At 41.9% G+C, this 143516-nt stretch overlaps 9 protein-coding genes across 22 annotated transcripts in view; 3 read left to right on the forward strand and 6 right to left on the reverse strand.

The window, feature by feature from the left end:
• The window catches only part of Pgant5 (polypeptide N-acetylgalactosaminyltransferase 5), an 11359-nt gene extending 3947 nt beyond the window's left edge, over positions 1-7412 (reverse strand). The window contains exons 1-8 of one of the 6 annotated variants that reach the window (XM_065363994.1): positions 7122-7412; positions 6471-6797; positions 5861-6385; positions 5536-5702; positions 5224-5431; positions 4808-4918; positions 4515-4692; positions 1239-1419 (exon numbers count right to left, since the gene is read on the reverse strand). In XM_065363994.1, the coding sequence (XP_065220066.1) occupies positions 1239-1419; positions 4515-4692; positions 4808-4918; positions 5224-5431; positions 5536-5702; positions 5861-6321 (1306 nt within the window). In that variant the 5' untranslated portion in view covers positions 6322-6385; positions 6471-6797; positions 7122-7412. Of the gene's footprint in view, positions 1-1238; positions 1420-3784; positions 3966-4514; positions 4693-4807; positions 4919-5223; positions 5432-5535; positions 5703-5860; positions 6386-6470; positions 6798-6977; positions 7098-7121 lie in introns of those variants that run through there. The other 5 variants (XM_065363991.1, XM_065363990.1, XM_065363989.1 and 2 more) reach the window with 5 other exon arrangements.
• A 1537-nt stretch (positions 7413-8949) lies between these two features.
• On the reverse strand, positions 8950-13497 carry LOC135845445 (ubiquitin carboxyl-terminal hydrolase MINDY-3 homolog). 4 transcript variants are annotated; one of them, XM_065364005.1, is made up of 10 exons: positions 13374-13497; positions 12560-12801; positions 11971-12107; positions 11723-11883; positions 11398-11512; positions 11151-11304; positions 10917-11054; positions 10657-10816; positions 10357-10519; positions 8950-9247 (listed from the first exon to the last, which is right to left on the reverse strand). In XM_065364005.1, exons 2-10 carry the CDS (start codon positions 12666-12668, stop codon positions 9101-9103), a joined length of 1284 nt encoding a protein of 427 aa, XP_065220077.1. In that variant the 5' UTR covers positions 12669-12801; positions 13374-13497; the 3' UTR covers positions 8950-9100. The 4 variants fall into 4 exon arrangements, with proteins under 4 accessions (XP_065220077.1, XP_065220075.1, XP_065220076.1 ...); XM_065364003.1 differs by lacking the exon at positions 13374-13497 and adding an exon at positions 13220-13367; XM_065364004.1 differs by lacking the exon at positions 13374-13497 and adding an exon at positions 13126-13354.
• Positions 13498-15155: 1658 nt separating this feature from the next.
• U2af50 (U2 small nuclear riboprotein auxiliary factor 50) lies at positions 15156-20416 on the forward strand. 3 transcript variants are annotated; one of them, XM_065364000.1, is made up of 12 exons: positions 15156-15435; positions 15578-15743; positions 15858-16118; positions 16383-16510; positions 16604-16720; positions 16815-16953; positions 17056-17097; positions 17394-17473; positions 19274-19396; positions 19490-19648; positions 19778-19942; positions 20062-20416. In XM_065364000.1, the coding sequence occupies exons 2-12, from the start codon at positions 15734-15736 to the stop codon at positions 20191-20193; spliced, it is 1356 nt and encodes a 451-aa protein (XP_065220072.1). In that variant the 5' UTR covers positions 15156-15435; positions 15578-15733; the 3' UTR covers positions 20194-20416. The 3 variants fall into 3 exon arrangements, with proteins under 3 accessions (XP_065220072.1, XP_065220074.1, XP_065220073.1); XM_065364002.1 differs by having other exon boundaries at positions 17409-17473; XM_065364001.1 differs by having other exon boundaries at positions 15584-15743.
• A 315-nt stretch (positions 20417-20731) lies between these two features.
• LOC135845449 (homeobox protein OTX1-like) lies at positions 20732-26536 on the reverse strand. The gene is made up of 6 exons (XM_065364010.1): positions 25128-26536; positions 24087-24363; positions 23628-23730; positions 23293-23416; positions 22473-22812; positions 20732-21704 (listed from the first exon to the last, which is right to left on the reverse strand). Exons 2-6 carry the CDS (start codon positions 24262-24264, stop codon positions 21379-21381), a joined length of 1071 nt encoding a protein of 356 aa, XP_065220082.1. The 5' UTR covers positions 24265-24363; positions 25128-26536; the 3' UTR covers positions 20732-21378.
• A 435-nt stretch (positions 26537-26971) lies between these two features.
• On the reverse strand, positions 26972-29852 carry PrBP (Prenyl-binding protein). Its single transcript, XM_065364019.1, has 5 exons — positions 29416-29852; positions 28866-28928; positions 28567-28702; positions 28292-28413; positions 26972-28138 (listed from the first exon to the last, which is right to left on the reverse strand). The coding sequence occupies exons 1-5, from the start codon at positions 29454-29456 to the stop codon at positions 28057-28059; spliced, it is 444 nt and encodes a 147-aa protein (XP_065220091.1). The 5' UTR covers positions 29457-29852; the 3' UTR covers positions 26972-28056.
• A 409-nt stretch (positions 29853-30261) lies between these two features.
• Positions 30262-35784, forward strand: LOC135845437 (solute carrier family 12 member 9). The gene is made up of 15 exons (XM_065363983.1): positions 30262-31047; positions 31245-31379; positions 31478-31612; positions 31711-31916; positions 32013-32214; positions 32307-32576; positions 32689-32896; positions 33014-33212; positions 33504-33749; positions 33840-34027; positions 34133-34288; positions 34416-34527; positions 34627-34785; positions 35107-35192; positions 35264-35784. The coding sequence occupies exons 1-15, from the start codon at positions 30696-30698 to the stop codon at positions 35469-35471; spliced, it is 2862 nt and encodes a 953-aa protein (XP_065220055.1). The 5' UTR covers positions 30262-30695; the 3' UTR covers positions 35472-35784.
• Elp5 (Elongator complex protein 5) lies at positions 35738-37737 on the reverse strand. 3 transcript variants are annotated; one of them, XM_065364015.1, is made up of 7 exons: positions 37544-37737; positions 37328-37452; positions 37022-37222; positions 36716-36883; positions 36456-36619; positions 36146-36306; positions 35738-36053 (listed from the first exon to the last, which is right to left on the reverse strand). In XM_065364015.1, exons 2-7 carry the CDS (start codon positions 37380-37382, stop codon positions 35939-35941), a joined length of 864 nt encoding a protein of 287 aa, XP_065220087.1. In that variant the 5' UTR covers positions 37383-37452; positions 37544-37737; the 3' UTR covers positions 35738-35938. The 3 variants fall into 3 exon arrangements, with proteins under 3 accessions (XP_065220087.1, XP_065220086.1, XP_065220085.1); XM_065364014.1 differs by having other exon boundaries at positions 37328-37462; XM_065364013.1 differs by having other exon boundaries at positions 37328-37737.
• A 290-nt stretch (positions 37738-38027) lies between these two features.
• LOC135845434 (ubiquitin carboxyl-terminal hydrolase 48-like) lies at positions 38028-92259 on the forward strand. 2 transcript variants are annotated; one of them, XM_065363978.1, is made up of 20 exons: positions 38028-38446; positions 38604-38810; positions 38883-39090; positions 39195-39310; positions 39445-39687; positions 39901-40058; positions 40169-40279; positions 40379-40614; positions 40768-41001; positions 41115-41278; positions 41518-42728; positions 42812-42936; positions 43028-43224; positions 54121-54228; positions 58147-58256; positions 72577-72704; positions 77780-78145; positions 80795-80923; positions 88820-88892; positions 91904-92259. In XM_065363978.1, exons 1-20 carry the CDS (start codon positions 38307-38309, stop codon positions 91924-91926), a joined length of 4287 nt encoding a protein of 1428 aa, XP_065220050.1. In that variant the 5' UTR covers positions 38028-38306; the 3' UTR covers positions 91927-92259. The 2 variants fall into 2 exon arrangements, with proteins under 2 accessions (XP_065220050.1, XP_065220051.1); XM_065363979.1 differs by having other exon boundaries at positions 38029-38446; positions 40169-40276.
• A 34797-nt stretch (positions 92260-127056) lies between these two features.
• On the reverse strand, positions 127057-132333 carry LOC135843423 (uncharacterized). Its single transcript, XM_065361304.1, has one exon. The coding sequence runs from the start codon at positions 132331-132333 to the stop codon at positions 127057-127059; it is 5277 nt and encodes a 1758-aa protein (XP_065217376.1).
• Positions 132334-143516: the final 11183 nt, after the last annotated feature.

The raw sequence follows: 143516 nt of genomic DNA on the forward strand, positions 1-143516 counted from the left end.
ATAAATAATAAGAGTAACGCGTAATTATATTCATATTCGTACATATCCACCTTCACCGACATCTCATCATTAAATTACTCGTATCATCATCAACGCCACCAATGCGGAACAAGAACAAGAAGAAGAAGAAGAAGAAGAAGACGGTCCCTCACCCCCCCCCCTCCAATCTCCAAATGGCTAGAATTCAATCGCTCCGAGTCGAACCAATTTCGCAAAAATGTGAACTTATTCGGATATTATGTTTCGAGGGTCGGTCGTAGATTTCGAATCTGGCAAAAAAAAAACCTTTTCCAAGGGTCGGTGGTAAGGTAGGGGAGGGAGTAAGTATGTTTTGAGGGTCGCACTCGCACAATAGTCTAGGAGATCCTCTACCTCTCCCCTCCCTCCTTCCACCAAAAAAGCCTGCGATTGAAAACGTGCAATTTGAAGATCTGCCATCGATTACAAGTGAAAAAAAATGCGATACTTTCCGATTTAAAAGCCCCGCATCTTTAGCTTTTGAAACTAGCCGCAGGAAATTGTTCTCTATAGTTCAGAGAGCTCTCGTGACGAAATTTTTGGATCGCTATTGTACGCCTAACCTCTCCAAATCGAGTAAAATTGCAATTTCTACAAAAAAATTCATCTCTCGACTATTTTTTTAGGGAGGGGAGGCTCCTGGATGACTGTGCGGCGCGGCGTACTCACAGGCCACACAAATATACCGCAATAAATTACGTAGCAAGCGAGGAGTGAGCAAGCAAGCAAGCAAGCAAGCAAGCAAACGCTGTATGTTAGGCAGGATACACATACCGCCGTCAAAACTTGGCGAAACCAAATTACTGAAATTACCGATAACTACTCGTACTCGTACTCGTACATGCAATAGCCAAGTCGTACGTCTCTCATGTGTCGTTTAGTTATTGTTTTGTCGTGCGCGCTGCACGTACTCCGGTACTCGTAGCAATCGTAAAGAGAGGCGAACAAAATATTATACCTGACGAACACATTGCATGTATGTATGTATGTATACATACGTAGGTAGTACATAAATGTACATCGAGTTACAGCTAGTCGAGCGACACGACGACGGTGACCTAAACTTGAATGGTGGGCAAAAGTGGCGCTTGAAATATGCGAAATGCGCGTGTTCGTGTACGGTGGTGTCGGGTGTCGGTGGTGCGATAAATAGGTACGATAGGTAGGCTAGTTTTGCATGCGGATACGGACGACGCCGACGAGAAAAGCGAAAGCCTTACCTGGATTTATGGCGTAAAAGAAATATTTCCATTCGTCCATCCATACTTCGGCTACGCGAACGTTATTACGATTGACTATGCTGGACGTACCCCCAGGAAACGAATACGGAGTAGATTTACGAAAAACATGGCCAACTCGAGAGCAGGTGATAATCTCCAGCCTGCCACCGCACATCCATATCTACACAGTACACAACACGCACGCACGCATTCGCCGTGTGTTATACCAAAATAGCGCCAGCGCCAGCGCCGCCGCCGAACGCCGTGGCCATTGCCAGTGCCAGTGCCAGTGCCAGTGCCGATGCCAATGCCAATGCCCGCCGTCATGTTTACCGTTCCAAACGAACGGCCAAGTGCTAACAAACGTTTTGGCATTTTTGCATTTTCACTTTTTTGCTTTCGCGTTACGCGTAACTGCAGCCTGCAATTCGTACGTATATTCGTATCTACATATGTACGTCGGTATAGAAGATCTCAGAGGTATATTACAGACACCGAAAAATCAGACGGTGCTTTCCCAAATGCGTTTGAAGACCGGCCGCCGTCCCCTAGGTAAACTGTGACGGCAGTGCGATTTAAAAAACTAATTTATTTCGTATGTATTTGTAGTACCTACACCGCTACAGGACTAGCGGTGTACTCTGATTTAAAATAAAATTTCCATTTCGATGGAGACGGAGACGAGCACGACGAACTAGAGATTGCCTGATAGCTACACCGGCACCTAGACACTGACACCGGTCAATCAGCCAAACACGAGTACGTATAATTATATGTACGACGTACATACGTCTACGTAGGTAAATAGAGACACATTACGTTACAGTCACCTCACCTCACCTCACCTCACTTCACCTCATGGCACGGCACGGCACGTGCATTGGTCGCATTTCGATTTTGATTTTTCACTATAGGTCTAACATAAAGGTCTACACTCTACACACACACACACACACACGAGGAAAATACTCGTACGAGTGAGTAGGAGTACATACGAGTAAACCACGAAACACGAAACACGAAAATGAAAACGAGTTGTGAAAATACCCACTTACTCATTCCCGACTAGGCGAAAATGTACGAGTATATTTAGGTACTAGGTACCACTTATGTGCCCGTACTTGCATTTTGCGTTTGCGAGCGAAATGGCAACCAAAGTGCAACAGTTCAACAGGATGTCAGTCGCGGTCGCGGCTCATGAAACTATGAAACTTGAAATCACATTCACGTATGTACGAGTACCAGTACCTTTACCTATACCTACACCTACCCATATGTATTATGTAATATGTACGATTGTACGAGTATTTACGGCAAACTGGTTATGCAATTCTACTCGTACTCGTACTCGTATGCGCAGGCCGTACAGCGTACAGCGTACAGCGTACACGTACAGTACTCAGTTAGCGGTTCGCGGTTGGCGAGTAACGGAGATTTGAAGGCAAAACAACAATTAATCATTCGATTTTCAGCGTCACACCGCGCCGCGCCGTCATTCCAAGTACGAGTATAAACAAATGGTAAGCGATAGATGTACGCTGAATAGGTAGGCGGTAGGCGGTAGGCAGAGGCACGTCCACGCACTACGCATACGTATACGTAACGTACCACTACGAGCTCGCTACGACGATGTACGGTTGTAAAGAAAGAAAGGCGGAAAAGGCCTACGAGCACGCGGTTCTTCTAAATTAATCTGATAAGTTAGCAAATGCGCAAAACATGATCGGCGCGGCGCGGCGCCTCGTTAGTAAAGCCGTTAAAATGTGAAATTCGCAATCCGCCAATACACGTAAATACCACCCAAGCGCGAGCGATAATTACGAATTATAATATACGCTTACGCAGAACACACGCTAGCGATTATTATTATCGTAATCATCGCGTCGCCGCGCCATCGCCGTCGCCGTTGCCGTCGGGCGGCGCGTTAAGGTTAACAACTACGTACCTACGTCGTACATACCTACGAGTATTACATACGTATGTATTTGGCCGAAAAGAAAAGTTTGACACAACGCACAACGCACAATGCTGCAAAAATGCCTCTACGATGCAAGTTTCTATTGGCGACCCTGTATTCGACATGGACGAATAAGCTCGATACGTTTGTCGTTTACCAACATCTAATCGAACGACGAACACAGTACACGCCAACAGGCAATACAAGTAGCTGGCATTTTTCGCGAGATCACGCCACAAAACATCATTGTACACTGTACAGGTACATACTCGTAGTACTAAGTACACAAGATAATACGTGCAATTTTTCTCGCCGACCGACATAGGTATGTACTACGTATTAAGCAAATACAGCGTACTCGGAAATATCAACCACACCACCCCCCCCCCCTCATCGTGAGAGAATAGCGGCGATGCGAGCATTTTCAAGCAGGATGCAACATTTGCCGAGTACGCTGCATTATGTGTGTAAGTCTGCGCGAAGATCTCTAATAGCGGGCGCGGTCTTTCGCCATGTTAAAACAAACAAACCAACAAACACACGCAAAGAAACAGAGAAAACAAAAAAAGGAAATAAGGGAAAAATTAACCTGGGTTCATGGCGTAATAAAAGTCACGCCATTCGTCCATCCATACTTCCGCAACACGAGCCGCATTGTGCAACACGATATTAGAAACACCTCCCGGAAACGTATAGGGAGACTTATCGCGAAATACGTGCCCAACGTGCGAACAAGGAATTATTTCCAAAATTCCGCCGCACTGCCAAACCTAAACAATTACCGCCGACGACGTATAATTAGCCAACTGACAAGTTACAATATACATAGATAGATGTATGCGATGCATGTATGTACGTAAACGACTAAACGTATGTACTATGTAGTAGTAGTAGTAGTAGTAGTAGGTAAATTTACGAAAAATGCTCGCTAAATAACGCGCGAGTTCGAATACTATTAATAACGTATAAGGTGTACTCGCATTCCGCTGCCGAAGATGATTTAACTGTTGCCGCGACGCGACGACGGGTGCTACCGCTACCCATTCGTAAATAAAATTTCCATTTACTTTTCAGTTTGCAGTTTTTTCTTCCACTACTAATTGTAAGAGCGTCCAAGCACGTTACGAGTGCGCTAAATACATACATGTACCCCGTAACAATTAAACTTCCCAACGGCCCCAACGCGCATCGGACATGGACACACTCGTACGTAATACGACTAGTACGTTGTACAATAATATACGATTACCTACTTCGTATAGACTTATAAGGTATTACGTATGTATTAGCTATTTACGCGCGTTTGCGTTTTTTGTTACCCGAAATGACATTTCCAGATTTTCTCCGCCCCATATATCCATGCCTTCGTCGTAGGAGCCAACTTCGTAAAAGTACTCTTTATCTATGGAGAATAGACCACCGGCCATCGTAGGTGTTCTCAAAGGAGCAGTTCTATCGCCTCCTCTTCTCGACATTTCTCGTTGCGGTACTCTATACCTGCGCGCGCATAAATGAAATGAAATGAAAACATACGCCAAATCAACGCTCGTACCTGCACCACTGCACCAGTGCACCTACTACCTACGACGACATGAGCGAATTTGTCACTTACCATCTGAAGTTTAATTTCCAATTAAAGCCTCCCCAAGTCATGTCCGAGGCGGTAATATACTCGAAAGTTTCGTCAGATATCACATCGATAATTGGGCAAACCACAGTTTTCCTATTCGTTTCAACACAAGCAAACACATACGTAGATGTACATACATTAACATTATACGCAAATGAAGCGAATTAGCGAAAAGGTGGGTTCGGTACGTCGCGCCGGCGCCGGCGCCGCCATGTCTCATTCGGAGTCGACGGACACGCGACTACGAGTAGAATCGACATTCGGTTTTTGATGGCCGAATTAAGCCGACTCTAGGCCCAGCTTTGTTCGATCGGAATACATACGTATAATTATATGCTCCGAATCGTGAGAAAAAACCGTTAATACCAGGTAGTTATGCACTCGTTCTAGCTAGTTACCTGTTTTCAACTATTCTAGCCAGAAGCGGTTCCAGCCATCCCTCGGTGCACTCGCAATGCGCATCTAAAAATGTTATCACTTGCCCTTTGACGTGTTTGGCACCTAGTAAGCGCGCTCTTATCAGACCAGATCGTTTGACAGTTCTCAAAACTTTTACCAAAACTGGCAAAGTAGCCACGTAATCTTCCAGTTGTCTACCCAAATACTCTGAAACGATAAAAACACGTCAACATTCGAGTGCGACTGCGATTGCGATTGCAATTTGCGATTGCAATTCGCAATTGCAAAGATAACCGAGTACACAATTAAACCTCTTTCGCTGGCGTCGTCCACTAGTATTATTTCTTTCAATAACGATCTCGGAGATCTATTGATCACGCTCCAAACGGTACGAAGTAACGTCGACCACGCTTCGTTATGAAACACTATTACTATGCTCGTGGAAGGTAGTTTGTCGGCGTACTTTTTATTCTTGCAACTGTAAGTAAACAATTAGATACGTAAGTAAGTAACAAACCAACGAAACTCGACTGTCTTGTTTCGCGCGACGATAAACAAAAAAAAACGTCGCTAGTAATTTTCGCTCAAGTAAGTAAGTAAGTAAGTAAGTAAGTACGACGAAGCCTTCGAACTAACCTGGCGTGACGAACATCGACGAGCGATCTGTTCAACGAAATTTTATCGCTGGCCAATATATTGAATTGATTAAGCTTGAATTTCTCTTTCATAATGGCATCTTGTTCGGAGGGTATTTGTACGCCGTTTCCTTGCTCTCCGGGTTTTCCAGATTGCGGAAACACCGGTTTGGCCGGCTGCCATCTATTCAAATCGGCCGGCTTATACGTCAGCGAAATACCACCTACGTCTACCGTGTTTTCATTTTTCATTCCAACTAAACGCAACTCTTGCGATTTCAACGCTTCCGCCTTGCCGGCCACATCGGACTTATTGAGCGTTTTCTCTACGTACTTTGTTTTGCTGATATTACTCAAAGAATCGAAATAAAACGCTAAAATGATCACATCTACGATGAACCAAACGAAAGATGTGACCAATATGATTTTACAAGAGGTTAACCGCAATCTGGAACGCAACATTTTGACGAAGTAGGTACCTTCATTCGTTGGCCAACGATAACTCGGACAGGTATCCCGAATTCATCTGAAAAACCGACAAGCAACCCAAACGTAAACACGATTAAAACAGCTAGCTAACAACATTCCGCCGCGCCGGCCTCATAGTTTACCTCTCGAAATGATCACTTTTCAAGTACATACGTAAATCGGTAAGCGCTGCTAACAATCTCGGGCGATTTACATCGAAGTAAACGAGCGAAATGCGGACGATATAGGCAACGGCACCGGCAACGGCTGCAAAGAAAACGCGAGACGTGTTCCACTCGCCGACCATCAAACTCGAATACGGTATAATTTTACGCGGGCCTCGACATTGCCGTTATCATTTCCGGCAAATGCGATACGGAACCGTGTTTTTTCGTTGGCTATCAAATGTAAACGTTGTAACGGCTACTCCAGTTCTGGCATGGACACCAATCTTCTACGCGGAACGAACGCTAGAAATAAGCGAGAAAAGGATAAGTTGCGTGTAATACACTACCGTAGCGCCGTAGCCTGTAGCCAGTGGATACTCGCAACAGAAATCGTTCGCGAGTCCTTTCCACGACTTTACAATTATCCGATGATGTGAAATAGAAATTGTCAAGGCTCGAAACGAGCGTTGATTTTACGCTTACTAAAAATGTTGCGATGAACTACATACATACAATCCATCAATCACGCATAAACGTCGTCTACGAACGTACACGCGAAAACCGAAGAATATTAATTTGTATTCAAAACTGCCAATCAGGCAATTAAATAATCGTATTTATACGTACCTACGTTGTTATCAGTCAAGTCCGCCAGTCACCCGTGGTCCAACAAGTTCGCACCTCAGCCTAAAGTGATACACACCATTCATCGACGGGCAATGCAATAGTAGACGGGTGAGCTAATGAGCTTATAAAGCTGCAAAAACGAAAGTTTTCTTCATGTTGAGAATTCAATTCAATCTTTGATTATTTCAAAATGAAAATGATTTAGAAAAAGAATGTATTAAACGAAACGAAGAAGCGGATGTAGCGGACATCGGATCCGAAATTCCGAGTAAAAAAAACTTGTTTAGTTAGATAAATAATTGCGTCAACGTTGCATCGTGAGTAGTGACTAGTGAGTGGTGGGAGATGATGACCGTGTGACGTGAGACGTGTAACTGTTACTGACAGAGTGCAGCAGAAGCGCGTCACCTAACGATTGTGGCGAGTTACAGTTACGTTTCCTTTCTTTACGTTACGTTCCTGAGCGACACGGCACGGCCGGACCGAACATTATATAGTAGTTACGGTCACGGCCTCACGGGTCACTTTACGTTACGACCCTAGGCGGGCGGCGGTGCGGTATGTCACCGTCGGTGACCCGGTGACTCACCGCAAATCTGGTTCTGGTTCCAGATTCTAGAATCCAGAATCGCTGGCGTATTTATTTTTCGCTGATTTGAAAAAAATAAAAATAAAAAATCAGGCAATGCAATAGGCAAAGGCAAACTAGAAATAGAAAAACCAAACCGTCAACTAAATTATTACCTACTGTATATACATTATACTGGACGTTGAGCAAGAAATGCCAGAATGTAGGTCAAGCACTCGAGCAGTCGAGCTCCAACGATTCATCCACTATCCAGCCTCGAGGCTGTGACAGTTTTGACTCGTCTGACTCTGAGTGAAGACTGGCAAATAATCCATAATTTGGCAATTTCACTCGCCAGATTCGCGACTGGAATGCCTGTCCTGTAGAGGAAGAAATTCATGTCGATCGAAGAAAACTAGTATCGAGCGGGATTAGCGAAGAAAATCGAATTTATGGATAAACAAACGCACGTCGCATATAGATATAGAATGCGGTACATTTGATTATCCATTAGGTTAGTTCGAAGAGGATAGATTATCGAGCAATCGATCGATTCCCATTTCAATTTTCAACTACATACACGAGTAATAAGTATTACTAAAAAACGATTTTTACTCGATCGACCTTCTCTCGAAAAATGACACATATTTGAGAAAACTGAATTGGCTGAATTTTAGATCGAGCGAGGTCAGGGTCACCCGTCAATTGAAATTCAACCCAATTCTGAAGTACCGAATGTGGGCACGTTTCGTATTCGTTGATATGGCTACCAATGCAGAAACCTTTTTCGTGGTTAGAAAAAAAAAAACAAAAAAACATTCGGCGCATACCATCGGTCAAACTTGCTGTGAGGTTGATGGGAGCGCAAAGTCCCGAGTTTTTTACGAAAAAAAAAAACGATCAGGCTAACCGCGTAGAATGTCGATGGGTACCAAACGGCGCGGCGAATTAGCAATAAACGAAATCTAAGGTTTCGTCGTTGGCTCGTTTCTCCTAAAATTGAAGTAACCACGTTTCAGAAATTCGCGACTTATCGTGCCAGTAAAGTAGGATTATTACAAAACAACTGCAAGTACTGAAGTACATATTTGTAATTATATTAGATCAATAAATAGTGCGAAGGTGTGGAACGTTAACCAGCGCGACAATTTTCACTGCGAAAAAAACTATCTAGTCAATAAACAAAGATGCGTACGGGTACGTTACTTTCGACGATTGATATAAAATTGACAAAATAAATTCCTAGCGATGCTGTTACGATTTGCGATAGCAAGCATTTTATTAAAACTGATACAATCTCGCTAATTGATCCCGATTTTTCCAGTTGTAACGGTGTATACGAGTAGAAAGAAATTTCAATCAACATAGTACGTAGACTACACTTTGGTAACAACATTTTTCTGTTCTTGAATCAGTTCAGTGAAGGCGTGACAACTGAATTCCATTGAACATCGATGCTTGGCCATTTGGTTTGCAGACAAGTAGAAAGAGAATTGTTTTCAATTGTGCAAGGTAGATCACACTCTAAGAGAACGGCTGTTCCTTGATGATAAACGACCTTAAATTGAAAAAAGCGACGATAAGCGATAGTAGCTTTACGTAATTGAGGAGGTGGATAGCAAAACGCAATAACTCCAAAATTACGAAAATTGAGTTTGATATCTATCCTTATGTAAAATTCAACGGTGAATCCATTCCCAGTGTCAGATTTTGTCCATCAGTTGAATATCATAGTGCAATCGAGGAAAACAAGTCTGATTTTAGAGCTAAATGCACTGAAAAATGAGATTTTGTTTGCAAAACGCAATAACTCCACTACTTTTTATACATATCAGTTGCGCAGATGTGGTAACATTGTTTTTTTTCATCGGGTGGGTATAAAGCTCTTTAATACAAGTATGGAAATAGATTATACTCTTAAGAAAGTCATAGGATTTTACGTAAGTTTTACGTACTGCGCAGTGCGCGAGCAAGCATCAAATCAGCTGTTCACGTACAACGTTGCACCGCATTGTTTGCTCCACCCACCTCCACCGCGTGACGACACCAACCTGCCATGCGCAGTACGTAACACATACGTAAAATGCTATGACTTTCTTAAGAGCATACTCTATTTCCATACTTGTATTAAAGAGCTTTAGGTGGGTACTGAAAATCGTTGGGTAAGAGTTACTTAAAAAAATGGTGCTTTCGTTGCCACTCTCTGAATGCCATATCACACACAGGAATTGTTTGAATTTCACATTCCAGTTTTTTAATTGTTTTTTATCGAAAATTCTCGATTAAACATAAATTTTTTCAAATAAAAAATACGTTTTTTTGCAGAAAAACACCAAAAAAAAAATTTTGCGTTCAAAACGCAATAACTTTTTTTTCTTTTCCTCACTGTGCTTACCCAGGTGACCGAAATTTTGAAATTGAGTGGAAATTTTATTTGTGGCACCTTCCCCTTTCATTTGACACCAATTTCGGAACTCGACCCCCCACCCTTCCACTCCTGACAATTTTTCCTAATTTCCCAAAAAAACCAAAAATGGAGTTATTGCGTTTTGCTATCCACCTCCTCAATTATTTGCGTGTGTTTTTTTTCTTCTTTCATCGATAGTTTGTTTTCCTTCTTCTGCGATTTTTTTTTTTTTTTTGTTTTGTTTTACTGGTTTAACATACCTTGGAATCCGGATTCGACTGAGGTTGCCCGTTGTAGTGGAATACTCTAAAGACATCCGGATGATTCAATCTTTCATTTTCGGGAAAAAATTCTTCCATGAAGGACGATAACAAAATAATACCGAGCTTTTCACTGTCCAATTTATCACGCATAATATTTACACTGCGATAGAACAAAAAATACGAAATTATTGCAAAAGAACGTCACGCACGCATACGCGTACGCATACGCATATACAAAGTACACGGACGGCGGCGAAGGCCGAATACAGTATACGATTGCGCATGTGGTGTACTCACTATTCTTTGTCGGAAACTAGATCTAATTTGTTTAGTAAATCTCCTAGCGAATCGGCATTAATGAAATTATTTCCTTCGGGATCGAATTGGCCAAAAATTCGTCTAGCGATATCGGCCGGCGTTTCAGATTTCGTCAATCTTTTTTCAAAAGAGAATAAAACTGAACAAACAAACAAAGAAAGAAAGAAAGGAAGAAAGAGGGGAAAAAATGAATAAAAAATGATATAAAAACGGTCGAGTTGAAACGATAAAAGCAATACCAGTGAGATGAGTTTCGCTCGCCAACACCCACACAGACGACGATGGTTTTTTCAAATACGAGCCCACTTCGCAGTAACGCAGATGCTCCAACAGAGTTAAAAAACCGATGTCGCTTTGTTTAGGAATCCCGTAAAGTGCTGAAAGAACCGTCGAATCATCAAAAATTTATCTAGTTATCCGCGACCACCTGTACGGCTGCTTGGGCGAATTCGACTCAACCTCGGTGTACTTACTTAAACCTCCGACGTCTCTTTTCTCATTGAACAAATATGGCACAGCGTTTCCAGTTATCAACAAATTAATGAGAACTTGACTACCGTAACCGTGAGAATAATCAATGAGTGGTTCTTCGGTGCCGCAGATTTCATTTTGAATAACCTCCAACCCCTGCGATTAGAATTACCTATACATGTAGCGGTGTACTCGAGAAACGCAATCGAACCGTAAACAACAAACGTAGGTATTCGATACTGTACTCACTCGAGAACACATAACAGAGTACAAAAATAGTAATACGCCGAACGTGTCTCTGAATATGTTGATATTTTCTTTGAGAAATGCTTTCACTTCTTGTATATCGTTCAATACTGTTAACCTGGAATCAGAGTACAGCATAAAATACTCGTATAAGCTCTCTTCTCGTAAGCAGCCGTTCTCTACTTTCCGACTCGTATTTCACATGCAAACACAGACATACGACAGACAGACAGACAAGACAGACAGATATAAATGGGCGTTCGGCCGATACGAGCAGACAATCCTCGCGTCGATTAAACACTTAAACAAGGTAGTCGAGTTCATTTACCTTAACGAAGAATGGAACAACATATGATTCAGTTCGAGCGGCTTGTCAACGACCTCCTTGTCCAAAGTATGCACAACGTAATACTGCGTGCCATTGTAAGCTTTTGTCAAAATTTCGCTAAAAGCGTCCGTCAAAAGATTATTTTGATCCTCCGTATCTGCCTTAACGAAATAATGTCGAACAAACAACAACTAAATAACGAATTCATTCTCGTCGAACATGTAAAAATTTGGAGGAAAAATTCATACTTGTTTCCAATCGTCAGTTTCATTTCTGGTGCTAATTATATTCTTCAATATATGAGCTTGTATAGGAGCGATAACTCCGCAAGGTCCGCCTTCAAACTGCACTAAGGCTGTGGGTTCGTCAGCGCTGAAGCTAAATCCTACGCACAACACAATCAACACACGTAGATAGGTTAGGTAGGTACAGTATGTATGTATTAATGTATGTATGTAGTTTGAAATGTGTTCGACCGAACGAATAACATTAATCCGACGAAGCGAAATCGTTTGCGTACTGTCGTATCGCTTACTCGGAAGTCGAAATTGAACAACGGACTGCGTACGTTGCATCGATAAATTTCTGTCGAGTAACCGATCACCAATCAGCGAACGATAATTGTATTGTTGGCGGTGGCAGCAGCACTTTACAAAAAAACCAGTTACCGATTATTAGTCTTTCGTACCTTCGTAAATCAGCGGGTTGCGATGTACGAAAGAATTCGTCGGCCAACTGCAAATGTTGCCAAGTGCTGCAGCCGTAGCAAAAAAATCAACGCGAACGCGACCTAAAATCTTTATTACGACTTGGATAAAATATGTATTATGTACCAACCCTGAGTCCATCTTCGAAAGGTGTCTTCCTGCACGTCGACTCCCCAAAGCAACTGCACCACGCCACGTAAATCATCCAGATTTTTATTGCTCGCATTTATCATCGACATCGTTCTCAAGCAGAAAAACACAATCGACAAATAAACGCTTCATACCAGTCGCGGATACTCGACTCAAAATTCAACCTCGGCGGTACGGATAGTCAACGGGCTCGTCTATCTACGCCGCGCCGATGTAAACTACCTAAATTCGAAATAGAATAGTAAACAAATCACGCAAACAAAACTTATTCTAAAAAAATAGATAAAATACGATCCGCACAAACGGGGACCCGTTCGAGTTGTAATTTCCGATCCAAATATGTACTTATCATCGTCATCGTCGACGATAATTATCATTTGTAATATGTAATACGTCTTATACTACAACTTATCAAGTCGTTGGAAATTTCCAAGGTGTGAAACAATTACGAGTAGTAAAGTAAGCGAAGCAATTTACAATGAAATCTTTTTCTTCTGCAGAAAATATGTATAGCGTACTACGCTACACGAAGACTGAAAACACTACCTGTTTTTAACGACATAATTGCATGTAACCATTCTAAAATGGTTCTAAACAAGGCGCGCAAAGAATAATTATGTAAATTTATTAACGCACTTACTGTTCGAATACTCATAGAAATTTATAAAAAAATATCCCGATTAGCACACAAATTTGATTAAATTCTTTAAATCGCTGAATGATGACAAAAACAGAAACAGACGAATAATAAAATAATATAACAACAGTAGATATGACGAGAACAAAGTACCAACCTGGCTGGGCTGGGCAGTGGGCACTGATGCTAGTGACCTTTGACTATATAATACTGGACTGCTAGCAGTGATGAACGTGACGGGTCCAACATGTCCGTTCTATAAGGCTCTGTTCGCATCCTCTCTCACCGCACTTCAGTGGAATTCGCCCTAGTTGTTTACGCTCACTTGGGTGATTCCACTGAAGTGCGGTAAGAGAGGGTGCGAACAGAGCCTTATAAACCGGAATAACGTTATACATGTTGGCCTCGCGACGTTATCAAATTCACGTGTAATTTAACTAGGTGCTAGCAGTCCAGTATTATATAGTCAAAGCTAGTGACGCGTCGCGTACCGTGAGTGGGAGGAGCAGGAGTCCTGCGACGGACTGGACGGACCATCGCTAGCACGTACCGTGAACGAACGGAACAGAAATCACTGAAATGATCAGGGATGGAAACCGTAACCGAAATTTTTAACCGAAATGAATTTTAACCGCTAAAATGAGGAAAAAACTGTAACCGTAACCGTAACCATAACCGAAATTATTGATTTGAAATTTTTTAACCTTAACCTTAACCGATTCCTTTTTTCGTTTTGGTTAAATACATAACGGTTATTTTTTTAAAGTAAAAATCTCACTTTTTCGTGTAAAATATGACATTTATCATGATTTTTTAGAAAAAAAGGGCTCAATTTGTCTAAAATTTTCTTCAAACTCAAAAATTGGCTGTGAAATAGCATTTTTTTTCGTTTTTTTGGCTGCAGGCGCACTTTTTTGACATTGAAGTGCAATTAAGAATTAATTTTTGATAAATGAAAGAAAACCATAACCTTTATTTTTAACCGTAACCTTTATTTTTTTGAGTCATAACCGTAACCCTTAACCGTAACCATAATAAATAATTTCGAAAAAAATAACCGCTAAAAAAATAACCGATATTTTTTTTCATTTCGGTTTCCATCCCTGGAAATGATACATGAAAAAGTGACGCGTGACGGCGTGCTACAGTTTTGTTTTGTTTCCACTATAGTTTCCACTTTTCATGGTGGGTTTACACCGCAGTCGACAACAGTGTTTCAGAAACAAATTCATGTTTACAACCAAGTTTCAGTTTTTCATTTACACCAAATGTTTCGAAACCTGTGTTTACAACGTGTTGTAAACAATGTTTCAGGTCGCCGAAATTTCCGGCGACTTGAAACAATGTTTAGAAACATTTGTGGTTAAGGGTATTGGTATGAAAGATGAACAGTAATTTAAGTGTGTTTTCCTTATATTTGTTATTGTGAGGTGTATTATTTTTCATTAAAAAGCTGAAAAATCATGTCAGGAATGCTTCTATTGCTACTTTTCTACTAAATACAGCAGCAATATCATTTTTTTGCAATGGTTACTGATAAGCATATAACGAACAAACAAAACACAATTTTTGATATATAAGTACCAGAAAGAGGTGAGTGAACAGACGGCATTGCATAGGATTTAAATTAGAAAGTAAAAATATTCAATATGAAGAGAATTAATTAATCAGAAAATCATGAAAAGAAATGCTGATAAAAATGTTGCTGTTTTAAAATTTGGTGTAAATCAATCATGTTTCAAACATTGTTTCCCAAACATTTTGTTTTCCAACTTTGTTTTCGAAACATTGTTGTCGACTGCGATGTAAACCCACCATCACTTCACTTTCATTTCATTCAATTAGCGCTTCACGCGGAAATTATTGTAATCGCTAATTTTGTATTTTTAGAAAGAAGCTTGGCCAGTTGGGCAATGTGTCGAAAAGGAAAAAAAAATGTTGTATATTACGACACCATCCATTTCCTTGAGAATGCTCAGTTTGTTTTTTTAAATCTCTGTACAATTTTCATTTTTATTTTAACGTTTTAAAAAAAAATCGATTGATATTTAACGAATGAAGGAATTTTCAACTACCGCCACCGGAATATTTGTCAGAGATATGTGTAGGAGCTGAAGTAAATCATTTCAACAGTATAGCACCAACGCCGTAATGCCTGCAATTCATCAATAACGGCGGCGTCTCGCGATCGTATCACGTTCAATTCATTTTGATATTAGGTATTTTGTAGATTTTATTTCGCGTCTCATTTTTCTCGGATGATAAGCGTTCATCGAACTTGCTGCGAATGCTTCTTTATTTCACTTAGGTAGCTCACGGTGACTCGAACGAGACAATTAATTACATCTTCGATCTTATAAGTTCCAGGTTCCAGGTTGATGTGTGTGCGCGTATAGTTGTCGTTCGGTGTTTTTTTAATCGTGACTCGCGACATTGACGTAATCAGAAGCACGAATGTATTCGACACTGTTCTGATCAAGTTTCGAAATTCGTTTGTTGCCGTTGTAAAGAATCGTCATGGGTGAAGGTATGCAACTATGTAACTATTCATATTCATTGTAAATATAGCTCAGTATCTATTAGTTATGTATATGTATATGTATTACGTATATGTTTTAATTGGCGCATTTACGTTGACTAGATCGCGACCGAGACAGAGATAGAGATCGTGACAGAGATCGCGATCGCGAACGTGACAGGCGTCATAGATCGAGATCTCGCGAACATAAACGAAGAAGTAGATCTCGGAGTAGAAGTAGGCATAGAGATCGTAGCAGAAAACGTAGCCGTTCGAGGAGTCCGAAAAAGTCAAAGTCGCGCCGTAGGAAACCGTCTCTGTATTGGGACGTACCGCCTCCAGGCTTCGAACATATTTCTCCTCTTCAGTACAAAGCTATGCAAGGTAACGTACGCGTATCTAATCTATTATGTACCTTTATGTATATATCGACGAGACGTTCGAGTGAATTCCAAGTTATACTCTTATTCGTTAGATCTGATCTAACGGCATAACGGCAACGCTAACGCCCCAGTAGCGAGTTATCGCGCTACCAAGTCTCTAGGTACTTGGATAGTTGGTCTTGGTACACGCGTTAGACGTAAAACGTATCTCACGTCGGCGTCGAGTCGAATTGAAATTTTAAATGTTGCGATCGTATGGTTTCAGCCGCTGGTCAGATTCCAGCCAATGTTACTGCTGATACTCCGCAAGCGGCCGTTCCGGTCGTCGGTTCCACAATCACTAGGCAAGCCAGGCGCTTATACGTCGGAAATATACCTTTCGGCGTTACCGAGGTGAGTAACGATTTTATAATTTTCATCGCCGACAAATTGTGCGCGAATAGGTTTAGGGTAACCCGATTATTCTTCATCGATCGTCGTTTTCAGGACGAAATGATGGAATTCTTCAATCAACAGATGCATCTATCGGGATTGGCTCAAGCCGCCGGAAATCCCGTTCTAGCTTGTCAAATAAATTTGGACAAGAACTTCGCTTTTCTCGAGGTTTGTGTGTAAATTAGTCGCGATTCGCGATCCGCGATCGAATAAACATTTGCTTTATGTACTTTTGGTTAAACGTGTCCGTCGCATGTTGCAGTTCAGATCGATCGACGAAACCACCCAGGCGATGGCCTTCGATGGGATCAATTTCAAAGGGCAAAGTCTGAAAATTCGTCGTCCGCACGACTATCAGCCAACTCCTGGTATGACTGACACGTCGGCTCTAGGCTTACCAGGTTGTGTTTTATTTTTCCTCGCAATTCGCGATCGAGATATTATAGAGATAGCAAACGGCGGAACGCGGATTTTAATTGTTTTTTCGTTTTTCGTTTTTACAGCGTTCGACCATTCTCTCGCTAATATGGCTGCCACGATACCAGGTATATTGACGTTTTCTTTAGTTTTGTTTTCACGTAGAAACGCGTTTTTAGCTGCGTGCTGCGTAACCTTACGTTAGATACGCACTACGTGTACGTGTACGTCTACGTATGTGCCGCCGAAGAGGGTAGCAGCGAATACCTGCGATCGATGTGCGATCGAATATCGACGGATATTCCTCCTCGTCTACGGCTGTTCGCGTTGTTTGCGAACGGAACGGCGCTACGCTTCGCTAAAAACGCGTTTCATATATAAGACAATCCTTATCCGTTGATGGAACATATACTACCTGATTTAGGTGTTGTAAGTACAGTGGTTCCAGACTCGCCGCATAAAATCTTCATCGGTGGATTGCCAGCCTATTTGAACGAAGATCAGGTAATTATTTTCACATTTATTCGATTACGGACTACCGTGTTATTCTCACATCGACATCTGTCTGATTCGCGCCATTCTTTTCCACGTGTTCGACTGCGGCTTTCTATAGATTCGTTAGTTATTCTTTAGCTTTGTGGTTCATCGAGCAGAGGCCAGATATAGTACTAATCATCGCCATCGCGCAAAGTATCGAATTGAGCGGCGAAATTTTTCCTCTATCCAAATAGGCACGTTTGGACGCTGTTGAGGTCAATTATTAGACACAGACAGGTACATGAAAGGTGGTAAGAGTGTAGAGATTTCTGCAGCCCAGTGTGTGTTGTGTGCGTTGTGTGCGACAGTGCGAGTTGATCATCGCCCGCGTTCAAAAATGAAAAAATTACTAGGATCGTACGAGTATGCGAATGTAACGCACCTGTTGTATGTACGAGTAGTAGGTTAGCTCTTAGCGTTCTTTTATCGACGTTTGCGGTTTGTGTTGGTGGAAGCGGTTCGTACTTGGTATGTGTATGTACATATTGCACAGTTGCACACACTAACCCCGTAGGTCTCGGTCAAGGCGCGTATGTAAATGTATATCTGTGTGCGATGTTGTACCCCGCCACAAATACGAGTCAATTCATTTCGAGTCGGTCTACTACTGGGTATTGGACTATTGATTGTTACAAAGATGCGACATTTTCAGCTTTGTAGGTTCTTAATTTCAAATTCAAATATCGGTTGGATTTTTTTTTTTTCTTTTCGTTTTTCTCGCATTTAATTTTCACGTAGTATCGTTTGTCACAAAATATTACGACGACTGCGTATTGTTTTTGCGTACGATCAAGTACCTATTGGCGATATCTTCGTCATTATCCTGGTAGTCGCTTGCTAATTTAGTCTAAGAATACTTTCGTACAACTACGTATTATTACAGTGTTATTTTATTGTATTTATTTTTATTCATTCGTTTATTTTTATTTTTTTACAAGAAAAAAGAAAAAAAAAAGAAAAGACGATACTGATATCTGTGCCTCTGCTTTTGCCCCTTTTGTTACTTAGCTAGCTAAAGTATACTACCATCTGAGTAATTCACTCAATCTCTGTACTGTAATCGTTTTCGTGGTAGAATTTTAAGTTACTGCTTCGTCGGAAGCTCACGATATCAGGCAAGTAGCCATTTTTATTTTTATTTTACCTACGTATTACCTTACGAATAGTCTACGTATTCGGTTGGTGATGTTTTTATTCAAAATTTTCAGCTCTCGTTGGCCGTCGACGTTCATCTCTTGTCAGTACTAGTTCGGTTTGACTTTGACGATGGGCAAATTTTATTCTAGGTTCTAGGTTTCGTTTGATAGAATTTTCGAAAATGCGATCAATTTTCAGCTCGACGATTAACGATTCGTACCTACTTGTAGTATGGCTAATGGCTGATGGCTAATGGCTATGTGAGCGCCGTTTGACTCGAACGTACGCGTAACGTACTGCGTGTCTAGCTGTCTACTACGTACATCTCTACCGTCTACTCTACGTACTTTTTACCATTATGTATTATTATTACATCATTCGTTTGTCTCGGCCTGTCGCGTTGCCCGTCCGTATCATTTCCGTATTTCGTTCAACTTTGGAATTATATGTAGTTTCCTCCTCGACCCATCACCCCCGCTCGCTCCCATCAAAAGAATATGTACGTAATTACGTACGTACCGTGTTAGTCAGTTATTCGCAGATGCGCAGATAGGGCGAACAGATGTAATTCGACGCCGGATTTGAATTTATTTAAGCTACATATATCGGTTTGCTCGTGTCGTACTACAGGTGAAAGAGTTGCTGATGTCGTTTGGCCCGTTACGAGCGTTCAACTTGGTCAAGGATACCGCCACCGGATTGAGTAAAGGTTACGCGTTTTGCGAATACACCGAACCGAAGGTTACCGATCAGGTAAATATACTCGTATACCCGTTTCCGTGTTTCCGTACGTTCACGACTGTGGAAGATGTTTCGTTGCTATGTGTGTTTTTTTTTAATATATAGGCGATAGCCGGACTCAACGGCCTGCAGTTGGGTGACAAGAAGTTGATTGTGCAACGTGCCAGCGTTGGCGCCAAGAACGCTACTCCCGGTCAGCAAGTGCCCGTTACTATTCAAGTTCCCGGCTTGACTATGGTCGGAACGTCTGGACCGCCTACCGAAGTAAGCCTTAGCCACCTTTGACAAATTAACGTTTTTCACTCGCCGATAAGTGATTAGGTATTCGAAAACGTGGAATTTTATTTACCTGCTTTTGGCGCGTGCGTGCGTGCGTGTGCTTGTGTTTCACAGGTTTTGTGTTTGTTGAATATGGTCACTAACGACGAGTTAAAAGACGAAGAAGAATACGAAGATATTTGCGAAGATATTCGAGAAGAATGTAATAAATACGGCGTAGTTCGTTCGCTAGAAATACCTAGGCCTATCGACGGAGTTGATGTTCCAGGATGTGGAAAGGTACGAGTATGCTTTACGTTTTACGTACTATAAATGATCTCTTGTTCCGTATGCCTATGCCTATGCCGTGACTACTCGACTACTAGTGCGCTAATGTTGCATATTTTCATTTGTCGCAGGTGTTCATCGAATTCAACACGATTGGCGATTGCCAGAAAGCTCAACAAGCGTTAGCCGGTCGAAAATTCAACAGTCGCGTCGTATTGACGTCCTATTTCGATCCCGATAAGTATCACCGAAGAGAGTTTTAATCATCAGTCTGGTCTGCCGTTTGGTGTCGTGTCGTGTCGTGTCGTATTGTATCGTAACCGCCGCCGTCGCCGTCGTCGAAATAATCTCGACGAATTCTTCGTAATGTATTTGTGTAATAATTTTAATTTTACCTAATTATTTTTATCTTCATCTTTACGATGATTATTATTGTAGAACAGTTTTATATAAATAATACGCCTAAAATATAAAAATGATACACGCGCCCGTGTTCTCTACTCTGTACTAAACAATACACTCGTATACATATACGCCATACGACACTGTGTAAGTGTATACAATACACACTGCACACTGCACACTATACAGTATACACCGTGGTCAGCTGTCAGCGCGCGTGATTTGAACTCTTTCGCGTTGGACGCGGCGCCATCGCGAATCACCGCGCAGGTAAATAATTTACGTAGGTACTGTCGATATTAGGCCTTTTTACTGGAAATTTTTTACGCTTACCTCGCACTCGCTAGTGTAGCTCTAGCTGTAGCTGTAGCAGTGTGTACCCGTAAATAAGTGAACATGTAACGCGTTTACTCGTTTATTACAATGGTAATTAATTGGCAATTTGAATAATACACCAACGACAACGAATACACAGCACAGATGGGTGAGTGAATGACAATGAGTGAATAAGTATAATATGTATGCATAAACTCGCATATCATGTTCGTTTCAGCGTGTTTTTGCTGTCGCATCGACAAGTTTGTGGACGAACGTTGAAACGTTTCCCAACTTGGAAAGCTGACATTGGTAATTTCATTCGCAGCTTGACGTAACGACGTAACAGGTACCTGGAGCGGAATCGGGCTTTTCACGGGCGCGGGCGGTGGTACCCTACCTGAACCTATTCGTGCCTAGCCCCTAGCGGTAGGCTCGAACCGCGAACGGCACCGAAGTAAAAGTTGGGCATTGGCTATTGCGTATTGCTATTACGTACAAGCGTATTCGACAGCCAGGGAAACATTTTGGAAAACTCGGAATCGACGATTAGCGTACAGGCAAAGAGACAAATGAGACGTCGCGTCGCGGTCTCGTGGTGCTCGTGCCTCGTCAGTCGTAAGACGTAATATCGGAAATGGAGAAAAATCGTGCCGCTCATTTTGTCGAATTTTGGACGTTTAGCTCTCGTAGGCAGTAGCCCTCGAGACGCGGGCGGCGCGGCGCGGTAATTACTCTATTTCGAAGGTGAAATCTTCTTCGGTGGACGATGAAGCACCGCCACCACCGCTGCCATCTCTCGCTTCATTATGTTGCAAATGCGACTGCGACTGCGACTGCGGCTGCGTCCCTTTTAATCGTAACAAATCCGGATCTACGTCGACGACGTTTTCTTTTTGAACGTGCTGATAAGACAACGCCCAATTGACTGCCGGTAACAGGTGCGCCGAGTTAAAATTCACCCAATCCATTTCCAGATTGATGTGTTGAGACTGCGAATGCGGTTGAGACGTATGCAAAGACTCTGCCGCGTAAGCGCTCGTATTGTGAAGAATATCTAGCGAATGAAACATACAAATGTCAGTGTCAGCCGTCGCGTCGTGTACGAAGACGAACGAGTATGGCTACTCGTATGCTCGTACAATGCTACATTATTTCATCGCTTAATCACTTAATCAGATACCGATTCCGATACCTACCTAGACATTAAATTTCTCGTTTATACAATTACTCTTACTCGTATACGTACGAGTACATATTTTGTATGTAGTTTGTGCCGGGTACTGGTAGGTGTCGAACGAATTTACGGCAAACTGAGTATGCAATTCTATTAACACTAGCGTCAGCGCAGCGTCATCGCTATCGCATTGTCGAAGAACGAAGGCGAACGCTCGTAGTTGGATCTGATGGTGAAGACTGGTCTAATTCGATGCACGATGCTAATTTGTTTGCCGATTTTTTTTTTTTTAGTTTATGTTTATTTTTTTTTGTGTTTTTTTTTTTTAAAGGAATTTACTCAACTTACGGAAAATTTAGGATCGGCCGCGGCGATTAAAGTTTCGAGTTCGAACGAGATAAAGGCCAGTTTTTCAGAAAGATAACTAGGTACATACTCGACACTCGTATGTACGTACAAAGGTAACTACGAAACTTGAAAGTTGATAAACGCGTCGTGTTCGATAATTTGAAATTGAAACTAAGGCGAGTAATTTTCAAAATGAGTTGTGAGCGCTAACTTTCACACCCACACCCACACCCACCCCCACACATCACATGCCCAGGTAGGTATCGCAATTTGCAGCTCGTAATCGAATTTTGGGTTTACTTGGGTTGGCTGAGGCAGCCGACGTCGTCGGCGCTGCGAAAGTTGTCGACGATGGGGACGTGGACAGAGACTCGTCGAGCCGGTGAATTTTTGAGGCGGCGGCTACGATTTGTGCCGCCGCCGCCGCCGCCGCCGCCGTCGCTGTACCCACAGCTTGTTGTTGATGATGCTGCTGCTGCTGCTGATGATGATGATGGTGGTGGTGATGGTGATGATGATGCTGGTCGTCGTTGCCGTCCTCGTCGTCGTCGTCATCTTCGTCGCCGTCGTCGGTTTTGCCGCGGTCTTTTTTCATTTTACATTGTTTTCTCCATTTCGCTCTTCGATTTTGAAACCAAACCTGTTGCGAATGAGAAGAACACCGCGTACCGTAACTACTAAGTAGGCTATCAGCATACAGTACACTACTTATAGCTATAATAGTAAGTAATACATCAGTCCATCGGTCATTTGTCTCGAAGCAATGGCCACGCACCATGTGATGGCGGACGGGCCAAGTCGCGCGTCGGCAGAAGTAGGAAAATTACGCAGCGTACTCGGAAATATCTAGCACGAAAGCGAGCACGAGCTTTTCGTAGAAAGTTTTTTTGTTTTTTGGGTTCAAAACGCATTTATTATACTCGTACAGGCGAGTGGCCGAGTGGGAATTTCATCTTGAAATCACCCTATCTCACAACCCATCGTGTGTTTTCAATAATTAGGTATCACTACTGCTCAGTGCTCACTGGTAACTGGTCACTGGTCACTGGTCACTGCTCACCGTGACCAACGATGGCGGTGGGGCCGGATATTTGCGAGCACGCTGCAGTTGAACGCCTACTTGCACTCGTGCCTCCGTTAGGTCTATGCGTAAAGCTAGTTCTTCGCGAAAAAATACGTCGGGATAGTGAGTTTTTTGGAATGCCTTCTCTAATTCTTCGAGTTGAAAATTTGTGAACGTAGTTCTAAAATACAATACAAAACGACCGCTGGTTAGATTTGCACACGTAGTCGCTAGGTACGCGTACATTGCACAATTGAATCGCCGAATTGCACATGCATATGTGTCATTGCGCTATTGCGCTATTGCGCCAGCAATACGCAGTGCATCGAATTCGATTAAGCGAATGTTGGTGTAGATGTTGCTTTACTTTACTTTACTTAACTTTACTTTACCTGTAACGACGTTGTTTTCGTTTGCCATTTTGTACGAATGAACTATCGATGAAATTTGCATTTTCATTTTCCAAATTCATGTCGCATAAATTGTCGACTAGATCTAAACGTTGAACCAACAAAAACAGAAAAACATAAAAATAGAAAAATACGATAGGAGGTACCTCTAATACCTACTCGTACAATGGTAAGTACACGTAATTAGGTTCATAGGCTCATTCGCCCATTGGCCATTGGCCATTGCCCATGTACCGCGGGCTCAGAAAAAAAAATCGAGCTCCTCTCGAAGAATCACTTACTGTAATATCTACCTACCTACCTACCTACCATACTTAAAGGCTCAGGCTACTCGTTGGTGATTTTTCAATATAAATATTCAATTTACCTAATATTCGATTCGATGTACGTACTCGTAGTACGTTCGTTACGTACGATTATAGATACAAATACAGTACAAACCATTGTGGATAGTTGGACTGAACATGTTGAAAACGAACGTTTCGTTTTCTGGCGATATGTTGACACCGACACCGGCACCGGCATCGATCGTGGCCGTGGCCGTGTTATTCAATAAATTCGAAGATGCCGAATAACAAGCGACGTCTTGCGAGGCCGCAGTGTCGCGCTTTTCTTCCATCTACGCGTATGCTATCCGCTATCCGCTATCCGGTATCCGGTATCCGCTGGTAGGCGCGAGGCGAGGCGAGCGATGGCCAGTCGACCTGGATATCTAATCCTGCCAACATGACAATACGCGTTAATTTCATCGCCTTTCGGTTAATTACCAAAAATACTCTCGCGGGTACGAGTACTTAGCTATAGGTGGCTTTTACACGGCGCGGGGGCGATTGCTTCCGCAGCTTGCCTTGGGAGTTGGAGGTATGTTAACGTTAACCTACTCGTATTTGCGTAGGGACGGCAGAAATATCGGCTGGCTAGTGGGTACCAAGTTATTACCATACTCTTATACTCTTACTCTTACTCGTACTCGTAATTTGGGTACTTGAAGCTGCAGGCTCCAGCTAACGTAAGTATAGACATTAGACGTAGATGAGTACATAGTGCATACGGTACGTAGCTCAAGTACCAATACGTAACTACCTACATACGCGTACGAGTATACATAATTTGTAGGTATACGAGTATGTATCTACTGCACTACTATACTCGGTATCTACTCACTATTGCTCGGCCCTGGTTGTATACGATGGACGATGCGACTGCGAGTAATACTCGTATAGACTATGCAGGTAACTAAGTAGGTATCTATATTCACATTTACGTGGGTAATTATGCGTGTACGGTTTTTGAATTTTGGATTTTGGCATTTCGGCACATTGGCGAATATGTGTGGCGTGTGGCGTGTGGCACGTTGGTTTTATAGGTAGGTATCTAAGATGGGTGGTGTGATGTGGCGTGGCGTGGTGCAGAGTAGCGTATAGCGTATAGGGTATAGCGTAGCGTGTGCAGTCTACAAATGTCTCAAGTTGTCGTTTTTACCATTGAAAATGAAACGAGAATTATGATAGCCAACAGCTGATTCGAACAATTCGATAAACTTAATTAAAGAAAACGGAAAATTAAATTGTCACTAATTCAGTTAGTTCGCCACTTCACTGGATTTAATACTCGTACTCCGTACTCCGTACACGTACACGTACAGTCGTAAATACTCGTCGTACCATTACACGACGTGAAAAGTGCGCGAGATGCGTACCTACGTACGAGTACCTTACCTAATACCTATCTACCGGTAGGTATTCGAAAAAGCGTTCGCGGCGCCCGTATAAAGTATGTATACGATAGTAACATATACCCGTACTCTCGTTAGTATATTACATATAGGTAGGCACTAGGCACTAGGCAGGCCGATAGTGACGAGGGTGAGTAGATGGGTGACCGCCGCGCCGCGCCGACCGGGTGATTGCAGGCTAAGTACACGTACGTATAGTATAGGTATTTTTAGGTAAATCGTACCGATTGCGCACAGCGCACACCGCACACCGCACACCGCACACCGCACACCATCGTATTAACAAGTCCTCTCGGCACACTGGTGTACCTGCTGCAGTCCTGCACCTGTTCTTGCATGTGCCTACGTGCACATTGCACAATGCACATGCCTAGGTATACAGTATACACACCGCGTACACCGTATAAGACGACTGTGGCTAGGTCTGGCCGGCACTGGCTAGTAGCTAGGCCTACCGCCAATGAGGAATATGCATAAGTAGATAATCGGTATACTCGTACCTGTATTTTCACAACGACGAACGACAACGAATCCGTATAAGTGGTTCCAATGCAAAGGCGGGCAACATATTTTCAATTTCAAGTCGATATACATAACATCTCTGCCTAACTAGGTACTACACACATTACTACATACGATTTCCTAGCGTACACCGACATGACACTGCTCACAAAATACGTACAGATATCTATATCTACGAGTCCCTTCGTAATTCGTGGCAATGGCATGTTCAATGTTGATCGCCGTACGATACCTGTACTGTACTGTACTGTACTCTGTACTCACGTGCAGTTCTTGACAAGTTACAGCAAGCAACCTACGAATAACCGAATAACTGCTTAGCCATTCGTCCATCTAGCATTTCATACCCAATATAAAGTCGCTGCCTCGCTGGTCGCTAGTCGCAGCGAACAGTAGCACCCAACGGTAATTGATGCGATAATAAAGTGCCTATACCTAGACCTACGTAGGTATTCCACCAATCGCACACGCTAACGCGTCTATTCCACTTTTGCACTTGCACTTAATTGCACCTGATGATGACCGTACGGTAGCTGCAGCTGCAGCTGCTACTGCTAGGCGGCTAGAGTCGTTGCCGCGTCGCGTTGTTAAGGCTAATGGGTAATGGCTATAGCCATAGCCATACGTAAGTAGTCGTCGTTGCTCGATATTACTGAATACTGATTACCGATTGCGAAGCCTTATAAAATCAATTCGAAACAGCAAGAGTAGGTACATACACATACGTGTAGGCACGTCGCTACGTACTCGTAGTACGTTCTATACATTACTCGTATTATACGCAGCTTGCATACATTCATACAGGCATACGCCGCGCCTTGTCTATCTGTTCGGAAGCCGTATTACGCTGTAGTTGAGGTTTTAAAGCGAAAACTCGTTTACAAGTATTTATCGACACCCCCGTACACTTACACGTAATACGAGTGTCCAACTGTCCATTTGTACGTAGGTGCCATCGCTGGTTACTCGTTATACTCGACACTCGTCCTGCTAATGCTACAAATACAAATTTTACCCACGCCACCGGCCACCCACGTCTTTCAAAACAAATGAAGTGATACGCGAAAAGGACGATCGCAAGTTATATTTACATTACACAATACACATAGATACATTTTTCACAGAATACAAAATTGAAAATACAAACATTTGTACGGTACTGTATACGAGTATCTATCATTATCAATCGCTAACAGTAGACCTATACATTACACAGAACAAAACAATCGTTTCCGTACATTTACATTTACATATTGCGATGATAATAATAATGTTGATGATGGTGTCATTGTAGAAACGAATGCGCTTGCAATGTTCCGACAAACAAACATTTTACTACAAGGTACCTATACGAGAAATACGAAAAACAAACGGCGGCTCAATGCCACTAACGAGTGGGCTAGTGGGTATTTAACGAATGCACGATGCACGATGCACTTTGCGCTAGGTATATCGCATGTCGCGCATTTTTGAAAATGAAAAATCAATCCGCTATCTGATGGGCGGTTGTTGGCGGAATGGTGCATGGCGCGGGCGCGGGCGCGGGCGCCCAATCACGCGAACAATGTAAGCGTTTAGCGTTAATCGGCCAGCCTCCGTTCCGCCCGCGATCAATCGAAATCGAAAGTATAGTCAACGATGATACTCGTAGTCGTAACCGGGTATTATTATTTACCATCGTCGCGAGGTGCGAATAGCCGTGATACTCGTATTGCAACAAGTTGTACAAACGACAAATGGACGATCGACGATCGACGAAGCCGTACACGGTTAGAGACCGAAACAGCAAACAAACTTTGGCGCTGATGCACATCGCACAGACAGCATACTGCGTATACACCTCGCACATACGCTTTCGTATAAAACGTAGATAGCACGGTGGTTCGCAGCTACGTACGGTAGCCGGTAGCCGGTAGCTAGCTACTATTGCCGGGCCGGCGGCGCGGCGCGGCGTACAACTTATGTAATTTCTCCGTTTACGTACAAACCATCTTGCGCTTACGCGACGACGTGTTGATTTTTCTACAAAAAAATGACCGCAATACGAGTGATGATAATGACGACGACGACGACGATGAGACAGTGGTGTGAAATTCAACTTGAGAAGCCGTTTAACGACACCATTCCATGTAACGCAATCGCAGCGAGTCGTTTTTATACGTAAAATAACCTCAGTTTCGACGTCGAGATCAGTAAATCGTCATCGTAAAAACTCGTTTCTATAACGACATTTCCGCTGAAAACGACAAACGAGAAAATACTATATCAGTACAGTACGTAGACGTAGTTTAGTACATATCTACATAAAATAGCAATAAGGAAATGAAATACTCGACGTGTTTGCGATCGTACAAAGTACGACTACGACTACGAGTAGTCGAGTACTTACTTGAGCACGTTGGCCGGCATCATTTGCGATTCGGGCGCAGCTTCGATAATCGATTGCCACGTATTCGTGGAATTGGGAATGACGAAACCGAATTCGAAATACCATTCTTCCAAGTATCTGCCCTGCAACAGCGGCCGTAAGGCCAATTTACTATCGAGTTCCAGTCCGTATTAACAAACTACCATCTCGCCGTGCTCGAGAGTTGGCGATGATATTTACGAGCAGTTTGGCGTCGACGTTTTACAATGCCACGCCGCGCCGCGTTATTTTCTTACCTTGAACAGAATTTTTTGCTCTAGCCTTAATTTTTCCATCGGTTCGACGGACGTGAAATTGATTTCTCGAGATACGGCTTTACACTTTAAAATTTTCTTCGGTACTCTGGCTTCGTGTTCTTTGTCCGGAAACGAACTGACGACATAAAAACAAAATATTTAACCTTACATACGACTACGTAAGCCGATGGCGTAATACGGTATGATAACAATACCATCGCGACAACAGTCGCTACAAATACAAAATACGAGTATGTAACAAATCATCAACAACGGACGACTAAAGTAAGATTACGTACAGATCTTCGTTACTCTGCCACAGAAGCGTTCCAGTTTCGGCGTCACGAATATTCATCCAGTTTCTGTAAACACAGCGTGAGAAAGAAAATGAAAGCGTCGGCAATCGTAATGGATGGTATTGCGGTACATAATATACAATATACATATTGCGCTATCGAGTGGGTCTGGGTATATATGTAGATATACTGCGCGTACCGTATCAGCTAGTCGCGTACTGCCGTAGAGCCGCGTCAGCAATCGCCCTAGCATAAATTCACTCGAGTAGCGATGTGTACTGCGTACCTGCACCTACCAATCTACGACGAATTACCACGTTCGGTGTAGATGTAAGCGAATACGCGATGGCGATGGCGACGGCGACGGCGATACTTACGTACATACTTCGGACCCGATAACGATTTAGTACGCCATGCCATCGGTGCAGATATTGCTGATCGAGTATCTGGATACAAGCCGATTCTTCCCAACTCGCAGTAAGGACTAGCGAGTAGCGAATAACGGTACGTCGCGTGCAATTACAAATACAATACGAAAACAATCGCAACTTACACTTGAAAACCGCTGAGAATTTCATTGGCCTTGGAACCCATATCGCATCGATATTTTCGTGCAAAAACGATATTTTTTCACCGTTTAAAAAACACTCGCATAATAATCTCGAACGAGCCTGCGGCGATTAAACTAGCGGCTATCGTTTTCCTATAGAAACAATTTAACGAAAAGAGGACGCAGCATCGACTTTATAAGTTTTAGTTGTTAATTGTTATAATAAACGATCGTTAATCAAAATATTATTCGCTAATCACCATGGTTAATAATCAATCGAATGAAAAAATGAAAAAAATTGTGCCAAACCAAAATTTGATAAGGAAGGATCATGCTCACGAGTCACGTTTTCTCGTCTAGTGACTATTAGTGACCTTTGACTATATAATACTGGACTGCTAGCAGTGATGAACGTGACGGGTCCAACATGTCCGTTCTATAAGGCTCTGTTCGCATCCTCTCTCACCGCACTTCAGTGGAATTCGCCCTAGTTGTTTATGCTCACTTGGGTGATTCCACTGAAGTGCGGTAAGAGAGGGTGCGAACAGAGCCTTATAAACCGGAATAACGTTATACATGTTGGCCTCGCGACGTTATCAAATTCACGTGTAATTTAACTAGGTGCTAGCAGTCCAGTATTATATAGTCAAAGTTAGTGACATTAGTGACTAGTATGTTCCGACCGACCGGACCGACAGGTTCCGACCTCGTGAGTCGTGAGTCGTGACTCGAGGCGAGGACGCGACGAGATAAAATATGGTACGGGACGGACCGGACGGAACGAAACACAATCGGGTTATTAGGGTTATTTCGACGTTTGATAAAAAATCATATCACAAAAAACACAAATGAGCAAAATGTAAATAAACAAAGAAATAATCGATTAAACGATAATTACAGTTAATTAATTAGAGAAATAAACAGAATAGCGATCGTGTTTGTAGAATTAATCATCGATATATCATTAGTGATACTGTACTGACGCAGTGACGCGGTGGTTGAAGTTGAAGTGTTGGCGAATCAATCAGCGTGCATTGTTAGATGTTAGATGGATCGAGTGTTTTTTTGTTTTTCAACCAGTTGAATTTTGCTGCAGCTGCCTTTCTCGCCTCTCGGTTTACCGCCGTGTTGCGGACGTGGAACGTGCGTGAGGTGCCAATTATACGACGGAGACGCGGATCGGTCGCTGAAGAACAAAATCAAACCCAAATCAAAGAGAGCAGAACGGACACCGTTGTACGCTTTTGGGTACTGGTACAGGTGTAATGTGAAATGAAGTCAGCATGAGCACGATCGAAGCATTTACCAAGCGTACGCGCGATCTTTCCGCATACAGTATGGAAACAACGACCGCTGCAACGCCAGCGCAATCGGGTTCGGCGGTACTCGATACGCCATCGGACGTGGAAACTGCTGGCGGCGGCGGCGGCGGCGCGGTATTCGCCTCAGACCGGAGCGCCATTTCGCAGATTTTGAATTGGTTCAACAAGCACGATAGAAACGCTTTAAAACGCGACGGATATACCGAATTTGGTAGATTGAACGAAAATTGCGGCCGAACTCTCGGCACATTTGCGGGTGTTTTTAGTCCGGTTGCGTTATCCATGTTCAGCGCTTTGTTATTCTTACGGGTTGGTGAGTAATACGAACTGCGAACGACTCTGTACATACGAATCGTGTGCTATGCCATGCCATGCCATGCCATGTCATGTCGCCGTCGAGTGAATGGCTGCTCTCTTACTCGACACCTGGCCAGAGGCCACGCTCGATCTACGTGCGATTTATTCGACTAATGCCTTTCTACGCCATTTCAAGAGTGCTTCTGCTTGCAGGTTTCGTTGTCGGAAATGCCGGATTGCTGGTGACGCTTCTTCAGTTTGCCATCGCGTACGTTATAATTTACTGCACCGTTTCTTCAGTGTGCGCTGTTTCGACGAACGGCGAAATCCAAGGCGGCGGAGCTTATTGTATCCTTTTTTCTTGCCAATACATATGTAGGTACATACACACATACGTAACCAAACCTAACCTATGTTTTCCCTTGACTTTGCCGTCATGCCCGCAGTCATGATTAGTCGTACTCTAGGACCGGAGTTTGGCGGATCAATCGGCACGTTATTCTTTTTCGCAAATATCGTCAGCAGTGCGTTGTATACGGTCGGATTCGCCGAAGGATTGATCAACAATTTTGGACCGTCCGGTATGCGCGAGCGAAATTTATTCGTTTACCCGCTTAGCTGTTCGGCTCTTGATGGCGTAAAAAAATGAATTCGTTTGTCTGCCTGTCTGTCTGTCTAGGTTACCTCGTGGGAAAAGGTAACACGCTATTGCCGGACGGACGCTGGTGGTCGTTCTTGTACGCGTCCGGCGTCAACGCCACCAATTTGTTAATTTGCGTCATCGGCGCCAAGTTGTTTGCCAAGACTACCGTTTTCATATTCGTTACTACCACCTTGTGCATCGCGTCGTCCTTTTTCAGCTTCTTTAGCGTGCGCACGATGAACGTAAGTCGACGATTACTCGTTTACAGTACATACTCGTAACTACATACACCTACTGTTTTACGCGCACGCGCACGCTCACGCTGGTGTTTGTTTCAGGTTACCATTCCGGAGGCGAACACTTTCTATCAAAATACCACCGGTCTTTACAGCGCATTCAACGCCACCATGTTGCAAGATAATCTGTACCCGCAGTACGGAACAGATTACACATCTAACGGCGTCCAGGTTTCCTTTTCGTCCGTATTCGGTGTGTTGTTTAGCGGCGTTACGGGCATTATGGCCGGAGCCAATATGTCCGGTATGTACTCGTACTCGTACTCGCACCGTAGACCGTACATACGTACATACGAGTACGTTAGAGTGAATATCGTCTTCTTGTTTGTTTTGTAGGTGAACTAAAAAATCCTGGACACAGCATACCGAAAGGAACGTTTTCAGCGGTCACGTTCACATTCGTCATTTATGTGGCGCTGTCCGTTTTGTCGGCCTCGTCGTGTCAGCGATTTTTACTGCAAAACGATTATCTTTATTTGATGCCGATCAACATTTGGCCTCCGTTCATTACTATCGGCATTCTGACAGCTACGTTCTCCGCTAGTTTGAGCACGTTGATCGGATCGAGCCGCGTATTAGAAGCGTTGGCCAGAGATAACATTTTCGGTGAGTAGCGGACTAGCGGTCTTTATACGGCGGCGGCGGTCAAGTTTTTTCGCCTTCTGCCTTCTTCCTTCTCCCTTCTCATGGCGGTTTGGTCGATATTGCGCTTTTGTAGGCAACTACCTGAGCATCGTAACTCGTGGAACGTGGAAATCGAATCCGATTGTGGCGGTGATCATCGCGTGGTCGTTGGTGCAGTTGATGTTGTTGGTCGGATCGTTGAACACCATCGCTCAAATAAATTCTATATTGTTTTTGTTATCGTACTTCGCTTTGAATTTAGCTTGTTTAGGATTGGAATTGGCATCCGCGCCCAATTTCCGGTAAATATTTCTATACCTACAAACATATATGTAACCTATGTACCTACTACTCGTACGTATGTAGGTAATTGCGTGCGTATCGTATACCTATTACCTACCCTACTGTTTTGCGTTTAGGCCTGCATTCAAATTTTTCACTTGGTATTCGGCGGCGATCGGCCTGACTGGAAGTTGCGTTATGATGTTTGTAATCAACTCGTTCTACGCTTCTTCCAGTATCGGACTGTGTTTGGTCATCGTTTTGTTGCTGCACTTGTTTTCACCGGCTCGCACAGTCGCTTGGGGTTCGATATCGCAAGCGTTGATCTTTCATCAAGTTAGTACGACCACTTAACTTTACGCGTGTACATAATACGTACGAGTATCCGTATACACATACGTAACTTACTCGCTTCGCTTATCTACTGACTACCTATGTAGTATGTACACTGTACTTACTACTTAAAAACTAAAAGCTGCTCGTAAAATGAAACTATGTACTTCTACCATGTTGTTGTTGTTTTCATTTTGAAACTAAAACTACGCGCGTTTGCGCCTCAAATTCGACCAATTTCTTTAGCTGTATTTGTAATCGTTTAACGGTGCTTTCGTCATTTTCTCGGCGCAGGTTCGAAAATACTTACTGTTATTGGATTCGCGAAAAGATCACGTCAAATTTTGGAGACCGCAAATCTTATTGATGGTAAAGGATGCCCGCGCCGCTTGTCCTTTGATCGATTTTGTAAACGATTTGAAGAAAAGCGGATTATACGTTTTGGGACATGTGAAAGTTGTGCGAAATCACCTCAATTTAGAATACGATCCTATAGCTGACGAACATGCGGAATGGTTGGCTTTCATAGATGCGCTAAAAGTAAGCGCGCGCGCGAGCGGAAAATTATAGTACGTACCTGCGATTCGTTGTTTTGTATGTGAACCTCGTTTCGTTTGTGATACGCCTTAGGTAAAAGCGTTCGTCGAACTTACGGTTGCTGAAAGCATTCGCGAAGGTCTCATACACCTCATCAGACTGTCAGGAATGGGCGCCATGAAGCCGAATACCATTATTTTCGGATTTTACCATAATCCCGTTCTGCTATCGTCTCAACTTCACGACGGTACAGTCGCCGCTTTCGGCAGCAGTGGAGACAGGTGAGTGTGCGGCCTGCGGCGACCGATGTCGATGCTATTCGTACTCGGTCGTACTCGCTCGGTAGTGTTGGCACGATTAGTTACTCGTATGCCATATATTTTTAGGTCGGAGCCCGTTGAAACGGTTCGCGATTGCGAAACGCCACTTACCGAATTACTGCCCGACGATTACGTTCGCATGGTGAACGACGTTTTAAAGATAAAGAAGAACGTTTGTTTGTGTCGGTATTTCAATCGATTCGATAAACCATCCGCTATCAAGTGAGTTCGACGGCTGTACCTCTACCTATAACCTATATGTACATAGACATACCTTGTCTTCGCATTTAATCGTACATATGTATGTATTAATATATTCGTACTCGTGTCGCAATTCGCATTGGCGCAGGAATGCAAAGTATATCGACGTTTGGCCTGTGAATTCGTTTCAACCTACGGACGACGACGCGTTCGATACGACCAGCTTATTCATGTGCCAACTTGCCTGCATTTTAACAATGGTAACACCAGAACAATCGTCGCCGATTATACGTTGCTGTAGAGATGTACGAGTAGCCGAGTAAAAGCGATCTAACAGGTGGTAAATTCTCACGTTTTAGGTACAAGATTGGAAAAGCCTTCGCGTTCGGGTGTTTTTAAGCAGCGATGAAGGCGCAGACGATAGCGGTAGAAGTGAAACCGGCCAAGTCGACGACGAGAATTTAAATAAACTCAAGAGTTTGCTACATTCCTTGCGAATATTCGCCACCGTTAACAAAGTGAGTTACGGATGATCATTCGGTTCTTTTTTTTTTGACGGGGGGGGGGGGGGGGAGCACACTTTGGTTTTGGTTTATCGTAAAACGTCTGTATTCGTTGGTTGTTGGATCATCGTTCTCGAAAAGCAAAAAATTACCATTTGGCTCGTCGATTTATTTTGAAAGATTATCGTATTACGTAGTATTTAGCTATTTACCTACGCGGTACGCTTTGATGCAACAAAATGACGAAACCGTTTCACGCTTCAACATCCGAATACCGTCCGAGGTTGCGTTTTTATTTTTTTAAAGCCGCTGTCGTTTATCGATGTGTGATTTTAGGTGAAAGAATGGCCTAGCAATGCTTCCTCGTTGAGTCAATTTACATCGGATCGTTTGCCCGGAAACATCAAATCGTATTTCAAAAAGTACGTCATTTTTCTGGCAGATGATTAGGGATCGAAGAATAAACGAATAATGGTCGTCGTTCATTTTGCAGGGCTAACCAAGTAATTTTGAGCGAATGTAGTTCGACTGCCGTAGTTTTCATTTACCTTCCGGCGCCGTCCATTTCGCCGAATGAAGAAGACGAGTCTTACCGCAATTTCTCTAGAAATTATTTGAATTGTTTGACCGAATTAACTGACAATTTACCTCCTACGGTCATGGTTCACGGTACAAACGCCGTCACTTCGACCACATTATAACGGCACATCGTACGCCAGCTACCCTGCGAGCTGCGACCGCAAGCTAGACGCGTACAACGCGGTGCGGTGGTTAGCGATTCGCCGATATTATACATACCTATGATTTTTATTTTTTGTGATATATTATTTATTTTAGTCGACTTACCTAATACCTACCTACCTTTATTTTCAAAGCAACCCACTTTTATATGGGACCTATCTAATGTCTATTTTACATATTTTTGTAACTTTTCTTCCGCCCTATTTTCTACTATGAACTACCTACGTTTTCATTACTTCGAATATTTTTTTATTACATATTATGTACATTGTACTTTTTACTTATTGTACATTTCGTAGAAGACGATATCAGATTTTACGATTAGGTACGTGAATTTTTTAATTTTATCAAATCGACGTTTCAGACTTGAGTTGAGCGGGGTGTATTTTCAACCGTGGCGCAGTCTTAAAATTTCAACGTTCCATCTTTACACGAATTCTAAATCATTGTCGGGTTCTTCTTCATCCCAATCATCGTATTCGTCCGGATTATAATGTATTTTCGTCGCGGAGAACTCGCGATTGACGCTGCTATCGGAATGCCTAGGGAAAACAGAATACGTACGAGCGACGTCGACGTATGAAAATCGAGGAATAAAAAAAAAAGAAGAAGAATAACCACGACATTTACATACCTGACGTATGGTAATTGAACCGCATTCCTAGCTTCTTTCTCTTGGTCGGTTAAATCGAGTTTGAAGCTGCACAAATTATCTTCGACTAATTTTTCGACGCCAGTTTTTGCAACGTTCATTTTCTTGACTAGCGTTAAATCACCGTCGTTGTATTCCAACACCTGAAATCGTACGGCGTAGATTACGTATCGTACTCGTCGAGCTTTTCAACGCAGCTGCTACACGAGGCTGGCATCGGTTTTCGTACCACGTCGCGCCGTAGGTATGACTGACAACCGCAACCGCGGCGATTACCATTAGTCCGACTTACCTGTTTCGATATTCTGCCGCTAGACTTTTTGATTTTCATCGAAACCGTATCGTGGCTGGCGGTCAACCAAATGTTGGCTAAATATCGCAAATGTTTCGAGAAAGTAGCGGCATTACGGGAGCAACTGTCGTGTGTCGTGAGAAATAGCCGCGTACAACATCGACCTGAAAACGTAAAATGGTCGGCGAATAAAAAGATTCGCCTATTACGGTCGTAATAACGACGCGGCGAAACGATCGACGTACTGATAAGAAACTTACGCGCGTTTTTTTGCAACGAATAAATTTCACGAAGTATACCATCGATAGCGGCGAAATCATCCTCATTAATTAACGCCGACACGGAATCGATAATAAGCACGAGTTTTTTCGACGAAACGCCGATTTTTTGACGCAGCGATTGCGACTGCTCCGTCGCATTCGTTCTCGCTGCAATTCAAACGCAAAAGACGGAATATCACGGGGGTGAACGTGAACGTGAACGCGAACGCTTTTCAAACCATGCTACGCTTTCTACCAAGAAATACGTATATGTATAGCTACATATAGTATTTTTAGTTGACTCACTCGTCGCGTTGAAACACGAGGCTGGAAAACAATCGTGAAAGTGGTGACGCCGGCGGCTGCTGCTATCGTCGAGCTGCAGTTCTGCACGCAAGTCTTTAGAGCAAACGTTGTAACAAAACCAATGAATTTCTTCCCCTTGATCATCTTCCTGTTTGCCGATACATTCCTTTATCAGCAATAACCCTCGCAGCACCGTGTCAGCTGCGCAACAAGAAGCATCGTACATCGATTACATACGGCAAAATGCGAATAAACGACTACTACGGCTATTCGATACGTAATATACGTAATACACAGTTCACTTACATTGCACGCAGATCAAATTCGCATCGGATTGCCGGATCAATTCGGCGAATGACATGGCCGCTTACCTCTTACTATCCTATCTGGGAACGTGCGTATGCGGTAGCGGTAGAGGGTTGTGTAAAAACCTAAAAAGATCTACGATCGAATTAAGATCCAGATCATAGTTCACCGACTTTTTCTTGACGAAAATTAGCGATCAAATCACAAAATACCTACACCGCCAACAGTTCAACGCAATACGATTTCAATTTGCGAAGTAAACTATTCTCTTCTCTCCATCTCCAAGTGGGAAACGAATATTCCTCATTTCTTTCAATTTCAAATCTGAAGGCTGAAGATCTAAAACATTAATTTCTAAATTTAATTTTCCATTTTTCCATCATTCTCACATGTTCTTATCAATTCTTCATTCTTATCTCTCTAGTACCAATAACAATAACCAAAAACACTACCATAATTACTCGCTCATGTCATAGTCATGTCACAGGTCATGTATGACCTCGCGTCGGTGGGTTACGTTGCGGTTACGGGTCAAACGGGCTCGGCGTGGGCCGTGCGAATGATTTTAAATGGAACGGACATGCGACCGATTCGGTCTCACGGTAACGAATCAGGAACGAATATGCGAAACGAATGAACGATTGATTCCCGCGACGCGTTTCATTTGCGAAAAAAAGTGCGACGCGTCTTTCCACTTTCTTGCCACTTGAAAATTTTCGCTTTTCAGTTTTTTTCCGCTGGTATGCCGTTAGTGTACATGTACATTAATCAATGCGCGAAAAAATTATCGCTTCGAGATCGTATACTTTTCGGTATTTTTCAAGTTTTTCGTATGTCGTAGTCATCGATTGGAAAATTTGTACGTAAGTAGCTGGTTTTTTTCAGCATTTTTGCCGAGTCACCGTATCGCTGGCATTGGAGGAGCAGCAGCGTAAAGAAAACGTGCAGGCGAATTTTCAACGATGAATTGATTTCGTAAATGGCTCCAACGCGTAAAGAACAATTCGAGAAAAATGCTTGGTCGTGGGTGGAAAACTGCCATCCATCGCAAGTATCCGACGAACACGTGCAAACGGCTTACCGTATTAACCTTTCTCGATGTAAAATAGGAGCGTGCAGGTAAATGGCGATCGTATTCGTATCGCGCTTCGCGCGCAACGTACGATATGTACTATGTAGTTTGCGCTCGCCGATTTGGCGCGTAAACGTAGACGGCGCGATTGCCGGCTATTCATTCACGATTACGACGTTGTGCGTTGGGTTTTTCACTTTTCAGGCGTAATTGTAAGGGTAACCCATTCTGTCTATCGAGTCTCGGAGAACAAAAATGGCTGGGCAGTCACGAAGACGCTGCCGCCGATCACATATACGATCCGGAAAAAGAGCGCCGAAAACCGACTAGTTACGTCGGACTGAAAAATTTAGGCGCTACGTGCTACGTGAACAGCTTGTTGCAACTATGGTTCCACAATTTGAATTTTCGGTGAGTTTTTCGTTATTCGCGCCTCGTTTACAATTCGCTATTGGTGAAAACTTTTCGCGCTCATTCTCGTAGGAAAGCCATATTTATGTGGGATCCGTTGCAAGATCCGGAAGAGAAGCAAAACATCACCATTCTCGAAGAGAAATACATACCGTTGTCCGTGTTGGGACATCTGCAAGCTGTGTTCGCTCTGATGAGGTACGGTGAGCGACGATTCGTCGATCCGACCGATTTCATTTTATCGTTGAGATTGGATACGTCCATTCAGCAAGACGCTCAAGTGAGCAGCACATTTTATTTTCATCCCTACGTACTACCTACTCTCGGTATTTCGGCATTTCGGCATTTCAATCTCGTTTTCATTCGTGTATTGTTTGTTGGCAGGAATTCTCCAAACTTTTTCTTTCCAAATTGGAGACCACTTTGAGTTATCAGTCGGCGAAAGAAGTGAGAGATTTGATAAAAGATAATTTTTGCGGCGAATATTCGTACGTGACCAGGTTGGTACGACATCGACACCACATTACTTTGCTCGAATGTGCGATGCCGATGCGATGACTGATCGATCGGCGACGACCCCCAAATGCACCGGTAACGACTCGTGTGCTTTTCTGTTTTCCGTACGCGTATCTAGGTGTATGAAATGTAAAATGGAATCCAAACGTCCGTCGACATTTTACGAACTCGACCTCAATATCAAAGGACACAAAACTATTCAAGATTGCCTGAAAGAATTCATGAATATAGAAATGTTGGAAGGCGACGATAAGTACTTTTGCCAGATTTGCGGCGAAAAGCAAGACGCTCAACGATTCATATCGCTAACCGAACTGCCTCCTGTGTTGAATTTACAACTCATGCGTTTCGTTTTCGACAAGTGAGTCTTCAGTACAGTACAGTACAGTATAGTATACTCGTAGCATGGTATGGTATGTGTGGACGTAGAGTACCGTATGCCGCAACCGCCGCCGTACATTATTACACACGTATTCCAGACGTACTCGTGTACATGATTGCTGTTATTATTCGATGCGTACCTCTACCCACCTATTGTTTACTTTTTTCATATCGCATACGTTGTTGCGTGCAGGAATACGGGATACAAGAAGAAATTGAATACGTTCGTACAATTCCCAGACAAATTGAACATGAGCGAATTTTGTCCGAACGTTAAAGGCGATTTGGGCTACACTCTGAGCGCGGTTTTAGTGCACGGAGGAAGAAGCGCCAACTCGGGACACTACGTCGGTTAGTATACGTAACGTATTATAGTACGAGTAATTGACGTTTCGGTTTACCGTACTCGCTCCGAAGCCGAATCGGGCGCTAAATGAATTTTTTCTCATTTTTTGTCGCAGCTCATATTTGCGATAGCGAGAGCGGTACGTGGTACAAATTTAACGACGAATCGGTGGAGAAAATCGAAGGCAAGAAGTTGAAATTAGGAACCGAAGACGAATACGAAGGTAGTAGTTGCGCTTCATACCTAACCGTGGCATTCCGCGGTGATGCCTATTGCCTATGTATAATATGACGATGTTTCGTCGTTTTTTATGTATTTACCGCAGACGGCGGAAAGAAAATGAAACTACCTCGCGCTCCCAAAGGTTCTTACCACTCGCCGAATGCGTATATGTTGGTTTACACTCGCAACGACGTTGCGTCGACACCGCTGCGCGACGAAGCTAGCAAGAGCGACGTGGTCGATACAGTCGAGTGCGTTTTACCGCCGCATCTGCAAAATTTCGTCAGCGATCAAAATCTGCAATTCCAGAATTGGGTGACGGATGTTCAAAAAAATAACGTAAGCGCCTTTACTTATTCGTTTTCGTCGTTCTTTCTGTCTGTCTGTCTGTCTGGCTGTCTGTCAGTCTAGTCAGCCAGACGGTCGTGTTTGTGTAATTTTATCGCATGTGCTCGAATACCGAAATTTGATGGTTGGCTGTATGTTTTGAAGGATATGGCGCTCGGACGAAATCACTTTCAGCAGTTGGAAATGGCGACCAACATAACCTTACTATCGGCCGAATCGGGGTTGGAGAATTTAGAAGCGATACCGACGTGCTGGTTGACGAGCTGGTTGTCCGATCCGGACCTCGATGGCGCCGTTGACAACGAAAAGTATCGCTGCTGTCACGGCAAACTGGATCCGAACCAAGTGTCCAACGTCAAATATGTCAACGCGGAAATGGTACGCCCGTGATTTCTTCGCCCGGAATAGTTTCGGCGCTAATGCTGGCCCGCCTAATTTCCCCCGTTTTCAAATTTTTATTCGCGCGCGTTATTTATTTTTTTTTTGCGTAGGCTGACAAACTGTTTGATAAGTACGGCGGCGAACTGAGATTCAAATACGGCGATTTTCTGTGTCACGATTGCGTGGTCGCGAAATGTTTGAAAATTCGCGTGAAAAATCAAATGCAACACGAATCCAAAATCATCTCGAACAAGCTGAAAAGCAAACCCGGCGAGTAAGTAACGACGAAGTGACCGACAGACGGAACGGCTCGGCTTGTACGGAGGCGTTCGTTCGGTACGATCACCGCGAAATGACTGCGAGCGGTCGCCGATGCGAGGCTTCTTTGATCGTAATCGGTGCCGGTGGTCGACTGTATCCGTACGATCGTTGGTTATTGCCGTTTAGCGGTTATTTTTTCTTCTTTTTTTTTATTATACGTATCGACGACGCTTCGTTTTTCTTTTTTTCCAGTTTGGAGACCGGTTACTGGGTTGGCAAGGTTTCGTTGCGTAGCTGGCGACGTATGGCGATGGAAAATTTGGAAAACGGTATATTCGATCGCCATCGCGTCGAATTATTGCTGAACGATACTAACGGCAACGCCAGCGCCGGCGCCAGCCGAGGGATGTGCAATGCCGCTACATCTACGGTTTCGTGTAAAACCGAAGAAAACTTTCAATCCGTTACCGGTGGAAGCGAGTACGCGGCTGCACAGCTCGGCCTCGCTAACGGTCGGTCCGACTGCGAGAATAGCAACTGTCGGCCGATTGGCGACGCCGGTTCCAAGTCGGACGTTGTATCGCGACGACGAGTTATTTCCAAATTAGAAGAGTGTTATTCGTTGGCTGCCGCTAATAAAGACGATCCGTTTCTGCGCGAGTTATGCGAGCCTTTGGAAACTATTTTAGATAGCGTCGATGACGAGACGAAGCGCAACCTCGAAGCTGGGGCGACGACAACCCCCACCACCACCACCACTGCGGCCGCCACTGCTGCAACTGCCGCGGTATCTTCGTACAACGGAGCTTTTTATAATTTTCTACAAAATCGCGACAAATCGCTGCAAACCAACTCGGCAAATGGCGGTATCGCCGAAATGGAGCGCACTACGAAGCTCGGCGGCGGCGGAAACGATTCGTTGTCGGCATTTTGCGAAGCTGGTGGCGACGATGGTAGTGGGAGCGGCGGCGGAGGCGATGGTGGCAGCAGCGACGCCGACGCCGAAGGCGACGATCGCCCTTACCATCGCAGTCATCGTCGCAACGATAACGGCCGCGATCGCGACGATCGCGGTTATTACGAACACGATGACGACGACGATGAGGACGGCGGCGGCGATGGCGACGACGACGACGACGACGCTGACGCTGACGAGGACGATGAAAACGAAGTGACACGACACTCGGACACGGATGATCATCGGCGTCTACGTCGACGCGGTCGTAGTCGTCATTCGGAGCATTCGCCCGCGCAGCGTGCCGCTAATTACGGCGCTAATACGATCGAAAATGACCAACACCGCGACGCGATCGAAGCGTCGGCGATGGCGGCGCATCGAATCGACGAATTGCAAGCCAGGCTGAACGGTGACGCCGCAGCGTTGGTGAAATGCGACGTCGATAACGAAGACGACGCTTCTAATTCGGGATCAAAATTTAACGACGATCTGCTTTGTTTTCACGGTAATTCGACGGTTACGTACGTTGGTTTGCTATTTTCGTTTTTTTCCCTCTCTTTTTTCAAAAGTTTCGTTGTTTTTGCGCAGGCAATTTGTGCGTCGAAGAAAACAACCGAAGACTAGTCTCGGAAGAGGTTTGGCGCTTGTTGAAGAAATATTTTCCTAGCACCAACGAATTCACATTGCTGAGTCAGCCTTGCGGGCTGTGTAAGGTAAATACACGCGCCGCGTACATTTGACCCGAAAACTAAAGGTGGCAAGGTGGCGATGTAACTCTCATCTTCTTCTTCTTCTTTTTTTAAGAGTATCGCCTCGGAGGCGGAAGTAGCCAAAGATATGTACAAAACGGAAGCCGTTAATCAGAAAGAATCGCTGAATGACTTGTACTTGGATCGTAATAGGCCGCTGCTCGATTATCGCCACCCCGTAGACGCTGACGTTGAGAACGTTTTCTATATTATCAATAAAGAATTTATAAATTCGTGGCGCAAATTTATCAGGTAAGAAAATGTCGATTCGTTCGTAGCGGGCGACTAACGTTGCCGGAGTTATTTTATTTATTGATTTATTAATTTTTTGTTGGGCGGGGGGGGGGTGTTGAAGCAGACTAAGCCTATCTTTCTCATCTTCTTAAGCGCCCTTCGGCTAATCTGCGGCAAGGTGACTGATGAAAGAAATGGGAGGGTGGCTATTTTTGAATTTATTTCACTTTTTTCGCGGAATGCCGTAACGAATGAATTGTTTACTGCTTCGAACATAAGTCGTTTCCCTCTCCATTCGACCAGGCCACGTTGAATTTTTTTTTCAAGATTTCAATAAGAAATTCAATTTTTGTCGGCTGGGTTTCCGTTCGAGGCGCTTTTCTTCAGTTACCATCGTGCTTGTACCCTCGTACATACGAAATTTCGCAGATGTTAAGTAATGATTTTTATCGGTGTATTTTTTAAAATTCGCTTTGTTTTTGTTTGTTTTCGTATATCTGCGTTCTGCGCGTTTTCCGTCTCATTTCGAATTGATAGATAGGTGTTAACGTCGCCTCAAACCCAGGCGCGACATTATTGGTAACTTTCACGCTAGTGAAGTCGATATTACCTACTATTATTTTAGTCAAACGCGTACTCGAAGTATTTTTTTAATTTTTTTTTTCGAATCGTCGAATCTTATTTTTAAGAAATCGTAAGGTACATACAAACGAATGTGCGGGCTGAAACGCATCCAACACCAATTTCAATACTCGTCGTCCATCTTCGATAAATTTATCCGCGCGTCCGCGTATTTATTTCGATACTTTTGTTTCGACGATACGTGGAAATGCCGCAGCTGGTCGAAAAAACGCGTTCGAGGTGTCCGTTTGGAAATCGACTCGAATGTGCGTGGAAAATTCGTTCGAAGAGGTCGAGAATTAGGCAAAACTCGCGTTTTGGCTGGCCAAATTGATTTCTACGCCTCGCAGAGAAATGGAAAATTGCGCCGGTGGTTGCGGATGCGGATGCGGAATGGTTGAAAATTATTAGATGTGGTTCGGGGGAGTTGATACTGATCGTATTAGTGTCTGTAGGTAGACGCCGGACGGTAGAGGTACTAAGTAATAGTACCTACGTAAGTTGCACAATTTTCACCCAACTAGTAGGAAATAACGAATTTTTGAAATGGAAAAACTTTTAAGTAATTTTGCGCAGTTGTGAAATTTTCGGTTATAGGGAGGGGGATGCTAGGTAGACCATTAGACCATTCTGTTTCCAAAAATGACGATTACAGCCTGACCAGTGACTGGGTGCGATCTGATGCGAATGCCAGTGTGAATGAGTAAAACCGTCGAATCGGCTCGCTTCTCGTAGCGGTAGCGCAGATAATTTCAAATTTGAAAAATGACTCGTATCGACAATCGACATTGGTAATTCGCAAGTTACGTAATTTAAGCCGAAGCGGTGATACGCTTGTTTCTGTCTTTAAGTAGGTATCTGCCTGCCGCCTGCATCGGTATGTGTCTGCAACCCTTCTTGCCTTGCCATGCCATGCCATGCCACTGCCAGCGTGTGTGCTGTGGGTGTAGTAAGAGTAAGACTAGTAATAGTAGAAAGTACATACTCGAATATTTGTTGTAGTCTTGTCTTGTGGTGGTGATGATGGTGGTGGTGGTGGTGGTGGTGGTGGTGCCGATACTGATACCGATGCGAATGCGGGATGCGAACGCTACCGAAACCGTATAACATGACACACCACCCCCAGCCATCCAATCCACGCGTCGTCGATATATATCGTTCATTGGGTATGGACGAGACGGGATGGGACGAGTTGGGTTCGTTTTTCCTTTCGTACTCGTACTCTCGTAGTCGTATTATAAAGCTAAAGCGCAAAGCGGTGATTTTGAGTTATGAGTAAAATACACCCTTTCTCATCTTTTAAACTGGCTGCGACCGAGGAAACATTTGCCCCAGTGATTTAGATACATAAATCACACGTTAAAGTTGTGGCGTGTTGGTCGCAGTCGCTCGCGTCTCGTTTCGTTTCGTTTGTCCCCTTATTACTCGTATCATCGTCTTCGTCTTCGTCGTCGTCGTCGTCGTCTTGCACTATAGTACATACTATATATGTACATACATACATTTTCTTATCATTGCTGATTGCGCAGCATCTTGCGTTAGAGAAAATATTTAATCTGCATTTTCTTTTAGCCGATCGTCTCGCTGTTGTCCATTTGCTCCTCGGCGACCCTTTTTTTCTTCGTCCTTGTTTTATTTTAATAAAATATATTCGTTCCCAACAGCAAACCCTTTATAAGCGGTGCGGCGTAGTGTGTGTATGTGTAATACGAGTATATGTAGTACGTACTACGTAGCTATGCTATAGCTACGTTTACGACTGTACGTGTACGTCTATGTACGGCTGTACGCTGACGAGCTGTTAGCCATCGCTGCACTCGGCACTCGTAAATAAACACCGAGTGTCTGCTGCCAGTGCTGCCTAGTGCCTTGTGCCTGATCAATTCGATCGGATCGGGATCGAGTTCGATTTTTTGCCCGTTTCTGTGTGAAACGTGATTTTGGCATAAATTTTGCTGGCTACGCGAAATCCACACCCGCAATGAATACGGATTACAGAATTACGCGGACAATTTTTCACAAAAAGTTTCTTCGCTTTTGAGGGTTGTGAAATTGTCAACAAATCGGTGTACGAGTATTTCAACTTGTACCGGTGTATCTGTATATGACTGTATTATTCTAAAGATCGTGTTTTCATTTTTTCTCAAAATAGTAAATATGCGAGTTTCAATGTGGTCAAATTGGTCTCGGAATAATTTCAAACCTTCAACTTTTAGAGATCTGACATCTACGATTTACTTCACAGCTTCCCGATACTTTGAATTTCTCGAATCTTATTCACGATTCAGGTACTACGAGTAGACGAGTACCTTCAAAAGCCGAAACAATTCGATAAACTACTCGTACATACGTAGATGTACATTCGGTGGTTCCAATAATACCTCGACAATAATGTTTTACGGACACTTGAAATTATTTTTAAACGCGATTGTTTTCGAAAATAAAGTGAAAGCGACCGCCACTTCCCCCTCCCCCTCCCCCTCCCCCTCCCCCACTCCCCTCTTCGATCAAAAAAATTGGCTGAGAATCGTTCTAGTTTCAGTAGGTATTTCTATCAACGAATTAACCAATTCGTTTCTAGTTGTTCTGACCTTGGACCGGAAAGATGGCGAATAATGGAGATCGCGATGACTAGGTTTAAGGGATCGGGTTTTTATTGAAAATAATCGCATCCCTGAACAGGAGTACTTGACAACGTGATTTTGCGGATGCAATGTGGTTGCTAAGTAAGTAGGTAGTAGGTACTAAGTAGTTGACAGGTGTACTCGTGTAGGTGGAATGCGAATGCGAATGCGAATGCGAATGAGAATGCCTAATGCTTTATTATGTTTAGGCCTGTATGATGCGAGAGATGAGGCACGTGTGTCTGTGTGTACGGCGCGGCGTACGGTAAATACTAAATAGAGATGGAGAGTGACAAGGCAGAATAGCGACACGACACGGCCCGGCCCGGCCGCGCTGCTGTGGTCGTTAGTGAAGATTTTTTTCACCAATATGTACGAGAATGGAGACACGGAGACGTCGGTCGTTAAGGCGGCCTAAAATTAAAAGGACTAATTTGTCAACGTTTTAAGCTCGCATGAAAATCACGCTCGTGCGACCTGGGGCCATGGCATGGCATGGCATGGAATGGCGTAGCGAAGCAGCTGCAGCCGCAGCCGTAGCGGCCGCGGATATGATGTACATAAAAGCCAAAAGCTTGATGTATATACGGTAACGCGGCGCTTGGCTCTTATAACGATACAAAAAATGTTTAGCGCCTAGTCAACCCTAAGAACCGACGACCGTAATCTTTTTAATTTAAATCGTTTTCGCAAACCTTACCGCCACCGCCACCGCCACCGGCATCGCTCCTCGCTCCTTTCTAAAAAGTGACAGACTATAATAGGACGAGTACGAGTACGAGTACGAGTATGTATACGTATTACGTACACAAAATATACGGATACACGACGAGCTGTGACGTTGCTGGCCTGGCTTATTCTTGCCACTTACCGTGCAACCCCTTTGCCGCTACTGCTACCGTTACCGTTACCATTACCATTGTTTACGTTCGCGTCGTCCTGCCTCCTGTGCTTGTGCTTGTGTCTTTAGCGCTTTACAAATTTCATCCAGCAGCACATGTATCTCGTATCGTATCGTATCGTATCTGATCTGATCTGCGGCGTGTTACACCCGCATTGCCATAGCCGTAGCCGTAGCCGTAGCCTGCACATAATGTGCTACGTTACATCGCTTTATCGTACTTTACTAATGTTTACGTATTTAACTACCTTACTTGCCATATTCCTATAGGTATTTGTATTTTAGCGCCGACTTTACTCGAGGGCTCGGTGGTGGTTGCTCTCTTTTGTCTTCGGGACGCGGACGCGGACGTAGACTGGGATGGCCCTTAACTATACATATCTGCTTACGAGAATGAGATGAGACTTTTTTTTCGAATTTCATCGCTCCCAATAGCTGAATTGAATTATTTGTAAACTCGTACGTACATATTCTTCAAAAAATGAAATGCTGAAAATTTCAGCTCGAAAGATCGAATGGTGAATTAAAAGCAATTTTTCTTCTTTTTCAGTAAGTAGGTATAGGTACTAGGTATACCGGTCCGAGTATTTTTCGAAAATACAGGGTGTCCACAAGCCTGGAAAACCTGGAAAACCTGGAAAAGTCAGGGAATTTTGTAATTTTCACGCAAAATCCCTGGAATTTTGAAAAAACGATCAATTGCAAATTTTGGATGAGGACCTGTGATGAAAGAAAAACATTATTTTTTACTTCTCGAAACACAAATTTTCAAAAGCTTTTGCCCTCGCTCCGCTCGGGCTTGTTTTCTTTTTTTTTTTCACAGCAAGATGAACATTTCTTGATAATAAAAATCAAGTTTTAAAACCAAAAAGTGAACTCCTCACAGAAAAACCATTGTTTTTATGCATCTCGAAATGCAAATTTATAAGAGCTTTCGCCCTCGCTTGAGCCTGTTCTGTTTTCTTTGTCAAATTCAACTTCCTTCGAAAAAAGTATCATTCAAATTCTGAAATTTTAAAAGCCAAAAAAAACTACTTATTGTCCCCACATGAAAAACCCTCGTTTTTATGCCTCTCGAAATGCAAATTTTTAGAAGCTTTCGCTCGAGCCTGTTCTCTTTTCTTTTTCAAAAGTAACTTTTCTTTCAAAAAAACATCATTCCAATATTGAAATTTAAGAAACGAAAAAATAAACTCTTCGCATTAAAAAAAAAACTCGTTTTTAGGCATCTCGAAATGAAAATTTTCTAAAGTTCTAGCCCTCGCTTCGCTCGGGCCTCCAAAAATCCGAAAAACAGAAGAAAAATTTTCATAAGTCGTACGAATATTGTATCAATTGGCCAAAATTGATGCGTGTTTTATTTATTTATTTTTAATTTAAAAAGTTAATAATCGAAGTTTAGCTGTTGTTTTATATCCGAAGAAGTATTCAATTCGAAGAGAAGCTTATGAAATAGAATTACACCCCCTCTCCCCAAAATTTCTTTTTAATCAAAGTGTGGGGTAAGCCTAGAAAATAAAAAAAAATGGTCTGGAAAAATGGAAACATTGGTCTGGAAAACCTGGAAAAGTCAGGGTGCCCACTCATTTCCAGAAATGAGTGGGCACCCTGAAATAGTACCTACGGATCTACGTAATGTACTATTACATCGTACTTACCACGCGTTCACCTCTACCTACCTATCCACCCCCACCCCACCCCACCACACCCCACCACCATACGACCTTACTATCTAGGTACTCTCGTATGGTGGACGCACCAGCGAATGTACATAACTACATACGTATTTTACGATCAAGCGTTTCTTTTCATCTCTTTTTTTCTTTCCTCGCGTTTTATGTACAACTAGCGTAGCCTATTCGCTTCTTTTGTGAAATTCTTATCGAATTGTCGGCGAGACAAAGCCTCATCATCGCTGAAGTAAGAGTAAGAGCCTTGGATAAAGATGGTATGGCGGCACTTGGAGGAAAAAAATTGAAATTTGGGGTATAGGGGTTTTTTAATGCGCCGAACGAACACGATTTTGAAGGTATTTTTACTCAAAACCCTAGGGGAGGGGGTAAAAACTCAAAATTTTGAAAATTTTCATGTGGGATGTCTAAATGTAGGTTTTTTGATGCGCTGAACACGATTTTGAAGGTATTTTCGCTCAAAACCTCAAAGGGGAGGAGGGGGAGGGGGTAAAAACTTTAAATTTTGAAAATTTTCACGTGGGGTGTCTAAATGTAGGTTTTTTAATGCGCTGAACACGATTTTGAATGTATTTTCACTCAAAATCCCTAAAGGAAGGTAGGGGAGGGGGTAAAAACTCAAAATTTTGCGGCATCGGCAGCGTCGAACTGATGTTGGAAATTGTGTTCTTTTTCGATGTCGTCGTATCGAGATTTGTCCAATTTTAGCAAAGATACCGAGTACAGACAGACGGACGGACAGACCGATTGGATAGTGGTAGTGGTCCCAAGTAGCCTACCCGCGTAACGCTTAACCGCTTTTGACGAGGAAGGGGTCGCGTCGCGGGCCGAGTAACTACCCGCAGTGCAGTGCAGTGCAGTCCTGCACCTGCGATGTCAAATGATGGTAAATCAAAGTGAAATTGCGAGCAGAGCCGAGAATGGTTTGCGTAAGAAAAATTGCCGATAGACCTCTCTCGGAACGTAGCAAAAAATATTGAAAGAAACGTACGTACAGCGTCCGATGAGCGATGAGCGATGAACGATGGCCGATGGCCGATTCTAAAAGCTCGCGAGGACGCCACGCCGCAAGTGCCAACACGCGCTCCTGTATTGAGAAACGACACTTACGAGTATAAGTGATACTTAATACGTAGGTATGCCGAAAAATGCTCCTCATAATACGAGTACCTCTACCTACGTAGACGTACAATGATGTTTGTTTATGTATATTGTATAGGTAGGTGCGGGCGCCGCCTTCGGTAGCCCTTATTTTGGACGCGATGGCGATGGCGACGGCGACGGCGACGCGTCTGCTGCAAATTACCCGTCTCTAATTAAGTGTGAATTATTAATTACAACCAGCGGTCGAGAAGACGTCATTTGGGTACGCGCGCTTATTGTACTCGCGGTCGCATGACAATGACTTTGCAAGTTGCGAAAGCTTCAAGACGTACGGTACGACGTGCGAAATTGTTGGTTGATTGTTGACGATGCCCCCGCCCCCGCCCCCGCCCTTTACTTACCCTATACTGGGCGGCGGGCCACGTTCCACGTCTCTTCAGCGTAACGCCATCGTCATCGACATGTACGTCTCCCTTTTACCCCTTTTTAACCCCTGCGACCTGCACCGACCATTCGCACTTTACCATACCTTTGTAATATCTGATAATTAGGTACAACGCGACGACGACGACGACTACGATGATGAAACTCGCATAAAAGGTGACCGCTACCGCTACCGTAACCGTAACCGTAATGCGATTTGAAAAATACGTACGAATTTTTAGAAAATACACGAGTAGTTGTGTTTTTCTGATCCTGATGACGCAAATTTTTAATACGAAATTGGCGATCGCGATCTGCACCCCAAAGGTACCTGGGCATTTGCATGGAAGTGAGAACCAGCCAACTACCGAACTACGTACGACCGACGACAGCGACAGCGACCGCGACCGCCCTGGCAGGGCCGGGCCCGAATGCGTATTTTTGATTAATTGCCTAACCTTCTGTTTCTCGCCTTCTCGCCTTTGGGTTGCGAACGCGGACGCGGACGCGGTGTATAAGCTGCTTCTTACGAAAGTCGGTGTCGGTGTCGGTGTTGGTGTTTGTATATGACACTTGACTCGCTAACATCTATTATTCTGCACTCTTGGCGTCCGCTTCCGACCTCTATTGTGTTTTGTGTTGGTTCCTTCAAAGTGACAACATTACTCGTACATTAGATAAACATTGGCCTCGCGCCTGCCTCCTTCGCCTCTCCCTCACGCTCCTTTCTTTCCTCTACTTTTTTTGTTTTGTTTTTTTTTTTTTTTTGCTTCTTTTTTCTTCTCTGTTTAGGATCGCTTACGCTTACGCTTACCCTTTTCGCTTCGCTTCGCCGTAACTATAACGCATCGTCTATCGTACTCGTACATACTCGTATATATGTATATGACATATCGCGCAGAACGCAAGAAACGCATTTCGTATTTCGTTTCCTTTTCTTTCCGCGGCACGCTACGATAGGATAAGACAATTTTGTGTCTGCTGTGCTGCGCTATGGCTGCGGGCTGCGGCTGCGGCTGTGAAAATTTCCCCTCATTTTTATTTACTTACTACTCGTAAAGCGACAATGACATGGACTCGAGTTGGGCAAGAGTCTGTAGTTGAAGTTACTACGTGTACGTGAACGTAGTAGTACGTACGAATAATGTATGTAGGGTAAATGTGCCTAAGTTTGCGCACCTAATTTTCAAACAGTCACTACTTATTATGAAAAGGAGCTAGAATATTGAAATTTGTACAGAAGGTTCTTCAAACATTTGGCTATGATTTGCGCCAGAAATAAAATTTTTAATCGATTTAGTTTTTGATATTTTGACCAAAAACTAAAAAAAGTCAAATGCGCAAACTTAGGAATATGCCTTCCTAAGATTGCGCATTCACCTTCCCAAGATTGTGCACCAGTGAAAAACATAGAAATTCGTCAATATTGTTTAATTTATGATGAAAGCAAACAAAATGTCTCACACGAACGTGCATTTGAAACTTCTGAGTGAACCACACTGGAAATGCGCTCATATCTGGAATTTCCAGCATTACACCCATTTCTCCCTAGCTTTTGACAAGGAGTAAACTCGATATACGTATATAAGGTGTCATTTCATTCAAATGAATTGAATTCTTAATGAAAATTTCAAAAAGTATCATTATTAGTCTAGAAAAGTAGCAAAAAATAAAAATCGCAATCTTAGGCACAGGGGTGTTTTTTTAAAAATTGAAAAATTGAAACCTAATTAAAGCAGAAAACACTTGAAATATGTGCTTGTTATAATCCCCAGACAATGACGAATCTAAAAATAGCTTATTTAGATTTCTACTGCCATTTCCATAAAAATTGTCGCGTGCCACTTTTATTGGAAAAATTATAAAAAATTTTGAAAAAAAAAGTTTTTTGCTCGTCAGTTGGCAACACTTGGTGCTACCATCACCAAAAATCGTTAGGTATGGTCATTTTAATTTTTCTTTCAAGTAAAGGTGGTATCAAATGTTGTAACTCTCACTGGTTCTGAGAAATCGTCACTGCGCAATCTTAGGAAGCGCGCAAACTTAGGCACATTTACCATACTTATGTAGTTACGCTGCGCTGTAGCGAATAGTCTACGAGTACATCACTGAATTTTCCTTCCCCTCTGTCGGATGCTCTCTTCATTAGTTACAAATACGCTGCGCCTAGGTGTAAATGTATCTTTTGAACGTGTTAACTTAAGCCCCGAGCCTATATTCATTGAACCGAGGCTGTAGGAGTGTAGGCCTACGAGTAGTTGCTGGTTGCAGTTGCTCTCGACTCTTTATTCTACTCGTATCTTACTTGAATTGCGAAATGAAAATTTGATGGCCTTTCGAGTAGGGAAAATTACGCGACTTTTCGGCATAATACGAGTAGACGAGTACGTTACGTACCACTAACCGCTAACCGCTAACCATACTACCTACGAGTCTATAAGTTACTACATACATACATTTACATACATACGAGGCCACTAGAATCAAATGTCTACTTCTCCGTTTTCCAACATTTTGAGAAAAACGCAAAACGCAAAAAACCTCGCTAGCATTTATCGTAACATACTCGTACTCGTACTCGTAAAATACCGAGGTAATACGTCTAATATTTTCGTACCAACGCGACGTGCGACGTGCCGATAGTGACCCACATGTTTGTTTTACCCTACGCGACACGCGTTGCCGTAAGACTTCCTGGGCAGTTTCAAGTTTGGACAAGTATAAAGTTTTGTCTCGAACCGTACACTTTTTACATCGTTTTAGGGCACTTCCATCAAAAATTTTTCTAGTACGAGTAATATGGTGCTAAAAGTTGAAGAAAGCTAGGAAAGTTTGAGAAATTAAAATACGAGTAATATCGCATTTTTAGACCAAACATTCGTTTGGAAATCGAAATACTTGATTTTCCTTTTTTTTTCCAAAGTAAAAAAAATTAACTTTTATTATAATAAAAATGAAAGGTGTTTTTTGGGGGAAGGGTCCTCGCTTACTGAATTTACTCGTATTCAATTTCGAGCCTAATTTCAAGACATAACACTCTAGTCTTTCATTCAATTTCCACCAGGTTCGTTTGTAAACTCGACTTGTCCATTAAAAAAGTACCAACACTTTTGATTCTAACCCCCAACTTTACACACTTGCTCGCACAAAATTCAAATTTTCACATTTTCATCGGATGTGGCGCATGTTGTACGTACTCGTATGTAGTATACCAAACCATGCTTGACTCATTTTCGAAAAAAAGTGGAGAAGTAGACGTTTGATTCTAGTGACCTCATTAACCACAATAGGTATACTATATACCTAACTCGTACTGTCGGTTTTTTTTGTGATGTAGTGTAGGAGGGGGAGGGGGAGGGGGAGGTTATCCGATCATCGGACGATGTTGTTTCGAAAATACACGTCTCGGCTGTTGGTCAATTACTCGTATGTAGTTAGGCGTAGGTGTAGGCGTAATTTAAATTTACTAGTAATTTTAACGCGAGTAGGTACTAGGTACACGTGTATAAATATTGTACTAATTGATTGCGTTGGTGTTTGATGTTTGCAGGGAAAATGGAAAAAAGGAACCGCCGTACTCGATTAAAAATCAGTCTTGGTTGCTGTGCGCCGACCATTCCAAGTTATTGTACGATTTAAACCAACGGATACCGAATACGTAAGTACTGCATAGAATTACATACATATTACATACCTATAACTCGAGTAGTAAAAGTAGTAAGTAGATCTAGGTACAGGTAGATACTAGATAGGTAGTACTCTGCGTTCGAATATAATATACGAGTATTTGTACCTACTCGTATCGTACTCTTACTCTTTTCTACCCTGCTCGCCGCTCGCCCGCATCCGGCTAGCTGCATTCTTTGCTCCGATGATTGATTGATTGATTGATTGCGTAAATTTATATCGCATCGCCGTAATTGAGAAAAAAGTATTTCTAAAAATTACGTACTTGGAATTTGTCGGAAAGTTTCGGACGAATCGTTGCCGAGTTAAAATTTCATCGAAATACGAGTACGAGTACGTACACGCTCGTAGGGACATGTATCTGATGGCCGATGGGCCGATGGGAAACCGGCCAAGGTTTTATATACGATTATGTTAGAAATGTCATGAAAACAGAAACGTGTCTGTCTGTAAAAAAGTGAGTGTAACGTATGTACCTACATATTATATGTATTATTGTTTTTGTTGGTTTTGCCACCTATGAAAGTTGACCTGGGCCTGGGGGAGACGTGCATCTGAGTCATTTTTCCGCCGCTGGGCTATACGTGGAGAATACGACGCGACGCGAGGAAGGGTTACTACGTAATGCGTAATGCGTAATGCGAAACAAAGTACGAGTTTTTGTGCGGTAAGCAGAAAGTACTAGGTACGTAGACGTACATACGAGTGCGTATGTATGTACTCGTACTTGTACATCTATCCGAGTGACTGGCGACGTGGAAAAGTTTGGCGTTAGTTTACTTATTTCTTTCGGGGTTTGGGTACGCGGAATTCGTTCGACGATTGCCGGAAAGAGAGTTGCGGGGTGGGGGTGGGGGTGGGGGGGGGGTGAAGAGATTTCTCGATGTTAACTGCTTGCGTAAGCTGGTCGAAAATATCTACGCGATGCGTATACGACACGTATAGATAGACGTATACGAATGTGGCGACGACGAAAATTGTTTCTTTTCTCGATCCCGGGTCCGGATTGAAATTGCTTTTTCATCGTTTCGTTCAACCAAATCGATGTGTACTCGTATCATCGCAACTCGAGAGTTTGGTACGAGTAGTTGGGAGAGTTTCGATGACAGCGTCCTATCAAGTGAACCGTAATTACAATTAGAGTAGTACGTCGAGCCTACGAGTAAGCTTGGCTCGAAGGTAGAGGCAAGAGGTAAAAGGCGAAAGGCGAAAGGCGAGGGTGAGGGTGAGAAAGAGAAAAGGAGACTGTGACAGGAGCGGTGTCAAGCATCGTGAGCGCATTCAGCATCGACAATTTGGCACGCGCCTTTTTTCTTTCTTCTCTAATGTTTTTTCGTGTACGAAGTATACCACCAACACCAATACCAATACCACTGCCAATGCAAATGTCATTTGATTCGCGTATAGGTAAAAACTATCTAATCTACCGAGTATCTACGACCTACGTAGGAAAGTGTAAAACTAATTAAAACTCGAATCGATTACCGACGACGACGACGACGACGATAATTTTCAACTTTTAAATTGTTTGTCACTCGTCGTCGTCGTCACTTTGCCTTTCTCGGCTACGCTTTTTCGCGCTAATTCGTCAATTTGATAGTCTATCCAAAATCGAGCAGGAGCATGGAGCAAGCATATAATCGCATGCGAAAAAAGCATCTTGTATAGCTGTATAAGTGTATACACTACTATACTACATTGCTACACACACACACACACGTACATCCGCATACCTAATTACCTATTGGCTATATTACACAGAAGAGCTCCCAAGTCTTTATATGGAAGTATATAACGTGTTACCGTTACGTAGTGTATAGTACGTAGTACGTAGTACGTACTATACACTAGACACTACACGCGGGGTTGTCAAAAAATGTCGCCTTTTGTAGTCCGGTGTATACTGTATACTGTATGCAGCGTTTTCACGTTTTTGCTAATTCGTCTCCGTGGAGAGGGGTGGGTGGGTGGGTAGGTAGGTAGGTAGGTCTTGTAAGTAAGGAGGGGTGCGGTACGGTGCGGTACTATGAGTGATGGCGTATCCTTTGCAATGTACTTTCCGTGCTTCGGCACACCCCACACCCCATACCCCATACCCCATACCCCATCAGCACTACTTCCAACAACCCTCGATAATGAGGACAGCAAATTATACGAGTATTAGACGAAGCAACGGCTGTGGCTGCGGCGGCCACGGCCGCGGCCAATTAATAAGAAATTAGCGGCTACTGTTACGCCGTTAATTTGTTATTAACGTCGGAACGGTTAATTACGGTTTACGGTTACGACCGAGCAAGACCAAGACGGAGACGGAGACGGAGCCGGAGCCGGAGCCGAGACCGAGGCCGGGGCCGGGGCACGCTTCCACTTTTAAATACTTACTCTAAAGAAACGAAACAAAACGTGTGCGGTGTGACGACAACTCTTACTATTAGCGACTATCGCGTATCGTGTCTAGGGCCTGCTGCCTGCGAGTGTGTTCTGCTGACATATCGTGTACGATACGAATATGTATACATATGAGGAGCTCGTTGCAAAAATAGCCCTTGTCCAAAATGAAAATAAAAAACAAGCGAGACAAAAAACCACAGTAAAGTCCTGATAAATTGGTATAGTGTATTCGAAGTGATTTTTTTATCAACTCGAGTAATTCCTGTTACTCTTACAAGGGAGGTACCCTAGGTAACATGCACCGATTTAAATGATTCTTGCACCATTGGATAGAGGACATCGAACATAGTCTACCACAAAATTTTCAGCTGCTGAAGTTGATATTTCGATTTTTCAGAGCAATTTTTCGATTTTCACATAGCAATTTTGAAAAATTATCCAAATATAGTCGGCGCAGGTCGCATACCAAAACCTTCAATATTATTTGGGCATTTCAATACATATCGGTGAAATTTTCAGCTGCTGAAGTTGATATTTGAGCCCTCCACAGCGATTTTTTGATTTTCATATCGCAATTTTGAAAAATTGACCAAAAATAGTCGGCGGAGGTCGCATACTGAAACCTTCCATATTATTTGGGTATTTCAATACATATGATGAGACTAGTCCACGGTGACATTTTCAGCTGCTCAAGTTGATATTTTACCCTTCCAGGGCGATTTTGAAAAATTGGCCAAAAATGGTCGGCGGAGGTCGCATACCAAAACCTCCCATATTATTTGGGCATTTCAATACTTTTGATAAGACTAGCCGACGGTGAAATTTTCAGCTGCTGAAGTCAATATTTGAGCCCTCCGGGGCGATTTTTTGATTTTCACATTGCAATTTTGAAAAATTGGCCAAAAATAGTCGGCGGAGGTCGCATACCGAAACCTTCCATATTATTTGGGCATTTCAATACTTATGATAAGACTAGCCCACGGTGAAATTTTCAGCTGCTGAAGTTGATATTTGACCCTTCCAGGGCGATTTTTCTATTTTCATAAATTGCTATGTAAAAATCGAAAAATTGCTCTGAAAAATCGAAATATCAACTTCAGCAGCTGAAAATTTTGTGGTAGACTATGTTCGATGTCCTCTATCCAATGGTGCAAGAACCATTAAAATCGGCGCATGTCACCTGGGGCACCTCCCTTGTTAGAAAAACTTTTAGAGGACTATCATACTGTGATGCATCCATACAATGCAGTGGAGAAAAGAACCTCCCCAATTTTTTTTCAGAGTGACAAAGGCGATTTTTACAATGAGCTCCTCATATAAGGCTGTCGTATCATCTCTATTCGATAACGATAATAATACGTACCTATGTACTACGAGTACATTAACATTACATATGTATGTACCTATTACCTAATACCTACCTAAGTAGTAAGTAGATAAGTACCTACGACTACGAGTATTTATTAATGCGCTGTTATTGCTCGTTTGATTGTTGCAGAGTGGTGGTGATCACTGAAAAAGAATGGCAGCTTCTGTGCGTCGCGTATAACGCTGACTGCGCAATTAGCGTCAAGTGTCTGCCGAACGGCACTTTAATTACTAGTCCCGGTAAGTAGCTCTAGCAGCTCTAGCTCTAGCTCTAGTAATTAGTAATAGCAAGTAGTAAATGGATAGCTGGGTAGCTGGATGCATTTGCATACGTTCTACATCTACATTTTAGAAAGATTTCGGAGCTGCTCGAGTGCCACGCAATGCGAACGGCCAACGTAATGTATTGCCCCTTTCTTTGCGAATCGTGTGTAGGTAAAAAAATTGAAAAAATTGAAAGACATTTACTCGTATAGACATTGTGCAGCGTGCAAGTATGAAAGCGTAAGGTATCTCTGCCTATGTTGCGTGTAATTAGTTGTGTGGATGCGTACTACGTACTGTCTCTGCCTCTGCCTCTGCCTCTGCCTCTGCCTAGATAATCGCAAATGCGAGATGAGATTGTGAGTGATTGTTTTTAATGTGTTTTTAATGCAAATACCTACGTAACGAGCGACGCGCAGACTAAATAGGTAGAGGTACCTACTACCTACCTACCTACCTACCTACCTACCTACCTACGTAGTGAGCCTGTAAGATATCGCCCCATTCCCCATTAGCTTAATAGCGTGGCGTGTATTCTTCAGCTATACGAGTAAGAATGGGATAAGTGGATACTTTAGTCGCCCTACGCCCTACGCCCTAGTCGATCTCGCTCTCGTTAACCCTAGCCGACAAAACTTGGATTGCGAGCTGACGAAATTCATCAATCTCTCGCGTATTTTTCTGCAAGCATCGTACATCCGCATATTACTCGTACCTTTACGTAGGACTTACTCTTACGTCGCGTCGCGTCCCGTACCCGAATAGTACATACTCGTACATACGCTGCCGTGCCGTACGTGTCGTCATACGAGTACCTCGGCTGCTATCTGTTTTGCGAACATGGCTCGGCTCGAAAATATTCCCGGAGGAGGCATATGGAGGGAGCGAGGGGGGGGGAGTCTTCAAAGAGGCGACGTTTGTGAAAAAATTGCCGTATTTTCGTTCCCTGTTTAACGAAGAATAACTCGGTTTCGAAAGATGCTCGCTTACTCGTCAGATCAGATTGAGATTCTGCGCGTCGATCTTAGGGCATTTCCATTACGAGTAAAACTCTCGATCACGTTTCGGTTTAGGGTTCCACGCCGCGCCGCGCCGCGCCGAGTGGTTGAAAATTGCAAATCGCTCGTTTTACGTGTTGAACTGCGAATTGGCGAAACTTCCGAAGACACCGGGGCACCGTTCCGTTCGATGTTTTTGACAAGAACATACGAGTTTTCAACGCGTGCGAATTTACTCGAAAATAGGCCCTAAAACCCCGAGAAATAGTTTCGGACTCGCCTCGCCGCGCCGCGCCTATAGCCTAGTCGAATAGCCGAAAAGAAAAATGGGTTAACCCAAACACAATCGCCATCGAAGGTTTTTTTTGGCGAATACACTGTCTTAAGGTGGTCTGGTGAACAACATACTCAACTAAAATCCCCCGCCCCTATCCCTTGTGCTACCCCCCTCCCCCACACACACGCATACAGTGGAAGGAAGCCCCCAAAATCAGTTTTGTTGTCAAAAACTTCCAGGATACGTATCAACTTTCGAGTAAAATGAGCTCGGTAATCATTCCATCTCCTCTCAAATACCTATCAAATGAGCTATCGATCAACTCCCTAGCCCCAGGACCAGGAGGGGGGTGGCGTGGCGTGGCGCTACGATCCCTCAGAGTGACGTGATTTTGGTAGTTTTACATTTTATGACCCGGTACTCGGAACCAACCTGTTCTAATTGATCGAATAAAGTCGAACTTGGGGAATGGGATTCTTTTGGGAGCTAGAATCGACCACTGGAGTGCGAGACGGGTCGTCGAAGATGAAAATTACAGAAAGATCATTTTTTTGGAGGGGCATAAATATGGCTCGAAATGGACGAAAGGATCCAACATCGTGTCGTTGGTGTATTCAGTACCCCCATTGTGATCAACACATCCAAATTTCAGCTTCATAGGTCATCCCCACCCCACCACAACCCATTTAAGGAGGGAAAAAACTTTATTTTACCCTATTTTAGGTTTTTTCTCACCTTAGAAGGAGTGAGGATGACCTAAATCAGGTTCCAAATCTATATATTAAAATTATGACCGGATTCTTGTGACAGCGAGATCTCAGGAACGGCTGAACCGATTTTGATCGACGAAGTCTCAAAAAAAAGCTTTTGACCCGTAGATGTGCAGGTTTTAATCAAAAGTTCAAAAAGTTGCGCCGTAAAGCTCAAAAAAGCTCAATAATTGATTTTTGTCCTTACGTAGCGCATTCGACGTATACACAGTAGTACGTATATTACACCTTGAAAGAGCATCTAAAAAAGTCAAATGTTGAAGAAAAAAGTTCACAAAAAAGTTGTGCCTTAAAGCTCAAAAAAGCTCAATAATTGATTTTTGTCTATACGTAGCCAACTTGAGGTATACAGAGAAGTACGTATATTATACCTTGAAAGAGCATCAAAAGAAGTCAAATGTCGAAGAAAAAAGTTCATAAAAAAGTTGCGCCATAAAGCTCAAAAAAGCTCAATAATTGATTTTAGCCTATACGTAGCGCATTCGATGTATACACAGTAGTACATATATTATACCTTGAAAGAGCATAGAAAAAAGTTGAATGTCAAAGAAAAAGCTTACAAAAATTTTTTGTCATAAGCTCAGAAAAGCTCAACAATTGATTCTATATCTTCTATATATTAAGATTATGACCGCATTCTTCTAACAGCGAGATCTCAGGAACGGCTGAACCGATTTTGATCGACGAAGTCTCAAAAAAAAGCTTTTAACCCGTAGATGTGCAGGTTTTAATCAAAAGTTCAAAAAGTTGCGCCGTAAAGCTCAAAAAAGCTCAATAATTGATTTTAGCCTATATGTAGCATATGTCATGTATTCACAGTAGTACGTATATTATACCTTGAAAGAGCATCTAAAAAAGTCAAATGTTGAAGAAAAAAGTTCACAAAAAATTTGTGCTTTGAAACTCAAAAAAAGCTCAATATCTGTATATTAATAGCAAGGTGTTTTTTTTGTGATCGTTCGTTTGGAAGAACCGCCGAACCGATTTTGTTCGATGATGTCTCAAAAAAAAGCTTTTGACCCGTAGATGTGCAGGTTTTGGTCATAAGTTCAAAAAGTTTTGGAAAAAGCTTTCAAAAGATTCAAAAAGCTCAAAAATTGATACAGTATAAACAAGTGTGACGATGTATACGCGAAAGTACGTATGGTCCACCTAGAAAGAGCTAGCCAAAAAATACTTTTTGACCATATTTGTTAAGTTTTATAAAAAGCTTAAAGCTCGAAAAAGTTGAAAAAGCTTTGTACATGACGTAAACAATTAGAATTCTTCAATACCCCATAAACATTTTAAATTACGTAAGAGGTCTACCCAGAAAGTGCTTGCCAAAAACTACTTTTTGGCCATATTCGTAAAGTTTTGAAAAAAGCTTAAAGCTCAAAAAAGCTCAAATGTCAAATTTTTCTTATATTATATTGTGTAATATGTCGATTGATATGTTTTCGAGGTCGTAGAGTTCGAATCTGGAGTCAGTTTTTTGGTGGGGTTGTGGTATCAAAACTTTGGAAAGTTCTGATTAAAGCTTTGAAAAGCTTCAAAAAGCTCAAAAAGTTCAAGGCAGTATAAATGACTGTGTCGATGTATACGCGCAAGTACGTATAGTGTACCTAGAAAGAGCTTGCCAAAAAATGTTTTATGACCATATTTGTAGAATTTTGGAAAAGTTCAAAGCTCGAAAAAGTTCAAAAAACGTTATACATGACATGAACAATTAGAATTTTCAGTACCCAATAACTATTTTAATGTATGTATGGCCTACCTAGAATGTGCTTGCCAAAAATACTTTTTGACCATATTTGTAAAGTTTTGAAAAAAGCTTAAAGTTCAAAAAAGCTCAAATGGCAAATGTTTCTTATATTATTGTGTGATATGTCGATTGATATGTTTTCGAGGTCGTAGAGTTCGAATCTGGAGTTATTTTTTTGGTGAGGTTGTGGGGTGAGTCGTGGAGGAGCTTAAAGCTTTAAAAAGTTCAAAAAGTGTCATATGTACCTACTTCATAAGAACAATTAAAATTCTCCAGTGTCCAATGAATATTTTAAGTATGTATAGTCTCCCTAAAAAGAGCTCCCCAAAAAATACTTTTTGACCATATTCGCAAAATTCTGAAGGAAGCATAAGCTGAAAAAAGTTCAAAAAGCTTCAGATATGATGTAAAAATTAGAATACTCCAGTGCCCAATGAATATTTTAAAGTATGTATAGTCTACCTATATCGATATCGAGCTTGCCAAAAAATACTTTTTGACCATATTCGTGAAATTTTGAAGAAAGCTTAAAGTTGAAAATTTTTTAGAAAGCTTCAGATATGACATAAAAAATTAGTATTCTCCAGTACCGAACCAATTTAGAGTACTCATAGTCTACTTGGAAAAAGCTTGCCATAAAATATATTTTGACACATTCGCAGTTTTGAAGAAAGCTTAAATGAAATCCTAAAGCTTAAAAAACATGAAAAAGCTTCATACAATCAGTATTCTCTACTACTCAATAATATTTTAATTTGAAAATAGCTTTTAAACTTTAGTTGTGATGGTTTTTATCAAAAGTTGAAAAGTTTCTGAAGGGAGCTTTAAAAAGTTTTTAAATAGCTCAAAACAGAAAAACAACGGTGTTGATGTACACATGAAAAAGTGCTATTTTTAGCACATTGGGTATCAAAATTAATCCTGGAACCATGGTTTCATTTTTTTGAGTTCTGGAGTGGTTATATCTAGCATCTCACTTTTTCATCAACTTATGCAAGTTTCGGACTATTTGGGAAAATCTCTACTGTTATATGTAGGTAGGAGTTTAGATTTTTCAACTGAGGGGTTGAATTTTTTTTGTGAGTCGTTGACAAAATTAGAATCACGTTTTAAGGAAATTCCCAATTGCATTTTTGACTCGGAAATCTTGGAATATTTCTAAAATTGTGACAAGTAAGTATTTTATTGAAGTATTCTCCAGTACCGAACCAATATTTAGAGTACTCATAGTCTGCTTAGAAAAAGCTTGCCATAAAATACATTTTGACACATTCGCAGTTTTGAAGAAAGCTTAAAAAAGTTCCAGGTCAAAGTTAAGTGAAACCTTGAAATTTTCAGTTATGTGGTATTAGATCCAATCCGATGTGTTAGTTTCATTTCAACTGTAGGAAAAAAAAAACAAGTATTTTTGGAATTTTTCAGCAACTTCTGCTAAAAAAGTGATAAGTAGGTAGCCTAATTCGCAATTTTGCCTAAAACTTGACATTTTTGCCAACTTTAAATGAAACCATGACTTTTCAGGCAATTGTTATAAGAAAGCTGATACTTTTTTTCAATTTTTGTAGAAAAGTAGGACATTATTTCAATGAATGATAAAGCGATGACAGAGTGATGCTTTTCAGGATATTTTAGAGAACAATTTACGCTTTGGGTTATTTTTGATGAAAAAGTAAGAATTATTGGAATTTTTGCTTTGAAACAATTTTTTTTTCTGTCAATTATTAAAACAGCCATAAACTTTCACAATTTCCGGCAAAAAGCAACAATAACAATGTTAGCAAAAAGCAAGACTTTTTGGGAATTATACGCGAAAAAAGATACTTTCAAAATTTTCAAAATGAACAATTCACGTCTAGAAGAGGAGCGCAGTATGCGCGAAAACCGGGTTATCTAGTACATATTAAAATCGCGTCACTTCGAGGGATCTTCTGGAACCCCCTCCTCCTCCCGGTGGGGGAGGGGGGTGAGTTGGTCGATAATCGATAGCCCATTTATTGTTCACCACACCACACCACACCACCTAGACAATGTTCACCAGAAAAACCTTTGACGGCAATTACAAATACATAGTAGATATGTTTGGGTGAAATCGTATTTTGATTGGGCTACCAACTACGCATACTCGTACTCGTATGTCTATGAGATTTTCTAGATGGACTAGAGCGAATAGGTCGCCTTTTTTCTTGAAAACATCTTTTTGGGGATCTATAATTAAGTACGTACTACGTGGAGTACGTACAATTATATCCACTTCGGGAGCACCGAAGTTGACATTTTTTTCGAGTCTGCCGAGGTGTACGTAGGTACTTGATACGTGTATACACTTTTTCGAAAAGGCTGTAAACGTACGAGTCGAGTTATCGAGTATTTTTCAATTTTATCGATGGACGATGGATTCTATTTTCTACTCGTATGCCCAATAGTGACTAGCGTTAGGCGTTAGGCGTTACCAATATTGGCAATTACCATCCGTCCGTCCATTCATCCAACCAACCAACCACCGTAGTCGAGTTTTGCATAATTCGTGTTATGCACAAGACGATTGTAGTCGTGCTTCGTATCTTAGCATACATAATTATACATATACGTGCACGAGTAGATTTACTGATTTAGACAATTAGACTTGGGCTACGACATACGACACCGACACCGACACGTAGGGTAATGTATCTCTATACTCGTAGTCGTAGTTGATTTGTTTGCTGTAACCGCCACCGGTAACTAACGTAAGCAGAAGCACTAAGCAGTAAGCACCAAGGAAGACGAACGAATATAAGTAATGGTACTATGTATACCGGCCGCGGCGCGGGGCCGGATAGGGTTAGAGGGGGCAACGAAGGCGCCGTGCCGAGTTCTTCAGTTGAGAGAAGGGGGGAGGGAGGTAAAGGCTAAAGCACGAATTTCAATCTGAAATTAATCTCGCAAATTAAATAATAGCTTGTCGCTGGAAGGACGGTTTTGGTTTCGCAAGTGCCGGCGCTGGCGCTGGCGAAAGCGTTAGATTGCTCGCTGATAAGGAGAAATTGCGGTTAAAAGGACGACGACGACGACGATGGTGGCGGAGGCGCGAGTACACTACGAAAGCTACCCCTAACGGCGACGGCAGCGACGGCGGCGGTGGCGGTCACTTGTTCGCCTTCGCCTTCGCCTTATCGTTATCGCGCAGCAAGAAATATTTCGCCTTTGCCTTCGACTTTCACACACACGAGTATGGTATACTGGTTAGCTGGTACGTCGGTAGACGTACATAAATAAGAAAGCGTGAAAGTGGACCCTCCCAAACACCGAGGGTCAGATTAATTCATTAAAAGCCGTCAAGAGTCGCCTTACTTGCTCTAATTCGAAGCGCCTAGCGCCTCTCTCGCGCGCTTGTTAAATCTAGCGGTTACGTGATGCGATTTGATAAGTGTGGGTTGGTCGCTTGCCACTTGCCACTTGCCGCTTGCCGCTGTTATTATCCATCCCTGCGTACGTACGTAGTTCCTATACAACGTCGGGGTCGGGGCCAGGGTGAGGATGGGGGGGTGGGGGCGCGGTCGTAATTATGACATGTATAACGTGCAAATGTACTACTTTGCGCGACCAGCTCTTGAGCGGTTTTTCAGTTTTTGCTCAACCCGACGCAAATGTTCATCTAGTTCCTTCCTTATCCTTATGTACCCCGGCTCCTACCCTACTGTATTGTAGTACGTACCTACCTACCTACCTACCTACCTACCAACCAACCAACCAATTAGGTAACTACCTACCTTCACGTAAAATGCGTACAAAATGCTATACCTATTGTAAAAAATATGTTCCTTTCTTTTGCCTGGTACTCGACATACTCTCGGTCTCGAATAACGCAGCAGTAGCAGTACTTTGATGAACGCTAAGAAATGGGTTTTCGAAGAATTTATCGAACTTAGTAAAAATACTGAATACAAAAAAAAAAAACAACAACAACAAAACAAAAAAAATCATTCGTCGTAATTTATTTTTTAAACGAATTTGTGCTGGAAACCTGAACAGTTGAATTTTTTGCGAGCGTGCTTGAGCGTCTGAAACTGTGTGTTTTTTTTTTGTTTTTCAAAATATACTCGTAGGTAAAAACGGTTGACGGCTTTGTAACATTACCCGTACCCTGAAACTATAAAAAAAAGTGATTTCGGAAAAAAAGCACTATTCCCGCCCTATTGCCCACTTGGACTCTCTGCATGCCCCCTTACATACGTTCGCGTTAGCCGGTTAGCCCCTTGCGATGTTGCAACTAGGCAAGCATATTCGCGGGAATTGTAGATGATTTGCCTAGCGCCCAGCGCCTACTGCCAGGTAGCCCATGTGTATTGTTTAGCATGTGCACTGTGCAGGGTGGACAGAAATAACTTATCGTGAACCCCGCAGAAAGTTTTTCACTAAAAATATACGCGTAGGTTGATGGTTGGTGGAATGGGAAGTTATCATCTCAGTCCAACAACCAATCATATGCTACCATTATTACTCGTTATCATTCGTTGTGACCAACCAAAGTATTTTAGTAGAAAACTTTTTTAGGGGTACTCGATATTTCTGTCCACCCTGTAGTATGTACTACTCGTATGTAGATGTACATTGTACAGGGTGTCCAGAAATATCGAGTACCCCTAAAAAAGTTTTCTACTAAAATACTTTGGTTGGTCACAATGAATGATACGAGTGATGATGATAACTGATAACACATGATTGGTTGTTGGACTGGAGAGATAACGCATTCCACCAATCATACGCATCTATTTCACGTTGCCAATCTACGCGTATATTTTTAATGAAAAACTTTCTTCGGGGTACTCGATATATCTGGGCACCATGTACCTCTACCTACCTACTATACCACAACTGGTAGTCGCCGCTCGCCGCTCAGAAACTGAAACAAAGAAACTTGGCCTATGTGTTTTGTACTCGTACTCGTACGTACAGTATTCGTAATGTGGACGAGCAACTTGCAGGTGATATTCGGTTTTTCTGACGCGAGTCTAATCCGCATATTATCGAAAAGGGGTAGGGGTGCGTGGATTTTCGAAAATGGCGTAATTTTTTCTAGAAAGGTTGTTTGACAAAAGTGCCTATCCGCTATACGAGCGACCATATTTTGCGAATAGAATGTTTCTCAATATTTTCAAAAGTTGAGTTTACTCGTAGATCATACCATACTACCTATTATCTATCTAGTATCTACGTAGTTCGTAGTCGCAAAATATTCGTAGGTTATATGTACTATGTGTAGATAGGTAGGTAGGTACTAGGTAGTAAGTACGAGGTAGTACAGGTACTACGACTACGAGTAAGTATTTGGTATTTACGTAAGCCTGAAATTCCTAATTTATACGCGCCTTACACGATGGTAGGTATGTGTACATACGTAGAAGAGACGACTGTGTAGAGATAATTGGCGGCGTTGTTTGGTGTGGTGTGGTGTGGTGTGGTGTAGCTTGAGGTTGGGGGCGGACGCGCGCGCGGTGCATTCTGACCCTTTTGTTTGTATATACTTGTAGTGTCTTTATCTGAGAGTCAGAGCTCAGAGTAAGTGAGTAACTGTTGTAATGCAATAAAAAAAGTTTGCTTAAAAGGTGACGCGATATAACGATATAACGATTCAACGATACAACGATAGCGAAACAATGCAACGCAACGCAACGCAACGCAAACTAACGTATCGGTGAAAAGTTTCAAGTTGGTTTATGTGAACGTTGGGATGACGCTAAAGTGCCATTTAATCGCAGCTATTCGTCGGCGAGCATGTAGCTCAATAAAAGTTCAATCTAAGACGAATAAACCGCTCGCAATTTCAAATACAAATACGAATGCGAATGCGAATGCGAATACGAGACGAAACCCAGCATAATATAGGCGCTAGTACTTTACACGTTGTGTATACGTTTACGTACACAATACACATACGAGTATATGTATATGGCAATTTGCACTTTTCAGTAGAGATACCTACTTTTTTTATCATCGTCATCGTCATCGTCATCGTCATCGTCTTGTAGTACTAAGTTGATACAGGTAGCTAGGTAGGTCTCTAGGTAGTAGTAGGTACAGTGTGTAGCTGAGTGTGAGTGTGAGTGTGAGTGTGGTGGATGCAAGATTGCAACTGAATGCGCCAAAATTGTGTTTACTCGTATCGTAAATTCGTGATACGTATTTACAATTTACGCAACAAGAATTTCATTTCAAAGTTGTTTTGTGTCGTGTCGAGAGCGTTTCAATTACTTCCTTCGAGTGCAATTTTCGCCGAGTTTTGTCCTTTTTTTTTTTTTTTTGAAAATTTCATCGGTATTTGATGACTTTTAATACGTAATGTCGATAGGTGTATTTTTAAAAAGGTTTCGACAACATTCTACGTATACGTCGTAATTTTATACGAGTATGTACGAGGGATAGTCAATATGTAAGTTTCACATGGATGAAAATTACGAACGCGTGGAAATTTTTTGACCAAAATTGGAGGAAATATAATGTAGTTTAAACATTCGACCAGATCTGACAAAATTTATTTTGCATTTGGGTGCGTTGTTGGTATTTTACAGCGTTATTAGTAAAGTACCGATAAAAACATTCCGTCCAAAAATTATATTTCAGAAAAAAATAATTTTTCAAGCTAACAAATGAAAAATTCGTCGGAAAATTGATTGAGAACCACTCGAGACGTAACATACTAACATTATTTTGATTCGATCAAAATCCAAAATGAAGAAGATTGTTCGGTGATAATCTGCTGAATGTCGGCATTGTCGAGACTCGAGAGTCACTCAGCACCAGAAATTTTGCAACCATCGCACGAACAATTTACAGCACCAATTAACGTCCTAACTTGAAATAACATTAGTACGATTTGTTTCGAGTAATTCTCGATGAATTTTAGTCATAATTACGTATTACAACCACAAAATTTTTTTTGACCAAATACCACATTTGGACGGAATGTTTTTATCAGTACTTTACTAATAACGCTGTAAAATACGAACAACGCACCCAAATGCAAAATAAATTTTGTCAGATCTAGTCGAATGTTTGAACTACATATATTTCCTCAAATTTTGGTAAAAAAATATCCACGCGTTCGTATACTTTTTTTTTCAGCCATGTGAAACTTACTTTCCGACTATCCCTCGTACAGTCGTACTCGTACATAAATGTCGATTGTTGAGCAGAATTTCGCTATCCACCATCACTTTCTACTCGATCATTAATGCGGTTTAAAGTCGCTCAATTTTCAATTTTCAATCATTGAGGCAAGGTTAGGAGGAGGAGGAGAAGGTGCCGTGTGAAGAATGCTGCTTTTCGGTTTTTCCGTAGGTCTAGGTACCATACGTTTACGTACCTATTATTCTTTGTTGGACAGATCAGGTGGACGAACGCGCACGTCAGTCACCTCTCCGTCTCCGTGCTTTACGAACGCTTAGTTACTTGTACTATGTACTAGTACCTACTTGTATGCGATGCGATGCAATGCAATGCACTATACTGTCTTACAGAATACACAGGGCAAAGGGCAAAGGATAAAGGGCAACCAGCACAATGACCAACGCAAAACGGAACGCAACATTAGAGTCGGCTACAATTAAGTACATAGACATCATACGACGCGTACGCGTACGCGTACTAGGGTAGTAGAGTAGGTACTCGAAGATACGAGTGGTGTTGGTCGGTCTTGGTGTACGGTGTACGACTATACAGGGTGTTCCAACTTCGATCGGAAAGCTGGCGTATGGTGATAGTTCTCGGCGAGACAAACAAAATTTGTTATGTACACAAGTAGTCTATCTTGTGAATTGAAGGAGCCAAGTGCTCCGCAAAACTAGAAATTCACTAATTTTGAAAGGTTCATCAAAAATAAGGAAGTGTTTGAATCATTCAAACGATGCCCAAAACCCATAGTACTCGAGTGGACAAACAGAAAATGTTATTATGACAAATTGCCTATCTTCGAAATTGAAGGGCAAACTTGATTCAAAATTTCCAAATTTGTCTTGCCTTAAATTTTGAAAATTTTGAATTTTCAAATCATGTTTGCTCCTTCAATTTTCAAGATAGGCAATTTGTCATAATAACTTTTTTTGTTTGTCCACTCGAGTACCATGGGTTATTGAAGTCATTTCAATGATGCAGACATTTTCTTACTATCTGTGAATTGCAGAAGTTACACCATTTTTGGGCAAAAATTGACCAATTTTGAAAAATTTGCCAAAAATGAAAAAATGTTTGGATCATTTAAGTCACTTCAGTAACTCATAGTATTTGAGTAGACGTACAAAAAAAGTTATTATGACAAATTGTCTATTTTCAAAATTGAAGGCGCAAACACGATTTGAAAATTCAAAATTTTCAAAATTTAAGGCAAGGCAAATTTGGAAATTTTGAATCAAGTTTGCCCCTTCAATTTCGGAGATAGGCAATTTGTCATAATAACATTTTCTGTTTGTCCACTCGAGTACTATGGGTTTTGGGCACTGTTTAAATGATTCAAACACTTCCTTATTTTTGATGAACCTTTCAAAATTAGTGAATTTCTAGTTTTGCGGAGCACGTGGCTCCTTCAATTCACAAGATAGACTACTTGTGTACATAACAAATTTTGTTCGTCTCACCGAGTACTATCACCACACGCTAGCTTGCCGATCGAAGTTGGAACACCCTGTATACGATACGCGTGGATGAGATAGACAGACAGATACGGAGTAGATAGGTGGTTGGTCGGTCGGTAGAGGCACTACTACCTACTACCTACCATAGATAAGGCTTACGCACTTGTAAGAAGGGAGAAGCGTGGCGTGGCGCGGCGTGGCGCTGAGAGAAAATGATTTGCTCGTTTAATTACTTTTCTCATTCGATAGAAAATGTGCGAGCTAGCTGCGAGAGAACGGCTGCGACCCGAGATCATTAGCGCTAGCTCGTCTCAAAGGTAGTTACAGCCTGAGCCAGCGGTACCGTACCGTACCGCACCGCACCGCACCGCAGCGTGGCCGGATGGGACGGGACGGAATATCAGGCTGTCTCGCTATGTGGTGGTGCGGCCTTTACGCCTTTAGTACGACTACGAACAGTGAACACCAACTTTTAATACTCGTACTAGCCTAGGCTACCATCGTACGTACGCGTACATCTCACTCTCACCTACATCGCAGTTGGCAGTTCTCACTCGGCAATTCGGCATGGCAGTGCCAGCACACAACTACACGCTACACGCTACTCGTACTCGTATACGTGTGTCGTGTAGAGAGAATGCTGTGCTACTCATCGCACCAGTTTTTTCAAAATCCTCCTAGCCTTCATTATGGTCGCGTGAAATGTTTTTCAAAATTTATCGACACGAACATGGGCAATTGGGCAATTGGGCACTGTACAAAGCGAAGAAATCAACGCTCGACTAGGATATTTTCAGCATAAAACGAGCGCTCACAACTCGAACACCTCACGGCACCTCGCCTCGCATCGCGATGGCGATTGCGATTGCGATGTGGCCCTTTGGCAGAGTGCTTACTGCTTACCCACAATACCCACCTGTTTTGAAACTCGAACGATATGCGAATGTCGCCAGACAAATTTCGCCACGACTCGCTTGTTTTTCCTCGTGTACTCGTAGTAGGTACACTGGTACAGGTACTGGTACTTATTTTTTACCTCGTAGACGTAGATGTACTCTTCCGCAATGATGACGCGATGAGGCTCAGTATAAGTGTAAGACTGTAAGTGTGCTGAGTGTGCGAAATTGTGAAAGCGAGAGAGACGAAGATCGAATGTTGTCGCAGTGTAAACCTAAACGACTTTTTCGCTGCTGCGGCCGCCGCGCCGACCCCTTCGCAGTTCATCTCCGATTTTCGCATTTCCAATTTCCTTCCTCTAATGGCGCGTGCAAAGGTGAGCGAGGTGACCTCGCATCGTCTTCGTCGTCTTCTTCTTTGTAATCGTAACCGCCGCCGCTGCCGCCACCGGACTCTTCTTATCTAATTTCATCTTTGTCTTTGCCTTTGCATTTTGACCTGCTTGTTCTGCGGTTTCGAGAATGGTCGTTCGTGAAACCGAATGATAGCGATAACGATAATTATACAACCATTTGTAAATACCAAAGTTGACAATAGTTGAGGTACGACTACGAGTAAAAATAGGAAATTTCTTCCCGCCACATTACGTAGTACGTACCTCTACCTACTACCTAGCACTAGCTAGTAGCTCTAGCTACATACCTATGTACTTACACTGCTTAGTACTTAGACTTACCTACGAGTAAATCGTAATTTTGATCACTGACACCATAAGTCAAGTACCTACAAATACGTATGTACATACGAGTCGAGTACGTACTCGTATTAGGTAATTTCGCTAATTACGTAGATCCAGTACGTACTCGACACTCGTATTAGTATTTGTACACGTACAGTACTACAAAATAATGGGGAATGGGGATACTATGTACCTGTTATCTGCGTTTGATTCTTACGGTATTTTTTATTTTTCTGTTTCTGTTTCTGTTTCTGTTTCTGTTTAGACGTATGTTTTCCGTGTTTGCGTCGTAGGATCGAAGACGAAGAAAAAGCTCAGCTTTGCTACTCGAAAGCCAAGATTTACATTAAAGTTCAAAATGACGAAGATACGGAATACTTATCGAACGAAGAGGTAAATTTCATACCTGTAATTTTAATTATTCGTATTTCGTACGTAGCTACGTACCTAAACCTACGTACGTAGTACAAGTACGTACTACGTAGTTAGCAGTTACTGCCATTGCCATTCATCGTGCGAGCTGCGAAGTTTTCCAGCTTTACAAGCTCCATATTATACCGTAGTCTGCAGCACGGGGGTCAACTTTTTAATTACGACGCGCCAATTTAATAATTACAAAAAAATTACCGAGTGATTTTTTCTCTGTTTTCTATTTTCAAATTAGAGGGCCTGCTGCTGGTACCTTTTTTTTTTTTTTTTTTTACATATGTATGTACATTGTACAGTACTACATACACATTATAAGCGATAAGTAAGTAAAAAATGGGCGATTATTTTCTGCTTCGATTCACCGGGGGGGGGGGGGGGAGGGGGAGGACTACGTAAGAAATGCCGACTTTGCAAAATAAGGTAAACGGTAGACCGGTAGACTGTAGAGTGTAGGTGCGCCTCTGCCTACCTAGCTGAAGCTACTTTCTGCCTGGCTGCCATGCCTGCCTATTTACCAGTATGTTACACGATCGGTTATAAGTATGAATGCGTTGTAATAGATGCTCGGCGCTAGGTGCTATGTAGGTGCTAGGTAGGTACAAAATATACGATGATGTATTGTTTGTTTTGTATACCGTGTATATGAGTATTATACGACTCGTAAGTTGGATGCTGTACGTCTTCGTCTACGTATGTATTCGCCTCGTAAATTAGCCGCGCCAGCAATTACTCGTACAGATAATTGTATTGTATCGTATTGTATCTTATCGTATCGGCAGATTCCTCTATAATTGGTAGTTTGTCGTCGGAAGGATTCATTTTATGTGTACGTGTATCTGTCTTCGGTACAATATAATATATTACGTATACGTATAGTCGCGTACCGCTCGCTACTGCCACTGCCACTGCAATGCTGTTTCGTGCTCATTCCCAGCATCTACTCGTATACCAGACTACTTGAGACTACACATATGTATTATGTAGTATACACTACACGTCTTGGGTCTTGTATCATATCAGCGCAGCGCAGCGCCCAGTAGCTGGCTGTGACTCGTGGCTCATATGGCTCATGAAGTTATGAGACTAATAGTAATAACGTCGTCTTAATACGCAAAGTGGCCAACTCCATTTTTGTAAATTGTTCAGGAAATGTGAAAAACAGCGTTATCAACTATTAATGGGTGTTACGTACCTAGTTAAGGTTATTTATTGAAGTAAAAAAAAAATTCTGCCAAAAAATTTTTTTCACTCGACACATTTCAAGCCACTTTGAGTGGAGTTAGATATTTTTCCCAACTTGAAACGCGGATACTACGCCAATGAATTCACCCGAGGTAATTTTCAATGTCGGAAGTTATTTACGAAGTGTTCACCTTTCAGATGGTGTTCATAACTCGTGTTCATGTAACGTAAAAATGAAACAGTTTCTGAGTTTCGCGTAGCTAAATACACAGTGCGTTATCCTTTGGTGGAGTTAGATAATTTTCCCGACTTGAACCTCAGATAATAGACGAATGGGCCTGCACAAGCGTGTTTTCAAGATTTCAACTTACGAATTAAGTGAATAAAAATCAGACGACACTCGTAACTCATTTTGGTGAAAACTTGGAGTTAGCCACTTTGCGTATAAGGACGACGATAAGCTGTAAATTTCAGCAATGCAATCGCAGCTACGCATTCGTAGGTACGAGTACATACGAGTTTTACGAGAGCGAGGAGAAAACGCCGCGATGACCAACCCGAGGAGGACGTACGAAAGATGCCTTTTTGGTACGAGTACAAATGCAGGTTTTCCAGCTCCAGCAGGACTGAGTAAAGTGCCAGTCGAAATTGAAAAAATTCACTTTAGAACTTTTTTCAGGGGTTCTCAAAGTTCGCCACCCCCAAAAGTAATCTGCAACAACGAGGTCAAAAATTGACTTGAAATGAAAATTCAAGCGTGCCAGTCGATTAAGAAGTAAAATGCAACATATTTGCCGCAAACCGGACCTCGATAGCTTTTCATAGTTTCCGAAAATATGGACCTCAAAAAAAAGTCAAAAATTGATTTTTTCGATATGAGCCAAGTTGATGAGGGGGTTGCAAATGATATCAATTGAACTTACTACTAGTAGCAATAAACCATGAAAAGTGCATTAGGGTGGCTCGACGGGAAGGGTCAAAAAAGGGGGTTCCAAAATTTTCAAAAATAGAAATACCCCCACCACAACCCCCAAAAAGGTCAAAAATGAAAAAAGCGTTACGTGCCGCATTGCTTACCCTTAACGCAACATATGTATATTCGCTACTTTTAATTTTTTACATTTTCGAGCAGTGGTTCTAAAAATTTTTGAAATTTTCGAGTTTGGGGCCACCCCACAGCCCCCCTATGGGTTCCCCTGGGTAAATATCACCCGATATTAATAATAGGGACCATCCCCTATGAGAAAAGGCCATCCAAGTCTCGAAGTAGCGAGGGGCACGAAAATGGCCAAAATGACCCTCCTTCTTTAACCTTGTTTTCTCTTATTATTGCGATGAAAAGTGTATATGTATACTTATTATGTACTTACCTATCTATACCTACTCGCGGACACGACAATCCGAGTAGTTTGTTGTTGTTGATGTTTGTCCCCCCCCCCTCCCATTCATTCGTTAAAAGGAGCGAATGAACAACATTCTTTGTCACCAGCGGTGGCAGCCTAGATTTCGCCTGGGTGTAGCGAAACTGGGGTTGGTTGAAAGAAAAAAGTGTCGATTTTTTCTGGGTGTAGCAACAATTTTTGAGGTTCTTAAACTGATTGAAAAAGAACAAAAGAGAAATTTTTCACTGTTTATTAACTTTTACCATAAAAATTGTGTCTGTGTAGGTAGCAAACTAGCGAAAAACGAACAAAACGAATAGTTATTGCTAAAAACTTGAGCTATAACAATGTAAAATTGGAGAATAATTTTTTTATGGGTGTAGCGAACTGTTTTTCTGGGTGTAGCGAGCTGCTTATGGGTGTAGCGGCTCGCTACACCTGCTATACAAAGGCTGCCACCGCTGTTTGTCACGCGGACGAATTTCTTTCAATACTTTCGTACTTTTTTCTTTTTTTCAGTCATGTTGTAATATTTTTTTGAAAATTTTCAATTTTTTCGTCACCGCGTTGATTAAAAAGAACACAAATTCACATTCTTACCTACGTGCTACGTTGAGGTGGGTTGGTAGTTGGTATAGGATTGAGTATATACGAGTACGAGTACATACGTAACACGAACGAAAAAAAAAAACTCGCATTATTTATGATGCAACGAGTGGCGGAGGTGGCGGCGGTGGCGCTAGCGCTAGTATTTACACGTCCAGCACAACGAGTATACAGGTAGTAGCTCTAGCTAGCTAGCTGGAAGTTGAGATAGACTTTGCACCAACCGCGTAGCCTATGCCCAGCCCTGCGGCCTGCGGGTACGCTACGACCGGCGATTAATTATAGGCTACGTTTGAGGCGGCCAAGTGGCTTCGTCGATTACTGCGTAGTGTGTACAGTGTACACAATAAGTGTAGATAATAGGGGTATATCGACGACTTATCGACGCGTTGTAATTGCGATGCCCGAGCCGAGCCGAGCCGAACCGCACTACTGGTGAGTAGCGAGTAGCGAGTAGCGAGTGGCGAGTAGTGGCCGAATATACGAACAAGTGACGCTTGACGTGCTAATTACGTAGCACGTCAAGTTGCATCGTTAATAATGCGCGCGATAAATGGCGACCGGAGCTCGAGCGGGAGCGGACCGCAGCGCACCAGAACCGTCTCTACCGTCTACCGTCCAAGTCTGGTAGCATCTTCTTCGGCGTGGCGTTCAATTGCATAGTGCATACTGCATACTGCATACCAGTTACGAGTACAGTGTGTATTTATCTGTATAGTGAATATGTAGATGTACGTCTATCGTCTAATGTCTAATGTACCCAGACCCAGACCCAGACACACAAACACATACCTACACGAGTTCCTGCTCCTACGAGTACGAGTACGAGTACGCGCGGTTTAAGGATGACGATGAGACAAAATTTATGTATCAGGTACACCGACACGGGTCAAAATCTAATTCTTTTACGAGTGAGAGGTAGCTGAAGCTGCATTTACCTACTTGTAGTTAAAGTAATAGGTACGCGGATACCTATTGCATGGTTATGGTACAGTTACACGACTACCTACTGTAGGTACCTACTTACGTAGTAGGGCTACGCACAATGCACATGTACAATGTACATGGCTAAATTTCATTTGGTCGATTTTGAAATTTTCTGAAAATTGAGTTACCACGCACGACGCACGGCGCGCGGCGCTCGGCGCTCTCCGAACCTATCTACCGTATTCGTATCTGGTTAATCTGTCTGCCCGCTTGATCCGCAAACGTGCTATGCTATGCCATGCCATGGTCAAGTCGTCTTGAAGTTGATTTATGATCCGATCGAGCTGCGCCAATAAGCTTACCCGCCGCGCCACGCCGTCTTTACTCTCGTACAAGTACATACATCGCCTCGGTTATCGTTCGAGTCGCCAAAGCGCTTCAAAATTCGCTAAAATGAAAAAGCATACTACGAGTGTCGAGTATCATACTCGTCGTAAGTAGGTATAGGTATAGGCACGGTACAATGTGTACAATCCTACATATACGAGTGTTGTATTTTCGTTTCATCCTCGTATGTATGTAGATGTACAGTAGTTGTACACTTGAGCCGTAATCGTAACCTGTTACGAGTTGAGTATCTCCGGCGCGGCGCGGCGCCTTCAACTTTGCCCAATGCCAAAGCCTCATACGCGTACTCCTAGCTAATGCTGCTGTGCCTGTGCCCGTGCCGCCTGCCTATACGACATTGTTTTATTATACAATTGTACCTACCTACCTACATAGTTGTTGTAGAATTTCGTATTTATCGATAAATGGAATACGAGTGTTGGTTTTAGCTACGAGATACTCGCATACGCATACGCGTACGCGTACGCGTACGATAGGTGACGAGTGATGACGATGATTAATAGTAGTTGTGTTGTTTTGGTTTTTGTTTTTCAGTCGAAAGCTCCGCCGACAAAACGAGCGAAAATATCTGCCAACAACGGTAAAACCAGCAACGGTTATTTTCAACACATGAACGGCGGCAGCGGTGTTGCGGACGCAGAATGTCGCGAAATGGATACCGAGCCCAATGACGCGGCGGCCGTCGACCTTTTGTCTCGCAATTCGCCCGATATTACAAGTACCAGCACCAGCACCAGCGCGAGCGCGAGCAACGGCGGACCCGTCGCCATGGCCATGACCGCGGCCGCGGCCGCTGATCCGGCCACCGCTGTCCGACGTAGTTCCAGGTGTCGTCGGGTTCGCGGCGTCAAAGAAATCATCGTATCGTCCGATCTGACACTGCTGGACGTGAAGAAAAAGGTGAGCGTAATTGCAGGCCTACTCTTCTCTTACACATATTATGTACTCGTATCTCGTACCTCACCTACACCGATCGCTTACGGTTAGAGTGTTGGAGTGTCGCTTGCCAGCGCCTGCAAACATGTACGTAACAATATGTAGATTGTAGATGTACATTGTACATATAGACATACTCGTATGTATTATGTACTCGTATTAGGTATGTAGTTTTGTGCGAAAATCAGCGATAAGACGCTCGTTGCCAGTGTGTGGGTGTGTGAGAAAAATACGCGCACTCGAGATTAGCCCGAGTCATGTGGCCGCGGCCGCTGCCGTGCGAGTTTTTTGCCCGAGTCGCAAACTTTGTTTGGTTGGCGGCCGGAGGCGGAAAACTTGGCCGCGAAGCGAATTCTCGCATTCGGCGTTTTTACGTCGAGTCGTGAAAATTACGTATGAATAATGGTTGGTAAAGGCCGAGAGAGTCGCCTAGCTGTCCGAACCGCAAAGCCGCGTGCCGTATTACGTCCGGCTAATTTACTATTCGCATTCGCATTCGCACGGTTGCGCCGCACCGCGCAGCGTCCACGTTCGGTAGTGTGTTTTTTGTCGCGTAGGCGGACCGCCGCGCCGGTTGGCTCGTTGTTGGTGTAAGTGTAAATGTACATTGTACACTGTACAGTACGTATCCTGCAGCTTAGCTGGCATAGCTGTAGCTCTAGCTACCTATCGTATCGTATCGTATCGTATGTCTATGTAGTTAACAAATTTTGCACCACCACCACCACCACCACCATCATCACCATCATCACCACCATCGTCGTCGTCGTGAGTTTGTTTACTACGAGTATACTGTGAAAAAAGTACCTGCGGCCGAGGGCCAGCGGCCAAACAATGGTCGGTGTCGGTGTCGGTGGTAAACGATGCTTCTGTTGCGGAATCTTTTTCATTAGTTACAAATCGTATCGTATACATTACGTAGCGTTTTCGCTGAAATGCTGTTAGTTATTACCTAAAATCTACCCCTTTCGTTTACCACTCGTCTCCGCCGCCGCCGCCGCCGTCGCTGCGCCACTCCTATTTTCCAAGCAGGAGGAGACGACGACGACGACGACGATGATGATGAAGAAGACAACAACGATAACGGCAACGGCAACGGCCACGACGACGAAGACGACGACGACGACGACTGCGGCTACGGCTACGACCGCACGCCGTTTGTCCTGCACACTTACGAGTAGCCGTTAATCATCGCTTTGTCCGAAACACACTCGCTACGAAAACCGACTAGTTATTTCAGTAAATTATGATTAACAAGTCTTAGTCGCAGTCGCAGTCGTCGTGGTCGTGGTCGTCTTTTCTCTTTCCTTATCCCTCGCCGCCGCCTCGTGCAACCCTTCGTTTTGAGTTGAAATTTCGTCATTCAGAAAAAATGCTACGCCCCTGCTGTGGGGCCGGCGAGATACAGCCGTAGGTCCTCGAAAAGGGCACACTTTCGAAATCGAAAAAACTGCGACTGTTTCGTCGCAGGTAAAGGTATGCGCCATGCGGTAGTTGATACGTGATATATATTTTACATTACTCATGATAAGAAAGTACACACTTTCGCCCCTTCTATGCGGGGCGAAAAGCCCTCTTTTCATCCCGGCACTTTCGACCCGCGTCAACTAAACACGTACAGAAGTTTTCCACCCGCGTTAACCAAACACCAGCCGAAACCTATCGAAAAGATAACGAACGCGAGTAGGCTTACATGAGTAACACATTGTTATGAGATTATTGAGATTTTTCTGGGTTTTGCGTTAATCAAGCATTGAATTATTTTGTTGTTTGTGAAGTCAAAAGTGTGTTGTTATGGTCAGTTCTTTCGTCATGTGCATGTGCTGTGTTTGTTCGAATTTTGTTTGAATAACGATTTATCTATCTTATACATATTTCATTACCCATGTAATTAAAATTAATAACTTGCACAATATTATACTCTGTATTCTGCAGAGACTCAAGACTCAACTGAATACCATGGTCCCCACATAGCAGCGACGAATGCGTATACTTTCTTATAATTCGTAATGTAAAATATCTTACATTATAAGGTGTGAGAGTGAACTTTTTAACGACGAGTAAATTTTGCTACCTCACTCGCTTCGCTCGTTCGGTAGCAGTTACTTCCCTCACCTTCGGTTCGTTCAGTAAACTCGTCCACTTCGCTCGCCTTCGGCTCGCTCAGTGAACAATACTCGTCGTTAAAACGTCCACTTTCGCCCCTTATGGTGTAATATACTATTAGAATTTGCACCTACTCGTATCGCATCGCTTACTCGTAAAATTATGATTTCACTTTTTCAACTTTATAAAATAGCGAAAATAGATTATAAAAATTTTCTCGACACCGCCGTATTTCTTGGGCCTGTCCAAAGAGGAGGCGAGGCGAGTATTTCAAGGTCATTTTTCGTTAGCGAAAATGCGTTGCCCCTACTGTGTGTGTGTGTGTGTGTGTGTGTGTGTGTGCTGGCGCAGCTGTGTACGAGCCGTATGAGTAACGAGTGCGGTAGTGCGGTACCTCGTACGAGTATGATATGCGAATGCGAAAATGCGAATGCAGTACTCGAACGACGATTTAATTTGTTTTGATTTGATTTGATTTGATGTGTATTGTTTTGTTTGTTATTGCAGATTTGCGAAATGATGAGCGTAGCGCCGATGGATCAGCATTTGTTCACCAACGAAGGCCGTAGTTTGACCGATAATACCGCCACCCTAACCGAATTATCCATTTACCCGGAAACCGTGCTCAACTTGAAGGTAAGCGCGATCGCAATCGCCTTTTCCATTTTTCTGATTTTTCATTTTACGAGTCGAATACGTCTACGTAGCAACGTAGCCTACGCTACGACGCGACGATGGCGGTTGAAAATCCTTCTGGCGCGAAAACGAGTTTTTGTTTTTCCGCTTCCGCTGGATAATCGTAGCGTGTACGTACTACAGGGTGTCTACTGGCAAGGAAATCAAGGAAAACAAGGAAATAGCAGGGATTTCACTCGAGGTAGCAAGGAAGCAGGGAAATAGCAGGGATTTTGACAATTTCTGTGTAATAGCAAGGATTTTTCAAAAAAGTTCCTCTTGAATTTTCAATTTCATTAAACATGTATTTTCCATTTTATAATAGTCGTCATACTTATCAATTTTTAAAAAAAATCCCCTCGCTTCGCTTTCAAATCAAAAGTTATAAAATTTCAGGGTTGTGAGGGTGCAAAAAGCTAAAAATTGTACTGTATTATGAAGCACAAAATAACGAAAAGAGGTGGAAAATTTCTTTCAAAAACTTCAAAAACCACTCAAATTTATCGTTGAAATTTCTTATTAAGATGATTCTACTGTCCTAAATTGTTGATACCATCGCATCGTCCTCGTCGGGCAAAAAATATTTTCTTCTTGTCTTAGATTCAATTTTCAAAAATCAAAAGCTGAATAAATCACAAAAAAACGAAAATATGTACGAATTTCTGTTCGTTCCACCTTTTTTCAGTTTACTGAACGCCACTTGCTATTATTATTACATTTATATTTCATGATTTTTTTTCCATGTCGAATTGTTGTGAAGCTCTTCTTTAGTTGTATTTGTGTTATTAGTACACTTTTCATTCTTAATCATGCCAATTTTTTTCTTCGTGATGTTTCATCAGAATGAAATTGATTGAAAAAAAATTCAAAAAATTTCCTACAAAACGAGTACACACAATGGGGGGGGGGTGTCTTTTTAAACTCAAATTCTGAGCAAGGAAAATGGCATGGAAAAACAAGGAAATAGCAAGGAATTTGATTTTTTAAATGCAGTAGACACCCTGTACTACGTGTGTCGTGTTAGCCTATCAGATGAAAAGCCAACTATGTGCAGTACTACTTTCATGTATAATCAAAGGTGGGTACGAAACGAATGTACGTAGTATTCGTACTCTGTACCTCTAATACCTCTACCTACACTACCTACAGTCCGTTGATTTTAGCGTATAAATCAATGCTACGGTCCTACATGCTGTATTGTGTATCGTATCGTATCGTCTATGGCATAGAATGAAATTCGAAATTCGGCTTTTTAGTAGAAACGACGCGAGACAAAGACGAAATACGTATTATTAGACGAATAAATAATATCGGAAGGTACCGAATAAACGAGTACGTACGAGTACGAGTAAACAAACGGACAGGCCAGAAATACGAGTCGAGTACGATTACGATAATATAATAAATGCCCGTCTGGCGGTAGATGATGAGCAAGGGTAAAAACTTGGCTGGTGGTAATTGAGCGGATGGCGATGGTGATGGTGACGGGGATGGGGGGTTGGATGCGGTGGCGGTGGCCGCCGCCGCTAGTCCATCGAGATGGTTGCACCCTGCGCGTGCAGTTGAGCCGCGAGCCGGTGACATACTATTATTAGTACGAGTACGAGTACGAGTAGTTGTGTTGTGGTTATACTCGTACTCCTCCTCCTCCTCCTCGTACGCTATCGCCTAACGCCAAACGCCTATCGCTATGTTACTTACGAGTACACTTACAATTAGGGGTTGAAATGGAAATGATGAATGTTAACAGCTTTTACGCGCTCGCGCTCCGCCGCCTATACACCTATCTAGTATATAGTTAGTTACTCTAAGAAAATTTCAACGAGACAAACAACAAAAACCAAATATGAAAAAAAAAATAATAGGGAAAAAAAGGGAAAAAGGAGAAGAGAGAAAAAGAAATATAGTTACTTGATAAGTGCGAGTGCTTAATAATAAGGATGAAGATAATTTGATAGAAGAATGCTCGCGTCCAAAGTATCGTTTACCGCACCGCTTATTTACAGAAACGATGATAATGAACAGCGTTTAGTTAACGTAATTTAATTAAAGGCGTCCACAATTTGGTTTGTTGTTTGTTTGTTTGTCTGTCTGTCTGTCTGTTTATTCGTTTATTTGTATTTTTTTGTCGTTGTTTTTTTACCTTTTTTTTTTTTAATGCAGCTACTATTTAGTCGATTGTAGCGCGAGTGCGTAGCGTAGCGTGTCCGCCATTTCTAGTAAGCTGCACGCGCGCCTGTCTGTACATATCGTATACTCGTATACTCGTATACTCGTACACCTGAAATCTCTCGTACGCGGACGACTACGTAGAATGTCTTACTCGTATGTATGTATCTACTTGTTATACATTTACATACTGTACAATTAGAGGAGAAGGTTGCCATCTGCACCGTATGAATGATAAGCTTCACAGTTCACATCACACTGTCGTCTCCTGCCCCTCTGCTCCCTCCCCTCCCCCCCCCCCCAACCACCGGAGCTTGGCCGGGCCAAAATTGTGTTTTTGTAGATTGTACTCGTAGTTTTGAAAGGTAAACAATAAACATGCGAGTACTCGCGTATGGCTGCTTTTTGTTCGGAGCCGTGTATGGAGGCCGGGCCGCCGCCGGCTCGCGGCTCAGGCCAGTGAACGGCTGGAAAGCTCAACATTTTTTGCGCAGTCTTTCGCAACTCCAAGTCAATTCGCTCGCCAATTTTCACTTGTTTTCTCCAAAATGTAGAATGATTTTTTTCACTCCACCGCGAATAATGGACGTATAGTCGTAACGTAATACACGCACGTTGGTTGGTTGGTTGGTTGGTTGCTGTTGCTGTTGCTAGTGCGGCGACGACGACGACGACGACGACGTATTTTACGTGAGCGTAGCGTATTAAGATTACGTGTACCGCTACCGCTACCGATGGCATGTACGTAAACGTATACGTCGACGTAAAACGTAGAAACGTAAACGTAGACATAGACGTAGACGACGCACGACCGGACGTCGTACCGGAAAAACTCGATAAATCAGCGTTGCGAAATTCAATACCTCGATACAGACGACTCTCCGTCGTCGATGTCCTCCTGCGCCCTGCTCTTGCCAGCAGCAGCAGCGGCGGCGGCGGCGGCGTGACTAACGATAAATTTTATCGAAAGCCGAAGAGTCGACGATAATTTTACGGCGCGATGAGACGCAGCTTATTAGTATTCGCCATTCGGTTGTTTAGGCTTTGCGGTGCCGTGCCATGTGTCGTCGTCGTCGTCGTCGTCGTCGTCGCAAGATGTATGTACTTATTATGTACCATCGTACGTAATGCATGGTACACACTACACAGTACACACTTACGCGTAGTACATACTACATACATACTCTTCATTATTATGTACATAGATGTACTGCATAGTGCATAGTGCATACTGCATAAGAAAGTGCATACGTATGGACGTATAATGACTATTGACTACATGCTACGAGTACTTGCTAGGTCAAGTTTTTGGTTACTCGTAAAAACATACTCGTGGATTGACAACGTAAAAACGTAAAAGCCAAACGCCAAATGCCGAACGGCGAAATAGATGCATACTGCATACGCAATACACATTACCCATTACCCATAACCCATACCCGCATAATTGGCGGAATGTTGTCTTCTTACAAGGGTCGCCCGGAAGAAGGGACTGGTCTCGGCGTTTGTTAGCAACACTGCGTACGGTCAAAACCTTAAAACATTTAGAATTTTCCAAGGTCAAAACAACTACTCTACGTTATACGAGTAATTTGGACTTTTATCTATCGAATGACCTATTCGAAATTGAATTTCGATGAAAACTCCGCCCGCTGTGGGCTGTGCCACTTTGAAAAAAACTACATCGTACTACGCTCGACCCCTCCACTCTAGGTTTTGGGGACATTTTTTACTAGCGTGTTTTTCGGGACTCGGGAGTTTCTATTCTAACGACGAGTGTTGTAGATGCAAATTGACCTAGAAAGCTGAAATAAGGGATATACTCTATTTTTGACATGCCGAATCGATTGAGAATGGTTTCAAATTGATTTGAGCAGCAGATTTTTGAAACTTGCAGTTTCCACAAAATGTCATTCAACGACAACGCAACGTCGGCGCAAGAGTTGGCGAAAGCGAAAACTTTGGTTGAATGGCAAGAGCGTACGGATGACAATTGTTTCAAAGCCGCAATGGCGATGGAGGTACATGACTACGCGTATACGTACATGTGTACTAAATTACGTGTAAGTACTATAACGTAAAAGCGAAGAAAGGGAGCATTGTCCTACTCCTACAGTACCTACGAGTGTGTAGATTGTAGAGATGTACCTACTACCTACTACCTACTACCATGTACTCGCACTGTAATTCAGTAACTGCAATGGTGTAATGTGTAATGTACACCACGTGTACGTGTAGGCAATAGGCGTACGAGTATGTATACTCGACACTCGCAAGCGCTACCTACGTAAACGTACGAGTACAGAGTACACTTTACACTTACGTACGTAGCTGCGTAAAACGACGCGACGGCCGGCGACGCTGAAATGTCAACCCAAATGTGTTGTTCGGTAGGAAAGAAATACGAGTACCAACACCCCCGCCCCCGCCCCCGATCGGTATTTTCGATATTACTCGTAATTCAAATTGCGAATTGTATCGCGATGCGAAAAACTCGCGCGAGATTTTTTCACATCAAACCTAAAATAGGTACATACATATTACTCGATTACTCGTACTCGTACAGTAATGTAACGTAGTAACGTAAGTTACGTTACCTTACGTTACGTTACATACGGTGCACAGCCGCCGCCGCCGCCGCCGCCGCCGCCGCTACTGCCGCTGCTGCTGGCTTAGGCAATGACGATGACGTGTCGTGTGAAACAAATAAACAAACAAACGAGCTGTTGGCATCTTTGGCTGTGGGAAAATTTTTTATCCATCCGTAGGGCGTAGTACTCCACTACTCCACTACTCCTAGACTCGTACGCCTATTGCGTATGTCACCGCTCCCGCTCGAGCGTTTCCTCTGCGAGCTACAAATGCTACGCTACGCGACGCGACGCGACGCGATACGATACGATACGATCATATGTGCAATGTGTACAGTGTACACTGTACGTGTACAGTATTGAGTATACTCGTACATACAGTATACACTATACACCTAACGGGGCTAACACTCGCAGATACAGACGACAATCGGGCATTTTCTTGTGAAAACAGCTCGGCCCCGGCAGGGGGTGGGGGGGGGTGTGGGTGCAAGATGAGAGGTAAACACGAAATACCCCTACGGCGCGGCGCGGCGCGGCGGTCTACTTACTTGAATTTTTCTATTTTCTCGCGGTTAAAGGTAAAGGGTAATACGTAGAATGAAGGACGAAAATGAATAAGAATAAGCTACTTTATACGTAATTACGTATGTAGGGCTAGTGCATCGAGAAAATTGTCGTGTCCAATTTTGCAATCAACGTCTGACATCTGGCATTTGGCATAATGTTATGTAGCCTATGTATTACGAGTACTTGAAAATGTGTTTTGATTCGAGTAAACCTTTTGAAATTCCTCGATCGGGTATATTTTTTGCACTCGGGCGATTTGTGCATTTCATACGAGTACGTACTATGTATACTTACTTTTCACGTTTACTTTACTTGAAAATTTTTACGGGAAAAGAAACTTTGGTGATTTTTGATGTACGAAATTGATTTTTTCGCATTTAATACCAGACGAGTGTCTGCTGGCAAGAAAATAGCGAGAAAGCGAGAAAGCGAGAAAAAGGCGAAAAATTGACATGGGGCGAGAAAGCAAGAAAATAGTGTAGAAATTCCTTCGAAAAGCGAGAAAATGTCCAAAAAATTCGCATCAAAAATTTCTGAAAAATTGAAGTTATCCCACCAATTTTGAAAAATCTTGAGATTAGAAAAATCGAATCCTTTCATTAAAATTGATATCGTTCCACTTTTCTAATTACAAATTTTCGAAAGCTTTTGCCCTCGTTTCGCTCGGGCTATTCAAAAAGCTACTTTTAAGAATTTTAAGAATTCCAAAATTAATTGGGAAATTCCAGAAATATTCGTACTACCTAAGTGTTCACCTACATAGCGAGCAATCAAAACAGAACAAATTATTTTGTTTCGGTTGCTCGGTTGCTCCAATCACCGAACGACTTTTCAAGTTGCTCAGTTGCCTCGCTGTGTAGGTGAACACTAAACCATTTTTTTGAAAAGTGCGAATTTTTCATTTTTTCTGAGCAGAACCACTAACTTTTTAAAATTTTTGATACAGGAAAAAAAAAGTTGATAAAAATTACTAAGTATTTCAGTATAGTAACCGGATCCCATTCAAAAATAATATAGTGATTTTTACTCGGCCAAAAAAATACATTTTACCTAGAATTACGTAAAATTTATTACTCTTTATAGTAAAATTTACTAATCTCGTAGTAAAAATCACAATATTTTTGAATGGGATCCGGTTACTGTATGAATATGAAATAGTAAAAATTATCCGTAATTTTTTTTCCGTGTACTATTGCGCTCAATGTGCTCCGGTGAAAATATAAAATAAAACATACAAAATGGTTGTTTTTTTGTTTTTTGGACCTATTTCTTCAAAAAAACTTGGCTCGAGCAGTAATTCACCTTCGTTGTTTCGAAAAAATAATCATTCGTCATTACGAAGGATTTTCGAAAAATTACCTAAAATATCGATTTTTCATTTCTAAAAATCTGGTTTCACCCTCCCCTAATAACGTGACTTCTATCCGTGAATTTTTGAGAAAAAAATTTGGAGAGGGGAACGGTAGCGAAGATCATTGATGCCTAGCAAGAAAACAGCGCAAAGAAGGCGAGAAAAAGGTAAGAAAAAAGCGAGAAATTTGCTTTTTTGGTTTCAGTAGACACTCTGAATTGTACATTTTTGGATTTACCTAATTAAATAAAAACTTTTCAGAAATTTCAATATTATTGGGTTGAGGGGAGGGGAGGGGAGGGGAGGGGAGGGGAAGGGGAACCAGTAAGTTTATCCTCATTGTACTTGCGGGTGAAAAAGTTGAACGCGTAATTTTTGCTGTTTGTTTTTTTTTTGTTCGAGAACACATTTTTTTTCCCGATGCTAATTTTCTGACCACGAGATTGTTTTCTGACTCGTTTGCATTTTGAATCGGGTATCGAGTGGGAGTACGAGTACGAGTACGAGTACGGTAATTAATTTTCAAAGAACAACTTGGCACCTACGGCTATAGCTGAATTTCAGCTTTCTCAGCTAGCGTCTTGTACTCGTAGATATTGCTTTTGCGAATCCGAACTCGAGTCGAAAGTTTAGGGCAAATGGTTGAAAGCCGAATATAGGTTTCGATACGTAGTACGTAGTACGTACGAGTATTACGCCTATTACGACAAAATCACAGATACAGGTTCGTCAACGCCGCGCTCGCGCTGGTCAGTGGTCGGTGTGGCATGTGGCATATGGCATGTGGTGGTAAATGCCTTTGCCAAAGTTGGACACTGACACTGCCACTGCCACTGCCACTGCTACGAGTACATACGAGTAGTACAAGTATACGTAAATGCGAATTGAGAATTGCTGGTCTCTTATTATTTGTGTAATACGAGTAGGTACACTTACTGCTTACTGTACTTAGTATGTACATGTACTACGTAGATGTACTTAGCTACTTACATACGCGTATTACGTACTCGAGGGTGAATTTAGGTACCTGTTTACGTAGATGTTGATCGAACTGTAACCGTAATACATACGAGTATTACCTAGTTGTATGTCTATGTACTCGTACTTAATACTTATAGGTAAATTGTAAACTACGAGTACGAGTAAATACTATAAACGTGTGTTTTCGTTTTACAGGTGGACGAGCCGTGCGAGGGTGTGATAGCGGACGAATTCGTAATCAATCGCGAACCAGAAGCCGGATTTAAAGGTGAGTCGATGTTTTTAACCTTTGGCTTTTACGTTTACCCTATCGCGTTGTGGTTGTTGGATAAGGATAATGAGTGGTTTTCGCCTTCGCCTTCGCCTTCGCCTTCGCCTCTCGCAACCATGATAGTACATATACGAGTAGGTACAACGTACCTGTGCCTACTCATCTAAAATACGTCATGCAAATACAGTACCTAATACCTAGCTACCGTACCTGCCTACCTGCAGTGCATTTTATTTATGTTGGCACTTGCAAGTGGCACATCTCACATCTGCGTACCTCTAACTGAGCTGCGCTGCGCTGCGTATAGGTGACTAGGAGGCGCCGAGTATACCCGTTGACAGGCAGACGCTATTACAGCTACTGTTGTATGCGATTTTGGCGTATTGTGTCGCGAAGAGGGGTGGGGGGGGGGAGGGAGAGGGTGAGAGAAGTCGTGAAACACGTGTATTGATAATTGGTGTAGGTGTAGGTGTAGGTGTGGGTATATGGGTATTATTGGATATTGTCGAGCAATGTGAAAGACGGTGGCGTCGTGACTCGCGATCGTGATCGCGGATACGTTTCATTTTTATAGGTGTATCTTAACGTTACGTTACGTTACGTTATGTATTTTTTATGAAAAGAAAAAAAACACCGTAACTCGAATGCGGTGGCTTCAAGGGGCGGCGCGGAGGCGGATAGAGGTACAAACACAGTTGATTGAGAGTGAGTAGTGAGTAGTGAGTACCGAGTACAAGACCGCGAGTATGCTTGCGATCGCGAATTAGCGACATAGCGAGCTGCATGCCAAGAGGCACGCGGGCCTCGATGACGAGATTATTTTTTTGCTTCTGCAGGGCGAAAACATCGACCTAATCGTTACGTTAGTCTCGTCTCGTCTCGTCTCGTCTCGTCACGTATTCGCAAGTACCTACTCGTACTTCGTAGACCGCCATTCGCGAATCAAATTTATGATCTCGTGTAAACGATAAAATTTTTGTTCTTCTTAAACGAATCGCGACTCTTACCTATGTAGCTAGCTAGGCTACGAATACGAATACGAATACGAGTACGAGTACATTTTATTGTAATGCCGAGAAATTCTCTACTCGTACTGTCGCGTCGAGTGACGAAAAATTACAAACTTGCCTAGTTGCCAGAAAAACTAGTGTGTTGCTGTTGGCGGTAGCTTTTTCGATAGCAAATTTGCTGTATCGTACGCGTATATATATATCATGTACTTTTCAATTTTCTTTCGCCTCCTCTTTCCTTTGTTTGTTTAAAAACTACATAAACGAACGATGGCGGGTTTTAAATTTGAAAATTTCGGAAATTGGGCGCAAAATACCGCCTACTACGACTAATTAGGCGTAACTCGCTTACGCTTACGCTTTCCTCGATTTTCACGGCCAAAATGGAAAAGCGAACCGAACCGATCCGGTCCGACGCGACGACAACAACCAATGATTTTGGACGAAAACTGAATCCCAAACTGCTGAAACTTGTACGTACCATTTGTACATACGACGATCATGCCTTGAGAAAAACCTCCAACCGAAGGTTGGTACGTCTCGCGTCTCTCTCTAGGTACCTAAAAGTTCTTCTGTAACAATATTTTATCGTCGAATTTCGTCTGTAGAATTACCAACCTACCTACCAAAAAAAGATGAAATTTTTTCTGAACGCAACATAAGCTTTGAACACGCTGTAAAAATCATGAAAACAACAACAACTTATGACAATTCCATAAAATTTATTTATTGCACCATCGCGGCGCGCCATGTGCAATTTTTCGGCGTGAAAACGAAAAAAATCCATCAAGTAGGTACTAGGTAGCATAAGTAATACCTATGCTGAAAGTGAATCTAACCCTAGAAATGTACCTAGACCTACATGACAGGGAGTACTTATACCACCTAGGCACCTACCCTACCCGGAGTAATATCGAGCACAGCTGGCGAGATGCCCAATTGCCCATGTTCGATATTACTGCATTGGACACTCGTGTGTCTGTCTCTGTCTCTGTATACCTACAGGGTAAGTAGGTAAGGTACTAGGTATACGGGTTGAGAGTGGGTATCTTTCTAACGCTCTCGCGCTGAGGCTGAGGCTGAGTAGTCAGGCAGACGCACACGCACACGCACAAGCACTAAGCTTTGAACTGATGATTGCGAATGTAAGTAAATGGTGTCTGTCGGCGGCGGCCGCTCAATCTCAACGCGACCGCGACCGCGACGCTTTTTTAACCCGTAGATAGGTACTCGTAGCATAAGCAATTAGGCAGTAGTCGAGTGCGGTATTCTGGTACTGTCCCCTGTAACATAATAATAACGTGTACGTGTATGTAACTACGATATGTTTATGTATCGTATGTACGAGTTGTACAGGCAGGGCAGAAATATCGGCCAAACGATAACGAAAACAGAAAACGCCGCCGCCCGCACAATTTGGTACGTGAAACATATAAGGTTGGTTATAAGAGCCGTTCGCTACATATACGTACGTCTACGTACGTGGCCTGAAATTTGCAACTCGCAACTTGTAATTTTTGATAACAAGTCGCTTGGTTATTGGCTGAAATTGCCAGTTGCAAGTTGCAGCGTGCAGCCTATTGTAAGTACAACGGCTGTAACATAAAATTTCCATCGTTCGCTTGATACGCGTTTAGTGTTACCAAATTGCGTTTTCCGTTTTACCTTTACCGTTTACGTACGAAACGAAACTGCGCTTGCGTTTTCGTTTTCGTTATCGTTATCGTTATCGTTATCGTCAGGCAAGTCACAGGTACGAGTAGTTAGTCGTAGTTACTAGTTAGTAGTTGTAGTTACGTACGAGTATCTTACCCGATATCTTTGCCTTGCTTGTGAGTAGACCTAAACCTACCTAAACCTATACCATAAGTACTTCGCATATACCGCGTATTTTTGCATTTGCTTTCAATACCTAACCTACCTAACACGAATATTATAACTTCTATTCATTTACACGTTTGTTTTTTTTCTTTTTTTTTTCTTTTTTCTTCTACGTAGGTACCGGTCTAGTTGGCAGTTGAACTGTAGAGAAGATGAGAGATGAGAGATGAGAGATGTTTAGTTTCGATGTCGAATTTCGATAGTTGTTTTAACTTAATTACCTACGGCTATAAAAATACGGTTAACGAGGTTTTTTCTTGTTGTTTTTTTTCTTCTTTTTTTTTTCATTCATTCCGTTTGTTTGTTTTTTAAAAACGTAACTTTTGCCGAAAATTTACGTACATAACTGTGTATTATTTTATTTTAAAAGTCGGATATTACTTCTTTTTTTTACTGTTCCGTTTCTTTTATGTTTGTGCGCGTGTGTGTTGTATATGTATGTACATACATAAATCAATCTACAAAAATCTGGCGTTTTGCGTTTTGTATTCGTACAAGTAGTATTTGAAAAGACTGTTGTGACAGGGGGCAGGGGGCAGCGGGGCAGGGCAGGGGTGGGGTGGGAGTAAGGGTATTCCGATTCGGTCCTCTTTCTTGCCTTTCTTTTCGAGTCACACCGTCGTCGTCGTCGTCTTCGTCGTCGTGACAGTCCCTTCTGCCGGTTAGATGCACCGAGAATCGCCATCTCATCGCCGCCGCCTCGTACTTGGCGCCCAGGGAGGGGCAGGGGGTGGTTTTTTGCCGCTGTAACCGAAATTCGGACTACCTACCGTAATAAATTACGTAAACGTAATCGCGTATCGCGTATCGCCGTATGACGGATCGGATACGTAGTCTAGTTAGAGTTACGTACTCGGTCTCGTACATACACTATACGGTATGTATTATTAGGTAGATCGCGTCGCGTCGCGTCGCATACGCCTTACGGAACGAACGGAACGTAACTTATTTACAAGTCAATATTTCTCGTATCATTAGTTCATTACCCAAGTACGAGTATTTGTTTGAGACCGAGACCGAGACCGAGACGTCGTCGAAAGGCTCGTTGACAAAAGTGAGATGTGGGCGAATTGATCGTGTCGCGTTGCGACGTTGCTGCCAATAGGTAAGATTCAGCGAACACGTGTCAAACAAATTTGCCGATAGGGAGGGAGGGATTGACAGCGTATTATACGTAGGTACACGATACACCTATATGTATTGTACCGTACCGTACCGTATCGTATCGTATCGTATCGTAGCTATTCGAGAAAACACTCGTTACGCCCAACTTTAGTCTTACCTACACCGCGCCGTACGGCCTACATCGGGACGGGGCCGGGGCGGCGTAAAGTTTTTAATCGTTCCAACGGTCGGATTAATTTTGGTAGGCCTAAAATTTGTGAAAATTGCGCTACTTTCGTTTCGTTTCGTGTCGTGTCGTGTCGTTTTATTCTTTCTTCCGTAGGTAGTACGAATGAGTTTGTTTCGCTACTTGTTGGCATAGGTAAGTCGTGAGCCGTGAGTCGCGAGATTCGAGTATACTACGTAGGGGTTACTTTTTTCGCTTTCTCATCTCCTCAAAAATACGTACATAGGTATCTGGTCGAATGTCGGTCGTCTGTATTTACAAAATATACGTCATACGGGCCACGGGGTACAGGTAGCGCAAATTTGGTGCGACGCTACTTGCGATGGGGTGACGGTGTGAGTGTCGTGTTCAGAGTACTGCAGAGCATCCGCATTCGCATTTGGATTAATGGATTAATGGATTATGGATTATGGATCATGGATCATGCTTCTTCGTCCTTCTCCAACAATACCACTGGCGATGGCGCGGGCGTGGGCGCAACCAAATGTAGCCGCCAATGCTGCGCAGATTTGACAATCAACACAACACCCACAGTCCACACCCACGTATTTCAGTCAGCCACCAGCCACCAGCCACCGGCCACCGGTAACTGGTAACGATGCCGATGTTTGTCAACCACCAAACCAATTACAGGCTCATCCACCTCCTATTGCTCCGTAAAGTTATTAAGTTACGTGCTCTAAATTTGAGCCAGCAAATTGTACAGCTCCCAACTTGCATCGTTCAATCACTCTAGCTCAAATATACGTATAATTTGCCCTATCGAATGAATTCGAGTACGAGTATCTCGGACAATCAAACTATATGTATGTAATGTACTCGTAACAAGACTTGACTGCTAATCTCTGTAACTGAACAATGAACATTGGTTGCATTCCAACGCACTAGGTATAGGCTCTAGGGTCTCTGTAGGTGCATCTACATACTCTTCAATGACTAGCCCTACGTCTGCTTGGTACACTTCCTCTTATTGTCGAAATATTGTAAAAACAGACGAATGGTGCATCTTCATCCGCAAACTTATTATGTAGTTTATCCAAAGGTAGGTGCTAGATGCTAGTTAAGTAGTTAGATCGTAGTTACACCAAATTACAAATGAAAAATAACTTCTGAAACAAACGTGTCCGCTGTCCGGTGTCGGCCCAATGGGGCCTGCCTATGCCCATTTCCCAATACCTATCTGTGTTGCGAATCAAATTCTCGCCACATTACGAGTATCGCGATAAGCTACATTTTTGATATTTTTTTCGTTTCCCTGCAAAATTACTCGTGTACCAGATCACCGATCACGGAGCGAGGTAACCTGAGAACCGCCGCGCCCACCACCGTGCAAAACTTGTCCGATGTAGGTACTTTAAAAAATTCAAAAATGCTCCGAAAGACTGCAGGCTGATACGAGTAACTAACAAGGAAACTACCTGAACTGGCAGAAACGAAAATGAACGAATCAAAGCTAGATCGAAAGGGTACCACCTCAGGACCCCAAATCCAGAACTTCAAGTGCTAAAGTTGATTTCTCGATTTTTGGTGAATTTTTGAAAATTGAAAAATCCGAAAACTTATCAATTAATACCAAAAATAGAAAATATCGATGAAAAATGGAATTTTCTCGGGAAGTGGCTCAGATGCTGTCCCCAACTCATTTACGACTATCGAAATTCGTAAAACCTCAATTCCAGTCATTCTCATCTGGAGCCTCCGCAGATTTTTTATCATTTCTCCAGAAACTTGAAATTGCTGTGGAACGGCTAAAAATCAACTTTAGCACAAATAACTTTATTTGTGGCCTATGTGGGTTGCCTTTAACCATTTTTTGCGGTTGTCGCGAAAATCGGCGTCTGCCGGTTCAGATGTGTATTTTTGACCACTGGAAAAAATGACAAAATTTTGAAAATGTTAAATATTCCATATTTTACAATGCTACCTATCCGAAATCGAGCTCTGACGAATTTTCGATGTTCCGAATAGGCAAAACCTGCATTTCGACTATTCTGGAGCATCCATTATTTAACATTTTCAAAGTTTGTCATTTTTTTCCAGTGACCAAAAATACACATCTGAACCGGCAGACGCCGATTTTCGCGACAACCGCAAAAAATGGTTAAAGGCAACCCACATAGGCCACAAATAAAGTTATTTGTGCTAAAGTTGATTTTTAGCCGTTCCACAGCAATTTCAAGTTTCTGGAGAAATGATAAAAAAATCTGCGGAGGCTCCAGATGAGAATGACTGGAATTGAGGTTTTACGAATTTCGATAGTCGTAAATGAGCTGGGGACAGCATCTGAGCCACTTCCCGAGAAAATTCCATTTTTCATCGATATTTTCTATTTTTGGTATTAATTGATAAGTTTTCGGATTTTTCAATTTTCAAAAATTCACCAAAAATCGAGAAATCAACTTTAGCACTTGAAGTTTTGGATACGGGGTCCTGAGGTGGTCCCCTTTCGATCTAGCTTTGATTCGTTCATTTTCGTTTCTGCCGGTTCAGGTAGTTCCCTTGTAAGGCTTTTTATACGCAATTAGGTACACATATCCCGGAGGAGTACGAGGTACGGAGGTAGATCTCACCGCTCCTCTGAAGAAAACTGAAATTTGTACTACCTGGCGCATACGAGTATATTTTACATATTGACGGTATCTATCTTCTAATACAGTATTTGTTATTCATTTACTACGTAGTACGTACGTAGACGTACGAGTACTTGTTCATTGTACTCGTAGTACTATGTAAGTATGTATCTCGTATGAAATGTAACGCGACATGATGGCATTGCCGCCGGGTGTGTCACAATTAAAATATTATGTATGTAGTATGTATTTTGAATTTGAATTAAGGATCGCTGCGACCGGACATAGGTATGGATAATGGACGGACAATCGGACATACGAGTACTCGTATACGAGTATGCATATACGCGCAATCGTGGCCGACAGATCAACGTGTAAGACTGGTGAATGGAGGTGCACAGTGCACAGTGCATTAGTTGTATAATAAGTATACGTAGATATCCAAGGTCGCCTGTTCCAGCCGCAGCCGCAGCCCACTGTGACCAGTGTGATGGGAGGGGTGCGGGGGGGGTGATGGTGTGACAGATTGATATTTTCTCATCTGCTGCCGCAACATTTACGTATAGGTATCTGCCTTTCTGGTATACCGTTTAGGTACACGATGGCCGGCGCGGCGGGGGAGGGGCAGGAGAACTAGAAATTCGTATTAGCGAGTCCAGAGGGCATTTGAGAAAAATCCAAAGTGTCTGCCAAAAAGCTGCATTGTCGCAATTTGCCGGCCGTCGCTATTGCTAGCTAGTAGCCAGAAACGAAATCACTGTGCCGTGCCATGCCATGCCAATGGCAGCGTACTGGCGGTGCGGTGCCGCAGTACCGTAGTACCGTAGTACGTAGACGTACCAGGTTCCGTCCGGTCCGGTCAATCCATCTCTACTGCCTCCAGGTGCTACGAGTAGATTGGATAGCCACTGATCTACCGTATAAAACACGATGAATGAACTTTCGATGGTGATTTGGTAAACATGGTTAATTTGATAGCTGTGGCTGCGACTGCGATGATGAAGTGCACGGTAGGGTGGCTGTCGAGCTACGCATACGCGTGTAAAGTGTATAGTGTCGAGTGTGGAGTGTAGCGTCGTCGTCGTCGTCGTCGTACCTCACGCCGAGCTGTAAGAAAGCAATCATTTAAAAGCCTATTAGCATAATACTCGTATTCAAATGAGACGTCAAGCGCATCCAGTGCCAGTGCCAGTGCCATCTTCGGTGCGGTAAGATGCGATGCGGCCGCGTCTTCGTCGTTGCCGCCAAAGTTCCAATACACACTCGTAGCTGTCCTGCTTACGTGTACCTACTATGTACCTACTACCTACTACCTAGTACCTAATACGTTAGCTCTTTTTATGGCTAACCTTACTCTTATTCCAATGGCTATGGCGCTGTGGCAATACGACTACCTGCTCTACCAGACATAACTATTCGTATTTCGTATGCATATTGTATGTACGACTGTATGTGTGCGGTGTGGTACCATTCTCGTACTCCAACTCGTAATAGCTGTAGCTACAGTGTGCTCGGAAATACTCGTACTCGGTACTTACGAGTAATACGCAATCCATCGATTAGGGCCGAATATTTTTCACCGCGTTCGGAGGTAACCGACGTGAATATTCGCGCAATGAAATAATTTTGGACATTTCAAAATAAATTCTCGATATTAATAATTTTTCAACGCGATTGAAAAAAATATCATTTTCGCGCTACTAGTTTTTCTTTTCAAGAATACCTAAACTATTCGTCAAGTAGGTAATTACGTATTAGTTCAACGGTTCCACATCCCCGAAGTGAATCCTCGATGAATAAAATTTCCAAAAATGGAACGGCAAGTTCAACTTTTTAAATTAAAAAATAAGACGTACCGACTCGTATTACCAAAAGAACCAATTGGGGGTAACGGCCCTACTTTTTAACCCCCCTAAGGACATTTCTTGAAATTTCTTTTGACCTAATCAAGCTAGAGAAAACTGAAAAGCGCATTGAAATCAGCAAACATTCATTGACAAGATTCAGTGTTTGTCAAATGTTTAATTTCATTAGGTTCGCCAGAAAAAAAAATTTTTGCAAAAAAAACGAGTTCGCAATTTTTTTACGCCCATTCACGTTTTTTTACCCCTCAATTTTTTCTGTGTTTTCAATAGTAACAACATAAATTCAACGTTTCCTGACAAATTATTAATCATGCCAAAAAGTGCCCTTTCCGTTATAATTAGTGTATTCATTGCTTGAAAATAAAATTGAGAATTTATAAAGATTATTTGTGCAAATTTTCAACAAAAAAATTTAATACACGTATTTTTGGACTCTAAAATTCCTGGACCACCGGATGAATGCATTTTTTTTTCACAAGAAACTATTTTTTGGAAATTTTTTGCGGATATACCTAGATGGTAAAAAATTGCTGTGAAAGTTCCTGCTCCAATTTTCTGTTTCGATGTTACTGCTATACTTAAGGTCTTCAATTTTGTACTCGTTTTTGTTTCGTTTGATTTCATTGACAACGTAAATGTGACCGTCCAGGAAAAAAGGGACCTACTCGAGAAAAACAAAATTCCGAGAAAAACGCATTCAAAGTTATCAGCGGCGACTATGGTGTTTCAACACAATTTGGTGTGTGGGCATGGGGGGATCGTTTTCGTTGTTGTTTGGCAACTTGTATAAGGTAGAGTGGGGTAATTGCAAAAATGGGGTAATTGCAAAAGTGTGACCTCATGCAAACAAATATCAATTTTCTGGTTGTGCCAACTAGGGGGTGTCGAAGCAACAACCTTTACCGACGTATTCACCTGGTCACAACCCGCGGGGTTAAACTTGTCGCTCCGTAGCAAACACTTTTATCAAAGCATGTTGAAACCACTCATAAGTAAAGTTAGAGGTGTTTTTTAAAAAAATGCATATGAAATAGAAAAAACTGTCGATTTATCTGGAATTTTCACGATTTAGGGTCATGAAGGATTGAAGTTTAAGGTAAGATATCGCAATTTGAAATTTTTTTTTTATTTCGGCCGTAAATTGCGTTTTTGCAATTACCCCAGAAAAAAATCGATTCGGGGTAATTGCAAAAACGATTTTTTTTTCCTTTTTGCACTTACCACAAATATTTTTTTGCCCTAAATAACTTGAAAATGGTTCGAAATTACAAAAAAAATAAACTTCCACGGTCACATGATGAGTTACACGTTAGAGAAATGATTACCAGTTTTACTGAATTTTAAAAGTATTGCTCATTTTTAATGTTTTACAAATATATTTGACGAAAAATGTATTTCTATGACGAGTTTTTTACATAAAAAACATCAAAAATGATCAATAGTTGATTTTTTTGTTCATTTTAGCGAGTTTTAAAAAAAATAATTTTTCAAAATTTTTTCACTCCCCTAAAAATTTTTTTGGGAAGTGGAAAAGTTATCAAATTTTTTACCGAATCAAGACCACGAATACATCAAAAGTTAGCAAATGACACGTAGAATACAGTGAGTGTATTGAAAATTCAAAAAAATAAAAAAATAAGAAAAATATTGCCCACTTTTGCATTTACCCTAACACGGGGTAAATGCAAAAGTCGATTTTCAAATTTTCAAATTGCAATTTTCTCCACGATTTGTGGACCAAATTGTACCAAAATTTTACCATTGATAGAGAACCCCCTGAAGTATAAGTGGTACAAATTTCAGCTTCATCCGTACAATAGTCTTCTCACAGCGCCCTCTCAAAGTGTCACTAATCAAATAGTGCTTTGCAATTACCCCACTCTACCTTACTGTTGAAAAACATGATTTGATTGTAGGTGACGCGATAGCTCTGTGACGAAGGAACTGGATTACCACGCCGGAGGTATGCAGTTCGAATCGCCCATTTGGCAATTTTTCCAATTTTTTTTTTCAATTTTAACTTTTACAAGTTGATTTTTGACAAAAAATGTAATTTGAATGTTTTTTTATTCAATACAGGCATATAAACGCACAATTATACCACCAATACTAGACGCGAAAAGTGCGTTTTTATGAGCGACTAAATGAAACGAAAATAATGTTCACATTATTGTCCTAGGAAAATAATAAACATTCATTACGTGGCCGCACTGCTCGAATCCTATTGTTTGGGATGACGCGGAAGGTGACAAAGTCCGATTATTACGGGGAAAAAATTGTAGCAGAAACAGGACATCCACCACCTCCCCCTCCTTCCACGCCCTGATCTTGTTTTCCTTTAATCATTTCGGCTACACACTTTATCTGCGAGTACGCACTACGCATACTTCGGTTGTCGCGTCGACTCATAAAAACGCTTCTTCACGTCTAAACATTGATGGTATAATTGTGTATATTTATATGCATGTATTGAATAAAATACATTACACACACAAGTTCAAAAAATGTGGGTGATTATAAACTCGTACGCGAATTGCAGTCCTCGCCTTCGGCTCGTCCTGCAATTCGCACTCGTTTATAATCACCCACATTATTGAACTTGGTATGTAATATACTATTCAAATTCAAAAATGAGCTTGAAGATCTGCCGATCTCAAAATTATCAAAAATTTCTGATGTTTTTAGATGAAGAAATCGAAAAAAATCATCAAAGTAAAAAAAACATGTCATGAAGAAGAAAAATTGAGATTAAGTTGAAAAAATTTTGCATTACCTATTTGTTTTTGAGTTTTTTGCATCAAAATTTTGTGAATGTGCTTGTACAAAATGTTCATTTGAGGTATGATTTTGCAATCTAGGAACTTCAAAAGTGGTTTCAATCTCAATTTTTAGGTGTTTTCAGGTCCCGAATCCAAAAAAAAAAAGATTTTTTGAAAAAGTGATGCTAAGGTCATTTTTTCCCTGAACGGTCACCTATATTAGAGGGGTATCAATCATTTATTCAATTTTTTTGGTTGATTGTTTATATTGATGTAATCAACTGTAGAAAGTGTTTTTTACATTCAAAACTTCCCCAAAAATGAATAAAATTGATATCACGCCTTCAAACGGTCTTCAGCGAGCAAAAATTCTGAAAATAGCGGGGGGGCAAAAAAATTAGAGAACAAAAATTATTATGGATTTTCTATTTTTTTACCGCCTCTAAAAATTTTTAGAAAACAATTTCGATGAAAAATAACTAGCTCATCTAATAGATCAGAGTGTGTAGAATTCAGCGATGTACTCGCCAACTCATTTTGATGGAAATTAGTGCGTCCAATCCTTCAAATCAAAACACACTTTTTTAAAATTTTGCTAAAAAAATCGGCCAAAATTCACATCACATTTTTCGAAGTCTCCTGAATCCTGAACCATGAATATTTAATGGAAAATGCAGTTTTTCAAGGGCATTGTGTTCCAAAAGATGAACCACAAAACATGTTGATAATTATGATTTTCAAATCGATTCGTGACTTTGGTGGCATTATTTTTCAGAAAATTCTTGGGGGGTAAAAAAAACTGGGCCGTTACCCCTACTCGTAAATTTCGTTTTTTCCTTCAAATTATCGACTTTTTACCGGGTTAAGTGGGGTGGGAGGAGAGGAGGTATATATCGCGGTAATTTTGTGTCGAAAATTTTGTGCTACACGCGGAAAAAATTCAAGTTGCCACCCCCGACGCGACGTATGGGAAAATAAAGCGAGACGGAATGGTACGTAGAAGAGAGTACACATTACACAACGTTAACGGTGAACCATTTTTGAAAGCTCGAAAACGTAGTAGAGTAAAAGCTGGAAATGCGGCAATTTTCAAACCCGATCAAATCCATCTACTCGTATTGTGCGGTTCCAATAATGCCTATTACCTATGGAGTATACAGTCTATGTAGATGCTCGTAATAATGTTTTGGCAACATCTCAAATTATTTTTCAACGCCATCTTCTTGTTTTTTGTTTCTGTAAAAACTATATTCGAAAAAAAAAAAATTAAAAATGCGCGACCTCCTACATAGTTTAAAAAAATTTGCTGAAAACCGTTTTAGTTCGAGTGGTTTTAGCAATCAATTGTTATTCGTTTCTAGCTGTTCCGACCTTACGAGGGAACCTCTCCTCTTGAGGCGTCCACCCCCCCCCCCCCACCCCATTTGAACGGGACGGCGCGGCGATTTTTGGAAACAGCATGGTCTAAAACCCCCAAAATCAACTTTTCAGCTGCCCAACTTCGTACCTCGATATTTGGCGAACGTTTTAGATTTATTATGCTTTTTCGAAAAAGTAAGTACTTGATCGGTAAAAATGATCTAATTAAGTCCTAAAACAGAACTGATATAATTCCCCAAATCCAAAACTCATCATTTCCGGCCATTCCGGAGCCTCTCGCACGGTTTTTCAATTTCTTCAGAATTTCGAATACGATCTCGTCGCGTAGTCGCTTCCTTTACAGGAGATTGCGTGTATGTACTTCCATCTATACTCGTATGTATGAGCCGGTTTCTAGCGTATCATGATAGTTTCTTTCGGGGTCTTACAGGGAGAGTTGGCTGGTGAGTTTGTTCTTAACAGCTTCGATCGTTTCCTCCCTCTCGTCGTTTTTCCTTTTGGATTTTCCCCTGTACCGCTAGCATGAAAATACCGTTTTCTCGTATTTTACGAGCTAAAAAATACTTTAGCTTTCTATTTTTGATATCTTCGACTACGATTTTCCGCTGCTCTCCTATTCTTGCTAATACTTCCTTCTTAGTATAATGAAGTCTTTCCGTGAGATCCTTAGTAGCCTTCAATAGTGCCACATCTCAAAAGCGGATACTTTCTTCTCGCATTCTGCACTCATGGTCCATGTTTCGCAGGAATACCTCAGATTCAGAATGGTCCGTACGTAGCATCGCATAATTCTCTTCCTCAGGCCTATTTCCCAAGGTTGTTGAAAGCGCTTTTTGCCATTCCAATCCGTGACTTAATTTCTTTATGATCTCTACCATCGTTGTTTATCAACGCTCCGAGGTATCCGAAAATTGGTTTACATTTTCAATTTCTCGCGTTCCGATGTTGATTTTGACCTCTTTATAGTCTCCTTTTGTAAATCTCATCTCCTCGGTCTCGCCTGCGTTTATTTTCAATCCATATTTTAACCCTGCGCTGTTAATTTGGTCGATCACCTTCCGCATCTGCGCTTCTGTCCCAGCAAAAGGATCACTTTGTCGTTTGCATAACTTATTTCATTGATTCTCTTGCCGTTGATCTTGAATCCCATTCGTTTGATTCGCGCTTCCCTCATTATTTCTTCGATTCTTCCGCGTACACGTTGAACAACCTGGGTGAGGGGGGGGGGCATCCTTGCCTCACGGCTCACACCTCTATTTATACCACATCCGTTCTCCGAGACCCGAGTACTCAGTTCCAATCTTGATGTTTGCGCTCTGCTCCCAACACAGGTTCTTGATTATTCGCAGGTCTTTGTCATTGATATTGTATTTTTTCAGGGTCTCCAATATCTTCTTATGATTGACACGATCAAATGCTTTCTCATAATTAAAGAAGCGAGCGATGATTTCCCTATTTGCATTGGGTGCTTTTTGAACGATCACTTTCAGCAGGGCGATTGCGTCTCTCATCCCTATTTTCGCTACAAAGCCATATCGAGTTTCACTTATAGATTTTCATCTATCTTCTTTTCAATTCTGGCATTTATGATGGAGAGTAGTAGTTTCAGCGCGTCGCTCATTAATGCGATGGTTCTATACTCGGAGCATTTTTGCGAGTTGTTCTTTTTTGGTATTGGTACTACAAAAATAAAATTTACAGCTTTGAAGTCCTTGGACAGAGTACCTTCGTCGTATATTTTGTTTATTATCTTCAGCAGCTTCTTATTCATCGTCGTCGTGGTTCCTTATCCTTTACAGGACATTGGAAATCGCATTTTTGTGGTACCCTAACAGGGCGAGGCGTATGCCTATTACCACTGCGATTATTCTAGGGAATCGACGTTGTTTCGAGCTTCCACTAGTAGTTTCCCGTTGCTTTCTGGTGTTATATCTCACCTTGGAAGTAATGTAATAAGGTTACATCTGAAAAAAGTGAAATTTTACAGGAGAGTGATTTTCTTTTATTAAAGAACTCAATTCGTCATTTTCATCAACTTATAATCAATTGTGAGGAATGAATAGCACCTCATTTTAAAAATCTGGTATCGAACCTACCTACCTTCATTTAGCGTGAGAACAGTTTGAATAATAAAATCTCAAAGAGGAAATATTTCAATGTTTGGAAAACATTTTGAGTTATAATCTTTCATTAAAATTGATGTGGAGGCGAAAGGAAGCGTTCAAAAAAAAAAATTTCACGTCAACAAACTTGTAGAGAATTAAATTTCCAATCGACATAATGTCGTTAGTTTTTTCACGAGTGCTTAGTTTTTGTGATTTTCTCAAAAAAAACTAAAATTTCATCGCATGTGCAAATTCATTTTTCTGAAAAATGATCAATCAAAATGTTTTTTCCCATTTGGTACAAACCGATAAAAATTACACTACAAACATTCGGAACAATCAAAACTGTTTTTCAACACTTTGTATGTACGAAATTTACTCAAAAAAGTCGAGGAGTTTTTTGAGATGTACCCTTATAACTCCAAACAACTTGCAATGTTGTTGGGATTTTGAGTTGGGCCATTTGCGTTTTTACAAGATCTAGATAATGTACCCAACTCAAAATGTTATTTTTGGTTGAAGGGAGGGGGGGGGGGGGTCATACAAACCCCGAAAATGTCAAAATCGAATTTTTTTTAAGATGCAACTTTATTAGTTACTCCCGAGGAGCGATATGTTTAATCAAGTCTACTGGTACGAAATCTTCCCCCACTGCTTTGTGGTTTCTGGCTCTCTTCACTGCGTTCCTTCGCAGCCACATTTCAATTCCTGGTGTCTCTTCCGCGGATGAAACTTTCATTTGAGCCGGACATGTATCATCTCCATACAATTTTTGTATGTAGCTGATCCAGACCTCTTCGGTTTCTTGATTGTTAACGCAGTGCTTTCCGTCTTTTTCTCGCATATATGCTATTCCACTTTTCCTTTTCTTGTATGGCAGCCATCATCCGCTTCACTTTGGTAATGTAGTTATTTCTCCAGAAGGTGTGAATATCAAGTTGGGCAGCTAAAAATCGAGTCGCGTGTTATATGTACTCGACCTATTTAACGAGTTTAACCACATTTGAGCCGATTCTGGGAGAGACACCTCGAGAGTGGTTTTTTGGTCAGCTTTTTTCGTAGGTAGGTAATGTAATAAAAATATCCGAAAATCAAAAATCTCCCGTTTGCTAGAAAATTTTTGAAATTGGCGCGAATCGCTGCGCTGCCCAACTTGATATTCACGCCTTGTGGAGCAAATTCAAAATTCTGGAGAAATTGAAAAATCGCGTTGAAGACTCCACGAATGACTGGAAATGGCGAAATTCACCCTCGCGGGATTAGTTCCGAATGAAATACAGCGATTTGCGCAAATTTTGAAAATGTTTGATTTTTGGATATTTTTATTATCTAGGTATCTATCTACGAAAAAAGCTGGTCAAAAACCCACTCTCGAGGTGTCTCTCCCAGAATCGGCTCAAATGTGGTTAAACTCGTTAAATAGGTCGAGTACATATAACACGCGACTCGATTTTTAGCTGCCCAACTTGATATTCGCACCTTCTAGAGCGTATTCGAAACTCGGGGAAGAAATTGAAAAGACGCGCCGCGCCGGAGGCTCCGGAATGGCTGGAAATGATGAGATTTGGATTTGTGGAAATACGAGTAATATCAGTTTTAGGAGGACGTAAATCACCGAAAACAGTCAATGTTTGAATTTTCAAACGTTGGCCAAGTCTTTCCAGATACGAAGTTGGGCAGCTGAAAATTTGTTTTTTGGGGTGTTAAACCTTACGCTGTTTCCAAAAATCGCCGCCGCGTACAAATCGAAGGCGGACACCTCGAGAGGTTCCTCGGTGAGACCAGAAAGATGGCGAATAAGGCTTATCGGGATGCCATGCCATCCGTATCGGTTCGGGTTTATTGAAAATAATCGGCATCTCCGAACCAGGGTCAGGGGTTCCTGACTCTGGTTCAGAGATCAGGATCATGGTTCATCCCTGACCAGTTGGTATATAGGTATTAGGCAGAGGTGCGTATAGTAAGCAGGTCCGAGTACCCAAATAAATAGTATACCGTAAACTGGGGTAACATCGAAGGGTGCGGTTTTTCATCACATTATGCTCCATGGCGGTGGAACTATGAAGTATGGAGCAATTCTGACACCGGTAATGGATAGAGTACACTTTGGTAGTTATTTTTCCTATTTTATCATTTTCTACTATAGAGGTTCCAACACCAGTAAAGAAGCGAGTGAAAAAAAAGTGGCGTTTTAATGAATTTTAATTAAGGTGAAAAGCTCGGTGTCTGGAATTTTGAATTTTCAAATAACGAGTCGAGTGACATTATAGATGTGTCGGTACACCCCCCCCCCCCCCCCGACTACAAATTAGCGCATTTGTTCGTGTATGTACCAAAGTTCTTCTCCGAGGAGTAAAAAAATAATATTCAAACTGGGGGTAACTTTGAAAGCTATAAAAAAAATCATGAAATTACAGCAAAATTGGCCAAAAATGCGTGAAAACGCCTGAAAACTAGAAAAATTCCAAATTATCATTATGGAGCACTCTTTCATAAATTCAATTCAAATTGTGTATACTGTATATGGATCATTTTGTTGGTGCTTGACGCGTATAAAGTGACCAAGAAGTGAATATTCATGTTTTTGACAATTTTTGACCTCGAGCGAAGTACATTTCAAGGGGCCTTCAAAGTTACCCCAAACCAAACGCTGGGTAACTTTGAAGGGCACTTATTTTGTCTCTTGCGCCTGACAGGAAAAAGGTAGACAATTTCTGTAACCGCCAAAACGTAGTGCTGACAATAGCTTTATCAAAAGCACCACACACATTTCCCCTATGTCCGCCATTCATACCCCTAAACATGAAAAATTCTGAAAAATCCTTCAATGTTATACCCCAGTTTACGGTACCTTGTAGTAGTATAGTACGTACTTACAGTAAGTACTGTTGGACTTACTATAGATAAGGTACAACATTAGATACTCATTACTCGTAAGTATATAAACGAATTCGATAGCCCAATAGGTACCGCCGCCGCGCCGAAGTGAAGCACCTTGGAGCGTAGCGCGCGCGCGTGCGCCCACCCATGAATACGAGTATGTGTACCGTGTAGTGTGTACCCGTACCTACGTAATACCTATTACCTATGTTAAAATGTGCGGGGCCGACGGCCGACGGACGACGGACGTATGCTAATCAAGTAATCACGCTAATTGCCCGTCATTTGAAATGTTAACGTAACGAATAGACTCGTGTTAAATATAGTCATCACAGGAAGCGTAATCAGTAATCACCGATCAGGGGTGGTTCGCCAGTTCGTGTTTGTTGGTGATGAAGCATGGCGCATGGCGCTTAGCGCTTAGCGTTTGGCTCATCTAATCACGCTTAATACGTATGTAGTTGCTCATACTCGAGATACACATACCTCCTACCTATGTGTATGTATCTATTACCTAAGTACATAATAGATATGTATGTGAATTGTGAATTGTGTATTGTGTATTGCGTAGGACGTACGAGATGTTAGCCTGACTGCAGTTGCACGTCACACGTGGACTCGTGGAGGGTGGCATGATATGGTAGATGGTACTCGTACGAACGATACAATTTCGACACGTAGTGGTTGGTTCTGGCGCATTATAGTATATAGGTACGTCTACAATCTACACGTGGGCGTTCTGGGTGATGTGAATTTCTTTGGTCCATGATGTCCGAATTCAATACCTACCTAGACCTACCAACCAACCAGTGCCAGTTCGTGCACCGTGCAGTGTACGGGTGTAGAGTGGAAGGGGGTGGGGGGTGCGTGAGCGTGAGTGTTCTCAAGTCGAAAATGGCGCAGTCGCGTCGGCAAAATGCCAAACGACCAAATGAGAAATGGCACCTCAGTGGTAGGCCAAATCGGCGATGACCCTTCAGCCATCACTGCACTTTACTATTGGTACGAGGCTATCGCCAATTCGCTACGCACCCGCAAGGCAATAATGTTGGATCGCGTATGCGTATTCTAATGAGTGATAATACGTATACGCCATACGGTACACGTATTGGGCTATTATTGCCTAGTGCACTACCGATACCGCCAACCGCCACCGAGCAAAAGAGTGCTCAAAAGTTGACATCGTCGCGTCGTACGGTGTCGGTGTCGCTGTCGGTCGCCTGCGAGTTGCGAGTTGCGAGTTGCGAGTTGCGAGTTGCAAGCTGGCAGTCTTTGAAACGGTCCACTGGATATTCGGGATAGAAATTAGAATCTTGTTGTACGTACTACGTACGTACGGTGCGGCGGCGGCGGCGGCGGCGGCGGCGGCGACATCGGCGTCAATAACGTGTACATAGTGTCGATTACCCAACAACTACATAGGTATTAGGTACTCGCGAGTAGGTTCTAGCACTAGCGAGGTACTTGGCTTACTATACATTACGTACAACCCAGGTAGGTGGAGGTAGAGGTACGAGTACATGTCCAATTGTCCATGTACTGTACAAGTGTAGAGTGTGGATGTGGATAGAAGATGAGAGATGCTGCGCCGTGCGCCGATAGATCTATATGTAGTAGTGTAGTACATACAGCCACAGCCACAGGTATAGGTATCCGTATCTACGTAAATACGCAGACATACGAGTATCTCTATCTACTGATAGCGAGGACGAGGACGAGATCGAGATCGAGATCGAGGTGCGATGCGATGCGCTGTGCAAGCTTCGGCGGGCTCGTTCGCCTTAAACTCATCAATCCATACGGTGTGGCGAAGCTAACCATTATAAATTAACAGTAGTTGCTGGGCGATCGAGCGTGGTAACGACTAACGACGTTGTTTTTGTTCTACTGCGGCGGCGGCGGCAGCGGCTGCGGCTGCTGCTGCTGCTGCTGCTGCTGTTGTTTCTTCTGTGTTAGTTTGGTACCTACCTATGGTATAGGTATACCATCTCGCTTTAAGGTGACAGCAGCGTCGATCTCCTCCGTCGTCGTCGTCGTCTTCTTCTTATTCTTCTGGTTCGGTTCGGTTTGGTTTGGTTTTTCTTTTTAAAATGTGGACCATTCGAGGAAATTAATCCCATAGCCGTGTAGTCGTCCGCAGCGCAGGCCACAGACGATTATCGCTAGTCATATCCTCGCGGCTGGATGCGGTAATCGTAATGGTGATGGTAATGGTGACGAAGGCGAAGACGAAGGCGACGACTATGGTGCGCCGCGCGGTCGTTGACGTTGAGGGATTCGGTGTCGCGTATCGTACTCGTACTCGTATCCGTCTTTGAATTTGCGGTAAACAAATATACGAGTACGAGTTGATACGAGTAAGTACCCATTTGTAGGTATTTGGTGGCACCATTACCCAAATGCCCATGCCATCGTATTCGTAATCGTAATCGTATAGCGGTTCGCTCACCAGTCACCACTTACCAGTTACCAGTTACCCTGTCCCATCGTCACCATCTTCATTGGTCATCGTGAACCTGCGCTCCGTAAGACTACTTTAGAGCACCTCACCCTTATGTCTAAATTACCTTACCTAAACCTTATTTTTGGAGAAGTATGCGTAATGATTAATGAAACCACATCCCTGCCCGCCGTTACATCCGATTCGTATTTCGTATATTTGCGTATACGCGTATACCTACGAGTACGCAGGTTCGAATATTAACTGCTGCTGCTCGACTGATAACGCTACTTTATTGGTACCTCTACCTACCTTTGTACGAATGCGAAAGAGTGTTGAACTAGATGGATGAGCTACCGAAAAATCTTTATTGTTCACTGCCTTACCGGTTTCATTTGGCTCTGGCTTACAAAGTATAAAAGTATACATACGTACGAACAGGAACATACGTAAATACCACTGCGGACTGCGTATAGTACCTACGTAAACTTGCGTGTATCAGTATGTCTACGAGTAATCGAGTATTGTAGTATGTAGTTATATGTACATGGTAGTGATAGTGGTACAATTACGAGTATGCTACCTACGAGTACGAGTACGAGTGGTACCTGAAGTATACGAGTAATTTCAGCTACGAGTTATACCGCAGCCGCGATTGCGGCAGAGAGATCGGCACCAACTATTAATGCTACACGTATTACTACTAGCGTTATACTCGTAGTAATTAAAGAATTTTGAAATATACGCGGCGCACAACTCGTTAAGCGTGTAACGTCCGACAGTTAATCTAAAACAAATCTGAATTCTGCAAATGGCGCGGTGGCGGCGGCGGCGGCGACGACGGTGGAAGAAGTTCTCGATATAGCGGAATACCATTCTGGTATACCTGTACCTCTACCTATACATATATCTATCCTACATATATGTATATAGCCATTAGCCGTAGCCGTAGCCGAGACTCGGTAAGAGGAGAAGAAGATGAAGAATAAGGTGGAGAGAAAAAAACGCATAAAACGCAGACGGCTCGTATTTATCGTATGATTGATGTAAAACCAGTTAATATTACGCTCGCATTGCTATTGCTATTGCTATTGCTATTGCTATTGCTGAAACAAAGGCTCGCCATCGTAAAACGTCTATTTTTATGTTCGCAACGCAATATTAGACCGCGCCACGCCACCGCCGCCGCCGCCGCCGCTTATTCGCACCCCGCGGGCTTGCAACGCGCACGCATTTCATCAAAAACTAGACTCATTCTTAAAGTTGCAGAGTGTAGAGTGGTCATCTGGTCAATGGCAATTGGCAGCGGCCAAAAGTGCAAAAGTTGACGTCTTCGTCAACGGTCACGGTGCAGACGCGACGGTGTTTTTGTACTCGTAGTCGTACGCAGCTGCGGCGCTGCGCGCTTGTCGAATTGTTGACATACTCGCGTATGAGAGATTGAGACTAGAGTCGCAGTCGAGAGCTATTCGAAAATTCCAAAAGCCGCCACAAAATTGCACCGAAGAAAAGTCAAGCGTGTAAATTTTCAAAATGTTGTCGTCTCGTACGTCGCGTCGGCGTCGGCGTCGTACCTATGGTTTGTTTGAGACATCAGCTACAGCTACAGCTACAGCTAGTCAGCAGCTTCGAAATACGAGTAATGGCGTTCTCTACGTCTACGTCTACGAAATTGTTCGTAAGCTATTTAGGAACGGCCAGAAGAAAGTGAAACGTGAAAGAATAAATCAAAATAATCATTCGTCAGATTACTCGATTCCGGGTTATCATTTAATCACTTATTACATATTAGCAAATGAATAAGACTGACGAGTTCGTTCGCGACTCGCGTTCGAAGTCAACAATGGGGCTGTGGGCTGTGGCCTGGGGCTGAGAGGTTTACATACTCAAATCACATTTCCTGAGTGGAAAGGGATGAAAGGGGGGGGTGGGGTAACCGAAATTCTGCGCAGGTATTTCTGTTTTTTGTTTTTTTTTTCGACGTAAGTTAAGTTTGTACATATGTACCATACGTTGAAGACTTCAGTTCGCAAGCGAAGGAGGGGGGGAAGAGGGACTGGCTGGAGATTTTGCTCGATAACTAATCTCTCGTCTCATCTCCTATACTCTCGTACAATGGTATTAAACTTGCTTCGAATCGCATTTCGCAACGTCTATTCTCGTCAAAATCTACGACATTGTTTTTGTGTTACACTGCAAGGTGTATCGTAATCGTACCTACTCGTGGATGGTTTGTTGTCTGCCCACTGCCCACGGCCCTAGGCCTCGGTTGGTCAAAATTGCGCTGCTTGGAAACGAGAACAACTTGTAACTACATGCTCGTGATACATTAGCGAATACGTACTTGTACACAAGTATTGGCAAAACGAATAGTCGAATGCGGTACACCGTACACAGTACACGCAGAAATCCGCGATTCGTTATAATTCATTACGGTTTGCATAACGTACCGTACCGTACCGTAACGTAACGTAACGTAATGTGATGTGTACTGTGCAGTTGTACTACGAGTAGTTGTACTTGTAGTAAATGGGCGCGGGCACTCCGCCCTGTCGGATTGTATGTACGAGCACTTATTTTATTCGTTCGTACTATCGTAATCGAGTCCACTGGACTGGACTGGACTGGACTGCCTTTATCTATGCCGATGCGACGATGCTGTGATGTAATGCGGAAAGTACTCCGTGTACTGGTACTGGTACTGGTACTGGTACTCGTATTCGTACTCGCACTCGTACATTGTACTTATACTAGCAATTGTTGGTGCTGCAGATGCTGGTATTGGGTATTGGTATAGTTGGCGTATGGCGTATGTATGTAGAGCAGAGCAGAGCAGCGCAGCGCGCTGGGTAGTCGGTGGCGTGGCTGTGGCTGTGGCCGTGGTCGTGGTCGTGGTCGCCGCACAGCAGTCAGCAGTGAGCAGTGGTCGGTTGGCTTTGGCTGGCAGCGTTTTCGTACCAGCACCGGCACCAGCACCGGCAGCAGCGCGGCGAGGCAGGCTCAATTCAACTTGGCTCAAAATACCTAAGCGTATTCGCATCCGTCGTCGAATTAAATCGTGAAACGCCCAACGCCCATTTCCGCCTCGCTTCGTCGCGGCGCCCGTCGCTCGCATTTCACCTCCTTCTCGTCGTCGTCGTCGTCGTTACATACAAGTACGTATACGTAGACGTACTACGTATCAGCTTCGTACGGCTATTCGCAATTCGCAATTCGTAATTCGCGCTGGCGCTGGCGCTACGATGCGCCGCACTGCGCCAAACCAACCACCGCGAATTAATTAATTGTTCGCCGCCACACCGCGCCACGCCACGCCACGCCGTATCGTATCCTTTCAGGCTAGGAGGTGTAAGTGTAGGTGTAGGTGTAGGTGTAGGTGGAGGCACGCGTAAGAATCGTTTTAATTACATCTCGTATGCTATGTACGCTACGTATACGTCTACACGCAATCGCATCTTCAATTTGAATAGGTACCTTACCTTCCTACCAACCAACTAACTAACTAACCAACCAACCAACCAACCAACCAACCAACCAACCAACCAACCAACCAACCAACCAATCAATCAATGAGACAAATCATCTCCTGGAGTTCTGGAAACGTACACTGAAAAAAAAAACAATAAAAATTACTATTTCAGTATAGTAACCGGATCCAATTCAAAAATAATAGTGATTTTTACTCAGCCAAAAAATACATTTTACCTATAGAATTAGGTAAAATAACTTTTCAAATCAGGTCTTTCGATAGAATCTTATTTCGAGAATCAAAAATCAAAAACGAAAAAATCAATTTCTCACTCTTCTGGTAAAACATTGTAAAATTTGTAAAAAATTATGAAATTTTGGCATTTATCCTCGTACAAGTGACCATAGCGAAATAGGTAGGTAGGTAGGTACACGTACATACGCAATTACGCGTAATAAGAAAATATGCTCTAAAAATGGTGAAAATCGCACGAAATATACTTCCTAGAGTAGGAAGTAGCTATATACGAGTACCTAGAAATATGCGAAACACACCCATCGCCCATAATACGCAAACCGAAATAGTGTTAGTGTTCAAAATGCGGGGATTTTTCTTAAAAGTCACGACTAAAACTACTTACGAGTATTTCATCGCGCTAGTGATTGAAAATTTTTTGAAACAAGTACGCGGTTGCTTATTTTACCTACCTACATAAACACGATACAATTATATTAACGTGTAATAACTAATAAGATAACCACGACTGGCGACCGTAATAACGTGAAACTTGCCCCACTTGGAAAAAAAAGTGGACACCGAGAGGTACGTAGGTATCGCGAGGTGTCTATTAATATCGAGCTCGAGCTCGAGCGTAGTTGGCGTCGTTGGCCAGAATTTTCATGACAAAAGGTGGATTGACAGCACTGAGAGTGAGCAGTGAGCAGTGAGCGGTGAGCGCATTATTGCTGAAAAGTCAAAAATCAAAACACAAATCTTAAATGCTCGCCCGCAAATAGCAATAATATCGAGCTCATACACATATATCTATTATCTACCACTACCTACTTGAACTTATACCTCTATACTAGTGCTCGTTTGGAGTTGGAGGTGTTTTACTCGTACGGCGTGGCGCATGGCGTGGCGTGGCGTGGCCTCTGGCCTGGCTTATTGGTATTTGTGAATTGTGTCAACTGTGAAGCGCCAAGCGCCAGGCCCCAAGCGCGACCCACTTGGCTTGTACGGCAAATTAGCGTAATGAGCGTAAGGCGTATAAGCTAATTTTACGAGTACGTAGTACGTAACGTACATCTACGTACACCTACCATATCTACACATACGTGTATTACGGTATTACGTGTACTGTACGTACGAGGGTAAATTCAAAAGTAAAGGTTCCCTCCCCCGCCCCCGCGCCCCGTAACTCTGCAACGAGTCGAGTTACGATTACGAAACAAAAAACAAAACCACATTCGGATTCTACCTACCAACATTTTACCTGCTATACTTTTCATTTCCACAATTCCACATATTTACAATTTAATTCGATACATTTTTTTCAACCTTTAAATCAACTTTGAAATTTCAACTTCGATGAGCTTTCCGCGTCCACATTTTTCAAGCACCGCACGATTTTACACTTCATCTTGCATTTTGAAGGAAAATCGCGACGAATTTTGAGGCAAAACTGCGAAGGGAGACGAGAAATGGGCGCATTTTGCCACAACACGAGGAACAAAAAGTCCATCCGTGCGCGTGCGCGTGCGCGTGCGCGTGCGCGTGCGGTACAAACATCAAAATTTCTCTGAAGCCTTCGAGTTTTAAAAAACGAGGTGTTTTTTCATGGCGTTTTCTCAAATTTTACGACTCGAGATGTGCAATGTGTCGTCACTTGGTCAGTCGTGAGAGGAAAACGTAGTGGGCTAGTGCCATGCCATGCCATGCCCCATCGTGTGACCGAGTTGGTCAACTTTTTCTTTTTCATCTTCAAAGCACGCAAATTGGCAAAAATTCATACGAGCAGGCTGTTGGCGTATTGGCATTGGCATTGGCATTGGAATTGGCAGGCTGGCAGTTGAACAGCTACAGCTAAAACGTGTGCAGAGTAGTTGGAGTTGATAAAGTAGGTAGCTAGGTACATACTGCATACGAGTGTAATTGTGTAGCACATACGTACATAGGAATGGAGTGTATACCGTGGTCGCGTCGCGTCGGGTCTGCATTCTGCAGTCTGTAGCTGTAGCTGTAGCTGCACTCACCGCACCACTAAGCTTGCGTGCGATTTGCCATCAACAGGATGAGATGCGATGCGATGAGTTGAGTTGAAATGAAAATGTGCGACGTACGTAAACGTATCTAGATGTACATTTATAGAGGATTATACTCGTATCGTATGTAATGCTAATGCTGTTACACACATCTTGCACATACACATTATATGGTGTAGTAAGGCACGGCAGCGGCGGCGGCAGCAGCAGCAGCAGCAGCAGCGACGAATGTGGTGGAACCGACACATGTTCTACTGTGCATTCGCTTTAGTATACATATATGTACGATTATCAACTCGTATGTAAGCGAATAAGTAATTAAACATCCGTACTACTACTGTACGACTTTCCGTACTACGTTCTACGTATACATACTCGTACTATGTAATGTACGATTAGACGTGTGACTTTACATACTCGTATCTATTACGTGCGTGGTGCGGTGCGGTACAATTTAAGAAAAAGTAGGTACTGATTGCGAGTACATAAACCGAATCGTATACGTAAACTTGGACTGGAAGAACGCGAATAACGCGATCGCTGGCCATCGAACTTGTTCAACACTCGTAATGGTTGCTGATTGATCGCGTACGCCGCTCTACGCAACCTCAACATTTTTCGTTTTTCTCAAAAGTACATATGTATAGGTAGCCAGCCAGGTACCTCGCCTACCTCGGACATCGGACATTCTACTCCAAATACGAGTAGGTCTCGCGCCGCGCCGCGCCGCCAATGATGAAAATTTCACCCCGTCCGCGTCCTTTCAAAGTTTGAAATCGCTGCGAATGAAAAAGTACGATTACCTAAATTACATATACATACGTCTTTTTTACGATTACGAATAAAACGACGATTAACATAATTATACTCGACACTCGTTACTCGTAGAGTAGTCGTAGTCAGGGGCATAAATACCGGGTGGGGGGGGGCGTCAAGTAAAAATACACATTTTTTTGTATAATATCTTGTATCTTGATTTCACCTCCCCCCCCCCCCCACCATTCCTCTCAGAAGGAGTGTCGAGTTACGCTACTGGTCGTAGTAAGTAGAAGTACGTATACGTATGGTTAATGGTACGAGTAAAATACGCGCGAGAACCAAACAACCAATTCATAAACGCCCGCACCTCGTCACTCGGCCTGCTATCGCTATTTGAACGCGGTACGACTGTACGAGTATTCGCGTCGATGCTGGCCTGATAGTTAGTTAGATGCACAGATGAGATGAGATGAGACGAGATGAAACGAGTAAAGCTTAGCTAGTAGCTACTAGCTACCCGCCGCAACCGCTGCTTCAGCTTGCTCGCGCCCGCCCCACGCCTCGCCTCGCCGCACCGTCCAGCTCACAAAATAAGAATAAGTGGGCGTTTAAAGATAACTCTTTAATTCGCGTTCGCTGTGCCCAGCTGCCGAGCATCCACGAAAACGACCGAAGCGCACGAATAGCGCCCTCCACTTTAATGAGTGTAAATCGTATCATGTGTGTTTTGAATTCTTATCTGCTCTTAACCACGTGTGAAGGGTACTTATTGCGTAATAAGCGATCGCTGTTCACTTACCACTTACACTTACACCTACACCTACACCCAAATCGCTCGCCACCTTTTTTCTTTTCGTTTTTTTTTTTTTTTTTTTGGTTGTTTTTTGTGTTTTTTGTGTGTGGTTTTTTTTTTCGTTTTCTGTTTCTTATTTTTTCGTGAATTGTTCTTACATTTTTTGTTCGTTTTTTTTTTTCATTTGTTTTGGTTTTTGGTTTTGTTTTTGTTGTTGCGGGGTGTCATCGATGTTATTATTGCCGTGCGAGTTTTTTGTTTTCGTCCGACTGCGCCGCTCTCTCACTTACGAGCTGCCCTCATCTCATTGCGATGTTTGATTTTTACGTTTCGATATAACTTTTCGCGATTAACCAGCACCCACCTACCTACCTACCTACCTACCTGTTTTATGTGTTTATAATCGAAAAACGGCGCGTGTGCATATCTACCTACGAGTATGCTCTACTTTCATTCTACATAGTACATACGCGTAAAAATACGAGTAAATGTAGACGGTTGTGCTTTTTTTGTTTTTCATTTTCGTTGCGAGTACCCACCCACCCACCCACCTACCTACCTACCTAGCACCTCGACGTATTTATATAGAAATTGGTTTGCGTTTTTCTCTGTTTTCAGTTCGCGGTGTTTTAAATTTCGTTTTCAAGTGGCCGTTTGTAGTTTGGTGCGGTTTTTAAATTTGACGGAACGCCGTTTGGCGGCGGAATTTTTCAAAATTGCCACAGCGAACAGCGCCCAAGTCGCTGCCGATCTCGGCTGCAGCATTTTTCCGACATCCGCAGCAGCTTGCGAGATTGCGGATCGGCGCGGCGCGGCTTGAAAATGTCCGTCCGACCAACGTCAACTTGAGGACGCGAGAATAGGATATGTATCCGTGGTATACGACCAGCAGTAGCAGCGGCGGCGGCGGCGGCGGCAGCGGCAGCAACAGAGATTTTGTCGGACAATTGTGCGGCGGCGGCGGCGGCGGCGGCAGTCCTATGCCAGCGATCAAAACTGAAAACGGATACAACGATTGTATGTTGGCTTTGGATTACGCTTCTCAATCAAAGGTAAGAGACCAAGACTGACCTTATCTTATAATATACCGAATACGTATAAGTTACCTACCTACGTACCTACATATACCTAGATGTATAGTTGTAGATATACTTAACTTATGTACCTACTCGTACTCGCTTTGGCCGACCTTAGCCTACAAATGCAAAAATAGCGGCTCTAAAAGGCTGTGAAACGAGAAACGATGCCATATGCTCAGATAGGTCTAACGTAACTCCCATGCCCGCGATGCCCGCGATGCCCGCGATGGTGATTCGTAATAGGCAGAGAAGGCTTCAAAATTATGCCCCAACCTTAGAGCCCCGCGTAACGTACTCGTACTCGTACTCGTACTACGATAACGTGTCATCCTTAGGCTTACTCCAAAACATACCACCTTAGGTTATTGGCCTTTTGTGTTGCGCAGCTTTCTGCAAATCAAATTTTATATGTATACCTACAACCTAGACCTACTGGTGGTGTGGTTGAACCAAATCTCTGTCGATAATACTCGTAGGTATGGTTACTCTTTGAAAACTTGCTGCAACTTGCTGGAACGGTGTACCCGTACCCCAAGTACCCCAAATTCCAATGCTCGAGTACCAATGTGTACTCGTATGTTGTACTCGGATGTGTAATCAACTAATCACTGTAGCCCATACCCATTACCTACACATCGTTCACGGTTGAATTGAAAATGAAAAAGGAAGAAAGAAACAGTCGTAGCCTAATTGAATGAATACCTATTACCTATACCTACCTAAGTTACGTAGTAAGGCTAGGCTATGGCGCGAATCGTAAAATTTCTATTCCAAAATACACGACAGGTCGTGTCGGCTCGGCTCGGCTAGTTGCCAAAATTTTCGTACGCCTAGCAGGTTACTCGTATGGTGTCTAGCTCTAGCTGTCTGTGTCTACGTAGGTCTAGTACAAAAGGTACGTACTACGTACTACATACTTAGTAGAGTACCCTATACGTAGACGTACTCGCATTTGCTCGACTTGCACATGTGAGAAATCAGGGTGTCTAACAGCCCTTCCGGTCCTTCTAGGTCAGTAAAAGTTTGTCTTTTTGCCCGAAGGTCCTTCTTTTCGAAAAAGTCAGTAAAAAGTCCTCCTTTTTGCCCGAAGGTCCTTTCTGTTTTCCAAATTTTCGAATAATTCTGTCATTTAATCAAAATCAGGAATGGTGTATTTTCACATTAATAAGGATTTTCTATTTTTCTATAGAAAACTGGGCTCGAATCGTTCCCTATTTTTTTACCCCCTCTAAAATTTTTTAGAAAACAATTTAGATGAAAAATAACTATAACTCATCTAGTACCTAGACCAGAGTGTGTAGAATTCAGCGATGTACTCGCCAACTCATTTTGATGGAAATTAGTGCGTCCAATCCTTAAAATCAAAACACACTTTTTTAAAATTTTGTTAAGAAAATCGACTAAAATTCGCATCACATTTTTCGAAGTCTCCTGAATCCTGAACCATGAAGATTTAATGGAAAATGCAGTTTTTCAAGGGCATTGTGTTCCAAAAGAACCACAAAACATGTTGATATGGTTTTCAAATCGATTCGTGACTTTGGTGGCTTATTTTTCAGAAAATTCATTGGGGAGGGGGGGTGGGTAAAAAAACTGGGCCGTTACCCCTACTTTGCAAAAAATCGTAGGCAAAAAATGAAAAGCGAATATTTTTGAAATACCGCAGGTCACCGCATCTTCACGAAAAATAAATATTCGTACCCTATAGACGAAAAATTTGCTCCAATTTTTTTTTTTTTTTTTGGCGGGATAAAGCTGGCTAGTGGCACGAAAAAACAACAAAAAACAAAAAAAACAACGTGAAATGAAAACAAAAACGCGCGAATTTTGGATTTTGGATTTGAAGTTTGCAGGGTTGGTATAGAAATAAACGTTTTTTGATCGGGGCAATTGGCATTCGGGTGAGAGGCAGGTTTGAGGTAAAGTGCGAGAATACTAGATAGGAGGTACGTAGTACGTACTACGTATTTTCAAACGATGTAAAATCAATCCGCGGTTATACTCGTAATCGTATATTATGTGGAAATCAATTTTTTTCATTTTGAATTTTTTTTAGGCGCGCATTCGAAAATTTTTTAATGTGCCCGAAATTACGCGCCATCATTTTTTGATGAAAATTTCTGCGTAGGGCCTTACGATTGCCGCACGAATGCGGAATGTGGTCAAACTTGGAAAACGAATTTTGCCATCTCGAGACCGATAGGCGATATTACGAGTACCACCTATATCTACCGACACTGCTACACTGCTAGCAGTGCTAGCGAGGACAATTTCAAATTTTGCCTTTAAAAATAATACGTAATAACCGAACGAATGCCTTCCTCACTTCGGTAGTTTCTAGATTATCCGACTTTCGGGTTATCCGGTACAAATTTATCCTCTTTTTTTCGCATTATCCGACCCAAATCCAAAATTTCAAATAAAACCCCCGATTTTAGATTTTGGAATATTGCGTATAATGTGTAAATATGCAGTAGGTATGCGACGTTTTGTATTCTAACGGTATTATTTTCTTTGAAATCGACCGAACTCGTCTTAAAAAATTATAATTCGAGTCGGCAGGCTATCAAATTTTCAGTCGTGTACAAAAGTACGAGTACGAATATTATTTTTGTTTATTCGCGCGTTTTTTCAATTCATCGTCAATATTTTGAGCCAAAACTGATTTTCTGGATGAAAAATTGTCTTCTCAAGCTTACGCCCTTCATTTCTGCGCAAAAACTTTCCTTTCGGATTATCCGTCGACTTTTTTGGTATCCGACCCACCTGACCCGCCTGACCCACACAAATTTGCAGTTGCCTAGTGTAGGTACTAGGACTAGGTATAGGTTATAGGTAATCTACTTGGTATTCCCAACTCCAACTGGTGTCGAGTCGTGATCCCTGGACCCTGAATGTTGAAACTTGAAACGCGAAGAAAACTTGTTTTTTTTTTGCCAGAATTGTCTGCAAAATTCTGTTTTTGCCAAAATTGTCAAAAAAATCTCGTTAATCTCGAAACATTCGGTTTTTTCATTCACTTTTACGAGACGTTGACCTGATTTTTCTATTCGCGTAAATTACATCGGCTCGATTTTCGGATAATAATCTGATTTTGAACCAATCCTGGCAATCCTCTACGAGTAGAACGAATTTTACACTACTTTATAGTACAATTTTGCGATTTTGCGATTTTTTTTCAAAGTTTTTGAATTTTGGTAAGATTTGTCGAACACGTGCGTATGGTACTCGAAGACCTGTTAAAATTTTTGAAAATTGAAATCGAAATCGAAATTTGTATTTTTTGCAATATTACCGGCAGGGTGTCCGCAAGCCTGGAAAACCTGGAAAAGTCGGGGAATTTCGTAATTTTCACGCAAAATCCCTGGAATTTTGAAAAAATGATCGATCGCAAATTTTGGATAAGGACCTGCGATGAAAGGAAAACATTATATTTTTTACTTCTCGAAACATAAATTTTTAAAAACTGTCGGCCTCGCTTTGCTCGGGCTTGTTTTCTTTTCTTTTTCAGAGACAATATGAAAATTTCTAGATTATAAAAATCAAGTTTTAAAGCCAAAAAAGGAACTCCTCGCGAAAAAACCAATATTTTTTTTACGCATCTCGAAATACAAATTTACGAAAGCTTTCGACGCCAAAAAAACTACTCGTCCTCGCATTAAAAAACTTGGTTCTTACGCCTCTCGAAAAGCGAATTTTCAGAAGCTTTCGCCCTCGCTTCGCTCGAGCCAGTTCTCTTTTCTTTTTCAGAAGTAAGTAACTTCAAAAAAACAACATTCCCGTATTAAAATTTAAAAACCAAAAAATAAACTCCTCGCATTTGAAAAAAACTCGTTTCTAGGCATCTCGAAATTAAAATTTTTAGAAGTTCTCGACCTCGCTTCGTTCGGGCCAATTTGTTTCTCTTTTTAAAATGAACAAATTTTACATTTTGAGGTCTCCGAAAATCCAAAAAAGAAAAGAAAAATTTTCATAACTCATAATACGAATGAATACGTATTGTATCAAAATTGGCCAAACTTGATGCAGGTTGTTTTTTATATCCGAAGAAGTATCCAGTTCGAAGAGAAGCTTATAAAAAAAAATTACACTTTCTCTCCCCCCCCCCCAAAAAAAAAACTTCTTCAATTCGAGTATGGGTATGGATAAGCGTGGAAAATTTTTTAAAAAATGGTCTGGAAAAATGAAAAAATTGGTCTGGAAAACCTGGAAAAGTCAGGGAAAATCGTTTCCAGAAATGAGTGGACACCCTGTACGGATTTTGAGTTACGAGTAGATTTCCGAAGATTTTTTGGGTAATTTCTCCATTCTCGATACCATTTTCTAAGTTTCACTTACGATATTATCATTTCGGAGGATTTTTCTCCGCGAGTATTGCGAAAACGTGTTTTGTTTACTTTACTCGAATCGAAAAGAATATGAGAATTGTAACCGTCTAACCGAATCGCTCCGACCTCGATTTGAATTTTTTTGGTATTTTTTAAATCGCAGAGCTCGCGATTCGCGATTACAATCCTCGCTAACTCGAGTAGATGAGCGTTTTCACAACCTTTTGAACACATTTTCTAGGGTAGAATTTGACGCTCGACATTTTTTGTTCTGTACATTTTCCGCATATTATTTCGCATAATTTTGCAAGAAAAAAAAACGCGAAAAACTCATATTTTTTAGGGGGTTTTTTGGCAAATACGAGCCTTTTTCAGACAAAATTTCAATTTTACGGATTGGTAGGAAGAAAGTATGTACTTGTAAAAAGACACATTTTGGCGAAAACAGTTTTGGTGCCCAACTCTTCAATCCGGAGCTGTGGCGGTTCGACTTTTTCTTTTTGTCAGTATTACCCCGCTCCCTCCCTTCACTACGATAAAAAAAAACTGAAAAAAATCGCGTTGAAAGGCCCAGGCTTCCCCTACACATTCCGCGTAGTACCAGAATTTTCTCCCCACTACTCGTCGATACAGAATTTTTCTCGCGAAAAAACACGTTTTTTGGCTATACTGCCCAGAAGGGGGTGGAGGATTGGAAATTCCGCTCGAAAATTGTAATCGTAGGTACTAGGTAGTAGGTACCCACTACCCAACGATAATCCATCATGATTTTTCAAATCTGGGAACAGGGTCATTTTACCTATCTTACCTGGGAATACCTTTTAGTTTTGTACAGGGTGCCCAGAAATATCGAGCAGCCCTAAGAAAGTTTTTTATTACGAGTAAAAATATACGCGTAGGTTGGCAACGTGAACGGTTTAATAGATGCGTATGATTGGTGGAATGTTATCTCTCCAGTTCAACAACCAATCATGCGCTATCATTATTACGCGTATCATTCACTGTGACCAACCAACGTATTTTAGTAGAAAACTTTTTTAGGGGTGCTCGATATTTCTGGGCACCCTGTATGTACCTCTACCTGTAATACAGAAATGAAATAAATATATACTACTACTACTAGCAAGAGTGTACTTGCAACGTGCTTAGACATAGGGGTAACGGTCCTATTTTTTTTACCCCCCTAAGGACATACATATCTTGAAATTTCTTCTGACCTAATGAAGCTAGAGAAAAACTGAAAAGCGCATTGAAATCAGCAAACATTCGTTGACAAGATTCAGTGTTTGCCAAAAGTTTAATTTCATTAGGTTCGCCAGAAAAAAATTTTTTTGCAAAAAAAACGAGATCGCAATTTTTTTACTCCCATTCGCTATTTTTTACCCCCCCCCCCATTTTTTCTGTGTTTTCAATACAGTCGGCCCCGCTTATTGTGGTCGCATTTGTCCGAGACCAAATGATTCTATTAAGCGGGTGATTCTATAAAGGGAACTTTTGAAAAAACACAATTTTTACATACAAAATTTACTACAATTGTACATGCATACTAAAAAGACGGATTAAAATTACAATACTCGCAAATACACGATTTAGGCACATAACATATCTATTTTTCCAATTTTCAAATGTTTAGATTTTTCCCCCAAATTTATCATCACTTGAGAGAAAGTTTTTAGAAATTAAAATTTAAATATAAGAGAATAATAAGTTGAAAATTCAAAAAATTTTGATTTAAAGTAAGTGTGAAAAAACAAGCCATTACCCCCCCCCCCCAAAAAAAACAATATTTTTCAGAAAGGGGAGTCACAAAGTTTTCGTTTCATGCATGATTAAAAAATAGAAAGAAAGGACAAAAGTAGGACAATTTCTCAAGTTTTCCTACTTCGGAAAGCATTTTGATTTTTTTCATCATCATTTGAGAGAACATTTTTAGAAATCCAGATTTCCAAAAAAATAAGGAAATACATAAATAATGTAAGTAAGAAATTTGAAAATTTTTGATTTAAAATATGAAAAAACAAGTCATTTTCCCAAAAATACCGCAAAATGTCTCACAAAATGATTCTTCAAAGCAGGGAGCTTGCTTACATTAAAGGAGTAATTTCATTTTGAACATATTAAACGGGTGATTCTATCGAGCGGATCCACAATAAGCGGGGCCGACTGTAGTAACAACATAAGTAGATTCAACGTTTCCTGACAAATTATTAATTAATCATGCCAAAAAGGGCCCTTTCCGGCCTTTCCGTTATCATTAGTGTATTCATTGCTTGAAAACATAATTGAGAATAAAATTGAGAATTTATAAAGATTATTTGTGCAAATTTTCAACAAAAAAAATTTAATACACGTATTTTTGGACTCTAAAATTCCTGGACCACCGGATGAACGCATTTTTTTTTTTACAAGAAACTATTTTTTGGAAATTTTTTGCGGAGATAGATGGTAAAAAATTGCTGTGAAAGTTCCTGCCTCAATTTTCTGTTTCCGTGTTACTGCTATACTTAAGGTCTTCAATTTTGTGCCCGTTTTTGTTTCGTTTACTTTCATAGACAACCTAGTATATTAGAGGGGTATCAATCATTTATTCATTTTTTTTTGGTTGATTGTTTACATTGATGTAATCAACTGTAGAAAGTGTTTTTTGGACAATATTATTTACAAAAGTTCAGAGCCGTACATTCAAAACTTCCCCAAGAATGAATAAAATTGGTATCACGCCTTTAAACGGTCTTCAGCGAGCAAAAATTCTGAAAATAGTGAGGGGGGGGTAAAAAAAATTAGAGAACAAAAATTAATATGGATTTTCTATTTTTTTACCCGGTAAAAAAAAATAGAAAACTTGGCTCGAATCGTTCCCTATTTTTTTACCCCCTCTAAAATTTTTTAGAAAACAATTTAGATGAAAAATAACTATAACTCATCTAGTACCTAGACCAGAGTGTGTAGAATTCAGCGATGTACTCGCGAACTCATTTTGATGGAAATTAGTGCGTCCGTCCAATCCTTAAAATCAAAACACACTTTTTTAAAATTTTGTTAAGAAAATCGACTAAAATTCGCATCACATTTTTCGAAGTCTCCTGAATCTTGAACCATGAAGATTTAATGGAAAATGCAGTTTTTCAAGGGCATTGTGTTCCAAAAGAACCACAAAACATGTTGATATGGTTTTCAAATCGATTCGTGACTTTGGTGGCTTATTTTTCAGAAAATTCATGGGGGGGGGGTTAAAAAAACTGGGCCGTTACCCCTAAGTACATAAGTACATACTTACATACAATTAGGTATATCACATCACATCACATAAATTATAATGTTTTTGTGGTTACGTACACGTACACGTAAAGCGTAGCACGCACCACGCTGAACGTATTAGTTACCAGTTACCGGTTACGTATGCAGAGGGTGCTCAACCGAACCGAACCGGGTGAACATTTTCAATTGGCAAAATAATGCCGTGTAAAAAGTACACAAATGTTAGCCGCTTTAATCGGGCACCCTGTACATTGTACAACATTAATATACACATACACATAGACAAAGACATTTGACATTCTCGTAGTCGTACACCTGCTGGCTGCTACATAGTACATGGGTGCGAGGCTACAACTTGATACGATAAAGAAAAGAAAGGGAAGAAAGGACCACTCGAACACGCTTCGCACACAATAGCAATAGCAATAGCAAAACAGCAATAGGCTAAAAATAGCGAGCGCTCGTAAGGTGCTTTTTTGTCTTTCTTATCTGTTATCTGCCTAGTGCCTGGTAAAGCAGCCAAAAGGTATTCGTTCATTGTTAGATAACACACGGTTAGGTAATGGCCAATAGGTATTACAGCCGGGCCGGGCCGGGCAGGGCCAGGCCTGGCCAACGTGAAGGGTGAGGGGTGAAGGTGAGGCTTAGTTGAAATATTAGTCATGCAATTTTTATACTCCAAATTCGGCAATTCTTATAGGTATGACGATGACGCATCATCGCATGATAAGGGTGCAGCCGTAGCGCATTTTTGCTGTACGTAAATTGCAAATTGAACAAGTCATCGGTGACCAGGGATCGCGGAGGGGGGGGTCTAGTGCCTCCACCTCCAGCTCCGGCTCCCAAAATTTTTAAAAAAATACCTCCGGCTCCAGCTCCAGCTCCGGAGATTTTTCATGAGTACCTCCACCTCCACCTCCGGCTCCACTTGATAAATTTCAAGTACCTCTTGCTCCGGCTCCGGCTCCCGGAGCAAGGCCCAAAAAAGGGTATCCTCCGGGGGCTCCTGCCCTCCAGCTCCGCCTCCGGAGGTCAAGGAGGGGGGGTTTTGAGCCTTCCCCTCCGGCTATTTGAAAAAAAATACCTCCGGCTCCAGCTCCGGCTCCGGTTTTTTTTTGTAAGTGCCTCCGCCTCCACCTCCAGCTCCAGTAAAAAATTTCAAGTACCTCTTGCTCCGGCTCCTGCTCCCGGAGCAAGGCAAAAAAAGGGTACCCTCCGGGGGCCTCCGGGCCTCCACCTCCGCTCCGCTCCGCGATCCCTGTCGGTGACGCGCATTCATTCAATCAAATCAACCACCACCACCACCACCACCACACCGCACTCGACTGACTCGACTATGATGACGATGAGTCGATGAGACCGAGCGAAAGACGGACTCGCGCTCTGACTTTTGCCTTTTGCCTTTTGTTAATGGTTTTATAACCATCAATATAAAAACGAACACACTTTTTACAAAAGCAACCATTTCATTTTATTATTTTACACGAACGTATATAAAATTACACACGTAACCACATTTTTTAATACATTGAAGCGAGAAGATAAAATATACAAAAAATCACCTCGTTACGAGCGATAGAACAAGATTATTACGAGTGCATCGTTGCACTAACAATAGAGAAAAATTATCGGATAAGCATAAAGTAGGTATTTACAATGAGATAGGAAAAAGAAGGCGAAAATGCCTTAACAAACTCCCCCCCTTTGGCCCAAAAGGGACAAAGAAATACAAAAAAAAACAAAATAAAGTATCAATTATAAATACAAAAAAAAAACATATTTACATAAAAGATGATCATAAGATCTCAAACAATAGTTAATTGTACAAACTTAGCACAATTTATAACGAAAATTTCAAACAAAATACGTACAAGACCTTTTGAAAGGATACAGGAGAAAGGTCCTTAAACGAGGAAGGGGAAAAGAATCAACCCTAAAAGACAACTTCGAGTAAACAGACAAAATAGGTATTAAATCTGGTCAGAGTTTACAGGCAACAGAACTAGCTGTTGAACAGATCTTCGAAAAACACCATCCTTGGATCTGACCATCACATTACGAACAATGTTCGAAGAATCTGGGAACGTTTCAATAATTCGACCTAAAGGCCAACTAAGCACCGCTTCGTTGGGCGATTTGATTATAACGACATCTCCTACCTTCATATTTGGTAATTTTTTCTTCCACTTAGTACGTGCTTGAAGATAGGTTAAATATGATCGACGCCAAGAGGTCCAAAACGAGTCAATAATTGACCTCCACAAACGATAACGAATACCACACTTCACCAATAGATCGTCAGATGAAGGGGTGTCAAATGGACAACTGCCAATTAAAAAATGAGCTGGTGTTAAGGGCTCAATATCGTTGTTATTGGCTAGATAGGAGATTGGGCGAGAATTAAGAATGCTCTCAACTTTAATCACGACAGTGTTCAGTTCACTGTAAGACAATACTTGAGAGCCGATAGCCTTTAGAAGATAGGCTTTTCCTGACTTGACGGCAGCCTCCCACAGTCCACCTTGGTGTGGGGTGCGAGGTGCTATGAATTTCCAATCCATAAGTTTGTCATGTTGAATGACGTTACGAAATCCGACAAAATTGGTGGCGTTATCAGAATACATTGTGCTAGGCAACCCACGACGAGCGATAAAACGTTCAAAAGCAGCCACAAACGCTTCGGTTGATAAATTATCCACGAGTTCTAGATGCACAGCTCGAGTTGTGAAGCACACAAAAAATGCAATATAAACCTTGTAGTGTTTAACGGATCTGTGATTTACACATTTTACTTGGAAAAATCCTGACAAATCTACACCTGTGGTAGAAAATGGGCGAGAAATAGAAACTCGTTCCTTAGGCAAATCTGCCATAAATTGTTGAACTACACTAGCACCAATTTCAACACATCGGACACAGCTAATAATAGCCTTTTTCACCAAGTAAGTAAGACCGCCAATGATCCAATACCTACTTCGAATAAAATTAACCACAAAAGATTTCGAAGCATGAAAATATTTTTCATGAATATGAACGACAAAAAGTTCTAGAAAACGAGAGTATCTTGATAGGACAATAGGATGTTTAAATTTGTAGGAAAAATTTGAGGTAGACAAACGACCACCTACTCGGATCAAATTATCCTCATTAAGAACGACATTGAGTGAATACAAACTACTTTTCTTCGATATAAACTTGAGGGGCTTTTCTTTCAATTCGATAGACTTTTGATTCAATTTATTATACAACAAAACATTGTATTCTTTAGAAAAATGTTCCATCTGAGCTTCATGCAAAATTTTCATGAAAGTTACGTTACGTTCAGTCACAGATAATAATTTATCGTTTTCAATTGTGATCTCAGATTCGTCAATTACGTTACCTTTCTCAGAATCAGTACTATCATCATTTACGTTAGTATAATTTTTTCTCAGGATACGATTTTTAATATTTAAAATAAAACGAAAAATATAAGATAAAACGTTGATACATTTGACAAAGGATGAGTAATAATTCAAAAATGAAGAAACTAACTCCATTCTAGTAACGTTAAAACTACACTTTACTTTACAAGTTTCAAGAACTTCCTCAGAAGCATATTTAAAAGAGCGTGAATCGAGTGAGATATACTCTTCAAAATCGTCATTAATCCAAGCAGGACCACTAGTCCATAACGAATTTTCAATTAAATTTTGAGCAGAAATACCCCTGGTGGCCAAATCCGCAGGGTTGGATTTGGTATCTACATAAAACCAATTTTCTTTTAACGTATTGAGTAGTATTTTCGCTACTCTATTTGAAACGAATTGTTTCAGTTTTTCGACAGGATGATTAATCCAATTAAGTACCGTTTTTGAATCGGAAAAATTATACACATTTTCTACATCAATTTTAAGATTACTACATACTCTAGAAATTAATTGGGATAATATCACTGCCGCGAGTAATTCTAAACGATGAATATTAGGTGGCTTAACAGGTGCCACACGAGATTTAGCACATACAAATGTTACAGTTATGTTGCCATTAACGCTAATACTGCGTAGATAAATTACAGCACAATAAGCTTTAGTAGATGCGTCACAAAAACCAATCAGATGGTAGATTTTTACATCCTCAAATAACGAATATGGTCGAGGTATCGAGAATTTTGATAAAATACTTAAGTCGTTGCGATAAGACAAATACTCTTGAATAATATCACTAGGTACGACGTCATCCCAGCCAATAGGCTGTTTCCATAAAGCTTGCATCAATAATTTAGCTCTAATGGTCAAAGGTGTTAAAATTCCTAAAATATCAAATATACGAGAAATATCAGATAACATAACACGTTTCGTAATACTATCAGGCAACGGCGTTAAATTAATCATTACATTCAATGTATCAGATTGAGGGCTCCATACCAAGCCAAGTACGTAAATAGAAGGGTCGTTACCCAATACACGTGAGTTCAAGGGTTCTATCAGAGAACTATCAATATTTTCCAATAATTCAGCCGAATTTGACTGGTATTTACATAAGGGAAAGCCATATGATTCTAAAGTAGAATGAATTAAATTCAAAATTTCGCGAGCAGCTTCAACATTTTTGGCACCAGTCATTAAATTATCCATGTAAAAACCTTTGCGAATAATTTTAGCAATAATAGGAAATTCGTGTTCAATATCTCTAGCAATTACTTGAAGGCATTTTGTAGCCATATAAGCGGCAGGTCCAGTACCGTAAGTTAAAGTCATCAATTCGAATAAAGAAATAGGATCAGATAAACCATATCTCCATAAAATACGTTGAAATTTTCGATCATCAGCATGAATTAAAATTTGCCGGTACATATGTTTAATATCTGCACAATAAGCGATAATAAATTGGCGAAAAGAAATTACGTTATCAAAAAGCTCTGGTTGGAGCGTTGGACCAGATAATAAATGATCATTGAGTGAGGTACCGGACTTATCGTTACAAGATGCATTAAATACTACTCTATATTTTGTATCAGTAGGAGTATTTTTAACAACCATATGGTGGGGAATATAATAAGAGTTTACATCAAAAGATTCGATTTTTTTCATATGATTCAAATTTTCATACTCGTTCATAAACTTACAATAAGCTTCGCGAACTGCACTTGATTTTTTCTCATTTTTCAATAACATAACTTTAGCCTTATTGAAAGAGCCATTCAGAACGTTAATAGAAGGTTTTACAGGTAAACGTAATACAAACCTACCAGTAGAGTCACGTTGATAGGTTGATTCAAAATGTTTCTCGATTTCGACATGTTCGGCAGGTTTTTCAGCCTCATTAGGATTCGATTCAAAAATATCTTCAATTTGACAAAATCGTTTCAATTGTTGTTCAATGTCAACATTAGTTAGGCCACAATAAGCTGTTGAAAGAAAAGAAGACTTTTGAGAACCAGAGATAATAAAACCAAAATGAGTATCTCTTAAACAAATACCCTCATAAAAGTGTCTTTGGTCTCCAAGAACAAATTCAACATACTCAGCTCCTAGAATGATATCAACCGACGAGTAAGGCAATTCATTAGATTCAGCAAATTTGAGTTTAGAAAATTTACCAAGAATTTTCCCTACATTTTGGCGAGAAATACTATAAGGAATTTTTTTAACGATATCAGCCTCGATGCTCATTTGAAATTTAGAAAATCGTGATTCCAATACGAATTTAGTTTTATGCTGAAGCGTTTTAGTAGTATCATTGATACCTATCAACGTGATTGGATTATCGTTTTTAAGAACAGGTAATTTAGCGCGATTACAAATATCACGAGTAATTAAACAAGTTTCGGACCCTTGGTCCAATAAGATACGAGCAGGAATTACTTTACCATCAGCTGATTTCACATTTACCACTGCCGTAGACAGGAAAACAGTTTTATTTGAAGATATTGGCGACGTTGGTTTGGTATCACCAGTGTGAGCGGTGAGTGTTGATTTGGGCTCAGGTTTAGTTTCAGTATCGTTAGACTTTGCGTTATCTTCATTCGACGACGTTGTGTTGAAGTGTAGTAAGGAGTGGTGAGAAGCTCCGCAGGTTTTACACTTCGAACGTTTACAATTGGTGACATGATGGTGCGGATTGAAACATAGACGACAAAGCTCCGATGATTTCACAATTTTGTGCCTTTCTTGAGGCGTTTTTGATAGGAACGTTGAACAATCATTCAGGAAATGATTATTATTGCATACGACACAACGAACGCTCGGCGGAACAGGTTTTTTAGACAGGGTAGCAGTGGCGGTAGTTTTGCGTTCCGACTTCGTTTTATCACCTTTGGATTTAGACTGTTGAGATTCAACCTGTCGCTCATCCGCGACAAAGGCACGATTGCGCAGGAATTTTTCGATTTCTTTGTAGGTAGGAAACTCTTTATTAGATGAAATCGAATTCTCCCAATCAACGGCTGTCCGATTATCCAACTTGGTTGATACCAAAAAACAAACAAAACGAGAAAAGGCACCATCGCATTCTAATTTATTGGCCTTTAATCCTCGCATAACGATATCGATTTCATCAGTTAATTGGCGAATTTGGCTAGCAGTTTTAATTGGTTCCACACCGATGAGCTTTTTAAACAGTATACGAATTACCAATCTTCGATTATCGAATTTACTCAGCATATAATTCCAAGCTTCGACGTATAACTCATCTTCAAGATCGAAATCGCGTAACAAATCTTTGGCATCACCAATACAAGATTGTTTCAAATAATACAGTTTTTGCACGTTACTCAAATCACCTTGGTTATGAACTAAATTCTCGAATAATCCACGATAATTCTGGAAGTTCAAAATATTACCATCGAACGTAGGTGGAGAAATTTTGGCGAGCTTTGGAGTACAAGCAGGAGCGTGCATCGATTCGTTAGGCGATCCTGGTATAGAATTACGACTAATATCACCCGCTAATTTAGAACGTTGAGCTTTACATTTCGCTTCCATTGAGCGAAGTTTAGGAGCGTAAAGTTTTTTCTCCGTTTCGAGAGCAGTTTCCAAAGCGACGGATTTTGTATCATCGGTTAAGGCGAGGGTAATTTCATCATCGTAATCGTTGAGCATTTCAAGCCGAATTCGTAAATCGGCGGCAATAGTTTCAAGTAGATTGATTTGCTCTAAATTGAGCGTTGACTTGTTGACTAAATCGTCAGCTTCGATTAATAATTTCTTCACATCGCGAGATAATGGACGACGCTTTCTCTTTTGTTCTTCCGTTAAGTTATCCATAGTTGGATTTGAATAATGCACTATTATTCGAAAATTGAAAAATTAAAGTTCATATTACCGGATCAAAATCCGGCCCGACCGAAGGACCATGTTAATGGTTTTATAACCATCAATATAAAAACGAACACACTTTTTACTAAAGCAACCATTTCATTTTATTATTTTACACGAACGTATATAAAATTACACACGTAACCACATTTTTTAATACATTGAAGCGAGAAGATAAAATATACAAAAAATCACCTCGTTACGAGCGATAGAACAAGATTATTACGAGTGCATCGTTGCACTAACAATAGAGAAAAATTATCGGATAAGCATAAAGTAGGTATTTACAATGAGATAGGAAAAAGAAGGCGAAAATGCCTTAACACCTTTTGCCTTTGCCGTGTTCATTAGTCGACAGTCGGAGTTCAGGTTATCAGGTACAATTCGTATCGTATCGTAGGTGTTCGTTACATGGCGCGGTCGTTGCGGTTTTTATGTACTTTTTAGTTTGATTTTGAGATACTTACTTATGTACTTATTGTGACTGTAACACGACGTATCCGTATCCGTATCCGTATCGATAATCAGCATTGGCAACAGTTGATAACCTATGTGTATGTACAATGTATTACGTAATAGCGAGTGCAATTGGAGTGGTAGACGGCGTGGATGGCGTGGTACAGAAAAATGTCGAGCCCCGAGCCCTGTGCCCTGTGCGGTGTGTCCTTTGCGAGTCCGACTATACTGCTGTTGTCATAAGTAGGTATCAGAGTCCTGCACGGTATAGTTGATTCAACTAGTTATCTGTCAAAGCATTCGAATAAATCCAACTACGAGTTGCCAACTAGATAACTGTTAGCGGCGCGCGCATCAAATAGTTACTAACTATTTGTAACTGCAGTTACTTTGTACGGTATGGTTAACTAACTAGTTGATCCAACTATTTCTCGTTGTGTTACGAGTACTTTTGTGAGGGGTGACGAGCATACCTATTTCCGATAAGATTTTGGATAAATATGCTATAGGTGGGGATAATTCAACTAGTTGGAATAGTTATTCCAACTAGTTGAATAGTTATCTGAATAACCATCCGATGATTAAGTTAGTTATCTGCGCGTCAACTATAACAACTACTGTTGGACAGGTTAACGATTGCCTTCGATGAGTCACGTTCATAGTTTATTCGAATGTGGCGTTGTCATTCAACTAGTTTAACTATTAACTATACCGTGCAGGACTCTGGTAGGTATGTAACTCTAACTATGTAAGTATGTACATGTAGATGTACGAGTAGGCATGTAGGTACTTAACTGAAGAGTCCACGGAGAGAACCGGGTTAAGTCACTTTTTTTCAAAAATGAGTTTAGGGTTGAATTAAATTCACACTGTGGAGTGTGGAGTAGAAAAATGTAGTCCATTTAGATTTTGAAAAAAATCGATTGTTTTTGCGGTTAAATGGCGTTTAAAAAAAAATGAGGGGAGAGAAGTGAGCCGAGACCAAATTTGAGGCGACCGCGACAGGAAGAAAATTTCAACATCTTCAACTACATATGAAGAGTGAGAGTGATATTCCAAAACTCGCTTTGTCCATTTTCACAACTTTTCAGGAAAGAGGAAAAACAGTTTCCCTTTAAACGGGTAAATTGGCTTTTTAGGCGAGTTTAGCACTTTATTTGGGTGGATTTATGATGTAGGAGTGTAGGTATCTGGTATATGCTTCATCCACTAAATAGGTTTGTTCGTTTTTATTACTCGGTCTAACCGGGTCTACACTTTCCTTACTCTCCTTACTCCGCTCTCCACTTTTTACCCCTGATTTAACCAAAGACCTATAACAGGTCTCTGGATTTAACCTTACCCGGGTAAGAAACCTGGTTAAAAACGAACAAACCTAACACTGCTGAAAAAATTTCAATAAAAATGGACAAAGCGCGTTTTGGAACATAAGGTATTTTTTTTCAAATTTTTAGTGAATTGGCTATTTAGGTGAGTTTAACACCTCATTTTGGTAGGTTGATGATGTATTTTTTTCGCCCGAATGTCATTGTCTGATTGTCTGCTGAATTTTATCACCACGAATTCTCGTGATTTTTTCATTAAAATTTTCCCTCGAGCTTGCGCGATTTTATTGCTCAAATAGTCGGGATTTCTCTTTATTTCGGTTCGATTGGTTTTTTTGAATTTTTGTAGATTTTTCCTCAAGTATTCTGACGAGTATGATTTTTTTGAATTTTCGCGAGTTCTCTTTTTTCGAGTTTTTCTACGATTTTCTCGGAATTTCCATTTTTTTCTCTTTTCAAATTTTGGCCAAGTTTCTCTAGTTTTAACAGACTTTTTTCACTTTCGTTCTAAATTGTGATCATTTTTTTGCCTAAATTTTGACTGTATTTTTTTTATTTCGACAGTTTATTTCGAGTTTCGTGCTTAAAAAAACAAGTGATTTTTTGCTCACATTTTTGTGGAATCGTGATGTTTCTTTCTTCCAAAAATCACCATTTCCTTTAAATTTTGATCTTTTTTTTTTCGAGAAGGGAGGGAAGCTTCTTCGAGATTCGATGACTTTGTTTTTTTTTCATTTTCACCTTTTGTAGCGGATTTTTCTGCATATTGATATCTTTCATTCGTTGATCCCTCTCTCTGTCTTTTTCTCTACTCTTCCTATCCAGTTATTAGGGCAGGTCCTCCGAATTTCCTCTGTCTTTGAACAATTTTTTTTCAAGTTTGAATTATTTTTCTCTGTCGAATCCTCTCGAGTTTTTCTAGAAATTTTTCGATGATTTTTCTCAAATTTTTTTTGGTTCATTTACGAATTTATACCTACCTAATTTTAATTCTCGCGAGTTCTTTGTTCCGAATTCTTAATCTTTTTTGCTGAACTGAATTTTCGAGTTTTCCATAATTATTTTGTTTTGAATTTTATTCGTTCGTTTTTCTGCCTAAATTTTTGTTCTTAATTTTCGAGATTTTTCATAAAATTGTCTTGTAATTTAGCCCAAAATTTTAGTAATTTTTTCCGCTCAAATTTTTGCGTTTAGTTTTTGCGAGTTTTGTTGAACTGTGAGGACTCGATGGTTTTATTAAACTTTTTTTGAAGATTTCTCGATTTTTTTTTTCAAGTTTTATTCTTCGAATTCTCGTACATAGATTTTATTTTCCAAATTTTTGGCCAATTTTCACCGAATTTTCGTGTTTTTTTGTTTCTAATTTTTTGCGAAGTCTTCGCAATTGTATCGTTAAATTTCGTTAGTTTTTTTTTTCAATTCTTGCGATGTTTTTCTTAAATTTTAGCGCTTTTTACCGTTATTTTTTCTGCGGAGTTTTTCTACTTCTAATCGAATTTTTATTCTGGAATCCTCGTGATTTTTTTCAACTTTTTAAATTTTGACAAAACTCTGTTTTTGGGTTCATTTTGAATTTCGCTCTCGAGTTTTATTCTTAGGGACTTTTGATTTTGATTTACTAAAAGAAGATCACAAAGCGGTTTTTCAACATTATTTTTTGACCATCTTTTTTGGTTACTTTTCGGTTACCAAAGTTACTTTTTTTGAGAAAAATTTGAGAACAATCCCTGGTATAATGTCTATCGTCTACGTGTACCGTGTACCGTGTACGTATCATTCAAGTCTTACTCGTAGCTATAACTACTCGTAAGTAACGTACTGGTATTTACGTATCTTACGTAAACGGTATTTACTCGTAAGATTAGCGTGGTTGATGGCACGAGTATCTATATCTACGTAATACGAATACATTTATACTCGTACTGTATGTCCTTAGTCCTTACGCATTTTCATGTACAAATACTACCTTTACATATGTAGAGTAGTTTCATTCATAAAATACAGCAAGGTATAGCGAGTTGTGTTGGGCAGCGGCGGCAGCAGCTCTAGCTGTCTTTTGCTGTTGCGAAGTTGTTTTAATTTGACCATTGACCAGAACACCAGGAGCACCAGTGCATGTACTCACTCGTATGGTGACAGGTTGATACGGAGGATGGGATGGGGTGTGGCGGGGGTGCGGCTAGGGCTATGGCTACTGTGTGCTCTCATCTCATCTCATCTCATCTGATGTTATCTGATGCTCTGCCACCGCCACCGCCACCGCGCCGCGTCATCGTGACTTTAGTTAGACGTTCACTGTTCTGTCTACAAATACGTTGGTTATGTACTGTACTCGTACATAAATTTGGTAAATACTCGTAAATGTATACGCTATACGCTGTCGCTATAAATGCTACTGTAATACATATCTACGTTATAAGTACCTATGTACGTACGTATACATATTGTATACAATGGGTAATTGGGAACCTATATACGAGTATAGAAGTACGTATGATACTTATGTATGTGCCCATTGGACATTACGTGTGTACTGTGTACTGTGTACTGTGTACGTACTGTAGTATGTAAGGTATTTACTTACAATTAGATGTGTAAATACACATTACATAGTGTGAATATTTCGTTGCTGGGCTGGTATGGGTTAGGGCTTAAGGGGTTGTAGGCGCGGCGCGGTGGGGTGGCAGCAAGCAGCCAGCCAGCACTCGAGTAGCGCTATATTTTCTTAGTAAAGAAAGCCACACTGCCACATACGCGTGCGAGTATGTAGGGTGTGTGATTGTGTGATGTGATGTGGTCGCAATCGCAATCGCAATCGCAATCGCGGTGAACTTGGTCCAATTGCGAGCTGGTTCCAAGTTTGTTTATACCTATACTCGTAGTTTTGTTGGCGTTGGTGTCGCATATCGCATATCGTAGTTGGTAATTACTAATTACTCGAAATTAGCCAGTGAAAGTGTTAGGCTTTGGCTGCAATAGCTATAGGAAATAAGGATACTACATACGAGTACCGAGCACCGAGCACCAAGCACCGAGTACGTCTACCAGCTACAGCTACAGCTACAGTTTGCCCAACACTTTTCAAATGGTACGGGTAGCTGGTACTCGTACTCGACTACTTTTGTGTAAAGTATGTATGTCCGAGACCGGTAGCCGGTAGGATCGCTTACTACATATTAGAATGCTGGACTGCAGGGCGCAGGGCTCATGGCGCATGGCGCATGGTACGGCTACAATGTAAAATCACAATGATGTGATGTGCTTTCTTTGTGGGCTAGGTAGTAGGTACCTCTACCTATACACCTATACCTATAACTACTGATATACTTACGTAGTTATCTTCTTACTCGATTTACGCACTATTGTTTGTTTTTGTATTTTATAGGTACCTATACCTACTTGTGTGTAATGTGTATTATTGTTGTTGTTTGATGTCGTCGTTTTTCTTGTCTTCTTCCTTGCCCATCAGGCCATCACCTATACGTAGTCAAGTACATCTACGAGTACATTGCCTGCCTGCCTCATTCATTCATTCATTCATTCATTCATTCATTCGCCGGTTGGCTGGTTCATTCATTATTATTTTATCTGTCTAAGGTAACGATAGTCGATAGTCGATAGGGAAGGCGCTTAAGGTGGTTCTACAGTTTACCTTAGTTAATGATGCGATTCAAAATCACCTCACCTCTTATGTGTACTCGACTCGACTCGACTCGACCCGTATTGTCTCATTGAACGACGACGACGACGACGACGACGACGACGTGATGTGGTTTCCTACTCGTAGTTGGCTTGTTGGTATTTGTGGCGCATATTTGGTACCGACTACCGGCCTGGGCCACAACAGCTATGTAGTTGCTTGCAGACTTGTCATTGTTGCCTGCGGCCGCTATCGCCCATCGCCCGTCGCCTATCGCTATCACTACGAGTATGACTATTGACTATACCCGATACCGCTATAATACGATCTACAGTGTTGTAATTTTGGCTTTGGCTGTGGCTGTGGTTCAGGCTGTATCAGTAGGTCTATTAGGTTTAGGTATACTAGTACAGTAAGTACAGTAGCTATTTATGGTTGTCCGTTTTCGTTACAATATTGGTTTTTTGGCGACGTGACGCGGCGTGGCGTGGCGGGGTATACTCGTAAGTACATATGTATATGGCAGAGGCAGAGTTTTATATCTCGTCGTAATCGTAATCGTAATCGTAGCGAGGCAATATTTTTGTCATTCGCCGTAAATAAATTAAACCTTATCGTTAGCGCGCGTTAAAATAACGATTAAAACTGCGAGATAACGATAGCGGCAGTGGCAGCGGCAGCGGCAGCAACAGCGACGTCAGGTTCGCAACAGAAATGAGTAGAAGGTCGCCGCCGCCGCCGCCGCCGCGCCGTCTCTTCGTGTCCATTCCGCACCGCCTTTAAGGCGAGCGAGTGGTGCACATCAGCACATGCACATTCACACGCACATTTGCCTCAGATACGAGTAATTAAGATACATAACAATAATTAACATACTACGAGGATGTATGGAACTGTGGATGGAGTTGGAGTATTGATACGAGGCGAGTAATCGAAACGAAACACAACTTGGGGTCTTTTGGCAAAAATTGCTAAGCAAACTACGAGCATAGAGTGGACTTTGGGCCCGCTCGCGCTAGCTGCTAGCGCGAGCCGTACCGCGTGGAACGGGGTCGCTAGTCGCTTCTCAAAATGGCGCGGGTTCGTTTTCAAGAAATTGTAAATTACTCGTACACGTGTAGTCGTATACTCGTACGTATTAAATTTAACCAAACATCCGCGGTTTTCAACGAATTTCCAGGCTTATTTCTCGGGCAAAGCGAACGAAATTGTTGCGCGCGCGCGCATTTTTTCCCTTAAGTATAACAAAAATTTGCGATTTACTTTTTTGGGTTGAGGGGAGGTCGAGGTCGAGGTCGAGGTCGAGTAACCTTTGCAATATCTTGGTCATTGCCCTTCTACGTACAGTTGAATTGTGACTCGAGTTTCGAAAACCCGCTGGGCGCTGGCGCTGGCGCTGCGGCTGACCCTTCCAAGTCTCGACGTAGGTCTAGGTGTGGGTGTGGGTGTGGGTGTGGGTACCACTGTTACCGGGGGCTGTACTGTACAAGCAACTGATCAGTAGCACGAATAAGATGGCGGATATCTTACCTTAAGTATACATATTTCTCGTCAATTCCTGTTACGAACGTAGACGTATATTCGTTTTTTGCTAAAAATTGTTGCCACCCGCGAGTGAAGAGGGAGATATTGTTGTTCAACGTTCGCAAACTTTCGACCATGTGGTAGGTAGCTACAGCTACAGCTACAGCTACAGCTACAGCTACATAGGTACGCAAGATGGAAGGTTTGCATATAGCCCAGGCAAATAGCAGAAAAAAAATGGGCGAACCCAAACATAATTGCAAACAAAGGTTTTTTTTGGTGAATATTGTCTAGGGTGGTGTGCTGAACAGCATACTAAAAGTCCCCACCCCTACCCCACAGTGGATCAAAGCCCCCCAAAATCAGTTTTTCATCAAGAACTCCTGAAATATTGAATTTTGAGTAAAATGAGCTCAGTGATCATTATTTTCATCTCCTCCCCAATACCTATCAAATGAGCTATCGACCAACTCCCTAGCCTCAAGGGGGGTGGCGCTACGACCCCTTAAAGTGATGTGATTTCAGTAATTTTACATTTTATGAATTTGGGACTTGTAACCTGTTCTAATTGATAAAATGAAGTCAAACTTGGGGAATGGGATTCTTTTGGGAGGTAGAGTTGACCTCTGGAGTGGGGAGGGTCAAAGTTGAAAATTACAGAAAGGTCATTTTTTTGGAGGGGCATAACATGACCCCAAATGAATGAAAAGGGTCCAAAATCACACCATCGGACAGTACTCTATCTGTGATCAACATATCCAAATTTCAGCTTCCTAGGCCATCCCCACCCCATTTACAGCGGAATTGAGCTAAAAATCCCCTTATTTTGGCCCTATTTTCGGTTTCTTCCATCTTAGAAGGAGTGGGGATGACCTAGGAAGCTAAAATTTGGATATGTTGATCACAGATAGGGTACTGTCCAATGGTATGATTTTGGGCCCTTTTCATCGATTTGGGGTTATGTTATGCCCCTCCAAAAAAATGACCTTTCTGTAATTTTCAACTTTGACCCCCACTCCAGAGGCCAACTCTACCTCCCAAAAGAATCGCATTCCCCAAGTTTGACTTCATTTTATCAATTAGAACAGGTTACAAGTCCCAAATCATAAAATGTAAAATTACTGAAATCACATCACTTTAAGGGGTCGTAGCACCACCCCCCTTGAGGCTAGGGAGTTGGTCGATAGCTCATTTGATAGGTATTGGGGAGGAGATGAAAATAATGATCACTGAGCTCATTTTACTCAAAATTCAATATTTCAGGAGTTCTTGATGAAAAACTGATTTTGGGGGGCTTTGATCCACTGTGGGGGGGGGGGGGGGTTAGCTCGTGGGGTAGGGGTGGGGACTTTTAGTATGCTGTTCAGCACACCACCCTAGACAATATTCACCAAAAAAACCTTTGTTTGTAATTATGTTTGGGTCAAATTGCATATTGACTGGGCTAATATTATTACGTAGTACTTACGTGCATCTGCGCACAGATCTGTACGCTAGGGCTAGTGTGTATAGCGATGGCGATGGCGATGGCAATAGTGGCTGAAACTGATGACGGATGACGGATGATGGTGGGTAGGTAGGGTAACTCTCAACAACGTTGAACCATCATTATGTAGAGCTAGGCATTGGCATTATGGGGTAGCTACGTTTGTCTGTTTGTAGTACGTATCGTACATACGTATACATAGGAATTAGGATAGGTACCTACTATAGGTAGGTAGGTAGGTATAAAGGGTTTGGCGGCGGCACCGATGTCGGTGACGGCGACCAGTTGACGCGTATCGGGTTCGCCGCGATAGTCGATAGCCCGATAGCCGATAGCCGATAACCGATTGCCTATGCCTATGCCTATTCCGCGTCCGTGTCTTTTCCTTTTTCTTTGGGCATTGATAATTTGTCACAGTGCTTCCAGAAGGTCGTGACGTCATCTCTTTCGAAGGTTACTCTATTTCACGGTTATTTGTGTTGTTGTCCGATAGTTAAACATAAACAGACTCGCGCTCTTCTGATCTTGTACCGAATTCTCACCATCGATTAATAGACAATGCGATGCGATCCGATGCGATGTGATGCGATGAGCGGCCGCGGCCCGCCATTCTTTGCCAATGAACGCGCAGGTAAAGGCGGCGCGGCGCGGCGTGGCGTGGCGTAGCGTGGACAGCTACGACCACAGCATTTCATCTCATCTCATCTCATCTCAACTCAACTCATCTTGCCGCAACGCGCATAGCGGCCTCTTTTTATCGTCTTTTTTTTCTTCTCTATACCTACTTTACTCTTTCTTCCGAGTTTTTGTCAATTTTTTCATCTCATTTTACCTCGTATTTCACTTTACTTACTTTGGTTTAGTGTATACGAGTATACTCGTATACTCGTACCATGTTACTTTTACACAGGCTTAGGTACCTACTACCTACTACCTATACCTATAGCGTGGTGTGATATTTTATTTTTCAACGTGCCAACGATGATCTTGTGTTTTCTCTTGTCCGTGCTCGGTGCTCGGTGCTGCTTTTCATCATCGTCATCGTCACTCGATTTAATACACCTATCGTTTATCGGATGGCAATATACGAGTAACTCTGTGGTGGCCTCATGGCATAGCCCGTTGGCAATGGCGCGGCGCGGCCTAGCACAGTGCCTCATACGTAATTAGTTCCGACTGCAAGTTTATCCATTATGCCGTGCGAGTGTCTGCAAATTTGAACGAAAATACGCAGAAAAAATTTGAGCCGCCTATATAGCGATAGCCGTTGAGCAGGCTGAACCAAGGGTTTTCAAAGTAGGCTCACTTTTGAAAAAACAAACAAACAAACAAACAAACGTGGTTTTTTGCCACTTTGGGTTAATAGCACCTGCGCAATCGTCGATCACACCCTCACCATCTTCCCCCTCCCCACCTCCTCCAAAATTCGAGACACCATTTTCAGCGTTCTTGGAAGCGCGTCTGGTTCGGGTTCGGCCTCAGCGGGTCAAAACACACCGTTTACCACACTTTTCACTTCACCGTAAAAATTCATATCTCAGTCGGTGCTAGATAGCTAGATATAGCTAAATTCGAGCCAAAAAAAAAGTGAATTTCCACCCTTCGATCGAAATGATGGTAAAAAGTGCTGCGGTAACTGGCACACGGCGCGGCGCGGTGTAGGTATTTTCTCGATCCGCCGAACACGAATCCGATAAAGATCGACAGTTGGTTATTGTGGTTGTGGAGGGTGGAGGGGGGGGGGGAATTTACGACCGAAAAATGTTGCATAATTATCGAGTCGAAGAGAAACGACAATTTTCGCGATCTGGCGATCTGTTGAAACTTGGTCGGGGATGTTGAGAAATGGGGAGCGCGATGGCGCGGGGTGGATGCCCAATTGCCCATTGTCCAGTTACTGCGACTGCGAGGGTTATCGTAATGGGTACTGGGTACTGGGTACTGGGTAGACGGTAGAGGTACCTGGTGCATAGCATACATAACCCCCAAAGTGGCAAAAACCAACGTTTTTTCTTCTTCAAGAATTACCATACTTAGAGGAAATTTCTTCAACTAGTCTCCTTCTACTCGAGCGAAATTCGCTTACCAATTTTATTATTTCTCTTCGAATGCGGGAGGTTTTCATTTATTTTTTTTACAGCTCGTATACGGTATGCGTATGCATAAATACCTATTACGTCGTACGAGTACTTTTCACTTTCGCCCCCCCTCCCCGCTTCTCCTACCGTAGTGAACGAAATAATTTTGGCGCGGGTACTGCAACCGTCTTACGTACACAATACACATAGGTATAGTACATACAAGCGCTTTTATGTACGTAATACGTAGATATACGTAAGTAAATGGTATTTTTTTATCCTACGAGGAGCTCGTTACTCTTGATGTATGTACATATATCGCAATTATCGCATCGTCGATAATTACGAGTACCTATACCTACCTATTGTACTAATTAATCAATTTTTCAATTTTTTGTTTCAGGTAAGAATGGATTTTGTTAACGTCGAGTAAGCATACCTGCTAATTGTAAGTAACTAAGTACAGTACAGTAGTAACTACGAGTATGTGGACTGTGGATGTACCAACTAAGTATACTTAACTAGCATTACCTACTCGTAGTACGAGTACGAGTATATCTCGATATTTTGTAGTCGACAGTCGACAGTCGTGAGGCGATGACGTTGATCGTAAGTATGTACTC

The sequence above is a fragment of the Planococcus citri genome, chromosome 4 (genome assembly GCF_950023065.1).
Source record: "Planococcus citri chromosome 4, ihPlaCitr1.1, whole genome shotgun sequence".
NCBI lineage: Eukaryota > Metazoa > Arthropoda > Insecta > Hemiptera > Pseudococcidae > Planococcus > Planococcus citri.

What these genes read in the sequence shown, in the direction of transcription:
- LOC135845437 (XM_065363983.1), top strand. Translation starts at nt 30,696, where the DNA reads ATGAGCACGATCGAAGCATTTACCAAGCGTACGCGCGATCTTTCCGCA. An exon ending in CCAAGGCGGCGGAGCTTATT is followed by an intron (nt 31,380 to 31,477) that starts GTATCCTTTTTT and finishes TCATGCCCGCAG; the next exon opens with TCATGATTAGTCGTACTCTA. An exon ending in CTTTCATAGATGCGCTAAAA is followed by an intron (nt 33,750 to 33,839) that starts GTAAGCGCGCGC and finishes GATACGCCTTAG; the next exon opens with GTAAAAGCGTTCGTCGAACT.
- U2af50 (XM_065364000.1), top strand. An exon ending in TATGGCTGCCACGATACCAG is followed by an intron (nt 17,098 to 17,393) that starts GTATATTGACGT and finishes TACCTGATTTAG; the next exon opens with GTGTTGTAAGTACAGTGGTT. An exon ending in CGTCTGGACCGCCTACCGAA is followed by an intron (nt 19,649 to 19,777) that starts GTAAGCCTTAGC and finishes TGTGTTTCACAG; the next exon opens with GTTTTGTGTTTGTTGAATAT.
- LOC135845449 (XM_065364010.1), bottom strand. Translation starts at nt 24,264, where the DNA reads ATGGAAGAAAAGCGCGACACTGCGGCCTCGCAAGACGTCGCTTGTTAT. An exon ending in CGAAAACAACGTCGTTACAG is followed by an intron (nt 23,417 to 23,627) that starts GTAAAGTAAAGT and finishes ATTGTATTTTAG; the next exon opens with AACTACGTTCACAAATTTTC. An exon ending in GGCTGCCTCAGCCAACCCAA is followed by an intron (nt 21,705 to 22,472) that starts GTAAACCCAAAA and finishes TTCATTCGCTAG; the next exon opens with ATATTCTTCACAATACGAGC.
- PrBP (XM_065364019.1), bottom strand. Translation starts at nt 29,456, where the DNA reads ATGGGTTCCAAGGCCAATGAAATTCTCAGCGGTTTTCAAGT. An exon ending in ATTCTCAGCGGTTTTCAAGT is followed by an intron (nt 28,929 to 29,415) that starts GTAAGTTGCGAT and finishes CTGTGTTTACAG; the next exon opens with AAACTGGATGAATATTCGTG. An exon ending in AGCAAAAAATTCTGTTCAAG is followed by an intron (nt 28,414 to 28,566) that starts GTAAGAAAATAA and finishes CCGCTGTTGCAG; the next exon opens with GGCAGATACTTGGAAGAATG.
- LOC135845445 (XM_065364005.1), bottom strand. Translation starts at nt 12,668, where the DNA reads ATGTCGATGATAAATGCGAGCAATAAAAATCTGGATGATTTACGTGGC. An exon ending in TTGTTCCATTCTTCGTTAAG is followed by an intron (nt 11,513 to 11,722) that starts GTAAATGAACTC and finishes CTCTGATTCCAG; the next exon opens with GTTAACAGTATTGAACGATA. An exon ending in AGTCGAATCCGGATTCCAAG is followed by an intron (nt 9,248 to 10,356) that starts GTATGTTAAACC and finishes TTTCAATTTAAG; the next exon opens with GTCGTTTATCATCAAGGAAC.
- LOC135843423 (XM_065361304.1), bottom strand. Translation starts at nt 132,333, where the DNA reads ATGGATAACTTAACGGAAGAACAAAAGAGAAAGCGTCGTCCATTATCT.
- LOC135845434 (XM_065363978.1), top strand. Translation starts at nt 38,307, where the DNA reads ATGGCTCCAACGCGTAAAGAACAATTCGAGAAAAATGCTTGGTCGTGG. An exon ending in TCGTGGCGCAAATTTATCAG is followed by an intron (nt 43,225 to 54,120) that starts GTAAGAAAATGT and finishes TGATGTTTGCAG; the next exon opens with GGAAAATGGAAAAAAGGAAC. An exon ending in ACCAGAAGCCGGATTTAAAG is followed by an intron (nt 88,893 to 91,903) that starts GTGAGTCGATGT and finishes TCTTCTACGTAG; the next exon opens with GTACCGGTCTAGTTGGCAGT.
- Elp5 (XM_065364015.1), bottom strand. Translation starts at nt 37,382, where the DNA reads ATGTCATTCGCCGAATTGATCCGGCAATCCGATGCGAATTTGATCTGC. An exon ending in TTCGTTGCAAAAAAACGCGC is followed by an intron (nt 36,620 to 36,715) that starts GTAAGTTTCTTA and finishes TTACGTTTTCAG; the next exon opens with GTCGATGTTGTACGCGGCTA. An exon ending in GCGGCAGAATATCGAAACAG is followed by an intron (nt 36,307 to 36,455) that starts GTAAGTCGGACT and finishes GTACGATTTCAG; the next exon opens with GTGTTGGAATACAACGACGG.